Source organism: Fringilla coelebs, assembly GCF_963513975.1.
Source record: "Fringilla coelebs genome assembly, chromosome: 5".
Lineage (NCBI taxonomy): Eukaryota > Metazoa > Chordata > Aves > Passeriformes > Fringillidae > Fringilla > Fringilla coelebs.
In genome coordinates, this window is record NC_140033.1 from 13,748,467 (window position 1) to 13,892,645 (window position 144,179).

At 42.6% G+C, this 144,179-nt stretch overlaps 3 protein-coding genes across 3 annotated transcripts; 1 reads left to right on the top strand and 2 right to left on the bottom strand.

The window, feature by feature from the left end:
- Positions 1-259: 259 nt before the first annotated feature.
- Positions 260-32,639, top strand: CDHR3 (cadherin related family member 3; the record flags this gene model as incomplete). The annotated part of the gene is made up of 19 exons (XM_084206491.1): positions 260-329; positions 2,781-2,983; positions 7,342-7,510; positions 9,709-9,794; positions 10,789-10,883; positions 10,988-11,092; positions 15,061-15,209; positions 16,521-16,710; positions 17,005-17,173; positions 18,624-18,753; positions 18,869-18,967; positions 19,572-19,798; positions 21,448-21,619; positions 22,695-22,939; positions 25,481-25,662; positions 27,014-27,027; positions 28,475-28,506; positions 29,541-29,589; positions 32,326-32,639. The coding sequence occupies 19 exons, from the start codon at positions 260-262 to the stop codon at positions 32,637-32,639; spliced, it is 2,700 nt and encodes an 899-aa protein (XP_084062617.1).
- A 14,413-nt stretch (positions 32,640-47,052) lies between these two features.
- Positions 47,053-51,302, bottom strand: SYPL1 (synaptophysin like 1; the record flags this gene model as incomplete). The annotated part of the gene is made up of 5 exons (XM_084206492.1): positions 47,053-47,169; positions 48,037-48,225; positions 49,042-49,246; positions 50,455-50,573; positions 51,234-51,302. 5 exons carry the CDS (start codon positions 51,300-51,302, stop codon positions 47,053-47,055), a joined length of 699 nt encoding a protein of 232 aa, XP_084062618.1.
- Positions 51,303-76,707: 25,405 nt separating this feature from the next.
- On the bottom strand, positions 76,708-107,690 carry NAMPT (nicotinamide phosphoribosyltransferase). The gene is made up of 11 exons (XM_084206352.1): positions 107,549-107,690; positions 95,656-95,812; positions 94,291-94,394; positions 91,483-91,611; positions 90,860-91,018; positions 90,369-90,505; positions 88,343-88,568; positions 87,053-87,172; positions 81,644-81,784; positions 81,363-81,497; positions 76,708-79,621 (listed from the first exon to the last, which is right to left on the bottom strand). Exons 1-11 carry the CDS (start codon positions 107,606-107,608, stop codon positions 79,508-79,510), a joined length of 1,482 nt encoding a protein of 493 aa, XP_084062478.1. The 5' UTR covers positions 107,609-107,690; the 3' UTR covers positions 76,708-79,507.
- Positions 107,691-144,179: the final 36,489 nt, after the last annotated feature.

Here is a 144,179-nt window from a genome sequence, read left to right on the forward strand (position 1 = left end):
TTGAGTAAGATGATTATAGTGAAAGGACAATTGATGGCTGTCTCCCCAAGTACAGACCAGGGCTGTGAATGAAGTGTCAACAAGGAGCAGTTCCCTGACAAGCAAACAAGCTGATGGTGTTTGGAAACTCCCTTGGAGACACAGGTCCTTTGTTTCCTTTCCTTACTGCACAACGTGAAAAAGAGGAAGAGTTTAGATGGAGCTGATGTAAACTGGGGAAAACTTACTGTGATCTTCCTTCAGTTTGCATCCTGGGAACATGAAGGACAGGGTTATAAAGACAATGAAGAACATGCTCCTTTTCCTAATTTTGCTGGGAGTAGTATCTGGTAAGAACATGATTTCATTATGCTGCTAAAATTAGAACACTGTTGGCTGTTATACTTTCTCTAGGGAACTTTATAATACATATTTAGGGATCAGACACAGATGGGAAAAATCAAGTAACAATTATTTTCCGACTGAAATAGATTGGGCTCTGTGGTTACAGCAATATAATGAAGAGAACATGACTCTTTGCTAAAATTCTTTTTTGGATGAGGCACTTCATTTCTAATAGCCACTGCTCAGTGTGACAGCACTGGAGTGGGAAAGGAGGTCAGCTTTCCAAGAAACAATAATCAGTAGTTATACTCCAGTATCCTCTTTTCAGATATTGATAACATTTCTCTTTGATAAAGTAAAACAAGCAACCAAACAGGACCAAACAGAAAGAAAGTTGTGAACATTATTTGTAGTATAACATAACTAACTTTATCAAACTTTATCATAACTAACTTTGATCAGTGTAAATACATGGGAGATTTGCCAATATGAGTATTTGCACATTAGCAACATAGTAGATCTTCAGACTGTCTGAAGTCTGCATGGCACACAAAGCACTGGTGTTGCTGTAGGCTACCTGCTCAGGTAGAGTCATTTTGCTCTCAAGGAACTGTAAGAGTTCTGCCACCCCTCAGGAACCTGTCAGTGGTTTTCCTGATGTTCTCAAAACTGTGATTAGGACACTGCCTGCCACTTTCAGCTTTCTTTGAAAAATAACATTTTTCTAACCTGCATGGTTGTGGATAGAGAAAATCTTGAAGGTGTTACTCAAGCATACTCTAAAGACTGGCACATCACAGGTAAATATGTCTTAAATATACATAAACTTCTCCAAAATAATCTCATTATTGCTTTGTCTAGGACTCATCATTTGTCAATGATTGCCATTGATAATTCTGGTAAATAATGTGTTAAATTGCTTCAGAAATATTTTGTTCTGCAAAGGAAAGAGGTAAGCAAGGATTTGTGAATATGGAAGGAGAGTTTTTGTAAAATTGGTTGGAAAAAGAAGAAGCCGTTCAGATGCAGTACCTAAAATTTCAGTTAAAATGAAGAGCAAGAAGTTAGAACTTTTGATTTGGAAAGACAAATTCTGAATAAACAGCCAATGCAATCTTTGGACATAACACAAAAATAGCAACTCCTTTCTACATTTCTAAATACTGTAAATTATTTCATTGCTTTTATAAATGGTTTCCAATAATGACTGTGGCTTGATGAGTGAGCTAAATTCATCAAGTGCTGTCCACAGGAGATTACATTTGGAGTTCAGCTCCACTTATGGAAATGTATCTCTAGAAGCCCCTCTCAGCCCAGCCTCATTTGCATGGGTGATTTTTGTTGATGATGTTTTCCAGAATCTGTAATAACAGTAATAAAAACTTAGCCCTTCACTGTATCTTGCTCCTGCTGACATAAATCAGTAACAGCTCAGCTGAACTCAGTCCTGCCAGGGTGTCAGATTGACCTGTTCGGATTAACTCTTTCAGGCAGTTCCTACCTCACAGCGTCCCACATCCCACCCTGTACCTGTAGAGTATCTCCAATGGAATTTTTTCCATAAATGCCTGAGTAATCCTAGGTATAGGATTACTGCCATAGTCTGGTGTTGAGGCACATTGCTGGTTCAGGGATGTGAGATTACTGAAGTGTTGTTTCAGGGCATCAAAAGCCGTCCTGATTTAAGTTTTCCAGACACTATTCATAAGATGAAGCACAACAGGCCTTTATCAAAAATACCAAAAACTAGAAGCTAAATGACAGTGAAAGCAAAAGGTTTGGTTTGGGAAGTCCAGAGGTCTGGACAAACAAGGGGCTTGTGCAAATCTGTTGGATGCCTCACCAGCATGTGCAGCTTCCATGCAGTTTTGAACCATAGGGTGCTTTTGTGGGCCTGCATCTTCTCCAAAGACTCCAGGCTGCTCTTCCTTGCTCAAAGCAGGAGACATGATAGTACCACCCCTGAAATTGTTACTAACTCACACTACTCAAGAGTCAGGCTTGCACACAGCTGCTGTAGAAGGAATTAGAAGAGGGAAAACAGAGGAAATTAGTGCTTCAGATAGTGTAGTCTGCAAAAAAACATTGTTTCTTTAGTATCTGGTTCTGTGTGATTCAAGGTACTTCTTGATGTAACAGTGAACAGAGGCACTAATTAGTACAGGGAGCAAAATGAAAAAATAGAAACATTTTTGGTTTCTTCTATAAAAGACATATATGAAGGCAAATGATGCAGTAAAATAATACTTTAACAATGACCACTCTAGATGACAACACTATAGGACTGAATTACAGAAAAGATGGATTCTTTTGCCATTAACACTGGATTTACTACCACATGCCCCCATTCACAGGTACAAAAAGAGTCAGGGCTTTTTGTGTTCCTTTCTGGCAGCTCTTGACAAAAGCTGTGTACTTGTTAGCTCAAGTAATTTTGCATTCATTTTCATCTGCAGGAAGAAGATTCCAGTTGCTTAAGGGCTTACCAGCAACAAGCACTGTTGAAGAAAATTCAGCAGCTGGTGTTGAAGTCTATAACTTTAATGTGACTCTTTCTCCATTGGCTTCTGAAGGTGTTGCAATTCGTCCTACCATAGTAAATTCAAATCCACTCACAGAAGCTTTTGGCATTGAACCAAAAGGAGGTCTTGAATTCAGGGTGAGTTTTAAGTTTAACTTGAGTAATTTTCAGTTGTAGGCTGATGTTTCCTGGATTACTGAGCACTGACAGTGCACAATGTCTCATCTTTTAATCAGAAAAGAATTTTAAATGCAGACTGTGGTAGTATTCAAAAATGCTGTAATAGATATGACAGATGAATAGCAATAGTAATTATGATTTTTAATTGCATCTAGGAAAAATCACTCATCACAGTAATTCCATTAATTCTGTGATAGAAAAAGTGATTTTTAGAAAATAAGAGGTGAAGAAGAACGTGGAGGATCTGCTTCTGTTTTGAGGTTTTCTCCAAAGTTTTTCAGCTTAATATGTATGAAGTCACTGGGAAATGAAAGTGCCTTAGTTAAACCACATACAGCTTCTGTTTGGCCACTCTCACCAAGAATTAAAATTAATTTGTTTCACTCCCAAAATAAACGAAGCTGAATTAGATTAAAGTAATTTTTAATTCTGAACAAAGGCTGTGACACATGAGGAAGTTATCACCCTTCCACACATCTGTGGAAGTGTGGGAGTGACCTGTCTCTATCCATTGCATCCTCTTGTCCTATGGCAAATGCAGAGCAATTTTCATTACTTCAGGCTGATTTTCATTATTGAATAAATCAGCAAGCATTAGCTCACATTTGTCACAGGCAATGAGTGCTCAGATGCATGATAACTTGTCATCCCATTGCAACTTGCTTGTGTGTCTGAGCCTGAACAGTGACACTGAAGGATACAGATAGAAATGGTGAAGAGTCTTAACAAGGTGGTTTGAATATCCTTTTCTGGGTGTTTCTATGGGAGTTCAGGTTTTCACAGAACTGATACAACAGCTCTTTTCTAGTTCTCTTTGCTGGTGATTCTGGGAGAAAATTTGGGAAAGGAAAGGCTGTGGCCCTGGGTGGTATTCACTCATGGATTTGATGAGCCTGCAGGGAGCTGCTGTGGCTCCCATGCCCCAGACTCCCAGCAGAGCACAAAGCTCACTTGTGCCAGCTCTGATGGCTCTTTACTGCTCCCCAGCCAGGTCAGTGAAATGGTTAAAAAACCTCTCAAGAAAGCCATCTTTCATCTGTGAAACATAGGGTGGGACTGTACAAATACCTGGAGTGGGTCAGCTGAAGAGATCACGGAATCAGAGCATTATAGAATACGCTGAGTTGGAAGATTAGCTAATCCAGCTCCTGGTTCTATATAGGACAGCCCAGGAATCACTCCATGTGCCTGAGAGCACTGTCCAATCACTTCTTTAACTCTGCCAGGCTTGGTGCTGGGACCCCTGCCCTGGGGAGTTGTTCCAGTGTCCAGCCACTTTTTGGGTGAAAAGCATTTGCCTGCTATGTAACCTAAACCTCCCCGAACTCTGCTCCATGCTCTTTCCTCAGCTCCTGTGTAACAATCAGAAAGAAATGGATACATCCCTTAAACTGGATTTGCTGACAGATAATCCATAATGTAGGACTCCCTTCCTAAGATTTATTTTGGCATTTTGAATTAAAGTGATCCCTTCTGCTGCAAAAAAAACCCCTCAGTCCTTTTATATACCTGCTTGGTCCCATCCCATGCCATTTTTATGTTGTGACGCACAATAATTTATATTGCTGTGTGCTGAGTGGGACTGATAAGTTATTATGGAGGAAAAATAATTGACAAAAAGTCCTTCATGTTTTTTTTCATGACCAGGATGATGGAGAAATTATTGTTTCAGAATAGTGGAAGGTGACACAAGGATGAAAATGGATGGCCAAAAAAGCTGGAGACTGGAGACTGCCTCTTCCAAAGGGCCAGTCTGTATCCATTTCATACCACAGCCACATTACTGGAATGGCCTTTCTGTGTTTTGCTTGAGCTGTTGCTTTTTTCAACATTCCCTAAGTCACTCAGAGGACTAGAACAAAGGGTTTGAGCCAGTGAATATCAGTCATGAAAAAATCATAAAGCAATCTACATACAAATTCTGCAAATTAGCAGAGGAGTGCTAATTGCAACTTATAAAGCAAGGATAAATACATGGGTGTTCTTAGTTAATTTATTTGATGAGGATTGCTACTTTTAATTACTTATGCTGTGTTGTAGCAGATCTGTACAATATTTCACAAAAGTGATGTGATCCAAAACCAGACACCTCAGCTCTACCTGCTGCCATGAAATCTTTGTTAAGATATAGAAAAAGGCAGTATTTCATGAATGAATTATGAGATTACCTAAGTACCTGCTAGAATAGGCTCTTCAGTATTTATGAAGCACATTTACCCCTGTTGCAACAGCAGAAAGCAATATCATGTTTCTTGATATATTTTGAGACTTCTGAGATAGTAACAGTTTCTGAGATCTCAGTCCTGTCCCTTCCTCTTCGCCTTACTCCTGTTGGAAGTTTCTCAGGAGCAGAATATGTGTGGAATGCATAAAAATCTGCTGCTGCCTGAAACTACCTGGGTGCTCTTAGTGGTACTCTCTGAACATATTGGTGGTGGAGCAGGGAGCAGTGAAATTCTCATGTGGAATGAGTGATAGTTTAGGGGTGACTCTAGATCCCCTTTCATGAAGCCTGCAGCTGCTTCAAGTATGTGCAGTCCTGCCTTTATCAGTAAGCTTTGCTCCTGCCAGAAGGAAAGGTGAATTCTGGCTCACAGGCTGCACCAGTGGCATACTGGTCCCAAAAAGATTCAAAAGCAGCCTAGAAAGAGGCCATATAGATTCACATCTTCACTTCTAAGGCCTTTATAAAGGAGGGTGGGAGATGTGTATTTAGACACATTTAGTCTGGCTGTAGTTACAGCACCAAGGAAAATATTTGGCTGTGAATTGGAGGGATGGTCTTCAGAATGCATAACTTCTGCTTAGAACTGGACAGTTTAAAGTGTTGAATTCATTGTCTGTGTTTATGGTATTTAGATCTCCATCAAATATTCATTTTGAACATCAAGCTTACCACTGTTGTGACAAGCTTTTTAGAATGTTTCTTCTGTGTTAGAATGACTTTTATGGGAAACTCGTATCTGTACAGTAGGAGGAGAGGAGAGCATCCAGGACACAGTTATTTTCTCCTGCAGTATTGTAGCAAAAAGATCCATGAGGTTCCAGACAGAAGTTGTTTTATGTACCAGAAGGCACAAAACATTTGTGCTTCTCTTCACTCCCCTCCGACTCTTTGTTATTTGTCTCTATTTTGACTTCTGTCTTCTAACTGTGCTGACATCACTTTTGTGTTTGTCCTCTGGCCCACAGCATCTCATCTAAACCCAAGGATTTATTTTATTGTTTTCCTTCTGCATGCTCTTCAGCCTCCTTTATTCTGCAGTATTGTAAATACACTGACATGCTACTTGTCACAAACACTCATGAGCCCCAACAGTTTTCCTTCTTTGGTTTCACAGCACCCTGCTACTGTGTTCAAGTTTCACAGTTTGTTAACCACACAAAAAACTTGACTGCCACCTTTTCCTTTCTTGTCCAAGAAAGGGAAGATCTGTTGGTTTCAGCAGTGAAGATTGAGGCATACAATTTTCAGCATCCTCCTGTTGCTCTGGGTTCATCCTAAATCCAGAATGATTGCATTTTACTTTTTTTCATAGAATGTCCGTCTTGGGTTAGTACATATCCTGAGTTAAGAGGCAATATGCAGAGCTGGAAGCCTTTGAAATAAAATCCCCAAAACAAAATAATTTTGCCTTATCAATCCTGCAAAACTCAAGGTCTAGGTTATTTTTTCAATTAGTTCAGTATTTTCCCCAAACAATTCTGGTCCCTCTCTCAGACAATGTACCCATGAAGCTACCTTCTTCTATGATTTTCCTACAAGTCTTCTCCCAGATAACAGATTACACAAGGAAGGTTCTGGGAGCAGCTAGACTACATGATCTCCTGACTCCACACTTTTTATTTCAAGTAAAAGATCTTCCTCCTCATGTTCCTAATTCACAGAAAAAGTGAAGCTGCCCTTGTGTCTTGCAAGGCTTCCTCTGAATTCTCAGTCTCATCACACCTTGAACACTGCTGGAACGTGATGTGGAAAGGAAAACACTTGAAACAGACACATACTTGCAAGATATATTTCTGAACTTGAAGACAAAGCTGTGAGGCAGGGCAGCTTCTTCTGGGCTATCTCCTCCTCAAGCTGCTCCTCACACAAAGGATCTTTGAGTTACTCCATGAAGCCACACAACATTTTGGTCTCTTTAACCTGTTTCTGTCACATTTTTGCCACTGATGAGAAATGTGCCAACAAGTAAAAGATTATCTTAAACACTCACTCTTTACTGATTGAAAGTGTCCCTTTATTTGTATTCTCTCATTTGGACTATAAGTTTAATCTCTTACATCATGTGCTAATAATAATCTTTTATTTTCAGGTTGTTACCACTGGAAACCCTGTCCTAGATTATGAAACTATGCCAAAGAGCTTTGATTTGCAGATTTTTGTTGAAGATACGACTGGAAGAACTGACCTTAGCATATTGACTATTCATGTAACAGATAAAAATGAACATCCTGTATTTCGAGGAAATATGGAAATTCAAAGTAAGATAATGGCAGAATTTGAAAAGAACAATACTTGAAAATATGACATCAGCTTAAAAAAAAATTGAGCTCATACAGTGCCTGTAGGTGAGGTAGTCTAGGCATTTTCCTTTAGGAAAACAAGGGAGGAACAGAGCTTTGTTTTAGACAAAGAGTTGGTATGCTTCATCTTTGGAAATGCCCTTTTATTTTTCTTGAAGTTTTTTTAAAAAATTTTTAAACCATTTTGGAGCAGCTGAGGAATTAAAAGAAAAAATTATAACAATAAATGCATATTTTTTAAACTAGAAAATTGGAGTTCATATTGTATATGCAAGAATTTCTGTGGGAAAACCATAAAACCTTCCTTTGCAGATGTTTTATATCTGCATATTGCATTTACACCTTCACATGAGAAATTAAGTTGGAAGTCAGTCTTAAGCATTAGGCCTCAGAGCCTGTGATCTGTGGTGGTACAAATGGAAAGAGCAGAGAATTCTGTCTCCTACATGGGGCAGTTGATGTTAACTATGTTGACTTTTAGACCAGGGGCAAAGATGCAAAGGGGAGGAATGTGCAGTAGCCTTAGGAATGAGGCTGGAGAGCCTGGACTGCAGCTGTGGCCAATACAGGCTTTGCAAGTCATGCTGTACCTGATGGGAGTGACACTGCCATTGATAGAAAGGATGGGAAATAACTGTCTTACTCACTGAGATTTTATCTTGCTTATTTACTAATGAAGATGACCTACAAAAATTGTACCAGATGCATCAGAATATATTGACTTGTTTATTATGTGTTCACATGCAGACAGAACAGTTCAGTTCATTCCACAAAGTACTGAGAGCCTTTTTGAAGGCTTGCTGTCCTAACAGCACTGTATGGCCAAGCATACCTCATATATTCAGTTTTAAAAAATCTGAAAATACTAAACTGTGATCCTTTTGTGGCAGGTATTCAGAGCTGGCTGCTAACCTCCCAGGTCTGCACTGACCACACCAGCTGCACTTTTTCCTGCTGCTCAGGGAACGCATTCAGAGCAGCCTGCTCACATTCAGCTCTCCTCACTGATGCCTCCTGAGCACATTGACATCCCTGATCCCATACAATACTCAGTTTGTAAAGCAAATTAGCTTCCCCCAGGGAAGAGGCTGTGTCATCTTCTCGGTATAGCTGGTGTCTTGCATATCATGGGTGCCGCTGGAATCTAATAATAATTAAATCTGACACTTCGAGGGATCGACACAGCATGAAACACACTACGTGGGAGCTTGTTACAAATAAAGGCATCAGCTTAACTCTCAGCTAGAGCTGCCATAAATTGGTGAGCACAGATGTCTGATCTGTGTGGCTTTAGTTAACAGTACCAGCCACAATTAGACACTAATTGCGCATTTGCTGTTTATGGAAAAGCATCTCCCTCTCATTAAACTTTGTATTCATGTTGTTGTCCTCTGGGAACAACTCATTACGCTGCTCTGGGATTCCCACTGCTCTGATGAGGAGCAGCAGTCTGTAGGGGTCACAGTGGAAATTAATAGCCCAGAAAGAGCAGATCCAGCATAAAGCAAATAATGTGATCTGAAGATCTGTTGTGCTGCTAATTACTCTGCCCAAGGAGAGATGAGCCTGTTGCCAGTGGTCCAGCATGGGATAGCCCAGCTGTGAGAATCCCTGGCATGGAAAGGAACGTACCTTGCACTGAATGATCAGCCTTAGTAAAGCAAGCATTTCAGTCAGTGCAGACCATTTGCTACTTACCTGCCTCACAGGTGCAAAGGAAAAGCAGAAATAAAGAGGAAAAGCTCCGAGCTCTCCTGGAAGGGCACAGGGTGTGGACAGGAAGGGGATGGTGGTGAGGACCTAGCTCAGAACTGCATTCTTCCCATCTGCATGGTAAAAAACCCCACAGATGTAGCCCAAATGCACAATTTACTCCATAACCTGTGAACAACTCAAGATAGGCCATAAGGGAAGATCAGTCTTTGCCTTGGAGGGACAATTCATATTGCAGTGGTAGTTGCCTGTTTCCAGATATGTAATTGGTTTCTTTTTATCCTCTGAGTATCTGTGATCTTTGTGATGATTTTGGAATTACACTTGTGAAGTGAGAAGATGCAGCAGGCAGTAATACATCCTGACAGCTTCAGTGTATCAGTCTCTTTGCTGCTGCACCCTTTGCTTTTATTCAGATAACACTTAGTCTTCCATCCCTACAGCTGTGATGATCTATGTGCTGGAAGGGACACCTCCAGGACGCATTTACCAAGTTGAAGCGGCTGATCCTGAAAACGCAAAACTCGAAGTAAGTTGCATTAAACAAAAAACTCCAGAGATTATATAAACTGCTTTGTCTGAAATGTGAATTACCATCTCCTTTCAACAACTTCCTTTCTTATCAGAAACACAGGAAAAGTTTTAGTCTGGAACAAAAAAGCATTCTTAATACTAAACTAAGAAAAAGCAGCCTTAATGCTTGGACACAAACTATATTTTAAATTCTCAGCCTTCCAAAATGAAGGGATATTGAAGGCAGAATTTGATATAGTTAATCAGAGCAACAATAGAAATTGTGAATTTAAAATTTAAAAAAGGCTTACAAAATGTTTCTTGTAGAGAAGAGTGACTAAAAGTAAATAAATTTTTTAACCTTCTGTATCACAATTTAAATTCTCTTAAATGAGACAGTAGGGAAATCACAAGACAAATGAATATCAGGTTTTGGACAATCCCAGGACAAAATGTGACCTACCTTCAGTTATGAAAATGTGTTGGCTGATCTGAAAATACTTTTGGTATTCAGAAAAACTTGTTGAAAATGATAAGTAGCTGGGGAAAAGTAACTGCACTTAGCTAAGAATTATGTTGTATCTTTGCTTTATTTAGTTTGGCTTTATGAAATACAGTACATTCAAGAACTGAACCCGAAGATGCTGCTTCAATGTTTAGTGTTATTCAAGAAAGCAATTAGCTTGAAATTTGTCCTCAGCCTTTGCCCAGTCAAGCTGAGCTGGTGAGGGGGGAAGCAGAGCTGTGGGGGTTTAGCTCTGCTTTGTGTGTGAAAGCAATGGCAGTGAGTTCCATGTGTCCATGTGCCTTCTAACCCCTGACACATCTGCGGCATAAGAAGCTGCAAATAAAGATTGCTGTTACACCCTTGGACAGATCTGCTCAGAGGCTTTTGCAGGTTATTTGCGTGGTGCATGACCCTCTGTGACTTGCCCTGCTCTACAATGCAAGGAATGAATGGAGAGGTGTTTAAAGATAAAAAGACTAATTTCTTGTTCTCTTCATTTCAGTATTCACTGCTCCCTGCCACAGCACCATTCTTAATCACAAAAAGTGGAGCCATTTTTTCCACAAAAAAATTTGATTATGAGAAAGATCCACATAGGTGAGAATGTATTTTATTCCCATGGCCCATTAGCTTATAGTATTCAGAGAAATGTCTTGTGACATACACAGAATGATTCTTGTTCTGTTTTTCTAATTTAACAGTTACTTTTTAAGTACAACAGTGACAGATCCAGATGGACTCAACTCAACTAGAACAGTGAATATAAATATAATTAACATCAATGATGAAAAGCCTTACTTTACCACGTGAGTAAAAATTTTCCATTGCTCTCAAAATGTAGGTGTTTTCTCAGGTTTACTGCTTTGGCACCAGTGGGAGGGTTTAGCATAAGGGCAAATAACTATGACAACAAAATACGACAGAAAAAAGTACTTTAATTTTGCTATGATTCCTATTCTTATACTGGAAAGCTTCGTCCTAATGTCACTCATTTATTCTTATTTGTATTCTTAACAGTTTAAAGTTTTCCAGGCTCTGCCTTCACACTGAGAACAGCCAAAAAAGCTTGTTTTACTTGTTAGCATTTACAGAGGTTAAAGCTATGCAAAGATCTGTGGACAAGTTCAGACAAGGAGATTAATTTCACCCAGTGTGAATACAATCATATAGGGTTTGCTCCTTATGCAGGTGTGCATTTCACCATAATTGTGTTTATTCATGCAGAAATGTCTAGACATAAAAAGGTCTCCCTTTTGATCAGTCTTCTCTTCCCAGACACATTTGTAAACAATCCCGGTGATTTTTGAAACGTTGTCTCTTACTGTGTCATAAGCAGGAAATTGTGTCATAACACCCAAGTCAGAAATAGCTTTTGAAGGCTAATGGAGTCAGGATATATTAAGAATTTAGAAAAAATGGGAACAAATATGCATGTGCTACAAGCAGGCTGTTTTGCTGTGCAAAGCACAATGGATGGCTGTTTCTGAAGCGGGAGCTTGACAATTATTACAGTTGATCTGACTCTGTTGTTGATTTCTCTATGTCACTTGCATGAGACACTGATGGGATTTAAGGCACTGTCTTTGTGTCTCCTGGTTGTGAGACTCTACAAGGTCCTTGGTGAGAATATTTATGATGGCTACTCTCCTGTCATCTGTGCAAAAGTGGAGACAGGATAGCACCTGGGGCCATGCCAGGAGGTTCCAGCAACTTGTTTGGAACAATCTTCTGGGTGTTGTCTCGACCCAGAGCAATGCATGGCTCCTGGGCTGAGGCCAGTGATCTGGACCATGGTGGATAAAGGAGTGAAGAATCTGAAAAAACAAAAGAATTAAATGTTAGAAATAGTAATGAATTTTTGTTGCTGTTGCTGTTGATTTTTTTTTTTTTTTTTGCTACCTACTTAATACTTGAACCTCATGTCTGCAATAAACAAGAACTTAAACAGCCCATTCCATGTTACTGTACTTCTGCAAGCAGGAGTGATGCCTTGGGAGGCTGCCTAGAACAGAGGCTAGCCAGAGTTAAAGGAATAAAGTAGGTATTCATTAAAAGGCCTTCAGAGGATACACTTTGGGCAGTACAAGAGCCCAGCCAAGGCTACAAACAAGTTGGACAACCGTTCACAAGTTTTCACACTTTTAGAAGTTTTGGACCATTTACATGTTGAGGTTAATTGGCCAATTACAGCTTCAGGTTATGCACTCCCATCCTCCCAGACTGCTCTCCTCAATTTGCTGCTTTTTGTCCTTTTGGGGCATGAAGCTGCAATGGTGTCCTTGGTTCTCAAGCTGGAGAAGGATTGTTATGTCTAACTGAGCTGTGAAGAGAACTTGCTAACACTTTATATGAAGTTCAGAGTTATATACTAATGCAGTACAGAATCTGGAAAATATGAAAGCTAAAACTTAAGGCATCATAAGGAATCTTCTTCCCAGTGCCAACATCTGCACATTGTGTTCTAGACTGATTCTTCCCTTCTAATGTTGCCATTTCTGTGTATTTGTCCTTGTGTCTGGAATGCTAAAAGAGCTCTTTTAAATATTTATCTTCTTGTTTGAGTTAGTGAAAACTGCAGTGACTTGAGAATCTGTAACACCTAAGTTCTGAGACTCACATAGCACAAAAAGAGTCCGGTATTGGTTTGAATCTTCTCCCTTTTAGATTGACACTACAGATCAAAAAGAGCAGCTCAGTTTGTAAAGAATTTTAGATTAAATTGCACTTCATGATTTATCCTTAATATGCACATGTATGGCCTGTCCCCTGCTACAATGAGAGCTGCATGCTGGGGCTGAGTACTGCCTGACACTGTAGTAATTAGTGCTGGGGTAAGAGCTGGGGAAGCTTGAGGAGTTAGCAAACCTCCTTTATTTTGCCCCAATCATAGCTGTCAAGAACAGAGTTTCAAAGAGTCTTTTTAATTGTTCCCATAGCATATGCAAGCACATCTGGTTTTGGTGTTCACAACACTACATTGGCATTCAGCCTTTTGAAATTGTTGCTGTTAAAATCAATGGAAAACTTGTGGAGTCAGGAAAACAAAGGAGAAGACAAGAAAACAAGGATATGCTTCCTTTGCAATTACATTGCAGTGACTAAAAGGTCTGCTTGAACCATCCTGTAAAAAGCCACTGGCAGGTGGCAGACAGATGGACAACAGGACACATCCCAGACATAGCTGTGTAGGAAGTGGCCCCAGCTCCTCCCCAGCTGTACTGGTGCTTTGTGCTATGGGAGTGTGCTCAGTAATGCCCCACTTCTTCCCAAATGTCCAGTGGGGATGGGTTGGTGAGGGTGGAGCTGTGGGGAGTTTGCTGTTCACAGAGAGGTTGGAGTTGGGGTCCCAGTGGGCCCAGGGAGTTTCCTACTTTGGACCCAAACCACTTAGAGCTGTGAGTGAGTGGGATCTGTTTCTTTCTGCGTGACTCTGGAAGCAGCAGGACAACAAGGAAGGAAGGGATTCCATGCCAAGACTAGAAACTTCGTAAATAACTGACACAGCAGGCTTCATAAACTCCTTGTTTTCTTCTGGCTGTAAGTTAGGTGTTTTTACTGGGAAAAGCCTATGTGATTTCTCTACTGTATGCTTGCCTCTTTTCATATGAACTGACAGAACAGTTGAAGATAGTGTGTCTCCATAACCATTTTTGAAATTGTGAGTGGAGATCTTGAGGTGTGGAATCTTCTGTTCTGTCTCTGCAATTCTCTGCTCCAATTGCTGAGTGCCCCATGATGTGTGTCTTCAGGGAACAGCAAAGGACTCGTGTCTTCCTGTGCTGGGAACTACACAGCAGTCAATTACCCAAGTGGTAGCACAGGATGTTTTAAAAGTGCAAGTGTTTAGTCTTGAAACACACTTCTAATGTTTTTTGAACTCTTGAGGACCTTCAATTCCCTTTGAGTTCTAGAAACAGGAGATGGGTGTGAGTTTGTGTGTTACAGTAATACAAATCAGCAGTCTTCTGAAATTTCTGCACCATTTTTGTCCTGGCCCATGCCTATTTTCACATGTGCTACAAGTATTGAGATTGTCCACCTGAGTACCCATGTGAACATCAAACTGCAACCACTGTAAACAATCCTGCACAATTGCCTGCCAGGCTGGATTTGACCTATAAAACTCAATTCATGGGAAATTTGGGAGCACTGGCATACCAACCAGCAGCAGTAGAGAACCATTTTCCCAATGTAAAATGCATCAGATAGACAGATGCTACTGGGAGTTTGAGGCATGTTCATCTGTTAGGCATCCAGAAGAGTGTTCCTTCCTGCCTACACCTACTGCAGCAACAATTCTGTTTTTCTGTCATACTGTTGCCCCCCAGAAGGCTCCAGCATTCATTCCAAAAGATGATTAGCTACATTACTTCTTGTAATTTTTGCTTTTCTCTTGCAAAATGAGGGAATTAAAGGAAATGGCTTTATGAGCTGGTGGCTCTGTAAGGAGATGGATGGCATGACTTAATGGCCTCTTACCTCTTCAGCTTCCATGGTCCTGTGAAAGTCAAATTGCTTTTACTGTGGAAAAGTTGCAGAGGAAGAATACTTACTTGTGTGGCTGTGTCATACTTCATGACCACGTGCCAGTTCAGCCACTGCTGCATGTCCATCTGGCAGAACCCATGACTGGGATATTTATCCAGACTTGTAAACAGCCATCTCTGAGGCCAGCAGCACCATGGCCCGGCTGCTACAGTTGGCTTCTCAGCTAAGTCTGTAATCAGCTGCCCTTACAAACAAGATGCATGCTTTGCTGAATTTTATCTTGCAGAAAACAAAGAATATACAGGATTCCAGAGGAGCAAAGCCCGGGCACCCATGTTGCCAATATAACAGCTAAAGACCCTGATGATGGAGATTCTCCCAGCACACTTTTCTACAGCATCCAGTCATCTGACAGACATTTTTCTATAAATCCAGGTCAGACAAACAAAAATGTGATTTCTGACATCTGAAAAATAAAATAAAATAAAAAAATACTGTCTATTAGAGAAATTATTTTTGCCTTAGTTTTAAATAGACTTATTTTATTTAGTGACTCCCTATAGCAATAAGGAATGCCCAGTCCCTTATAAGGGTGCAATTCTTTGATCAGAATTGATAAGCTTGAAGAAAGTAGACCAAAGGTGACTTCTTGACAAATACTGACTTGTGGCTGGAGGTGGTTCCACAGGTGGAAGTAAGATTGCTGACTAATTTTTAATCTTTGAGGACTGCAGTGACCCTTCTGGGGCTCCTGAAATGTCTGCAGGTAGTTAGACCGTGCTGTCCTCCCTCCTGTCTGAAACGCTCTCTAGCACTGAAGTGCACAGCAAATCCACACCTCAAGTTCATTGTTCCATTCACGACCCTCCTCAGACACAACCAGCCAAAGGAGTCCTCTTTCTCATGGTGATCCCATCTTCTTCATGCTCTCTGGGGTCTGTACATCTATTCGCCAGGGGTTTTTCCTCCAGGGCTGGCATTCAGTGACAGTTTTGCTCCTTGTCTGCTATTGCTTTGGATCTATTTATCACAGTTGTAAGAAGTGCCGCACAACAGAGTGCTGTCGGGGATCAGGATGATCCATAAATGCTCTGAAATCCCTATGCCCTTTGGCCTTGTATTGCCACTTTCCTCCTCATGCACTCCAAAATGCAGAGGATGTCTGCACTGTTCTTTTAACTCCTTTGTTCTCTGGGAATAGTACTGTGCCATAAAAATCTTCTATTTTTGACAGAGGCTAACAGAAGTGAAAAAAAGTATTCAGTGATTGGCTGACCAGAGCACTTGGCACAGTCTGTCACAGCTCTGTTGATCTGTGAGTAGATTTGGATGTGCTGAGGAATGGTTGAATGATAACAGTGGAAAGAGAAGCTGTTTTACTAGCTAGGGAGCCAGGACAGCACAGGCGTTAGCAGCTTGTTGTCCTTGATGCTCTGTGAATGCACTCAACTCGGCTTGCACTAGAAGCTTGAGAGCAAGGGAGACCTAAATGCTTTACAAACCCTCTGCTGAGGCCTCCTAAGGTATATTTTTTAGCAACAGTATCTAGCCATTAATCTTACCCAGGATGTTCAGAACCATTTTTCATCACTTAAAAAAATAACTAAACCCGCCATGATTTGCACAGAACAGAATTTTTATTCTGCTGCCTTTCTGTTGAACTGCCCTGCCTTCTTGCTCATACACCATGACTATTTGTTGCTTCCCCCCATGGTGAATGTGTGACTTCTGGCTGCTCTCTGACAGCAACTGGAGAGTTGCAGGTGGCTGGGAGAATCGACCGGGATGCGCTTCCCCTGCGGCTCCATCCCAGCATCTCACTGGTGGTCCGGGTGGAGGACAGCCCCAGCAGTGGCCATGCCAGAGAAATGGAGATCACCATTGTTATTGAGGATGTCAATGACAACCCCCCGGAATGCAATCCTTCTGCCTTCAGGTATGGAGTCTCTTCCTTGCCTTGGTGTTGCCTTGCTGCCCTGGGCCTGTGTGCAGACTAGAGCACATGCCCAGACCTACAGCTGGAGGTTCAAGAGGACATTTATCATTAGCCTGCCCATTGTACTGGGCTGTTGTCCATCACAACACATGGGTCAGTGTCTGGGTTGCTTCCTCCATGGTTGCATATTTAGATAATTTTAAAAGTAAATCAATGTTTGGGCCTGTGATATATGAAGAGTTCAAAAGCAGAAATATGAGTTGCTTTGACGGGAAATGTGTTTGTTTTAAACAGGAAAGAAGCAAATGAAAATACAGCTCCTGGGACATTTAGTTTTGATCTTAGAAATTACTGTAAAGATATTGATGCTGATCCATCAAACAACCAATTTATTTTCACTGGATTATCTGGTTTTGGAAGCAATAACTTTGCTCTGGAGTCACCTGTGTCTGGAAGACTTGTGGTCAGTCATTTGTGGCTTTATGTTAGATTACCCCATTAGAGAAGTCAATTTATGAAACATTAAAAGGGATTTTTAAAATTTATTGTACAAGAAAAAAAGATTACTGCAATCCATTTCACAGTAGGTGTGATCTGGAGAATGACTGTTTTGACTGGTTGTGAACTATATACCCCTAGATAGGATGCTTTCTAAGGATTCTACAGAATTTAGCGAACAGAGAGTGTTTTCTTCAGTTTTAAATAAATGTGCTAGATATGATTAAAAAAATTCTTTTTTTAGGGAGTGTGAAGCACCAACTTTGATATGGATAAACAGAGAAATTTGATGCCATTTCATACCCATTTACTCATGACAGACTGTGGAAGATCCTTGCTATTCAGCATGAAGAATTTAAATACTTGAGAAATCTCACACTCAGTAACTGGTCAGAATTGTAAAATCACTTTGAGTGGCAAATTTTCACAAAAGTGTGGTGGGATTTGCACTTCTGTGATTTTACATGTCAAAATATGGATTCCTTATGCTGAAAGCTGCTGGCAAACTGGCATTGGCCGGATCCCCACCAGTTCCTGGACACGTGCAATGGTGGTTGTTTTTTTACTTTTAAGAAAAACCCTTTAGAAAATGGGAAACAACAGAAAATAGGCATGTTGTCTAAAAGACAAGAGTGCTACAGGAGCAGTAATATGATTTTGTATGGTTTACTTTAATTTTAGAACTGAGGTTTCCTTGTCAATAAGAACTGCCCTTAGCTGCTTCATCTGCCAACATAAAAAGCATTTTTCTTCCTGCGCAGGATGAGATTGTTGTCAAGCCCTTGATTCCTGTGTATGTACAATGTAACAGACTCCACCAAGCAACCTGTTCCTCCAGGAACCTCCCTGAAGAGACAGCCAGCAGGGGATGCCTGTGTGTTAGCCACACTGCCCCAAAATTTGTGAGGCTTCCGCAGCAAGATAGACAGCTCAGAAGATTAGGATTTAAATCTCTGTGAGCCACCATTTGTAACAACTTGGTTCCTGGGCAAACACTCATGGCTGGACCTGATACTTTTTTTTTAATGTCTGCAGGCATGAGCTCAGGTAATAGCTCAAGCTATTGCTGTTAGCAGTTGCAGATCCTTGTTGAGCCAAGAAAGGGCAGCATAAATAGCCAGCTTATTACACAAGGTTTGAATTGACTAGGTAAAAGGTCTAGACCTTATTATCCAAATGATTAAACTTTCTGCTCTAAAGGGGAAGAGGTTTTGTTGGCAGAAGTGTGAGCATGTAGAAAAAGCCTGGAATTCAATCCTGGAATTGACTATTAGTCTGTGTTATTCCTCTAGAACAGTTCTATATACCCAAGGGGCAAATCATACTTACAGAATGCTGAAAAGAGAAACTGTCATCATGTGTACTGTGACTTAATGTATGGAGGTACAAATATGATTATGTTCCTTTCTATTTAGATGACTGGAACTATTAATCTAGAAAATCCAGCTAATCGAGGAGTTGAAGTTTATACTTTGACTGTCAGGGTGCAAGATATTGCCCATCCTAACTACACAAGCAAGTATCCCTTTCACATTTCTTTTGATAGTTTTCTGTGATGTAACAGCATGGAGAGAGGAATACCATATGTATTTTGAATATATGCATGAGAAAATTTCACAGCCATACTTAACTATGATTTAATCTTCTGCTATATTTCCAGATATCATCTACATTTACATCAGGATAAAGCCAGTGAATGAATTTTTTCCAGTCTTCCAGAATTTACCTTATGTATTTAGTGTTTCAGAAATTACCAAAGGTACAGTAAGTAGCACCTAAATGATAGAAATTATGTTGACATGTTATTAAGTGCCTTTTTGCTCCAAATGAATTTTCATATATGTAGATGAAGCAAATGGCTCAAAGTTCCAGTTCAAATAGGGTCTCCACCATACAACCACCTACTACCCTTAAATAGACTGAACTGGCAAAAACTCCAATTGTACAGATGGAAGCTGAGACACAGACAAATTCAGCAATTGCACAAGAAATCTGTGGCAGTGCCAGGAACTGAACTCAGATGTCTTGTTTTAGACTGTCTTTCTGCTCGTGCTAAATTAGCCTTTTGGAGGGACTGTGATGGTGCACAGAAACCTTTACAGACTGACACAGATGAGTGAGGACTCCCTTGGCCCAGCCATGGAGCACGTCTGCTGAGCTTCTCTACACACTCCTGTGTTTTGGTATTTACTGCTAACAGCCCATGTACAGGGGAGCCATAGCATGCCACAGGGAAATCGTTCTAATCATATCATTGCTTTAATTTTCTTGGGTGAAAATCTCTAACCAAATCTTTAGTTCAGTTTCATCTGTACCTTCTATTACTTTAAATGTTAACCAAATGTGGATTTTTTGTCTCTCAGTTGGATCTAGCATTGGAAGAGTGCATGCCATAGACAAGGACTGGCCACCCAATGTCATCACTTACTCCATTGTAGCTGGAGCTGGCACCAGGGATTACACAAATATCTTCTGGATCAGCCCAACGAAAGGAGATGTGAGGATTTTAGCTAGGTTAGACTATGAAACAACTCAGAAACATATTTTCACAGTACAGGCCTCAGACCAAGAGAAGTTTACAACAGCATCAGTGAGTAAATCCACTCTACTACCTCACCTTTACCTACATCTTCTTCTTCCTAGCAAGAACAGTAAGACACTGGGCAAAGCACTCTCTGTAAAAGGCAAGTGCAACCCTGCCCAGTTATATATTACTCAGATGAAAGAGGTGCTGTTTACTCAGTCTTCGTTTATTTCTCACAAAAAGGCTAAAACCATATTTTAGTATTTTTGACTGTGGTGTTTGCTTCTCAGACATTTTTTTTTTATTTTACCTGGACAGTGAAATTGTTTTCTGTGCCCTAGAGAATTTAAGTTATTCTTTATGGCTACAGAGGTACTAGAAAATAGAACAGGGACAGAGTCTTGAAGCCAGGTAGCACAATTTAATTGTAGCCATGCTTAGTGGTAAACTCTTTCTGGAGTCTGTGTAGTGTCCCTGGGCCCTCAAACATACTTTTGATTGTGTTTGTCTTTTTTTTTCTTGTAAAGTGTCCAAAGTAATATGAGAATTGTGTTGCAGCATATCAGAGCTGTGGTACAGAGTGAAAGTGGATGGGAGGAAGGCTTGGGTGGCCTCTTGGGTTAGTGTCAGAGGGCCAGCCCAGGAGCTATGTCCACTTGGCCTGCTGGAATCGTGCCTTGCTCTGGCCAAGATCATCTTTTTTCCCTGATGGTGCTATCTGGGACGAGCCAAGACCATGCCAGGTATAGATCAATATAACTTCTAACAGCAGGGTTGGGCTTAGGTTTTATGCCCAGACCTATTTTATTCAGAAGAAAAAGCACAGATACTATATTCACAAGGGTATTTTATAGTAACTTTATTCGAGTCCCAGTGTCCTTCACAGACAGGCTCCTTCTGACTTTTCACACTTTCTCCCTCATGACTGCTTTACATTTGATTTTTACACATCTCTTGGAGGTGACACAGGTACTAGACTCGCTTTTCACTCCAGCTAAGCACCACCCATAGAGTTGCTATCTAGGAGGAATTTATCTCTTTATCAGCTATAATGTTTCAAGGTGACTATTAATGACAATTTAGCATCAGAAGCTTTTAACAACATCAAGCTTATCTGTTGCCTGACAGACATTAGAAAGAAAAACTTTGGGAAGGGTAACATTTTCTTTTAGTTAACTAATCCCAGGTGACATCAAACACATCTGGTTCTACTCAGGGTGTTCCTACCCATGCAGGAGGCCATTACCAGCATTTCTCTCTCACTGGGAACAGTCTATAAACACTTTTCCTTCCAAGGATCATACTCTGAATGGTTATTAAATATGCTAAGAAGCATAACTAATGTTTGTGAAGCAAACTGAGAGTTTTGGAAGGGAGTTTAATGATTCTGTGGTACTATTATTATTCCTCATTCTAACTACGACACAATTCAGATTGTTCAAACAGACATATCGGCCTGAAAAGCCTTCACTTTTGGAAGATGGCTCAGGTCATGGAACCTGTTTCTGGAAGAATGCTGATCACAAGAAGAATTGAAGGAAAAATGATCACAGACATTAACTGGCAGGAGCTGGGTTGGAAGGGAACTTCGGTGCTCTTCAACTGTTGTTGATCAAAAGAACAAAATGGGCAAAAGCAAACAGTCTCTGAAATTTGCAAAATTCTGTCCCGGCACATTGAGGCAGCTTCAGCTTGCTATTGCTCTTTTCTTCCAGGTAACTGTGAATGTTTTGGAAGTAAATGATGAAGAACCAGTTTGTTCACCCAATTTCTTCTCACTTCAAATCCCAGTCAATTTAGCTGTTGGGACCAATATTAATGGCTTCAGGATTGAATGTCAAGATCGGGATTCTGACCCCAGGTCTTTCCGCTACTTCATTAATGAAGGTACTGTGTCACAGTGGGCGAACTGGGAACAGTGGAAAAATATACCAGATGCTGATAGTTCACTTATATTTATAAACAAATATCTAACATAGTTTGTGTGCTGATTTCATGGTGAGCTAGCTGTGATCCACAAGTTCTGCACATCATTACATTGATCCTCTCCACAAGCTGGCTACTGGTGCTACAGGTGCTAGCAGCTGGAACCACTCCCTTGCAAGGCTGCATTGCCTGCCATATTAGTTAACAGACTATTAATTACACACTTGACAAGAACTTCAGAAGAATGAGCTGGAATGGTGCGCAGCGTCAAATATTCCTTGCAATTACAGCTGAGTAAATCTTGAGAAACAATGGAAAGTTCTGTATTTCTGCATACCTCACCATCACATAGATGCTGGTGCACTGTTCAAAATAACTGCTTGAGCCTGCATGTCATGGGTCCATGCTGTATGCAATAAACCCTTCCTTTAAAAATCCTTCTTTGAGCCTCGTGATCAGCTGCATCCGCTTGGAGAACTGCAGTGGTATAAGATGACACTCAGCTTCACAAAAATGGAAACACTCTCTTGGGGCAATTCCTTCTTTTGTTGGTGGGGTGACTGCTGTGAAGGAGAGAGCAGATTGTCCAGGTGCCAGTAAAAAAGCTGTGAACATCAAAAGAGGGAATCTCTGTCCTACTGCAACCCTTTGATGCCACAGAAGGAGCTCAGCAGACATGGTATTGAGACATGATTCCTTACAAATGGCATGGCTGTGTTAGTGAATCAGTCTTTGACCACAGGCCCAGTCCTGGTGGTACAGACCTGAGCTGTGTCATGCATTGGCCTCTGGGCCACAGAGCAGCACATGCCCCTTTTTGTGCTATAAAACAGGTATGGCCCCATAGAAGGTCTTATTCTAGATTGTAATGCTTTTATGAATGTAGTGGTTTAAATTATTTTATGTGGTACAAGGAAGATCAAGGAGCCCTTCTCGTCATTGACATTTTAGCACACTTCACCACTAGTTACACACGTTTACTTTAATGTGGGATTTAAGTAAATTTTTTTTGCATTTTGGTGTTACCTTTTTGCAGGCAATGAGAACAGTCATTTCACCTTTTCACCAAGTGCTGGTTCCAACACATCTCATCTGATTCTTGCATCAGGGTTTGACTATGAGAGTGGACTTGATACAAACTGGGTTTACAGTCTGCGTGTCCACATAACAGATGACAATTTAGTGTCTGCCAGGGACAAAACTACACGCTTAACTAAAACTGGAACGGTGACTTTAAGCATCAGAGTTATCCCAAACCCAACTACTGCCACCATCACTACGGTAAGTTCACTAAAACTTATGTCCAGTTCTGCATTTCTTTTATGGAGTAATCTCCACAGGAGTAAGGAGAAGAGGTAGATGTATGCAAAAGGAAACCAAAGCCCTAGAGTGCATCTAGTCCTGGGAGGTTCTGAGCCCTTCACTCTTATGATGAAGCCAGAGGTGGTTGATGTGCTTAGTGTCATGGAGGATTAGTCCCAGGTACAGAGCCATAACATGTGTTTTGTATTTCAGTTTCTAAAACAAAAAGGGCAGGAAGCCAAAAGACTGGGCACACTGCCATTACCATACAACTGGAAAGTTAAAGATTTTGGCAGCTTTATTAATAAGAAAAGAGCAGGGATTAACCTTTGCCTGGAACCTTAAAATTACCTCATGCATTTTGCACTACTTCTTTTTTTATTCATAACTATTCACTCCCCCTTGTGCCTTGCAGTTTTGTCTGCTTCTTTATCATTGGAGCACATTAATCTGTGGCTATCAAAGTTGAAACAGACAACAACAACAAATCCTCATCACTTAAAAGGGTCTCTTTTCCAGACCTGAGGTCACTGTCCTGTAAAACTTGGAGCAGCACGTCAGGAACTGAAGCAGTTTTGCACAGCCTCAATGTGTCACTGCTGTTTCAGCAGGTTTCAGACAGCAAATCCAGAGGGGTGGGATGAGTCTTTCCTGAGCTCCACACCCATGTGATGGTCCAGGGTTAAGCTGAGTAAGCCTGCACAGTTTTTGGCAGCCCAGGTGGGATCTGACTAACCTTGCACAGCCTGTGGAACTGTGGGCCTGTGCCCCAGCAACACTGTTCACCCCTCTGGACAGCTATCCTAGTTGAGCTCTGTTTTACTAATTTAATTTTGAAGCTGATTCCCATCAGGCTGGTGCAGGATGTGTGGAGATCTTGCTTTTGTCTCGTCTGTAGATGTGACACAGCCTGAGGGTACAGACCACTCTGTCTCTATCCTTGTTCCAGTCACCCCTTCATGCCTTGCTGCACCATCTTCCATCATCCACGGTCCATTCATTCCCTGCCTGCCTGCAGATGGCATTACCCTTTTCTCTCTTGCATGAAGGAATGAAAATATGAGTATCCAAGTGAAGTGGTAAAAGAGGCCTTTACTGTAAAATGGTCTGGATCTTCTGGAGGCTTCTGGTAACTGAGCCAGAACCAAAGGATCCCGCAAACAGCACATACAAGTCTGGGTGCTTTGCTATGGACATGCTTAAATCCAAATTTTCAGACTGATTAATAACTCTATTTTTATCTAATGCTCTTTTGGGAAGGAATAAATGATTTTTTCACTGCCTTCTACTCCCCCAGCTTGATGTGGAAATGAAAAGTTAAGCTGAATAAACTTAATCTGTATTTCTTTCCCATGCTTCACCACAACTACAAACAGTCTCAACCACATACCACAGCATTAAATCTGTCTCCCCAGAGATATCAGCCTTCCACTTGCAGGCTATTTTCCAGAAGAGCACTTCCAATACAGCAAGTTCTCCCATCACTACTCTTTACATGTGTTCAGTGCAGCAGCTCAATGAGTCAGAAACTGGAAAGCTGGTAGTGTAGAAAAGAAGCCCCATTACAAAATGTCACTCATGACTTCAGTCCAGGTGAGGAGAAAGTGGTGGTGGTGATATTGAGATTATTTGAACATTTCTCTAAGGATTGGATGTATCTTTTTTTGACAAGACTAAATAGATTATTTTAAAATTATCCTTAAACTAGAAAGAAATAGATACCCTGCTCAATTTCATACTCAATGTGATTACCAATGTCTTACAGAAAATTAAATAAAAACTTCAGTAGGTGATTAAAACTAATAGTACCACACTAGGTAATGAACTAGGTAGAGTGAATGAGTAATTTTTGAAATGTGTGAGAATAGTTTCATGATGGGACCTTAATGAATGAGCTGTTAGCACCAAGTGATGTGCCAGCTCAGAGATGTGTCTCCTGACACTCAGGAAGATGTGGGAGATTGCAACTGCTCAGGAAGTGTGGTTTTTCCTTCTGGAACAAGTCACTGGGTGAAAAAGAAGGAGTTCCATTTCTTTTTATACAATAACCCTGTTCCTTAGGGTTCAACTCCTCTTACAAAGCAGTCTGAATGATTACTGCAGCGAAGATGACCTACTTCCAGCTTTGCCTTAGGTAAAAAGAAAACAGTATCTCAGTAATGGCAGTATTCCCTGAACTTGCCCGCCCTCCACCAGTGTGCTTACAGCCTCTCAGGCAACCTGAGGCTCTTAACATGCTTGTTTTAATATAAGATATTGAAACATGATCTGGAACCTCCCCTTTTCCTTGTGTTTTCCATTTCACCTGCCTTTGGCTGCCCCAGGAGCTCAGTGGTCCATCCCAGCCCCCAGAGCTGCCTTGCAGTCAAGAGGCAGGAGCATGGCACCAGTCACTGCCTCCCTCCACCTGCCGAGCCCGGGGCCAGGCTGGGGCGCCTCAGTGCAGGAGTTCAGCCAGATGAAAGGTGACCTGGTGTCAGTATGCAGCCCTGAGGAACTCTTCCTGTCTTGTTTTGAAAGCCTGGCTTCACTGTTGTGACCAGAAGGGAGAACCTGTACTCCCCGTCGGCGTGGTACGTGCCCTTCGCCGTCACCCTCGGCGCTCTGCTGCTCCTGGGGCTGCTGGCCCACCGGGGGCTCCCGCTGCTGACCCGGCTGCACGGCTGCTGCCCCCCGGCAGGGAAGGCACCCAGCACCCCTCTGTGAGTCCCCAAATGGCACTGGGCAAGCCCAGCACCTCCTGGCAGGGATGGAGATGGCTCAGAGCTTTCTGCCCTGGTGATGTCGGTGCTTTGAATCTTTTCTGGCAGGATGGCTGTACTGCAGTAAATGCTAATGCAGCCATCTTAACGGGTGGTAATGATACGAACTCAAAGAAATGCGTCCATGGCGGTTTTTTGGGTGGGTTTAGTAACATTAACATGAGGAGAAGGTAGGAGTGGAATTAGCAATTGTAACCTCTAAAGGCAGCTGTGCTCATGAGGCTCAGTTGGAGCCCGTGCCAGACTGTGCTGACCACAAATATTTTGGTTTGTGTTTGACCTCCTCTCCAAGGGAGCTCCCATCTAGGTAGTTACTGGATGCATTTTCCTCCCTCTCAGCTACAGATCCCAGTGTCCTTTGCAAATATTGGTTCTCATGCCAAATTCATTCTTCTGGCAAAACTTCTGCAGATTTCCTGGAGTTTTACCAAGCCAGTTACAAGGCTCTGGCCCATAAAGCTTACCTCTAAGTGTTCATGCTTGGCAAAAGGCATGGAAGCACCTGGGACCAGCTCTGAGTCACAGTGGGAAGTGGAGAGATCCCTGCTGGCTGCTTTCTCAGTGGGCTGGAGCCAGGCTGCCTCTAAATTGACTTTGTACTTCACAAAACAAAGATAAGCAGTCCTTTAAGTGGCTGGGATTTAAAATAAAAAGGATTTCTACAAGTATTCTCAGGATTTGGACATCCATATAGAAGTTACATTAACTGTAAAGAACCACTAAATGACTGTGACTATAGTTCAGATTATGTGTGCAAGTCATTAAAAGGTTGTGATAAAAATGACAAATGAATCTAAGATACTGATATTATTTATTAATTGGGTAAATGATTTATTTGGAACCAGAATCTCCCATTAAAAAACAATTTCTATATTTTCAAAATCATTTATAGCCTTTCAAATACTTTAAAAGGCATTCTCTGAGCACATCAGATCCAAAAAATTGACCTTGCTCCCAGGATGGAACGAAATGACAATATCTGAAAAAATATTTTTCCAGATAATATAAATCTATTACACTGTCCTCAATAAGACTTTATTATTTTAAGAGCACTCCTTCTTGAAGAAGCCTTAAGGCAATGCTTTGGACTGTTTTCCTGTTTGAGAGCAGCATTAAATGATGCAGGCTTTCTGTGAAAGCAAAACCAGAAACCAAATAAATCAAGCAAATCTCAGAACTCAAGGAAACACATCCTTCTTGGCAAGTGAAAGAGAATAATTTTTTTTTTTTTTTTTGGTAGTGGAAACCATGACATTTGTTAACTACATTCTTAATCTTCTTTTCATTACAGGATAAATGCTCCAGGTGTGTACCTCTTTTCTATATTTTAATGCTTCAAAATAAGACCTTGTTTATGATTCCATGTAAAATCTGTAAATTATTTTCTGGATAGAAATTTGACACAGTACAAGGGTGCTGAGATTAGATAATCCTGGCCAATTATGGGGGGCCTCACAAAGTGATTTCATGGCCTTTTTAGTCTTCAAATCTATTAACTATTAGGCAAAACCCAAATTCAGAGTAGTCTGGTACTCTGGCATAGATGCTAAAGAATGACTGTATTTTTCACACACAATTTGTATGCTATCTGTTAAAAAATAATCCCAGCCATCTAGAGCACCTTCAGGAGTCCTCTCCACTCTAATTCCCTGTTCTCTGATCACTTCTCTGATCATTTGCTCCCTTGGCACCATTACTTCACATACATAAAGATTTGTTTTGAACTACTGGTGCTTTCAAAAGGGTTTGTATAACCTAGTAGGGAGATAAATCACACATGGAAAAGCATGGTTTTTTAAGCAGTCTTGTTCTTTTTAGTTCCATTACATTTCTGCTAGAAAGCACTGCTCATATGGGCTGAGTAGGACCCTGCTCTTGTAATTCCCCTTTCCTCAGTCAGTATCTCCCAACTGGAAAAAAATGCAGGACTAACAAACCCCACAAAATCAGCTGTTCTCTTCGTTGCCCAATTTGAGACATTTCAGTGTTGGCTGATTTCCAAAGAGTGAACGCTTTTTGCTTTCTGAAAAACTGGTTCCCAAATGCTGGGCAGAACAGGCCATACAGAATAGGTTTCCCATCAGTGCTCAGGTTGGGATCCAGCTGCAGCACTTGAGTTTTACACACCTGGCTGGGAAGCACATTTGTGGCCAAGCACAGTTCTCCAAAGAAAGGCTATTAAACAAATTGGCAAGGAGTGAGTGAGAAGAAATCATAGCAACTTGTTGGGTATCATCCACAAATCCATGCTGTTGAGATGCCCATGGCACTGCTGCTGTATTTGTTTGCATGTGGGATGAGCTAATAGTGTGGTAAATTCACACACAACCAAACTGTTCTTCAATCTGAATTTCACTTGACTGAAAATGCAGCTCTTCCATGTTTTGTCTCCAAGCTGATATTTGACACAAGCTTTGCAAGCACAAGCATTTGTGTAAAACAATAATCTGCATTTCTAGTTCAGATATTCCCAAAGGTGAATTTCTGAATTTGTTCATATTATTTAGAAAGGGAAATTTGTTTAATAAAATTACTATTCATTCATTACTGACTTTTCAAGGCTAGTCTTCTGATTAGTCACTAGCAACTGTGGATTCTCATTCAGGATATGAAAATAAATAAGACTTGTTTAAGATGTCTCAGCATTTGGGTAGAAAGAATGTCTATTTCTTTGAGGAAGTCTCGACTTTGGTGTCTACAGTCACCATCAGAAAATTCTGATTATTGACAATGTGCATTTTCCTTTCTGTAGAAAAGAAGAAGCCTAAGAAAGAAGTAGCTGTGGTAAGTGCTGCTGGCCTCAAAGGAAACCCAAGTTTTGCCAGCCCCATCGTGCAATATGACCATAGGACCCTTTCTATGAATGGTGTCTGCTTTCCACAGAGAATATAGAAATGATAGGCAAGGAAATAATTGCCTTCAAGTGCAAAACACTGTCCCAGCTGGCCTCTGTGTTTGGAAGCAACAAGGGGTGTGAGGGGTGCTCACCTGCACTGGGGCCCCATTGCTTCCAGGTGCCCAAAAGCTGTACTTGGGAGGTCAGACAGGCTGTGCCCACAACAATGACAGGGACACTTGCTGCAGAGGTGGGACAACAAGTGTCCCAGCTTCACTGATGGCAGCAGTGCACTGCTGAGACTCCACTGACCTGTGAGCTAACTCTGATCCACCTGAGTGCACCCAGCAAGGTGTGCCAGCACACCCAGGCTGTAAAGAATTTGGCCTGGATAAGCTGTTTGCAGCAAAATGTCAGAGATGTTTCCACTGCTGGAGATGTTTCTTTGCTCCTGGGTCTCAGGGCTCCTTCCTTTTTATAGGCATAATTGCATAGAGGCTGCATTATTGTATAAATACAGAATGCTCTCAGGCACTTGGACCTTTGCAGGTCCAGGAGCTGGACTGGGATGACCCTTGTGGGTCCCTTCCAACTCAGGATATTCTGTGGATCTGTGCCAGGCACTTTGATTAGTGAACTCCCTCTCCCCAAATTTTTCAGAGAGGAGTTTCCCAAGCCTACTCTGGGTGGAGGAGATCCTCTTGTGGTAACACATGTGGAGGCATTTAGCATGTCAGAACTTATTAATTCTCCTTTAAATATCTAGTGAGGAAACCCTACACCACAAATGGCTCTTGTTGCCATTGGACTGTGGTCCAGTGTGTTGCCATTGGACTGGTTTAAATAAAACCCAGCCTAAAGGAATGCAATATAAAAGTCACACAGAGCCACCTCCATCCATGTAAATCACCATTTCTGAGTAAATGCTCCTCCTTCTGACTTAATTCACAGTTTTCATTTTACATTTTGTGTTTCTTCACAGACAATGACAAAGCTAAACACTGTCTTTGATGGAGAAGCCAGAGACCCAGGTAATAAAAAGCAATTAACAGAGGAAATTAATATTAGGCTGGAAAAAAACCTGGATTAGTTAATGTAAATATGGCTTGACATTGGCTTTTCATATTTCCAGTTTGCTAATTCCAAGGAGAATGGGAGCTATGTCTCAGATAATGAAGATGAAGACAGTGCCTCAGTAACATTTGTAATGGTAGAATATCCTTACAGCCCTTGAAAGCACACATCTGCTGGTCAGACTGTTCACTGCTCCTCTGCTAAACTGGAATGTATGGATTTGGTATAGGAAGGGGGGAGGGGAGAAGGAATGTGTTGCAAGCCTCCTGCTCTGGTGCTGTCATAGCTACGTGGTCTCACCCATCTCGTGTCTGGGAAATGGCCAGAAGATTAATGTCCCTGCAGAAGTGCTGCCTTCACCTCCTAAACTTCTCCCTGGAGAAGTGGGTGGGTGATTTGCTGGCTCCTGCTCAAAGCTCCTTCCTTAGAGCAACAGTGTGTTGCTGTTGTTTATCCAAGGCTCAGACATTGCTTGTGGGGGAGAAAAGGGAAGGCCATCAGCTGGCAGCAGCTACTGTGTCACCAGGCAATGCACTCTGGGCATATGTGATTGACCAGATGGGAAAAGCAAAAATAAAGTGAAAGCTACAAACCTCAGGATGAGCTGGGGAACTCATCCAGCTCCCCAAGTGACAGCCACTGCTCTGCAGCAGGGCTCATTACAGGAAAAATATTTTTTGTTTTACTGAGGATTGATCTGGCTTACCTGATTCCCCTGAAACATGGCCCCTGCCTGAGCCCCTTACTTTGATTCTTGGCCTGGAATTAGGGTGCCCAGCCCTGTGCCTAATGGCTGAGAGCTCCAGCGTGGAGATGAGGGGCTGGTAAAATGTGACAATCAAACGAAATAAGTTTTTTAAAAATAGATCTGAAAATAAGCCTGAAACAATATGTCCAGAAATCATCCAGAAGAAGGCAGGCTTGTTTCGAGGCTTGGATTCATCTGGCAAATTTCCACCAAAGTGCCTGTAACTTGTATTTCTTATTAGCTGGCTCAGAGCTGTTGGATGTGTTGAGCTAATGGGAAACACTAGGCATGGAGACTTCAGTACAATTTGGGCAAACAAGTGGGACCCTACTGTGCAATTAAGTCCATCCACAAGGCTGCTCAAGGCTGGCTTGATCCAGGTCCAAGCTCACCTGCTATTTATAAAGAGATCTGGAGGAATGGGTTCCAAAATCCCTGCTTTTTCCCCTGTGTAACTGCATTTGTAATATATTAAACATGGGTAGTCTCTAGGCTGCTGCAAGAGCTGCTTTCCAGTCTTCCTGCAGGACAGCTGGGGGCTCCCTTTCTCAACAAACCTGACCATACTGGACTTAAGGATATCTGAGCCCATCCAAACATTCATCCAGAGCCACAGCATTTGTGTCATGCCTGACACAAACATTAAGCTCTAACACAGCTCAGTGGTGACAACAGGGAAATGTGTGCTCCCCACTCCTCCCCTCTCTTCCCCAGGACTCATTGCAAACCCTGGAGGATCAAAGGTTCCTGGCTTGGAAATGAGATTTAATAATTCCCAGGACATCATCTGTTGAATATGATTAAGAGTGATGGTCAGAAGCTGGTTCCTGGTCTGGGCTGCTTTAACATGTCCGACTTGTAAGCAATCAGAAAAAATAACATGTAAAGAGGTCCAGGTTCATCTTGAGTCGCTCAAATTGTGCTAATGTGTCACAAACCATTAATTCTGATACAAACTGCAACATTTAGTAACATGTAACCACTGTTTCTGTCCAAGCCTTAAGGGTCTTGTTTGTCTTTTATTCTTTAATTACAAAAAGTGCCATTATAGCTCCTGACTCCCTTGTAACAAGATACAGTGAGTTAGACTGTGAGGTGATCACACTGGACACACAGCAATTTTTTCACTTATCTCTAGGTAGCAATGAACTGAAGAAGAAAATATATTGCTTTTAATGTACAAGTAGAAATTATCCATAAACCTGAATAGAGACAGAACTCTTTCTGACAATGAGAGATAGCCATGTGTGCTAAACAACACAAATTTAACAGTATTTTATCTATATGAGAAAATCACGTACTTGTATGAAACACACAGTACTCCACTCTATTAATGGCAAAGGTAACAGGAAGCCTGGAAGAAAGCATTTTGTGTAAAGGGAGAAGGAATGTGTGCAGACAAGACTCACTGGATTTCCAAATCCTGGGTCAGTCCAGATGAGCTGACATGGTCTGGAAGATGTATGTAGCATGCTGTGCTCCTAAGCAGGGTTTGCTACCTCTGGTAGGCAGCTCTATATGACAAAATAGGCACAGACATATACAACAGTCTTGCTCAGTATGGCTGAAGACAGAAGTTTTGTCCTTACAGCTATGGATGTGTTTGTTACACTGCCCATGTTAACCCCTAGTAGCTGGAACTTGGATAGATTTATAGGGTGATAAGAAATTTATTTCTTTTGGAACAGGAATGTTTTAAATATGCCGGTTCTCCTAACTGCAAAGCCAATTCTTACAGTGGCAGAACAGCCAACATCTCCTCTGAGCGGCCACTGCGATGTCCAGCTCCCCACAGAAATGAGGATTTCCCTCTCAGGGCTGCCTCCCCAACTCATCTGAATTCCAAATGCTTCGCATCTCATTTCAGTTCTGTGCTGAGAACTGTAATGTCTTAACCTGATAAAGCAGGAATGATTTTAACCTGTTGTCTTTTTGTTCTTTCAAGTTACTGGCAGAGTGTATGAGTTCAATACACGGTCGGGGGCCCGGAGGTGGAAGAAGAGCAATGAGCCCCTTCAGCCAGTGCTGGCCATGCAGGTAATGTCCAGTGCCACAGAACAGAGTGGCCAAGGGGTGGATAAAGCAGAGGCACCAAGCAAACAAGAGCCTTCAGAGAAGAGGAAAGAGCTGACTGCAGCAACAAAACCAGCTGCCAAGCCCTCAGCAGGGCAATCAGAAACACCAGGCCAAGCTGGGCTGAGATTGCAAAAGAAGAAAGAGGAGTCTGAGGATGGGGGCTTATCCTCACCAGCCCCTTAAGGCAGGAACTGACGTCCTCTCCCAAAATAAACTCTGCTTTTCTGTTAGGCCAGAGTGCCTGAGACTCCAAGGCACACCCCAACTGATCCCTGATCTGAACAGCCAAAGAATCAGGTGTGATTTTTCTCTGTCAGCTGTAAAACAAAAGGTGGTCATAAGGTGTGTAAACTAGACCCAAAGGCAGGATGAATCTGGATACATCTTTGGCAAGTGCGTGTAAGAGCAGGAGACAAGAAGAAGAAACAAAGCAGAGTCATGGACAGAAGCATTCAGTGCCCACTGCCTCCTACAGACCCTGGTAGTTTCCCCCGAGAAAGGTGTGCATCTCTGGCAGGCATGGCCCCATCCTCTGCCTGCCTTTGGGAATGGCAGCATAAACAGATGTGCTTTCTCCACAGTCAATGGGGTCTCCTGTCCCTGCTGAGCAACCAAATGAGTGAAAAGCACACCAGGGTAGAAATGTTTGCTGGTAGAAGCTAAAAATATTTCCTTTTCATTCAGTATTTTATTTCAGCCCTTCCTTGCCCTCCCATTTTGCTGTAGAAAAGTCCACAGCTTGAAAGCAGTTCTGGAGTAGAGAAAACTCACAGCTCCTTGTGGCATCTCAGTCTGTCAACACTTTCAGCTTATTTATCTTTTGTAACACTAAGAGCATTCAATATCTTCACCTTTGGTATTTCCTCTGGCACATTTAATGCTTTACAGGATGAAGTGGAATATACTCAAAAGAATAATGACAGTAAACACATGGGGTGAAATAATCTTTTCTGAGTGTGAGCATGTATAATGTAAGCGCTGTCTAAAAACCTGATATAAAACAAACAAACCCGACAAGATTCTATAAAATTATTTTAATCTGATGAAAAGTAATTATAAATGATGACTTAATACTCCATGGCTTGTCTTGGCTTGTTTTTTTTTTTCCTGATTGCAAGAATGTTTTTTGACAGCAAGGGACTGATATCAGGTGGTAAAAGAAAATTTCAGTTTAAGTTGAGCAGTGGCAGTCAATGAAGATTATATTCAGTCTCTCACATACGTTGTTTTTGTCATGCAATGAAGGACCTGGATGGAGAAATCCAGGTTGAAATTACTGGATGCTACACTTCACAAAAACAGCTGTCATGGTGCTGTAACTCTTTGCTGTGCTCCAAAGGAGTGGCTTGGCTCGGGAGCCACTTCCCTAACACAAATCATCTTCAGTCAAATGTTGTTTCATTGCACAATCAGAAACCCAGTGTGTAATGAACACCACAAAGGTACAGATAGGAATGACTGATTTATACTCCCTGAGCACATTATCATTTACTGTGTCCATGGCAGTTGTCATAACATTGTTTGACTCTCCAGCACCAACAGGGGCAGCCACACATTCAGTGCTCCAACCCACCATTGTTTGCATTTTTTAGCTGTAAATACAGCACATTCAGTTTCTATTCAGGCAGTTTTCCAGTGACATAAAGAAACTCTGCAGTAGCTGGTAGTGCTGCTGTAACTCTGATCTTCCTAGCACTCTGACACCAATCTATCCATATGCATACCTGGCACCTCCAGACATTAGATTTTATTACCTGAAGAAGTTAACTGCATTATTTTCATGACAGGCAGGCACACAGGTTTTTGTATTTACTCTCCTGAGCATTTCTCTAGGGCAGCTGCTTTCCTTCCTTGATTATTCTAGCTCTACTTCAGTGATTAAGGGATAAATACATTTTTTTTAAGGCAAGGGAGAGACAGGCTGTAGTCTCAGCCAGGAAACTGGCAAAGAGGCAGAGGAATACTCATCTTACTCTACTACTGCTCCTGCTGCTGAACTGCACAAACTCATTTCCTTCCTTCTTAGGGAAATAGCCCCAACTGCTGGTATCACAGCAGGCTCTGAACTCCATGTATGCAAACACAATGTCATGGCCAACACTGCTGGTGCCATGGTCTCCCACAGCTGGGCAACAGCTGGGTGAAAGGCAACTGCTCTTGGAGTGGTGCTCTCATAGTCCAGACTCAGAGCAGCTGACAGCTGAGCTAAGAGGAGCCAAGAGGAGCTAAGAGGATATAAGAGATGCCAGATCCAAGCACTAACACTGTTAGAATGCCTGCACCCAGTTGAGGTGGGTTTAGCTGGTGTGCTCAGCATTTGCAGGGGCAGGGTTAAGCAAGGTAAAGCATCCTGTGAGTCCCATGCTGCTCCTGCATGAGGAAACAAGAGTGCTGACCACAAAGCACAGCTTCACCCTTCCTGGTGTGAAATGCTGATCTCCAGATCCAACTCATTCTTCATCTTGATCTTTCCTATAAAACCTTATTTTGGACATGCATAGGACTACTTCCCTTGCTTAGGGTCAACAAAATCAAGGAATAACAAGGTTTTACATGAGCAGTAACTTTATGCTAAAGCAGCACCATTTTCCTACCAGCTGCCCCTACTACTATAAGTGTTCTTCCTGTGAAGGAATCAAGAGTGAATTCTTGGTCTCATTGAGCCAAAGCAGATCCATTCATGTCTCTGGCTTGTCTTTGGTAGGACAAGAGCAGAGAAGGTAGAACTGGCTGACCCAGGTGTATGCTTGTTACTTATTGTATCAAACAATACGTGAAAAGGTACTTTGAATATAAAAGCAGCATACATTATTTTCATAAAATAGAGATTATAATACACTGTGCAGTACAGCTTTAAATGTTAGAAACCTCTTCTAATTGTCAGAGGAGCTTTTGTGCTTTTTTTAATTCAGAAGTCTTTTGAGAACACAGAGTCAGTGTCTAGAGTTGCCACTAGATGGACTGAGAGCAAAGATTAAGTGCAGCTCTACACAATAAAAGCATTTGATTATTAGAACAATTAGCCAAGACCATGGGCACTTTTCATCATTTGAAGCCTTCAGAGGTGAAGAACAGCTGCTGTGTGCTGTAGAGGGTCAGACTAGATGATGAGAACAGCCTCTCTAGTCTTCAACACCTCTGTCAGTCTCTGTGAACACAAAGTGTGAACTTTGGTGCCATTTATTTTAGAGTGATGACACTGATAAGCTGAGACTAGAAGAGGAGGAAAGGCACCTGGTGGTTCAAGCAGACTGGCTGGGGGCAACAGTTTCTGACCTACAGCTGCCTATTACATGTTATGCAATAATTTTATCTGAAGTCCAGAAGAATCAGTGTGAGTTCTGCCACAGCTTTTAATTGCTATATCTCCACCTATTACACATCTCTGAAGTGCTTCCAGATCTTTGGACTGACATTGCTCTGAAAGTTTCAAGAGTGATTAGGAAAGAGCACAGGTCACTTTCCTGGTGGGGTCAAATTCCCCCAGGCAGTTTATGTGTGATCATGTTACTGGGGTTTTCGTGCTTTTCTCCAAAGGCTCTGCTTTCATGCTGGTGTTATAAATAGCACTTGTAATAAACATCAGAAGTCTCAGCTTCTGGCAATGTAACTTAATTTATATCAAGGAATATAAAAGTGCTGATACTACATTTCTTCATGATCTGAAAGAGACCTACACATAAGAACTACTTGAGCTGCAGAGATGGACAAGGTCTGCCCAGGAGGCTGCCACTTTGGGACTGCTCATAGGAGCAGGAGATGGTGTTTGGATCCCCTCAGAGGAGGAGGGTCAGACCAGGGGAACAATCCTTCTCCTCCTGAGCAAAGAATCTGGCTGCTAGCTTATTTTATGAGAACCAGATTGCAACACCATAATGTAACTAACATTTTAACAGCAAGCAGCCACAACTGCATATTGCACATGCCCCAGCTGGCTGGGTGTCTGACACCCCCAGCCACAACGGGCCCTTTGCAAAGCTCCAGCTGAAAGGCTGAGCACTGGGCTCCATCTGCACATGCCTTGTCTGAACTAGTCCCTGCAAGCTCCCTGTGTTGTCACAGGGGAGAAAGAGACACTGGGGGTGGCTTATTAAAAAGCAGACATCTAGAATAGATCAGATGAGCTATGCCCTGAGAGCAGCTCTTTCTGCATGCCTAGATCAGATACCAATGCCTGCAGAGTGCACACAAAGGTAAATCAGCTGAGTCTCAGCCCAGGCTGTTCAGGTGAGGGCAGGACTGTGCCACTGCCCCAGTGCCTGAGGAAGCTGAAAACGAGGGAAAAACAGCACGGAGGTCAGCCAGGCTCTGCTGCTGCTGCTCAGGTCCCAGGGGGGATGGGCCATCACCCACACCTTGTCAGGGCTCCAAGGTCTGCTTTCTGGGACCTGTCTTGGGGTAACTCTGCATCTAGAAGCAGATGTCATGAGATGTGCATCAAAGCAGCCCCTTAGAAAAGCATGGGCCTGGCCAGGAGATTGAAGAAGTCAATACAAGCTTCAGCAAGTTCCTGCAGCAGGCTAGGTGTTATTGAGTGAGAGACACACTCGCAAACAAAACAGATGAACGCATCTGACTCTGAATTGTATTCAAGAACAGCACCACTCTGCAGTTCTTTGGTACCAAACTTCAGCTGCTGTGGGTCAATAGATGCCTGGGATTTCAGCTGGTGAAATGAGATGGGCAAGGCACGGCTTGGTCTGGCCATGCAGTTGTGCTTCATTTTTGATTCCTGCCTGTGGGCACCAGCTGGGGCCATGCAGACTGGAGCAGCAGTTCTGTGTTTGCACAGGATTGGCCCCTCTGTGGCCAGCACTGCCTGCTGGGCAGCTGTGACACCTGGCTGCTTCCAGAGGGGCTGTGTGTATCCCATGCACATGAACCTCATTTGGGGAGGGTTTGCAGCCTGGCTCCTGTTCATGTGGGCAGGAGGGCTGGTGGATGCGCAAGCTGCTGTATCCGCACGTTTAGCACAGCACCCTGGGAGGGAAGAGGGTGGAAAGACAAAGACCTGCTGGAGAGGGTCCAGCAAAGGGCAACAGAGACAATGAGGGGTCTGGAGCATCTCTCTGATGGGGAGAGACTGCAGACACTGGGCCTCCTTAATCCAGAGAAGACTGAGAGAGGATCTCAACATAAATATCTCAATGATGCCAAGAGGATGTGCCAGACTCTTTTCAGTGATGCCAGTGACAGGATGAGGAGCAATGGCCATTAAAGTGAAACACAGGAAGAACCACAAGAAATTCCACCTCAGCATTAAGAAGAACTTTATGTTTGGGGCGGCAGAGCAATGGAACATCTGCCCAGGGACGTCATGGAGTCTCCCTCTCCAGAGACATTCAAAACACACCTGGACATATTCCTGTGGAACCTGATTTTGGTGATCCTGCCTTGGCAAGGGGTTGGACTAGATGTTCTCCAACAGTCCCTTCCAACACCAATTACTCTGTGATTCTGTAACAACAGGAGCACCCCTGGCCCCATCGGCCCCAGGCAGAGGAGAAGCCCCAGTGCCCCTTTCTCTGGCCTGGTCCCAGTTCTCTCCAGCCATTTCTCCTTTCCTGCAGGTACAGAAAGCGATGGCAGAGAAGGGCTCTGTGCCGTCCAGCCAGCGGCTGCTCCGCTGAAACTCTCCAGGCGCTGCTGGCAGGGAGGGAGGCAGGGCAAGGACCGCGCTTGAGGCGGGGAAGCGGAGGCACGGCCTTGGCCCGGGGCAGCACGGCCGCGGGGAGCCCCAGAGCCCCGCTCCCGCTGCCCGGGCTCCAGCTCCTGCTGCCGCTGCCCGGGCTCCGGGCTCCCTCCCGCTGCCCCCGCTCCCGCAGGCTCCCCGCTCCCGCTGCCCCGGCTCTCGGCTCCCAGCTCCCGCAGGCTCCCCGTTCCCGCTGCCCGGGCTCCCCCGGCGCTGCCCAGCCCCGCGGTGACACCGAGGGCAGAGCCCGGCCGGGACGGGCGGCACCGGCCCCGCGCTCCCTCGGGCCGCCCGCGCTCCCCCAGCTCCGCACGGGGCCCGAGCACCGGAGGGGCGGCGGCTGCAGGGCCCGTGAGAGAGGGTCAGGCAGAAAGAAAAGTGAACTGGAGAAGAACGAGGGAGAAGAGCCCGACCGCTAGGCACCATAGCCGTGCAGGCGTGCCCGGAAAGAGATGATCCCCTTACAGGATTTATCCGCTGCAGAGCGCACCGGGTCACTCCAGGAACGATCAAATGACCTATTTTCTGTTTGCTTTGAGCTCCTCCCTTTGCCACACTGAACTGAACCCGTTCCATGCTGTTTAGCTGAGACACAGGATGGGTGCTCCTGTACTTCATCACCTACTCTTTTTTAGGCAGGGAAGGATGCTCCGGCAGTTCTCAGCACAGCCATGGGCACCAAAGCGAGGAGGAACCATATTCAATCCATTTCACACTGAATTTCTAAATGCTCCTCCCTGCAACATCCAGCCTGATCACATCTTCCCACTTCATGCAAGCAGCATAACTACACTGACACCTAGGGAGGAGGCTGAGGCTTCTCTATTAACTCCCAGAACCAGGGCTAGCTGTCTAATACACTTTGAAATGCCCTTAGAGATGCGAAAGCTTGCAGCCTGTGGCAGAAACATCTATGAGATTAGACACCCCCAACATTTCAGGGAAAAAAAAAAGCAGTTTAGGAAAGTGACAGCATTCAAAGACATCAAAATGGACACTAATTTCTGCCAGTGGCTTTCTGCCAAAGGGTATTTCCTAGTCACTATACCAAAACACAGCAGTATTTGCTTGCTATGAAATACTAAAAACCAAGCACTAAAATCCAAATATGAAAACTCACCTATTCAGCTGCTACCCAGCTATGAAAGTGTCTGAAGGAGTTTGACACCTTTTTCTGTCAATCACTACCCCAAAAGCCTCCCCAAATATCTGAGCAGCCCATTTGAGCCTGACCAGGGAGATCCAAGTCCCACCAAGGTCTAACAGCAGCATATCAAGCTCAGTGATACAGAAACCTCAGTGAAGAATTTCCCAAACTACCTTGCCTGATGCCAGGATGTGTTTTGGCATTAGACCAACCCCACTGGTGCTGGAGGGGATGAGAGAGAAGGGGCAAGTGAGCAGAGCATTGGTGTGACCCTGTCTGTCTGCACAGGGTGGGTGATGTCCCTGGGGCAGCTGACAGCTCACCCACAGCAGGGCACCCTCCAGGACCAGCCCAGCTGCAGCTTGTACCTTACACCCTCCTGTCCCCTCCCCACCACGGGTGCACATGCACTGAGGGAGCCAGCTTGGATGATCAACAAAGAACTAGAGTAACAGACATTTCAGGACAGCATCTTAGTGCTGCTCTGACAGCTAGGTCAGGACAGGGATTTCCTCACACACAGCCAGTGCTAAATCAGTACCACGTTCTTACATGCTCCTGAAGAGATCCTGCCCCATCACTGAACCAGAAGCTTTTTCCACACAGTTGAAAGGGCATGAACTTACCCTCTTAACAAAATTAAGCAGCAGCCAGCCCCAGGGTGCCTCCAGCCACAACTTGGCTATAATCACTCTGTTGGCTCTTCTTGCATGAAGGAATCACTGTCCTTTCAGCTTTGCCAGCTGTAGGTCATGACAGGTGGTTGCAACTGAATGGCAGCTCAAGAGATTAATCCAGAAGGGACCGATCCTTTCTGTCCATTTTGGGGCACCAGCACACATGCATGGCCAGTAAAATCCATCTCTCCAGCCTGGAGGCCTATTGCACTTGCTGTAAATCCACACAAGTAAGTGCCCAGCTCATGGAAAAATAAGTTCATGGTCTCTTGAAGAAGAAAATAGAGATCTTCCAAGTTTGCAGCAGTCCTGCTCTACTTCCAGCAAGAAAATGTTGAAAGCTCTGAGTGCCCACATTGGCCGCATATTAAACCAGACAGTCAGTAAAGTTCAAAATTAAATTACTTCCTTAATTAAGAGCTTTCAGGGCCTCAGGACAAAAAGGAAATACAGGCCTGTTGGCTTTTTTACTTTAGCAAAGCATTTCTCAGATTCATTTCTTGGTCTATCTTCATTCTGGAGATGCTCTTCAAGGAGCTGAATGCAAAAAGCCTCCTGTGCCTGCCAGTCCTTTCTCATTACTTTTGATGCACAGTCTCTGTGGAAACTAAAGCTAAAAATAACAACCCTTGTCTCCTCTACTAGCACATACTATTTCATTCTCTAACCATGATTGCTTGATCTACCTGCACTCATGATCTTCTAGGAAGAGACCTTTCCAGTATCATGCCAATTTCTGTATGAGCCCACTCCAGGGGTACTGCTGGTGTTGTGCCTGGGATCATTGCCTGCACACTGTCACCAAGGTGCCTTGCATCCACAGTCACTACTGGGAACCTCTGAAACCCCAAATTCAGCTCTGAGCTGCTGCAGCTTGAAGGACTCAATCCCCATTTTCTCCTTTGCGCTCATTATGAGAATATTGTGTCCTCTCCTCTTCTGCTGCTGATCAGGGATCTTTGCTGGCCAGCTCACAGTGAGATGTCCAGTTGAATTTCAGGCTGTTTCCGTGGTGTAAGCAGGACCAGTTCCAGGGCAGTAGAAGCACATCATGTCAGTAAAGGGCCCAGAGCCAACAGTGGCACTTCTAAAGAGAGGGAAAACTCCCAGCGCAAAACTCTTTGTGTAAGAGTAGGTCAAATTCAGTCTCAAGGCATCATAATCTCCTTTTGCTCTGTGCAGACTAGGCTAGGTACCAGAAAAAGACTTTTTATTAGATAGCCAACATCTGTCCTTTATAGTTTGCCCAGTCTTTTGTTTCTGGACAGCAATCATTATGTCATTGCAGGCAGAGACCTCAACAAGCCACTAATGCCACCCAAATGCCAACTGAAAATCTGAGCAATATAAGAGAATCTACAAAAAACCACTCCTGAAATCTTCCATGCTGCAGCCACCTCTCTGTGAAAGAAGAGATGTGCCATTCCAGTTCATAGGATCAGGCACAATATAGAAATAAGTGTTCTCTAGCTATTTTAGAGTGATTATGGAATGAAACCTGAGGATACAACTCCTGTATTAATGTGGCTGTTGGGGGAGCAGCTGAAACATTTTGTTCTGCTAGAGCCAGTGTAAAAGCAGAAAATAATTTCTCTGATCTGAAAGTTGTTTAAAAAGAAAATACTACAAAACTTGAAAAGGAGCCCAGTCAAGTGGCTCATAAAGGTAATAATGAAATACAGTATTTTCAATTCAGAGAAAGGGAAAGAAAAGCCACAGAAGCATAAAGCAGGAGAATCCAGCAGAAGGATTAGCATGCACAGTGCAGCCATTCACCCCAGAGCAAAGGAGAGCTCCAAGGGAACCTGATCATATTAAATGTGAAGCTAAAATTAGATGCTTGCAAAAGCAGATCGGGATGCAAAAATTAAAAATAGCTGCTGTATCTGCAGGAAGTAGTGGAGAATTTGATTTGAAGTCACCAGAGGAAGATGATTTAGGGGATGTTATGTATAAATGAGAAAATAAAAAGGAGCTAGGAAGATCAACATGTATAACAACAGATAGAATACCATCCCAAGGCAGGGCAGGTGCAGCATATGAAATGACTCCTGCTTTACATGACAAGAAATAACCCAGGGGACTCAGCTACTGATCCTAGGCCACAGAAAGCAGCAACTCTGGATCTGAGTGCAGGCTACTTCAAATTACATTGAAACCAAACAGGTGAATTGATTAAAGCTTGTGCTAATTTTACTCAGATTGTGAGTAAAATATCAGCATACAGCCTCCTCCATGACTGCATTAAGTGAAAAGGCTGCACAGGCAGGTGAGGAGGAAATGCAGCTGGCAGCGATAACATGAAGTCACCAGCCAAGAAAATACAAAGCCAGATTTATGAATAAATGAGGAGTTGCTCAATTGTTGACAGGATGTAACAGCAAGCACAAACCACCCTTTGCTGACAGGGCACAGGTACCTACAAGCAGCAGGTGCAATCTCCTGGCAGCAACAGCAATCAATCAGATTCCATGGGCCCGATGGATTATGAGAGCCAGCTGTCCAAATACACCCCTACTGTTGGCAACAAACACTGATGTAGCAGAATGAGAAGGAACCTACTTTGAGAGCTACAAGAATACTCTTATAGAAGAATACTCTACTGAGTATCGTGGGGTTTGTCCAGGAGGTAAGGGGAAAAAAAGAAAAAAAAGCCTGAGGAAGCATTCCTGCGTCAGCCAAGCAGAACCCACAGTGAAACATTAACTGGAAACATGGATAACAGAGAATAAGATTTCCTCAAAGAAAGAATGAAAGAAAAACATGGTCAGGGTTGGCACATATTTCCCTAGCCCCTAGAGTGCTTGCCCCGAACAACAGGCAAAGCTTTGACTCTGTCCATGTGGCCACAAATTTGAAGGATGGCACAACACAGCTCTATCTTGCTGCTTTCCTAACTCAGGATGAAGAGTGAAAGATCCAGGCAGGAAGAGTGCTACTGAGTACAGGCAAACTTTTGGAAGTTACAACTAAAAATTAAAAGGAAAATTTGTAGAAACACAAGGCTAAAATTTTAATTTGTTCTCCCTGCTCTAAATAGATAATGTCTGTAGGAAAGCAGTGTTTATAAGGGATTTACTGGATTTACTTAGCATGAGAGATAGGAATTCCACATTTGAGTCAGTCTCTAAAATGCAGCTCTGGAGTATTGCTGATATACAGGGACTAGATCTTAAACTAAGAAAATGCCCTCATTCCCTAATATTTAAGGGGTGGGGGTGCATGCCTATCCTGTACCATTCTTTTGACTAATTATTCAGCTTAATATTTCAAGGTGATTAAGCAGCAAAGTCTTGCTTCTGACTCTGGTCTCTGTGACAACAGTTTTGCTTTAGGCAATACAGCAAATCTGTTAGGAATGAACGCACATGAAGTACTCCCACAAGAATAGAAGCATATGATCCATGATGATCCAGAATATTTGATGTGCTGCCATGACTTGCTCAGGAGTGGGGCCTTGGTGGAGGGACTGTCTTCAGGCAGTTTCCAGGAGTGAGGTACCCTACCAGCTCCCCAGGAGTTTGCAGTAGGGCAGGCAGCCAACCCAGCACAGCCTGGCCCCAGATTTACGTGCTGCTCAATTCTGGGCAATAGGGAAAAATAAGCAGGCTGCAGGTGCCCTGCATCCACAAGCAGGTGATGAACCCACAGTCCCACAGCCCTCCACATCAAGGCAGCATCTGTCTTCTTTCTCCCCTTCAGTGGCAGCTCCACACCCTTGTCTTCCACTGCCAGCCAAGTGTGCAGCAGAGCCAGAGCTTTGAGGAATTCACCACCCATCCCTGTTTGGCTCCAGTGCAATCCATTCTAGCAGTGGTGCTGGCCTGTCAGCTGGTGCTTCAGTGTCACAGCCCCAGCCTGGGCTTGCTGAGGTGACAGGGCCAAGGTGGTACAGACCCAGAGTGACTCCATCCTGCACTATTGGCACTGGCTCTTGGGGATTGGGCATTGTCAGGCCTCTCTTGGATTTAATTCCCTACTGCTTCTCCTGCAGGCTGGTGGCAAAGCTCTCAGCCAGCACTGACACCATGCCAGCTCCCACAGCAGGGATGCTCCCAGGAGTTAGCACATGCAGAATATGCACTTCCCAGCACTGTCACAGAGGCCTGATCCCCAGATCACAGCAGCCTAAATCACAATGTATTTGCTTCCTTGAACACCTCCTAATGCTAATGGAGTCTATTCTTCACTAAGGAGTTCTCTATTGCTACCCCATGCTGACCCCTCAGGCTGTAGGGTGATGAAGGAAAATAAAGCTTTCTCCCCACCACGGGTTTCTGATCAAAACCCCCTCTCTAGCATCACACCAGGGATCATACAACACTTAACTTTCTAGGGCTGCAGAACTATAGCCTGCTACCAGGATAATTCCTGCAGTATGAGAGGATTTTTATGAGCTTGCTCCACTGATGGCTGCAAGTAAAATTGCTGCCAGCTGAGGATTACAAACCTGTAGAGAGCTGGCAGAGATCCAGGCCCTTTGTTCCCTCAGTACAGAGGGATCAAGCACACTGCATCTCCTGATAGCAGTGGTGGCTCTTGTGCACTCAAGATAAAGCTGGTAAATCAGACAGCCATCCCCTCCCCCACCATGAGTAAATAAGACACTGAATGTTTTGGTGCTGCCAGCACAGATAAGATGTGAATTCAAAGGCAGGCACTGCTCAGCCCTTTGTGGGTGTCCAGGGTCAATGAGAGCAGCTGCTTACCCCTGCTGCATGATGCTTCCCATGCCATCCCAGCTGCAGGATTACCCCTGCTGCATGATGCTTCCCATGCCATCCCAGCTACAGGATTACCCCTGCTGCATGATGCTTCCCATGCCATCCCAGCTACAGGATTACCCCTGCTGCATGATGCTTCCCATGCCATCCCAGCTGCAGGAACCGAGCAGCCATCAAAGCCTGCACTGTTCTGCATCACTCCCCCATCACAGCCTGCACTGTTCTGCATCACTCCCTCATCACAGCCTGCACTGTTCTGCATCACTCCCTCATCACAGCCTGCACTGTTCTGCATCACTCCCTCATCACAGCCTGCACTGTTCTGCATCACTCCCTCCCCCTACAGAGGGAAACAAGCTTTATCCTAACGAGCCAGAAGTGCACATGGGTTAGTTTTCCTTTCTTAAAATCTTGCTTGCTGTGGACTACACATCACACTCACTTTGGCCTGTTAACAGCAACCTGGCTCTGCATGTAGCTCTGTGGAGCAGACACACATGCAGCCTGAATTTGTACAAAACACAATCCCTTATTTGTGAATCTCTATTTTACCAGTCCTGCCTGTCACGTTCCATCTCCTTGTCTTTTGAAGGACAGTACTCTGGGGGTGGGACACACTTGTTTCTTCTACAAAAAGCATAAGGGTAAATTTCAGCCTTAAGGAAACAAGGGATGTCTTGACTAACAGATCTGTTTGTGACAAAATAGATAAGCACGTAAGAAATAGACAGTAATGTGGTTCTGTTGAAAATATTAGAGGTTAATAAAAAAATTTTAGCCACATCATATGTAACCTTAAGTCCAAAAGACTGAAAAACTTAATGCATAATTACCATATTTTTTTCTAAGACAATATGGAAACAGGAGTTTCAGATTTTAGGATTAAATACGTATTTTTAAATTAATAAACCTGCACAGTGATGCAAACAAGTGAATATTGCCCTTATTACCTCCTCCAAAAGGCAATTCAAATGGAATTCTGGATAGTTACAAAAGCCCCTGCTCTGAACAGACAGAAAGAAGTGCTGAGCAGCACTAGGCAGCAGAAGCCTGCAGCAGTGACACATAGCCCTCCTTACCAAGAAACCCACAGAGCCCCAGTGTGAAAGCCCCTCCAGGCACAGCTAAAGCCCTGCCCCAGAAGCTGCAAAGCCAATGAATGCATCTGCACCCACTGCTGCAGCAGCAAGCACACAAGGCACATCCCTTCAGCAGCAGTCATACTGACTTTATTACACTCTTTGACACTACAGTTTACTGTCAGAAGGTCAATAGCTCTGGCACACCAAACAATTACAATTTGCATTATGTACACACTACTTAGTCTGTTTTCATCACAAACAGTTTAAACAAACCAAAAAGAACTGAACAGCCTTTGTATTGAGTTTATTGAAATGTTCTTTCTGGGCAATTCACAGGGAGTCAGATACCTTAATAAAGAAGCCCACATGAGAAGACCCAAATACCATTCCCAATGAATGAGCTGAATATCAATGAAGAATTTGTCATATTCAGACATCTCCCCTTCCATCCTTTCATGCACAAACTTTGTTCATGCACCTCAAAAGTAACAGAGAGAAGCCTAAGCAGTAGCATACTATAGCAACTTTGATTTCTGCAGTATTTGTGTTTTGTGCCATACTTTATTTTTCCTCCCTCCTCCACCTCCTTCAAGCATTTAAATCATTTATTGCACCCATATACAAACTCTCATATTAGTGAGACTAGAAGCCATGAACTCATTCAACAGATTGCCTTGTTCAGATATTGTCCCCAAGCTATTAAACAGTAACAACATATTAAACATAGAAGTAATGTCCTTCCTGACAGGCTCAGCAGCAGATCTGATGCAGTGATCTGAAAGGACTATCTGGAAACCTACACATCTTGGCTGCAACTTTGACAGCGCTATGAATTCTACTCAGGTGACTTTTGCAAGGTATCAGTGGCAGGAAGAAATTAAACTGCATTTTCACCTGCCCTGGGTGAATTTACTTTCCATTTTTCAGAGAAGACTTGGCAGAACTAAACATGATGCAGTAATAACCCAGATAGAGCTGCTCCTCAGCCATGCCTCCTTATAAGGCTAATTTAAGAACCAGAAAGGATCAGCATCCAGATAACCTCTTCCTTTTTCTCTTCAAAAACTGTAATACAATGCTGCACAGCCTTGAAAGACAATATATTTCATGATAATTAAACACTTCAGTTGGAGTACCCAAGACCTTCCATCAAACCGTAGTACAAAATAGAAGTTTGTATGAATTATCAGTCATTACTGAAATGAATCCTAACAGCTCCATGCTCTTGGTAGTGTGATGTGAAAGTGGAAGCACTTCAAAATACCAACTTGTTCTTATATCCTTTCAGCTGGACTTTCAGAAATTCTGTTCCATTGGCTGTGCAAGTTGGTGTCCTTGTATACAAGCCAAACATTTCCTGCCCATAAAATCATATTAAACAAGCCAAACACCTGTAGGGTAAAGAAAAAAAAGGGGGAATGTAATATTAAATTTGTCATGTTTGATTGGGTTTTGTTTTTCCTTTTTTAAAAAAAGTCAGAAAGTGCTTGTTACTGGTTTGCCTTGAAAAGACAATCTTTGGCACCCCTTTCATTTGGGCAAGACATTCCCAAACTCTTCAGAGTAATATAAGCTATTTTAGCTGTTTAACAGAGCTCTTTGTAGACCAGGTAGTCAGACTTACTCCATACTTTGCACAGAATCAGACAAATTCTTTTCAGTCACTGAGCACCCCCACATATGCACTCTCATACCAAATGACTGATTAGTATTAGGCCAATGAACAAGAGCCCGAGTTTTAAAAAGTAGGCTTCACTAGGAAGATCATACAATGAGCCTAATTTGCTGTGATACGAAGTGCTCTTTGTATGAACATGAGCTTCATATCATTATGTTACAAGGAACCTCAATTTGATGTGTAAAAATGCTCACAGTTGAGTAAAAAACCTAGGTTCAGCACCAGCACAGCATTTCCTCTTATATCAGTCATCAAACCACTTGGGTGGCTCAGTAAGATATTTTAAGTTGCTCTTGGCTAAAAGCATAAATAGACACCCAAATGTGTCTAGAAATGCTGCATGTAACAGCTCTAGAGGCAGATCCTGCAAGATGTTTCTCTTAATTTCCTTTAGAAAAAAACTTGCTTCCTCCAAGAAATTTGCTCAGTGTTTTACCACAGTATTAATGGACCTGAATGCCAACCCAAAAGGAAATCTTAACACAGAGCAACACATGCAATCAGTAGAACAGGGCTCTCAGGTACCATTTGTTGTTTCCCAACACATTTATTGTACCCATATGGTGGAAGGCATACATACCACAGACACATTCAGAATTCCCATGCTGGTCACAGAAAGAAAATGGCAAGTTGTTCCAGGTGCTTTGCAAGATTCAATTCCTGGAACAATGCTGGCTCCTGTGGACACCTTGATGTCAGCAAGCTCCTTTGCCCAAACAAAAGTACTGACCAGCCACAGAAAGGCTATCAAGGCACTGATTGCCAAGTCCTACACAAGAGAAATACTCATTAACAGGTTAAAAAAATGCAGGAATATCTGTGAGAGCAAGGCAGAGACAGTATCAGTTATATCACCAAGATAACTGCATCAGTGATAACAATCACAAGCAAATTTAGTCATTAACAATGTTATAGTTACAACTCATTGTTGACAACTAGCTACAAAACTGTATGCTTGTGCTTGATAGTTGCAAAAGACAATCTTAACCTAAGAAATCTGTTTCTGCCTAGCACCTATTTTATGAGAATTTAAACCAAATTTAAGTAAAGTGAGGGTGATGGGATAAGGGAAGAGAATTTAAGTCTGGATGAGTGATAGGCTAAAATTTGGTTTGAAAAGTCAGTAAGTCCATTTTCAAGCATGTTATAAAATTTCTCATTCAGAGCTTCAGCATTAAAGGTGACTAAAATTCACAATGTAACTATTTTCCACTGCCAGTTGCAGCAGGTGCTCTACACAGGGAAAAATTTCAGATTAACAGAAGAGGTCCCACCTGTGGAACAACTGCACATTCAAATGCATGATACAAAAGAAAAGTTGTGGTGGAGATGCTGTTCACCTGAAAAAGTGAAAGTTCATTCCACTGCTTCAATAACTGCATGAGGTGTGATGCCACAGATGGCTGAGGGCTTTGGGCCCTTTTTCTGCTCAAGTCCTGTAGGGACCAGTCTGAGATACCTACATTCACATTCCATTTAAGTTTTGTAACTACTGGATATTCACCAATTATTCTTGCATTAGCAATATTTCTCATCCCTTTGCAGCTTAAAGGTCAAAGCATTAAAACCCCTCAGCATTACTTACAGTTAGTGGAAACTTGTTATTTTGCTGATACACATGGTTATATCCGATATATACCACAAGGGCAGTGACACAGTAGAGGAACACCAAGGCTGCCAGGGTAACAAAGAAGTGTGCAGAAGAGGAGAAGTCACCCATGAGGTGGGCATCAGTCCAAGTACCACCACAGCCTTTGGGGTCTGGTGCACTAAATTCAACAGTATTCAACCTGTGAAGATTACATCCATGTAGTCAGAGTTTGCTATACAGTGGGAGCTTAATTTTCTTCATTATCTTTACTTCATTATTATTACACTTCATTAATTATACTCCAGGCTTCACAGCAACAGAGCTTCAGCATTCTGATTGTATAAGTCTACTCTGAAAGTATTCTGATTGTATAAGTTTACTCTGAAAGACACACTACAGATATATAAATAATCACTTATGCCACACAAAGATTTGTCAAGCTCTCTGAAGACTGTATATCCAGTCCTGCACTAAGATATACAATAGTACCTTCAGGAGAAGAACCCTAATTGCATTTTTAGAGTGGTTGAACAAAAAATTCCCAATTTGGAAGCAGACTTAGCAACATTACTTGGCAGTTAAACAAGGTGATCAGGACTTAAGAGGCATTATAGCTGCAAAACCTACCAGCACTGAAGTTGAATAAATAAAGCTGTGTGACTACCACTGACCACTCTGACCAGCACAGAATTAGTTCAGATCCTCTCCCCTCCAAATGCTGGGTTACAATGCTGGGTTTTGTGACCAAATTCTATACTGTTGTAATGTATTTTACTGGCTCCATTAAATCAATTTCTATGTTTATTGAACACATATGGAACACCAACCCTGCACTCTCTGTAGTTGTGCAGCTGCAAGAGCTAAGAGGAACCCTTCTTCCTCCTGCCCCAGGAAAGGAGCTTGTCTCTACAGGAGCACTGCAATGACACTGAAGTATTTCAGTTTTTTGTGCCCAACATCCTCACCAAGATAAGGCCAGAATAAACTGAAAATAATTTTCCATTCAGTCTCTGAACAAAAATAGGATAATGGCACATTCAAAATAATCTTATCTGGACCTCCAAAGCAGCTACAAATTGATGAAGAATTAGGTTGTTAAAAGGGATTGTGGTTTTTGTCTCACTAATTACCTTCTGTAGCATTCATACACTGCTAGACTAGAGCTTAAGATAGAGTAATACAGAGCACAAAAGCCTACTGCCATTTCTAACTACTTCTTTCTATAAGGCACTAACAAATACAGTGCTTTGAATGACTTCAACTAAGCATTTTATTGCTGCTAAAGAGCAAGCCAGAAGTTTCACATCCTCACTTATACAGTAAGCACATGTACATAAGGAGGCAGATGGGGAATAAAGGGGAAATAAAAAGTAATTATCAAGTAATAACTGAAGAGCTAATGCTCACCTGAATGGATAAGCAAAAGCAGCTGTCACTGTTTTGTTCACCACACCTTCACAGGAAACAAGAAGAGCAGTTTCACCTCGAAAGCCTCCACAGGTGGCAAAAGCAAAGATGGCAAGAACCTGTAGGAATTGATACACAGACACATTAGTGCACACCACTAGAGCTCAAAGGAAGGAAACTCAGCATTTAGCTGAAAGAGCAAAGTTAGCAAAGCTGAAGTATGAAGGGATGTCAAGAAGAAAATGCTGAGTTTCTAAAATCCAAAAGCAGTAAGCAACACTGCTAACCAAAGCCCATTTAAAAGTGCTTTCTGTATATTTTATTTTCAGTTGCACAGAAAATTTTTCAGGGTTTTGGTGGGTTTTTTTGTATGCTAACAGCCAGCATAGTATTTCTTGCAGGTGATATAGGAAATATTTTTACAAGTCTTGCATATCCCCAACTATGAATTCAAACAGAAAGCATGTGCTCAGAGTATCACACACAACTCGACTCTCTAAATAGCTCTTATGTTCTCTTTTCTCACTATCCAGACCTTGAATCTCCAATCATCAGAACTCACAACACAGAGCAGCAAAAGCTGCTGTAACCCACCTGTAATGAGCACATCAGGTTTATGTACCTGCAGCCCAAGGGCGTGGCTGAGGAGCAGCCCAGCGCTGGACACCAGCAGCAGCAGTGACCTGGGGCAGGGTCTGTCAGCCCAGGGGCTCACACCTCCCCAGGGGTACCCAGCCCAGGCACAGCAGAGGAAACAGCCCCTCCCAAGTTCCACTCACCCATTCAAGGACCTTAACAAAGCCCAGAGGCTCCAGGAGCATGCTGATGTCCATCCTCAAGCCTGCCATCCTGGGAGAGACCAAGGCAGCCAGCAGAAACAAGCACCAACACCAGCCGACTGCTGCAGCCCCCCTGGCAGGTGCCTATAAGGGCATCCCTTGCCCCACCCCTCACCTGGGGGTGGGCTTGGACCCACCCACAGGTACCCAGGGACAGCTGGGGCTGCTCAGCCCCGGGCCTGGCTGGGGAACTGGTGCAGGGCTGTCACAGGAGGAACAGCACTGGCCATTCTGTGCAGTGAGGCAGCAGTGACTTCTTCCTCAGCTCCTTCCTCTTCCTCTCTCCCACCCTGCGCACTTTGGGCAGTTGCATGTGCTGTGCCTTGAGCTTGGTGATTTGATGGCAAACAAGGCAAACCTGACAGTCTATGTGCTTGCCAAAATCTCACTGACTGCCTTTGACTATTTAAGCTTTAATTCTGTTTGTTTTCTGTGGCTGCAATTTGTGGCTGCTATGTTAACCATCAGTGAAAGTGAAGAGCTAAAGCTCATGCTGAAGAAGGTTTGATGGCTGCCAGAGGAGCTGCCCTCTTCCCTCTTCCCTGGACAGACCATGGATAGCCAAAGTGGCCATGAGCACAGCATCCCCTGCCAGTTTCCTGGCTCTGATTCAAGATCCTGTAGGAATTTCTTCTGGGATTGCTGGGGGCCTTTGAGGAACATCAGGGTGTCTGGTGCTGCTCCTGGGAAGGGGTGGCTGCAGGAGGCAGTGGCTGCTTCTGGCAGGATCCAGCTGATCTGGCAGTTTACAGCAAGATATGCAAGCAAAGGCCCTGGGTGCCAGCTGAGTGCCATTACTGCTGCCAGGCAGCCTTGCAGAAGGTGCTGAGGAGGTGCCAGTGGCAGAGCTGGCTTTGGCTCCAGCTCCTGGGTGTAGTTAGAGGCTGCAGCAGCTCGTGCCAAAGGGTCCTGCAGCCTCCCCAGGGCAGCAGAGGTGTGCTCAGCTGTGGTGGTGATGCTGTGCTGAGGTGCCAGTGCCAGCACTGCTGGGATCAGCTCTCCCTTGGCTCAGATGGAGCTGCTCAGGGTGGCAGGTCTCCAGTCCTGGGGCTGACAGGCTGAGGAGCTCTGTGGACCAGAAACCAGCAGGTGAAGAGGGACTGCTCCAGGCTGTGGAGGCTGGGGGCTTGATGAGTTTGCTGTGTAACAGATGCTCCTGCTGTGGATGAGGCATGGGAGGACAGCCAAGGGTGGGAATACAGGAGGGAGCTTCCAGGCTAGGAACTGCCTGTGACAATGGCAACAAAGCCGGTGCTCAGCCGCCCTGGGGCTGCATGCTGCAAATTGCCTGCGTGGCTACAGGGTCTGCCATTCTCACACAGTTCAAGGAGAATTTTTCTGTGCAGTGACCAAGAGAGGTGCTGACATCTGCCTGCTGCTGCAGATCCTGAGGGAGTACAAGGTAAAGCTGTGGAAAGGATGGCTCTTTCCTTTCTTTCACAGCTTTGTTCAACAGTACATGAAACTCCCAGAAATCCACCTTGATCCAGACAAGCAGTGCTGAGGCTTCAAGCCACCTTGGTTAGCTTCACTGCCTGCACAGCCAGCACCTTTAGGGAGGAAAATAGGAGTATAAAAGCAGGGACAGACCGAGGTGAAATGTCTATTTGCTCATCTTCTTGACATCCTCCATGCCAAATAAAATCTGTTCCACATATGTGACATATACAATCTTAGTTCAACCTAAATGAACCCAGTAACTCTGTCCTCTCATCCAACGTGCCTCTGTAATTTTTGCTGTCTTCCTCCTTCTGCATATTCTACTTAAACCCTATAGGCAATGTATCTCCCTAAAAATGCATAAAGACATTGGTTTGATTGCTCTGCTTGTCCACTTGTCAGTTAAAACAATTTCATTATTTAAAGCATTTTTCAAAAAGGCTCTCAGTCCTGCTTTCTATGCTTTTTCTTCCTCAAGCCTTCTCAGATGTCAGATGTCCTGTATGGATGTGCTCTGAACTACATACAGTGTTTTAGCTGTGGGCTTGTTAATTCAAAATCAGAAAGGCTCTTAATTTTTCACTCCATATAACTTATCTTTCCCTTGAGTTTAAAAGTATTTTGGAACATTTCTGCTTGTGGATTTTATTCCAAAGTGATACCAAGCACTTTAAATGCGGGTGGTTCTTCCAAATGGCTAATTTCATAACCTGAAAGCAGCTCTGGATCAAGTCTCTGCAATGAAAGGTTTAGGCAGAATGACTTTATGACTTTATATGTAAGGAGTGCTAAAAAATTTCACTACAAAAAAACCAACCAAACAAAAACAAACAAACAAAAAAAACCTAAAACCAAATCAAACAAAAAAAAAAATTAGTTCTTTTGATTGCAAAATCAACTTGGCTTAGACAAAAAGTGACCAAAGTATAAAAACTACAGGGAAAAAAAAAAGGGGGGGAGAGGAAAAAAAAAGATAAAGCAGGAAGAGCCAGTATTGCATTCTGTATTTGGGAAAAAGCAGGGCAGTATTATTAATATGCTAATCATGTAACAAATCCTTTCCACTCCAGCAGGGCTCAGGGGAGGGCTGAGTCACATCTGCTGAAGCTTCTCTATCAGTTGTCAATGCCCAGCACCCCCAGTGTGGACAGGGCTGATAAAGGAGTTCTGTTAGTCTGCACAGCGAGCCAGGGTCATCTCTGAAACCCTGGGATCCAGATGTCTGGCTGCTGTGGCTGTACAGGCCCATCCATTCATCCCTGCTCCTAAGAAAAGAGGTAGGGGGACTGATGCAGAACCCTCCTGACAGAATTAAATGAGAACAATGCAGTTAATGTCAAGCTGCATGGTCATTTGGGAGTCAGGTTTTGCTGATTAGCTGATCAAAAGGCTGGGCTGATAGATAATATTTGACTCTGTAACGTGGTTTCATGTTCTGTGAGGTATTTGGCCTCTTATTTGATGGCTCTAGAAGGATATAAAACTCATGTAATCACTGATTTAATTAGAAAACAGGTACCTTACTGTGCTTTAACTGGAAATCAATATCATTAGTGAAAAAAGAATTGTTTCTCAGAAAACTGAGTCCCATCCCTCAGGGGTTAAAAAAAGAACAAAACCTGTGGCATCTGTGTATCTGGTCTGATGGTGTCTGACAAGGCTGTGGACAGACCAGTGGGATTCCTGGCTGTCCCAGATGCGTGTGCAACAGAGACAGCAAAGTGAGAGAGGGGGGCTTCTTCTCTCAGTCTCCTTTAATAATGCCTGTGGAAGATTAATTCAAACTACCTGGATGATTCAGAGTCACAGAGAGCTCGTTTTCTAAGACTGAAAGAGCTTGGGTGGCTTAGCAAAATGAAGGGTAACTAGCAGGTATTACTGCTGGCCTACAAGGGAGTACATGCAGGAAGGGCAGAGATTTATACAAGGAGACAGTTTTATCAAAAAGATCTTGCATGTAATCAAAGAATATAATTTATATGGAACATAATGTATGAGATGCTGAGAATATCTTCCAGCAGAAGACAAACACCAAAAGTTGTTTTATAGGGAATTCAGAATATTTGCAATATTGTTGTTTGTGATAGCAGTGGAGAAAGCCCTTGATGGTTCATTGTGTTCCATCCAATCCCCTACGCTGTCCAAACAAGGATTAATTCAGGGAAGTCCTGAGCTCTGTGTTGCCAGATAAAGCAAAGTGAGTGATTTAATTAATACTTATCTGTCAGGGGAGGAACAACTGCCCAGGACTGCCCTGTCCCCAGCACTGTCTATTCAGCAGGGCTGGAAACACCAGGTGAAGAAAGTCCTTTTCTTTCTCCCATAGTAAATAAAACCTGCCCCATAACTGTCTGCAGACAGTTCCTTGTCATGTAATAATCTGCATTTTGTTAGTTACCTGCATGTTTTCAAGTATCTGCATTATTCTATTTGCTTGTACACTCTTGACTCTTTAGACCTTTAAGTATATTTATTATTCAGTTTATTTTTCATTGGCTCTCTAACAACAACATTAAGTGAGATTGTTCCTTTTCCCTGACTTCTGTAGCACAACTCTGCCTTTACTCAAAAACTTTGGAAACCACAGTTTAATGTGTTTGATCTTTGCTGAAAGTCCTTGAGACGTATTTCACCACATGTGCCAGTCATCTTTCACTTCCAAGCAGGTTTTAAGTTTGGTGGCTAATACGAGTTAGATTTTACAAGGTATTGTACCATTAAAAAAAAATAAATCTAGTAATTTTACACTGCTCCCTTTTCATTTACTCAGCTTAGTTATTGCTGAACTATTACTGGTATCCTTGCTGCCTTGAATTTAAATTTTCTACTACTGCATGTGGAAAAATTCTCATTATTCTTCTCTATACCTGTAGAAGCCACTGAAGAGCAGGTCGTTGTGTCCCCTACCCCCACATTTCTGTGCACATTTCCAAAGGGCAGGAGGGCACACAGCCCTGCCCAGAGAGCCAGTGGCTTGTCTGGAAGATGATGCTGAGCAGAGGTTTCTCATGGCTGCCCTTGCCTCCCAGGCAATGTGATTTACACAGGGGACCACAGTTTACAATCCTGTGGCTTGATTTTCATAGCTTATCACCCTCCAGGTGTTGGTTGGGTGCCGTGGGAGTGTGCAGGGGTGTGCCTTGCTCTCCAAGCACTCCTTGGAAAACTGTCACTGAAGAGAGAGTTCTAGAAGTTATCAACTAGCTATAAAGGACAAAGAACATGAGTGATGCAGAGGGATGCAGAATATGAGGGATGCAGCTGGAATAGCAATTCTAAGTTGTACTGTAGAGCTGTGAGTCTTCAGGCAGGATTGACTCGGCTGCTTTTTGGAAGGGTTTGTCTGGGAATTTGGAAGGGTTTGTCTGGTTTGGGGAGGTTCCTCTGGGAATTTGGTTGGGAAGGGTTCGTCGGGCGGCTGCGGGACTGTGCGGAGTCCTGTTCTACCATCTAGTGGCGCCTTGAGACAGCGCACACGGTGGAAAGGGCTCATTTTCAGGAGAGGGAAGTTTCCATCAATTTAATAAATTATTACCAATTTATGTTTGTCATTTCTGAAAGCCAACAGCATTTCCTGCATGAAGGCCAGCCATTAAGAATGCCAGGGATGCTGATTTCCACACGGTGGAAAAGGGGTAGAAAAGATTCTCTGCTGCAGCCAGACCTCTTAAATTCGGTGTGGATCACCAGCAGCATCTCTGAATGTACACTGGTCTCACTGTATTTAGTACTGCCCATGATATGTACCTTACAGCAAAGCACAGCTCTGTAGTGCTACTATAAATTTACTTTTTGATGAATCTGGAAATCAGAAAAGCCCTTCCCCTTTTCCTTCTCTTCATTTCTTGACAGTAATCTCTGAGAACTAATCTAGTAAATTAAGTTTTGACCATATCATGCCGCTTTAGGCAATATCTGCCCCTAATGCTTCAGCCTGTCCCTGGGTTTTGTGGTGTTTTATGTGTTGCTTGGTTGACACTGACAGCTAAATAAACATGCTCCACCCATGGCTGCACTCTTTTCTGCAGAAGGTTATACTGTCACACATTTGAACTGATCAGGACAAAAACTAAACCAATAAATAGTATTTTTTTGTACAAAATGGATGCAAAAATCTTGTGCATGCACAAAGCAGAAGGTGTTTTGAGGGAACGCCCCAGGAACATCTGAACACAAAGAGCAGAATTCTGCTCCCAGCAGAAAATCCAGGGCAGGACAAAATGCCTTTGGAGGTCCCAAATGTTTCAAACTGGACTCAGGATCAGCTCAGGGCCTGCTGCAGCACAGTGATTCTCATCTTTAAAATGTGCCCATTTATTTGATGGATGGATAAAGCACAGCATCCACCCTGCTTGCTGAACTACTGCTGCTATGCCGCTGTGCAGAAAATACTGCTATAAAATTGTTTGCATTTTTAACCAAACCTCATTAAAAGTTTATGTATAATTGATTACACAACTGAGCTGAATGCATTAATTTTTTTCCTTCTTTATTTTTCTTGAAGTTTCCAGATTTTCCAAGTGTTGACAAAGTATGTGCTAATGACATCATTATGAAGTTCTGTTGTTTACTGTTTTCTTCAACAAGTACTAATTTTATTGACTTTGGCAGAGGGATTGGTGTTTTGCATGATTTCAATAGATTTTGTTACACAGAGACATAATATAAACCAAGATGTTCCAGAATAAACAAGACTATTACTACCAGATGGAAATAGTTGTGAAGCATTATTGGACTTGAAAAAACAAAAACATTTTAGGAAAAACATTCTAGGAGTCAGCTTAATCATTTTGAAAACAATATCCAAATCTAAAGTACTGTTTTTGGAGGAAACAACGGAGGGATATAAATAGTAATTATTTCAGATCTTGCTACTTTATCATCTATGCACATTTTTAGAATATGAGAGTCTTTAAAAGACTTGCCAACACACTTGAGTTAATGTTGTAATTTGAATCTGAAATGAGATATTTCTCATTATAACACAAATCAAGGCAGCTAAAACTCAGAAGACAGTCTGGCAGCATACTTACTGAACTTAGGGACAGGAGATGTTGGCTGACCTTATTTGTAGAGCTGGTCAAATGGTTATGATTTTCAGATGAATTCAAAATTTATCCTGGTAACAATAGCTTATGCAATCAGTGGATAATGAGCCCTGGCAAATGACAGGTTTATAACTCAAATCCAGGTCATGGACATCAGGCCACAAAATAAAAATTAATCTATTTAACAGTACAAGTATTTCTTATTCTAAATGGTGAGAAAGGAAGTCTGTGGGGTTGGGTGGAATAACTACACAGGAATGCAGATGGTCAAACAGGTAATATTTGTCTGCCAAATGAGACACAATAGATATTGTTACAGAGTCTGTTTAGAAATTGAAAGCAATTAAATACACTGGGCAGATCATATAATTTTAGATCATAAATTGCAGAAATACAGGTTAAATAAAATGCAAACAGCCATGAGAAGTGAAGTGAAAACTGAAATAGAGGATGTAGGAAAATTTAAGTGTCGCTTTGCAGGCAATTCAGTTATTGTCTCTGACTGGACTAAATTCTCTAGAAAATTAAACCCAAACTAAGTCTCAAGCAGCCCATGAAAATGAAAAAGTCTTTCTTAATGTCATTAAATGCAAATGCTACTCAGTTCATAAATCCTTAGTCTAAAAGTTCATAGTCCTTCAAATGCAGGGGTGAGCTCTCTTTTGGTGCAAGCCAAGTATTTGCCCGAGATCATCTTCAGGCAGAAAAAGCAAACTTCACTTTTGGCACTGCAGTTTGGCAGCTGCATGTTTAGCAACTTTCCTCAAGATTGCTTCAGCACCTGACATCTAGCAGAAACAAATCAAGCAAGCACACAGTGATCCTGGCCTTTTCTTGCTGCTTTGAGTCAGGGGATAACTTGGGCCACTGCTGGTACTGCAGGGTTCGTCAGGAGCATGACCTCTGGCAGGAAAGTTGAGCAAAGAGATATTGCAATGTTGGAAATTATCCTAGGAAAGCAGTATCACAGGGAAAACTAAAGAAAAAAATCTCCTTTATGCGACCTGACAAGTCTAGATTATCAATTATGTGGGCTGTAAAAAGCTGGGCCCCACAGAAAGAATTTGGAAATCATGTATAAGAGTTGCTTTCAGAGTTTTCAATTTTCAAAAAAGTTTTCTTAACTTTCTAGACCTTATTAATGCAGCATGTGCCAGTACGAATGCAGAATAAAATATAAAAGAAAATGCAGCAGAAAACCTTCATTTCCTAAGCTGCAGTAACTGAAATGTGGCCAGGGGCCTTCCTGAGCTCTGAGCCAGCTGCCATGGTGTTCTGTGACTTTCTGCTCATAAAGCCTCAGCCTCCAGACCATGGTGGTTCTGTGTGCTGGTTGTAACCATCCCTGGACCACTGTCCCTTCTGAAGTGTGCCTGGGAATTATTTGGGAGCATATCTATGTGACCAGTTCCTGCCCTGGACTGCCTCACCAACTTGCTGACTGACAGCACTCCAATTTGCTGACTGGCAGGTGGCTCCCCTTGCCACTCTTGAATTTTTCTCTTATCAAAGTAGCATTTTTGTGGGAGGGCTGGAACACCCATAGAGGGAGGAGTTGCCTGGGATTTTATTCTCATTCCCTCTTGCAGAGACTTTCATTGCTCTCCCACCTCCCCAGACACTTAACTGCTTGTGTCAGTGCTTGCAAGCCTGGTTTCTCCCTCCAGCCATCACCTCCCTGCTTCATACCGCCTCCATTTCTCACAGGTCTCTCTCATGCTAATCAATCCTGGGGGAGTTTTTCCATCCTCCCGTGATGGGAGATAGAAGACAGCAGGAATAATAATAATAACAAGGCTGCCTTTTATGCTCCAAATCCATTTTATTGTGAGCATCCTGCTGTACAAGCCATTGCACGAGCCGTTCATCATACTCATAAACGAGCCCTTTGCTCAGAGAAAATTTTGAAGAAGAGAAAGCTGAGAAGGAAGACCTGTGTTTCTCAATTCTGTGGTTACTCTGTGGTCATTTATAGCTGCTGGTGCCACTGCAATGTGTCTTCCAGGCTGTCAGTAGTGCCCAGCTGTGGGACGCGCCCCAGCTGTGCCCGGGCTGTGGGAGGCACCGAGCGCCGCCGCCTCCCTGCCGGCGCTGCGGGTGTGACCGGGGAACTCCAGCAGCCGGACCCGGAGCCGGCTCCGGGCGCTCTCCCAGCTCGTGTTTCGGCGCTGCAAACGCTGTGTTTTGACAGGCTTCCCGTGGGTTTTTCCAGTAGCTGGTTTAATCGGTCCTGCTGGTAGTCGGTCACCCCGGGCAGCGTTTCGGAACATAAAGCTGCGACAACCTCTGGGGGGCACCGGCAGCGAACTGCGAGGCTGTCCCAGCTAGGCTGGTTCTGCAAAGCCATAAACCCACTTGGATTTCCTCCCTTCATCCCTTCTGCACTGAGCATGTACCAAATTCTTGGCTATACAGTGCCTAAAGTTTCTACCTTCTCCATGCTCTCTGTATTTCTTAACACCCAAAACAGACGGTGTGGGTTTTTTAGGACCTTCCTCAAACAGGTATATATAGATAGGCTTGGCACATAATGTATGTGCACATAATCTACATTAAGATACAAACTTCAAACACATTAAAATGCATATTGTTAATAGAAGGCAGAATTCAGGCCCTAAAAATTTTGGCAAAATCTATCTTCTTTAAGATAGATTTGATTTTTTTCATTAAGTTGCTATAAATTAAAAACAACAAATGGAATAGCAAATGGACTCCATCACCAAATCCTGTGTGTCACATCTCATTTAAGGCTGGGACAAAAACTTCTATACTTTTAGATGCCTTTCCCCCAGTTTTGAGCACTGGCAGGGGGTATGGGCACACATAGGCAATATAAATTTAAAATTTCCCTTTCCCACACTTCTTCTTGCACTCACGGTACATAATTACTCTGCAAGCTCCTTTTTAGCCTCCTTTTGCAAACGCCCATTGCCAAGTGAGAGGATTTAATGGCTCGGCACAAGATTTCAAGGGGTGCTGGGAACGTCCTTGCTGAACTGTGACTGAATGTCAGCGAGCCTTTTGCCGAGATTGCTAATTCCCTGCGGAACACTTTCCCAACACCTGTAATCACCCAAACTGTTTGATGGCCGGGGGAGCCTCACTCGGCTCTGCGCGGAGCTCCGGAGCCCGCCCGGCCGGGAGGAGCCGCGCCCGGCGCCCCTCGCACCCCGCAGCCCCCCGGGCCGCCTCGGTCCGAAGAGCTCTGCATCCCTGGCAGCCGGCCCGCTTGGGATTTTCCAGTGGCACGTGTTCAGCGACGGCTGCCGTGGGCTTTGGCAGACGCGAGGAAAACATTTTGTAAACCTGGAAAATTCCCAGTACTCACACTCTGTCTGACTGGTGTCCGATGGCAGCTCCAGCCTGAGAACAGCCAAGGAGCGCGAGCAACAGGATAGAGCCTGAGAAAGGAAGGAAGAAGTGCAAGGAGGGAAGAAGAAAAAAATTAAGAAGCAATTTTTTCCCTCTTCACGAAAATTCCAACTATTCAAAATTTAACAGTCGGTCCTCAAAAAGATGCTGTTTTTAAGCTCTGCATTTAAAATTCAGGTGCTGGATATAACTGAAGTCCCTTGGATTTGTTTTTTGATCCATAAACTTTTGGAGGTCACATTTACCAGCTTTTCTCCTCATTCTCAGTGACTAAAACCCTGCTTTTCATTGTTGAGAAAGCTGAGATCCTCACATAATCATATGACTCCAGACACTGGAGACAGAAGTACACCACGTTCCAAGGGACCAGCCATCAGAATGCTGGCAGCGCTGCAAAATTTCCCTGGAGGACTCATCCTGCTGTGCTTAATGTCCCAAAAATAATGTACAAAGTCTCAGATGAGATGAAGGAGCAATCTAAAGGGCACATTCAGCCCTTTGCAATTAACCAGAAGAGTCCATAGATCATGCCCCTCTCAAGCAGGACCTGTCCATCTAGGTAATGCTGACATTCATGTTGACCTCAGGACTGGATTGAATTTCCCTCAAGGTGCACCCAGAAGAGCCAACAGCTCTCTTGGGGACTGCAAAAGTGAATGGAAACAAAATCTCAGATCTAGAAAAGATTTTGGGGTTTATGTTTTCCTTTCTTGTTTTTTTTTTCTTTTCCTTATAGATCACTTACTCACCCAAAACCTCTCAGATGTTGACCAAAAACTACATCTAATTTAGGAAGCATCTTTTGGATTAAGGTAATGGTGTGATCTATACAGAGAAGAAAAAGGTATGAAATATTCTCATTTAGATACAAGATTCCACTTTTACATGTTTTCTGTTCAAGTGCTCTAGTTTTTCCACTGTGGAAGCACGTTTTATTCTGAAATGTTCCTTATTTAATAAGGAGAATAAATTCTTACCTGATCAGACACAAAACATATCATTTTGGATCTGACAGAATCTTCCAGCTGTGTGTGATAAAAATGAGGTTTATTTCAACTGCCATATTAAGAAAATCAATCCTTGGCACTTGTCTCAAACACTCTGACAACGCTAAAAATTGCCCAGGAGCCTGTGAGGAGCCCGGGTGGGAGCAGAACCCCTGGACACATGGAGTCATTGAACGGATTTGCCACTGCGAGGGCTGCTTTGGGCAGAGGAGGTGACACTGCAGCCAGCTGCTGCCTCCTGCCCCAAGGGCACCTCGCTGGGAGCAGGGATTGTGCAAAAGCTTGGCGGGGAGCAGGGGGTGCCCATGGATTTTGCAAGCAGCTGGCAGCGCGTTTTTCTGTATTTCTGTATTTAATTCTGTATTTCTGTATTTCTGTATCAGTGTGAAACACCCAATGCGCTTGCCCTCAGCCCTCTCACGGACACCAGAGGCACTGCACCCCAGAGGGATGATTTTAGGATGCTGGTTAACCTTTTCGTCTTATTATAAGAATTATTACTACTGAAAGGAAAACAAAGAAGTAAGAGCAGACAATATCTGGTTTTTTGGGTTTTTTTCCTCCATTATTTACACAGCCAGACAGAAGGTTTCGTTATCCCCTGGGTTCTGGAGCAAGTGTGGACTGGAAGATGTGCCAAGGTGTCACGGTTTAACCTCAGGCAGCAATTTAGCCTCACGTGGCCACTTGCTCACCTCCCACTCTTTCATTAGGATGAAGAACAGAATCTGAAAAAAAGTAGAGCCTGCGAGTTAAGAGCACTTTAATAATTGAAATGAAGTAAAATACAGTAAATATATTAGCAGAACCAATCGTAATGGAAAAGAGAGGTAGAGGGAAAGGAATAAAATCCTAGAGAAAATCCATGTGATGCCCAATACAATTCTGACCCCCTGCTGACCAATGCCCCTCTCACCCCTGAGCAGTGGCTGGCTCCTCCCAGCCAAGTCCCCCTGTTTATAGGCTGGGCATGGCAGCCCATGGCATGGAATATCCCTTTGTCACTTTGGGGCAGCTGTCCTGGCCATGCTCCTCCTGCTCCTTGTGCACCTGCTCCCTGGCAGAGCACGAGATACTGAAAGCCCTTGACTTAGGGGTCAGCTCTACTGAGCAACAACTGAAAAATCAGTGTGATACCAACATTATTCCCATACTTAATCCCAAACACAGCACTGTACCAACTACCAAGTAAAAAAATGAACTCTATCCCAGCCAAAACCAGGACCAGGTTGACAGCTCTGTGAGAAAGTGGTATATGCTGAGAAAATAGTGTCTGGCTATTCCAAAAGTCCAAAAAACTCTGTCTTGGCCACAAACTTCTGGAGAAGGCATTTGGCACAAGTACCGAGGGGGTTTCTTGTGTCAGGTTTTACCCCTGTGATGTTTTCCCAGCGCCTTTCCAGTGACAGGGGATGGGGAGGACTGCCCCAGCACAGGGTGGGGTGACATGCCTGGCTTTGGTTCAGCACAAAAATAAAATGCTGAGTGATGGAACACGCTCAGACAGGAAATCACTTATTTCCCTGTGCAACTGCTATGACAGCTATGTTGATATTGGATCTTCCCTAGCTGAAAGAAAAAAATAGGGCCTGATTTCAGTACAGATGAGTCAATGCCTCGCTCTGCAAGTTGGTTTTCTACAGCCCCTTTGCACAGAGCATCAACCACACAAGCTGCCAGAGGTGGATGGTTGTACATTTATCTTCCTTTATCTACAAGATGCATAGCCCCAAGTAAGGAAAGGAATAGACATTTAATTTTGTTTGGTTGTACCCAGTAAGAAACAATGAAAGATTTTCCAATTGCACTTGAGGTACTTTCATTTCTATTGCCCTTGAGACAGAGATTTATATCCTGTCACTTGAGAATATCTGCTTGCACTTTTAAATCCTGTGATGTCTTTGGGGAAGAGGCCAATAGTCTTCAGTGACAAAAAAATCTCCTCTGGTCATTTCATGTGGGAAAGCTTTGAATTTCCTGACACTGGTGTTGTAATTTTCACTGCAGTCATGATTCCTCTGAAAAAGATGCTATGAGCTCTGCTCAGCCCACTGGCCAAAAGAGCAAACCTCATTTTGGCAGATATGTATTTGTTTCTTTTTTTCCCCTCACAATTTGCTCTTCCCGTCTTGCCAAGAACAGAAAAGACAGAAAGAGCTATTGTTTCATCTGTCCTTTCTCCAGTGCTGCAGGTAGTTCTTAGCTTTGGAACAAAGTGGGAACAGGGAGTATTTGAGAAGTTGTGGCAGCAAGTGACTGTAGGGGAAAATAAATCAGTGCTCCCCATCAAAGCAGCTCACCCTCATGTGCAAACCCAGAGGTTCTGTTTCCAAATGCTACATTTTGCTCTTGCTCCATTTATAGCTGTCAGTGTCAACCCAAGCTCTGTGTTCTACCAGCAAATATTTCAACTTGATTTACACATTAACAGGCTCAGGTTAATCAATTTCCTTTAAAATGTGTGGAAAAGGAGACTTGCACCAAAAAGTTAGGGAATCCTTGGGAGATGGCATATGAGGGTCTGAGAATAAGGTACAGATGGCACTAATGTCACTCTGTGTGATTTGTAGTGATTTATATGAGAGCAGAGTCAGGGATAGCCCCCCTATGGGTTTTCAGTCCCAGAGAACAAAGCCTGGGGGCTGAGACGGTGCCAGCTGTGGCTGCCACGTGCCTTGGACTCACACTCCCCACGTTGGTTTGGCAGCTGCTTTTCAGATCCCTGCCTTGCTCACAGCAAGGATGGCAGAGTAGCAGCACCCCAACTCCTCCAGGGTTTCCTATTTTTGTTTTAAAAGTAGTTTTTCCTTGGAAAAAAAAAATCATATTTGTTTCTCTTTGTGGACCTGGTATCTCCTTTTCCTTTTCTCGAGCCCCTCCCAGCCATACCTGCACCCACACTTTAAGCCCATACGTGCTGCAGTGGCCTCACCAGACTGCTGCTCAGTGGCCAAGCCGTGCTGGCTTGTTTTCCAGTGGTCGTTGTCCTGGTAGCTCCCTGCCAGCACTGGGAGCCTCATGAAGTCCTTCCCTGTGACTGTGCCCAGCACAGATGCGCATCCTGCCACTAAGGCAAGTCATGGAAAATTTGTTTGTATCCTCATAGAGCTGGGGGAGGTCCCAGCAGCCAGGGGCAGCCAGGCAGCTGTGTCTCCTGGAGCAGAGGCACATCCACACATTTCTCACCCACCACCAGATAATTCATCTTAGCCTTAGCACATGAAGTTGCTCAGCAAGACTGAGCCATGCATCAACCTTCCCCTGCCTGAAATCACTCCTCTGGAGCTTTAAAGTCCATCTACTCTCATGAAAAAGACTTACAATCAGTGAGAGATCAGCAGTCACCCTGCAGCCGGGGTGACAAATGACGTGGTGACGTGTGTGACGCACGGGCTGTCCCGTGCTCTTGCTGTGCAGGCACTGGGGCTGCCACGCTCTCTTCAGGGAGCCCCGGGGTGAGGATGAGGGGGGCAGTGTCCCTGCCAGCTGGGCAGCAGCCACTCAGCCTGGGAGCACAGAGGGAGGGAGACACTGTCCCCAACTCTCCCAAGGGGAAGTGCCCCAGCACAGGCGTAAGGAGGCAGCCAAGAAATTCGCTTGGACCTTAGTGGGATGTGGGGAAAGTGCTCACACAATCAGATGGCTCTTCCTGTAACAGAGGCTGAAGATGCTGAGAGTGATTGATACTGGCTTCTCCCAAAGCTCACAATCCCATCACACTGAGGCAAGTTTGACCAGCAGCCTTGCTCCAACACACTCTGAGCACAGCCATGAAGGCATTCTGGTGTCACCCTTATGTCAAAACACATAAATGTGCTCTTGGGTCCATGGGATTGCTCCAGCAGATCCCAGCCTCCAGGAAGCAGCACCAGGCTGAGGGTGAGCCCACCACTGGGCATGAAGGCTTTGCACCTTTGAAGAGGTGCAGATGGATGGATGTGTCCATCTGTCCACAGTGTGGGGACATCCTTGTATTTTCTTGTCCTTTGAGGAGGACACAGTCTTTCACTCCAGGAGATGTCAGCTCTCTCTTCTGGCAAAATGCAGTTCTAGATCCTAACTAGAGCGTTCCTATGTGGGTTTCTACCTAATTTCTTTTATGATTAGTAGAGGTTATAAATAATTTCCCTGTACAAGACCTTGTAGTCCTGTTGAGAGAAAAGAGGCAAAGCTGGGTGTGATACATCCTGCCACTGGGCTGCAGCTGAGCACCCTCAGCAAGCCCAGTACTCATTTCTCATGTCTGAAGTCTAAAGCAGAAATCTCAGCCCAAAGCAGTTACCCTGGGGCTGGATTAAAACCAGCATTTTTAATGCTAGTTTGATTGTCAAAATAAATCTACTAAATGAATGGTTAAAGTAAAGTTGGTCCTTGAGAGAAACCAGTTCCATCAAACAACAGAGGAGTTCGGAAAGATGGACAGGAATAGGAGGAGGACACTGGGCTGTGGTGTGAGATCAGTGCACAGGTAAACTAATTAACAGGTAAAATGTCTACTAGAAGGGAACTAGGAATTGCATGATCCAATGATTGATTAATTAAATATCTATTAAAGGCATCCCTGACTGATGACCTTTGAGCTTGTACTTGATTTACTCCAAAAGCTCCAGGCATTTTTATTTTTTATGGCAATGAATATTTTATGACCTTGAATCACCTGTTTCATTGAATGAGGTTACCAGTTTTCTCTAGAGCACAGGCATGAAACTTCCACCCACAGCCTGGCCTACACTTGCCTGAAGCTTTCCAGAGCAGCTTTACCTGGGAGGGAGTGAATTTTCCACTCCCCAGAAAGGCACATCTCAAAGCTGTTGTGGTGATCACAACGTGTATTGGAATAGGTCAGTTTAAACATTTTGGATTTAAAGAATGCAAAAATACTTCATTTTAATTTAAATTGTATTTATTTTTTCTACTGTAAAGTTCTACTTTTTAAAATTCTACCTGTAGATTAACTTCATATTCGAAGACTTATGCTGACAAATTCAGCCTTTCAGCAGTACAAAAATTTTCTAAGTAGCTATCAAACGGGCAGATTCACTTAAACCAAGCCTTTCTGCAAAACTGTTCTGGTTTAGCAAACTGGCATTTTTTAAGGAAAAATATGTTTCACAGAAGAAATTCCAGTCCTCTTTGGCCAAATTCTTGTATAAAGCCTTTTATAACAGTCAAAAGTCAGTTTGTTTTCTTGGAGAAAGCAAGTTCATATTTTCTTTCACTCTCCTCTTCTAACCCAAAAGGAAATAAAAATAGATAAACAGCCTCTTTTTGGTACTGAAAGTGCCATTTTGTACTCTTATAATCTCTATAAAAATGTAGTAAAATAGCTTGAGGCTTCTGTGGCTGAGCTGGTGAACGTGGAGCCGTGGAAGCACCGAACTGCCAGTGTGAGACAGCTGTTTCTCACTGAAAGCCAGAGGTGGCCATCAGGCTGCTTGGGAGCTCCTCCAGGGTCCTGGGGCTCCATGTGGGGTTTTTGGGTCATTGTTCAAACATCACTCGTGGAAATCCTGCCAAAGCTCCCAGCATGGAAAAATGAGCTGGAACTTGGGGGTGTGCACAGGTGAAATTTGGCTTTTTTGGCCCCAGCTTTACCCTCGGGTTTCCAGAGCCAGAATTTCATCCTGGCTGGAAACCCTGCTGCTCTGCCAAGGTCTGAAGGTCATCAGGGCTGGGTGTGAGCCAAGTCCACATGTCCTGCTGTGAGACAGTCCCTGTGAGGACAGACAGACACTGTGAGAGTCCCCTCCAGGCCTGGCTGGGGGGACACTGGGCAGAGGGGACAGTGGTGCTGCTGGCACCCAGGTGGCCACTGCTGCAGGGACTGCTGCAGGGTGGGTGCTGTGGGGCAGGGTTGCTGGGGAAGAAGAATTAGCTTCTTTTTATAAGGCCTGCTGCAGTGGGAGATTATTTATGCCATGAGAGATGTGGGTGCATGTCCGTGCCTTGCCCATGGGGGAGAAAAGGGAGGTGAGGGAGAACTCGGGCTGCTAGCAGGAAATCACATCTGCAGTGTGAAACAGTTTGCTGGGTGGAGCAAGGGGCTAAGGCTGGAGGCAGGAGGGCCTGAGCTGTGGCCAGCAGCCCTGCATTCCTACCCCTGCACTGCCATGTACGGGCAGCCCCAGGAAATCACCCCTTCTAAGCCTGGCCCTGGGGGCAAAAGGATGTCTCTATTTAATACATGTTCAAATTCTGCCATCAATGCAGAAATCCACAGTTTTAGCACAGCGTGGGTGGTGTTGAGGGAATCCTGCAGGCCTGGTGTACAATTAAATCTGCAGTTTATCTCTCAGTCAATTAATGATTGCGCCCTTATTCGATGAATGAACAGCAGCACTCGGGGTCACAGCCTCTGTGCTTTGAGATAAGAGCTGCAGCACTGCAGTGCCCCAGGGCAGGCAGGAGAGGGGCAGCAGGATCCAGCTGCCCCTCTGGAGGGCCAGGACTGCTAATGGTGCCCAGCTGGCAGGCAGGGGTGCTTGTGGCCAGCATTGTGTGGGCACTGGGAATGGGCAGGACCTGCAGGTAAGGAAATGTGCTGTGAGACCCCCGGCACCGAACCCACCGAGGCACCAAGGGGCACGGGCAGGAATTGTATTTCTGGCTTTAAGCAAGAGAATGTTTGCTTGTGAATGGGGCATGGGAGAGCCCATCCAGGCCCACAGGCAGAATGCCTGCTTATATGGAAGCTTTGGTCAGCTCACTGGAGACTGTCTGGACTTTTCCTGGCTATTCTCCTGCATCTTGGTAGAACACTACAGGGCATTTCTCAAACTGCAGCAGATGCCCTGCACTGATGATGCTCCAGGAGGTAAGCTGTTCAGAAAATGAGTATTATTTACAGGGTACACAGGGTCTGCTCAGGCCCTCACTGGAAGCTGAGGGTATGTGCTCTCCCACTCACTATGTTCCTAGCAGAAAAATCCCAAGTCACAAACAACTGAAAATAGCAAAATGATCTCATAGATCAGTTGCTAAAAATACAGAGAGTCTACTTACAAACACTGAGGCTGTGTGGTGTGTTATTCACGCAGCAGAGAAAGACATCAGGGAATCCCAGATTCTTCCAATTTTGAAATTATTTTTCCTTCCAGGTGTTGCTGCTGCCAATTTCTGACCAGCACCAAGCTGACACTGAGTCCACTGGAGAGGATCTTACCTGGAAGGAAGTGCCAATGAATGAGGCAGGAGTGCAGAGTGTCTCCCACGGGCTCTGCCACACCTGCCCATCACCCAGGGGTGTGCTCTCCTTCTGGAGTCTGAACCAACCTTTTGGACTTTGCTGATCTGTGAGTGGAATCACCCCAGGGGCTGCTGGACTGCAGGTTCAGAGGCCCCTCCTGAGAGCAGCATCTGGGTGGCAACTGCTGATGGAAAGGACGTGCTGCAGGGCCCAGGACAGCCTGGCCATGCTGCTGACTGCAGCTTGGCTTCTCCAGGGGAGCAGCGTGCTCAAAGTGTGCTCAGCCAGTTCCTTCCTTTCCTTTCCTTTCCTTTCCTTTCCTTTCCTTTCCTTTCCTTTCCTTTCCTTTCCTTTCCTTTCCTTTCCTTTCCTTTTCCCTTTCCTTTCCTTTTCCCTTTCCTTTCCTTTTCCCTTTCCTTTCCTTTTCCCTTTCCCTTTCCCTTTCCTTTCCCTTCCCTTTCCTTTCCTTTCCTTTCCTTTCCTTTCCTTTCCTTTCCTTTCCTTTCCTTTCCTTTCCTTTCCTTTCCTTTCCTTTTCCCTTTCCTTTCCTTTTCCCTTTCCTTTTCCCTTTCCTTTCCTTTTCCCTTTCCCTTTCCCTTTCCCTTTCCCTTTCCTTTCCTTTCCTTTCCTTTCCTTTCCTTTCCTTTCCTTTCCTTTCCTTTCCTTTCCTTTCCTTTCCTTTCCTTTCCTTTCCTTTCCTTTCCTTTCCTTTCCTTTCCTTTTTCCTTTCCTTTCCTTTTCCTTTCCCTTTCCCTTTCCCTTTCCCTTTCCCTTTCCTTTCCTTTCCTTTCTTTCCTTTCCTTTCCTTTCCTTTCCTTTCCTTTCCTTTCCTTTCCTTTCCTTTCCTTTCCTTTCCTTTCCTTTCCTTTCCTTTCCTTTCCTTTCCTTTCCTTTCCTTTCCTTTCCTTTCCTTTCCTTTCCTTTCCTTTCCTTTCCTTTCCTTTCCTTTCCTTTCCTTTCCTTTCCTTTCCTTCCCTTTCCTTTCCTTTCCTTTCCTTCCCTTTCCCTTCCCTTCCCTTCCCTTTCCCTTCCCTTTCCCTTTCCCTTCCCTTTCCTTTCCTTCCCTTCCCTTTCCCTTTCCCTTTCCCTTTCCCTTTCCCCTTCCCTTCCCTTCCCTTCCCTTCCCTTCCCTTCCCTTCCCTTCCCTTCCCTTCCCTTCCCTTCCCTTCCCTTCCCTTCCCTTCCCTTCCCTTCCCTTCCCTTCCCTTCCCTTCCCTTCCCTTCCCTTCCCTTCCCTTCCCTTCCCTTCCCTTCCCTTCCCTTCCCTTCCCTTCCCTTCCCTTCCCTTCCCTTCCCTTCCCTTCCCTTCCCTTCCCTTCCCTTCCCTTCCCTTCCCTTCCCTTCCCTTCCCTTCCCTCCTTCCCCTCCCCTCCCCTCCCCTCCAATAATATCTAACTACCAGGTAATTAACTATGTGGATTAAAAACTGGTTCTTTCCTTGATCTCAAAATATTGATCATTGCAGCTCACCAACGAGCAAGACCACATTTAGCAGTGATGCCACAGGACTGGGATCTCTTTGCCACAATACATTTGCTCAGTGGTGACCTAGACAATGACATAAACCTTTCATTGATAAAGTCAGGGATAAGAAAGATGAGCAAAGACAGGTTATTGTTATGCAAACCTGACCTGCCTGATCACAGTCCCATGACATCCACTGGCAGGTAGCCAAATACCAACTTACACAACACCAAAGACAGACATGCAGTGTCTTGGCAAGAAGCAATTCAGAGCCAGAGTTGGGAGTAACCATAGATTTTCATTTCAGCTTAAGCTGCCAATCAGCTGGTGGCTGAAAATGCTGCTTACACAACCCCTTGATGTATAAAAAGAAGTTATCAGAAAGAAACAGAGCAAATATGATCCAGTTACACAGAGTTTATGAAAGATCATAGTCCCTGAACAATCACTAATAGAATGTCCTTAGTATTTATGGCTATTTCCTTCTATAGTTAGAATATATACACACCTGTAAACATCTGTCTATTCATATATAGATAGATTTGCATCTTTGTGTGTAGAAATTGTACATATGTACATATGTGTATGTGATCCCTATACAATGAGTATTATATAAAATATCAACTGCCAGTGCTCACTTGATGCTCAACAAACATGAGCATGAGCAGAGGTACTGGTTCCAATACATCCTTGTTTCATAGAGGTGACCAGGTTTATACACCTATCTTTCTGGGACATGAAGATGATGCCTGTGGTTTTAAAACAAATGGCTCTTCACTCAAAATATTCTGTACTCTGGTTTAATCCTGAGTCCTTTGCTGAACAGAATTTTTTCAGAGTCCAAGGATGAGCACTGTGCAAACTAGGCTATCTTTGCCTCTAGCCCACAGTGTTTGGTGGGGCTGTCTCTGTTATTATGTCCAGCTTTCCTGTTCATGCAAGTCCCTGAGAGGTATCACCAGGTGAAGCCTCCCATAAGCTGGTCTGTTCCTTGATAACTGTCCCTCTTTAAATCAAACCTGAAGAAGAGATTTGTCCCAAGGGCTCAGTGCTTTTCTTATCCCAGGGTCCCCCACTGCAGAATCTTGTGCCATTCACCATCAAGCACTGTACTGCAGAAGGACAAAAACAGCATGAGAACAAGAATCCATTTCACAAAATTCCCTGAGCTGTCTGGAGTTGGATTTTTCAATTTTTCAAAAGATTTTTGATCTTGTGGACAAAGGCACAGTAAGACTATGGGAGAAATTACAGAAGAAAGAATTAATTTAAGCTCCTGAGGGAGATTCTGATTGATAAATGCAAGAGAAAGTTACCTTCCTTGGAGTCCTTTAAAGGAGTCAATAGGTGCGAGGAGATAACCTACTTTAATTTTAAAAAGGCATTCAACAAGATTTAGAACAAAGTTTTCAAGGAAGCTAAGAAGTTTTGAGACACGCCGAGAGGTCCTTACATGCACACAACATTGATCAAAGAAAACAATAGGAAGTTACTCAGCTTTCTCAGAGAGTGAAATTCCACTTGGTGATCTGTGCTGGAGCTGCTGCTCTTATCATGTTAACAATGTAGAAAAGGGTGGGTAAGGAGGTGAGAGCTTGCTGGAGGTGCTGAGTCATGCACGGCAATAAAGGTGGGAGCTGGCTGTGAAGAATTGCAAAAGGACTTTATGAAACACTGTGAATGCAAATTATAATAGGACATGAAGTTTGGCATAAACCAATGTGCACTGGAGAAAATAATCCTAACCTTGCATAAAGTGACATGCTATGATTCATCTACTACCTCTTAAATAGAAAGTCCTGGTGTTATAAAAAATAGCTTAATAAAAATGTCAGTACAAAGTGCAGAAGCACTAAAGCCAAGCCAAACCAGACCCTGGCAATTCAAATGCCAGGCAAGAACAAGTGTGACACAGAGATTTATGCCATTGGAGGAAAATTACACATGGGTGATTGATGATAGTGGTACTTCCCAAATTCCATGTGTGTTAAGAGAGTAGTGGATAGAGAAAGTCATTTGGGAAACAACCAGAGGCCTTAGCTGACTTGCCTTGATTGCCTTGTCTCTGCTGTGATGTTATAGCAACCATCCCAGTGACAGCACTTGTGTCTAATAATTGACTTGGGAAGGAATTATTATTTACAATCATACCACAATCTCCAAAGTCACTCCCTCCTCTCATGCTGGGTTACAGCACTCCACATATTCAATAACCATAAGGGTTCTTGTCTCAAAATGCCTTTGGGCAGGACTCTGTTGTAACAGAGAAGAAATGACTGAAACTCTTCCCAGGTCTTGCCTAATCCACAACAGGCTGTGAAAGACAGAGCAGGGATGAAGCATGTGTGCTCTCTGCCAACAAAACAGCCATGGCAATAGTCTGCACAGCTAGAACCAGAGCTGGAGCTGAATTAGGCTCAGTAAACCCACCTTTGGTGGTCAGGATGGCAGTGGGACAGGTTATTTCACACAGTGTTGGACTTTCCCAGCAGACACAAGACCCATGTGTTAGTCTTGTGGTCTCCATGAACTCAAGAACTTTATCTTGCCACTCCACGTGCCAGTGCAGCCCCTGTCTGATGGGATTACCTGTGGGTAACCCACATGGGACTGTCAAGAAGCACCTGCAGAAAACAAGCTAAAGTGCTTGGGTATTCTGCAGTGCTTCACTAATGACTATAAAAGTTCTAAATGCATGTTTCCATGTAAAAGTATAGGGCTTTTACATGGAAACCACTTTTCAGGAGAACATATCCTTATTTTTGCCAGTTAACATTTTCACGGTCACAACTTGGACACAAAAGGTAACAAATCTGATCTTAATGCATGAATCTATTAGCTTTTATTTGAAGGTGTAATGATTGCAAAACCTTGTACAGAGGTGAAATAATTCTTTTTATCTTCTGGAGATTTACAGTAGCAATAAAAACAATTAATGGTCTTCAAGCAGCAGGGCTGGAGGTGAGGCTGCAAAACCCACAGTGTGGGGGAAGAACAGGAGATTTCATGAAGTTTGCCACTGGCATTTGGTCTAAGAAGTAGATACAAGATACAAGGCTTGAAAACTGGATTAAGGTTAGACTGGGGCACATTAACAGACCACTGCTTTGTAATCACAGGGGCCTGGCAACACTTTGTTTTGGTTGAACAGACTCAATGTTTTCACAGCAGATTACAGGATAGACCTGAACCTGCTCAGACAGAAATGGCAGGGAGGCACCCCCACCAGAGGGAGATTAGTTGTCATGCTCTGACTGACCTTTCTGTGACTTACAGACATATCTCTACCCAAAGCCATTTCACCCAGAGATTATCCTCTTAAATTGCTGGGGTATGTCATCCTTCTGACACATCCAACACCGAGCTGCAATTCTTTATGCTTAAAATAGGGTGGCATCTTTTGGAATAGAGAAAACTTCCTTGAAAGGGAAGAGCACACCAGCCTTGTTCTTTACCAGGAAGCTGAGGAAAGCATGTCCCAAAGGCTGAAGAAAAAAGCTCATTTCTTCTCCTGTTTGCAGGAAAGGGAATTAAGCTTGAGGCTGAAGTTCTCCCCTTTACCTTACAAGAGATAAGGTTCAGAGTCCATGCAGCTTGTTTGACACAGGTATTACTTATATTAATATTTTGATGGTAAGAGTACTCAGACATTATAAAACAAGTTTTCTAGAAGAGATGATGTGGAAGCTTTAAATAGCTACATTAATAACTAAAATAATGACAAAGAAGTAAAAATATCCAGCCCTCAGAACCTTCCATGCATCCTTTATCTACCCACTTGAATTCTTACATACTGTAATTATATGAAAATTCTGAAGCCATTTTCAGCAATTTATAATTACCTGGCTATATGCAGTATGTTTACTTGACATGAGCACTGGATCAAGAATCAGATCCTCAGATCTAACAAGTGATCAATGAAGCACAAATACATATACTAAAAATTTGAGTATGCTCATGTAAATTTATCTAGAGATCCTGTGAACTATCTTGGATTGATTTCTATATAAACTAAACTGCTGGGGAATAAAAAGGAGTTGTACAATCCAAATTTACTGATTTTATTTTCTCAATGGTAAACAAACAATAAATCTGCCCTTGAACTGAGAAAGTTGTGTAAGAGGGAAATAAAAACCTTGCTAAAGGCGTGATGGCTCCTCATCTGTTCTTAAAAGACCTCTGCTCCAGCCAGAAGCAGGAGAGAAGACTGACTGCCATTCTGATGCCAGGAAACCTCACCATAACTTGAAAATTCTAGAAATTCTGTTCAAAAAGCAATTAGGAGTACTCATGCAAAGATTAGTAAGGAAATTATATGGAACAAAATATGTTACTTGAGAAGAATCCTGCTGACTTCTCTCCCGTATCTTCTGGATTGCTCTGGATTGTATTACACCAGACACCAGGGTACCTTTCTACAAAATATGGTGCCACAGTAAAATACATTTTGGAAATACTCTATTGCTAAGTGCTTTTCAGCCCTTCTGATTAATTAAAACCAAATGTCCTTCTGTGAAGGGTGTTTTAAAATCATTACCAAGATCAGCTGTGCTGCTAGCAAAACAGGAAAATCCCCCAGGAACATAACATCCATGGTTAGCAACTGTGATTTTAGTAAGAATGACTTTACCAAGCATCTTTAACCTCATCATTTCCTTATCACCTGGTAATTTAGAAGGCATGTGGCTCTCCACATAAGGCCCCTGCTCATCAGGTTTAAGAGGATGAGCTCTCACCCAGATTTTTACAGATTTGATGGAGATGTGCACCTACAGGACCCTGGTGGGACTCTGATGCAGAAATGCAATTACCATCATACCAAAGCACCCTCACAGCCCCTGCCTCAAGGAGCTCAGCTCAGTTATAATTTTAACAGCTACAGTAGGATTGGAGGACATAAATAAGGCTCTTCCTGTGAATCCCTTGCCTTCTGCACAGGCCAAGGCCCAGAATTTCCCTGCTGATTTCCCACAGCTGACCTGGGAGCCACCACCACCCACTCAGGGCTGGTGAGTGACTTGCACAAAGGCTGACAGGAGTGAGGAAATCAGCAGTGCTGGAGCTCCTGGGTTTTAACTCCATGCAAAGGAGGTGGAGGAGCCCTGGCACTTGGGCTGTGTATGCTCTCTGTAAATCATGGAACAGAACCTTTAAATTCAAGCATTACTGTGGGCTGTAAGAGCCCCTTTCTACAGCAAGAGCTGAAGGGAGCAGCAACAAATGGTGATAGCATTACAGGAGGTGCCTTATCCACCCTTACTGACAGTCCTGCTGGTACCCTACCTGCTGCAACTCAAAGTCATGCAGGAGTTAAAGTGTAACTTGTTCTACTTACAAAAATCCTGTCCAAAGGCCTCTCTCTGCTACAGAGCTGATGTTATTTTTCACAGTACTGCAGCGAACCGAAGGATGCAACACTGATGGTTAATTTGCCTTTAGACAAGCATTCTAGTGACTTTAAAGCTGAAATAATGAAAGTTTATTTGAGAAAGGATTATGTCAAATATAGAGGATAATCTCTTATATCAAATTCAAAGCCAAGTGCTTTACTTTTCAACACAGACAAAATGATGAAGCATAGATGCACCCACACACACCAAAAAAAAAAAAAAAAAAAAAAGGAGGGAAAAACCCCAAAAACCAAACAAAATCCCCAAAACCACACACACCCCCACACCCACCAAACAAGAAAAAAAGAGCTCAGTTTGCTTTCTCTTCTCTAGAGCTGAGCTGGCTGTAAATGTAAGCCCAACTGTCTGCGAGGCAGCTGAGCAGCTCTCCTTAAAGGAATGCAATGCCAGCACAGCCCTGCTCTGGCCTGTGCTTGGCAACAAAGAGCACAGGATGACACCTGATGCCCACCATCAGAACTTTAAGACACAGTCAGATGGCTATGATTTTCACTGCCAGAACTAAACTTTATTTCCATGTGTATTACATACTGGTATTTGATGCCAAGTACATTAAAATTACTTTAACAGAGGATTTAAGTGAGGAATACTTATTCTTCACTAAACAAGAAGGAATGTAAAAACCTATAAGAAAAGAATTGTTTAAGCTTTGTTTTGATTTTGGCAAACCAAACAGTTAAGTACTCTTCTGTTCTCTCCTCAGATCTTTCAAAGTACCAAAAAAGTATAATTTTTTTTTATAATCATGCAGCTGAAGAAAAAAATAGTCTTACAAAATCCATTTCTTACACTAAATATGGTTACAAATCAGAGTATTAAACACAAAATTCCCAATTCCTATTTTTAAATACAAATACTGTATTATATTATGAAATGGGGATAATTAAAATATATCAATGACTACAAATCTAGTAATTTAAAGCAAACAAACATGCTGTTTGCTTTCATGTGGAAGAATTAGGATATTGTATGGTTCAAGCACTGCAGTAATCTCTGTCAATTCCTTGATGCCCAGAATGTCAAACTGCCAAACACAAAGAGACAAGTGTTCAGGTCTGAATAGCACCAGGTGTTTTTCTTCCCCCCCTCCCCTTTTAAAGTTATTAACACTTAATAAAATGAGTGACATTACAACTTTCTGAAAGTGACATGCACAAGTAGAGAATTTGCTTTGAGTTTCCAACTAATAAGCTGAAAAGTTTTAGACAATACTGAACAATTATAATGTATTTCATGGTACACATGAAAACAGTGCTTCCACAGTATATCCTCAGTTCTCAAGTACAAAAATATCAGTTATGGGTAGTCAATAGTTATCAAAATTTTTATTGGTACAGAATGAAAGCAGCATTTACTTTATTGTTTTTTAAACCATACATCATAAAATTCCCTAGTACACATGTGGAGGAGTGAAATAGGCTCTGTACTATTTACCTGCTACTGATCCTAAGGCCAGATTCAAAATCTTTCCGGGCCAAAACCAAACAATCTAATTAATAGCTAAGGGAAGGCAGTTCCTCAGTGTGAAAGGTCAGCATTTAGTTTTACTAAAACACTATTCTTGAAACAATACATCACTTAAATGTATCATTACATACACTACAAGTGAAAAACAGGTTTTTATTAACAAGAACTATTGAGACTGGGCATAAACATCTTAACCACAAACCCTGGAAATATTATGGATGCCTTGATGTGGCCCTTTTTGGTGAGAGAGTAAGAACAATGAAGTATGGCTTTTCAATCTTCCTTTAAAAGAATGTTTTATAAAATTTTGTAGGCTTAAATTATCTTAGGCCTTAACAATTTCCAGCAACATCATCTACTAATTAGAAGCATTAATTACATCAGTGTATTAAGCAATTGGCTGACAGCTGATCACCAGCAGAACAGGAACTGTTTGCTTTTGCTGTTGTTTTTTTGTCTTTAAGTAAGGGAGGTACTTTTCTAGTGAGAGCCATCCTACAGTACTATCAAATATTTCAGAGGTTACTACATAGCTTCTCAAATAAAATCCTCAACAGCTTCATTTTCCAGCAGATACTTATATCAAGCATATGCAGAGAGCAAATACAATCAAGTGCAGACAGTTCAAAAGTATCTCTCAAACACATTGTTTTACAGTTACCCTCTGCAAAATAAAAGCCCCTCCTCACCCCAAACAGATGGGGCAAGAAGGGGAAACAGGTCTGCCATTCATGTAGGAGTTTGGCTAGCATAGTTTTATTAAACTTGTTAACAAAAATAGTTAAACATTTTTACAATTTAACATCCAGTCTGACAAAAGGCAAATCAATGAAAAAAATACAAAAAAGTAAAAAAGTGCACTACCCAGTCCAGTATTTTGCTTTAAATTCATGTCACTTACAGTATATGAAAAATAAACCCAGAAGTGTAATTACTTTAAAATACATCGCTTCCGTATCTCAGTATTTTACACATATATTCTCTAGTGGAAGAGGAGATCTCTTAAAAACTTTACTCTTAAAATATTGAGGTGCATATACCAAGTGGGATAGACTTGGCAAGTTAAGTTGCAGTAGAGAATCCTTTCAAATTTGGCATTTCACTTACATACCTTACTGTGCCAGCAAGGTCAGTAATATCTAAACCTTCTAGAAAGAACAGTAATTTTGTTTAATGCAGACTTACTAATACAGACAACTACAAGAAATGGTGAGGTCAGCAACTCTATGGGATCTTAAGGAGATACGAGTCCTGATTTAGTTGTCAAATGGAACAATGTCACAACAAACTTTTAAGGCCATGTTTTATTTGCTGATTAATGGACAAAAGGCAATGGATTCCCCCCCCACTGAATATTTTCTTGAAAGTCTGTGCTCATAAAAATTATGAAAAGTTGGAAAGACTTAATTATTGAAACTTTAAATATATTTTACACAATCTTGTTTGTACAAAAATACAAGTTAAATATAAACATAAAGCAATCATGATAATTTTATGTAAATCCATTTTGTGATATTCTGTTATATATAAAAAAGTTTCGCAGCTCTGTCTCATTTGTGAAAAGATCAATACCAGATTGAATCACTACTGGCAAAGGGCCCTAAAAAGCACACTTCAGCATTAAATATGTTTTACAAGGTAAGTACCATTTCCTGATTTCATCTTCTAAAGACTGGCAAAAGATAGGGCAGTATGTCCATAAACCAACAAATAATTTGGCTACAATGTCATAAAACACAAACACACAAATCTGTACAATAAACCAGTAGCTATGCAGTACGAACTAGTTACACACACATACACAGACATGGAATGGAACTCAGTGAGATGCTGTTTGTAATTCACTGTTCTTCAGCCTGGCATTTTGTCTGACTTCATCAAATGAATATGACTTCGTTACCTTTCCATTCTTAAATACAGTGTGAAGCAGGTCCTGCAAGAAACACCGCTGTTTTAGCAAGAGTGATTTGGCAAACACAGGTTACACAAACTCCAGAGCAAGCACACAAACCCAGCCTGATAAGGCTGGAACTTTAGACTGTCAAGATACTAAATCTTTACAGCTTTTTCTGACACCTTTCACTAATGGTTACACAGAAGAAAGGGCTTGGGTCATCCTGTGCACACAGCAGCTCGGTGCTGACTAGTCCCTTGAGTGTGGTATCTATACCTGGCCAAAGCAAAATACACACTAAATACACCTTGCTAGAGCAGCTTGTAAGAAAGGGGACACACAACCAAATACAAGTCAATTATAGAGGTTTAAATGAAGTATTTTTTCCCTCTAGGGGGAAAAAAAAAAAAAAAAAAAATCTTTCTTCACTGTTCCTTTTATTCATATATTTTGTAAAACAGCATATCAGGACAGGCTTGCACACAGCACACTGGAAGGGCAACAAGCACAGCTGGCAACAAGTCAGCACAGCAGCAACACTGAGCAGTCCCTGCATTTGGTGACCTACTGCAAGGACCTGCGGCTTTAGAGAAATGGGCCCACAGAAGGGAACATTTCCCTGTCATTTCCAGGGAGCTCCAGAACTGGTACCACACCAATGGCCCCCTCTAATTTCCTGGGACCAAAAAATCTTAATGAATAATTTCACCTGACAAAAAATAAAGGACAACATATTGACTAATTTCAGAGCCAAAGTCTCGCAGTTTGTGCTGAACTGATTTTGCACCATTAGGTCCTTCCCTTGCTACATATATATGAATGTTCATAATTAACATATGTAGAGGAATATCTGCATAGAAAAAAGCTTCAAATTTATATAAGATCTTTGTGTCCAGAGCATAATATCTTCAGTGTGTGTAAGTCAGGTTTTTCTTATCTTGAAATTTCTCAGAGATCTAAGTTTTAGGCTTACAGTTATGTAAAGTAGTGTGCCTAATAAGTACCCTCTGCCTAGTGGTACAAAACCAGCTTCTGTACACCAGAAAACTTTCAACTTCTAAAAGCAGAAGTGCAATTTGACAACTTATTTTCAGTCCTCTTAACTTGGGAAGAGACTCAACATGCAGCTTAATGATTCATTGTTGGATGCTGAAACACAAGACATAATTGAAAGCTTGAGATTGGCATAAAGTTTATGCTTATTTCATGGAAATAGCATTTCATTTTGCAATTGTAAAGAATTCACAGGGAAACTGAATTGCTGGTTTAAATGTACATCTTTAAAAACTGTGGAATTACTCTGTGTATGGAGCATTAACTCCTGGAACTATTAAAAAAAAAAAAACCTCAGTGGGGAAGTAGAAGCACATTTTGGTTATAGCTGTAACTAAAGTTACACTCTTGCAAAGCAGTTACAGCTGTTCCACTTCCAGCCAGGGTCACTACTCAAATTGTGCAACATTGGCCAAACAAAACTACCTGGCCAGTATATATTCTGCAACACTGAGGCTTTAGTTTTGAGGAAAAATGGTAAAGTTCTTGTGTTTCTGAAGGAAAAAAAAAAAGACAAAATATATGTATTTGCAAAGCCTGAACATTCTACTGTCATTTTAACATTCTGCTGTTACCAAATTTGGTACTGAGGTCATTTTTGAGGTAATAAGATGGAAGTTGAACAAAATGACAGATCAGAAATAAATTCTGAAATTAAGTTATAACCTGCTTTTTCTCGGTCTATTTTTGCACGCAGAACGATGCAATAGATTTTGAAAATTCATACCTGCCCATACTCTTCAAGATCTCCCTTGCCTTCCTCCAGTGTCACATACTCTCCAGCAGGTGTCCTATGCAACGACAGCCGCCCTTTCTTTGACCTTTTGTTGGGATCGGCTACAGGATCTTTGAAGACATTTATCTAAAATGAAGAGGATTTTTTTAGGAGGAAAGGGCTTTGTGGGACCTAATGCAGATGGTGGTAACATAGCAGGAAATGTCAAACAGGTTTTCTAATGGGGAGGCCTCTCCAGAAAGCAGAGTGGTAGAAGCTGTACAGAGACATACCCCAAGGCCGTTGGTCACCACGTAACTACATTTGAAGGAACAGTTTAAGAGGTCTCTGGTTAGTTTCTGCAACAAAGCTCCACCAGATCCAAAGGCAATATTCTCAATACTCCATTTATTCTTCTTCATTCCCTCCACGATCTAACAAAAAAAAGAAAATTATGATGGAGCACACTTTTAGGCCATGCCATTTTCCCATAAAAATATACTACTTAAGCAAGATGCTTTTACAGACAATTAAGCCGACTAACATTCAGTTTCCAGGAGATGTATGTAATAATTTGGTCAATACTTGGGACACTGTTTGCATTGTTATTAACAGCTCCAGCGTGGAACTGGAAAGCTTTTGCTGGAATACAATTACCAGGCCAGCACATATACTTCCCAAACTAAGGCGGCACAGTGATGCAATGCCCAGAGAAACAGAGCTCTACAGAAAATAAGAGACTTCATGGAAGTATTTCAGAGCCTTCCAATTCCTCAGAATTATGGAAGGACCTGGAAGCAGAGCCTGGATCCTGAAACAATGCAGCCATCCTGCTCAACTGCAGAAAGTTATTACCCTCTCTGACCAATGACTTGAACAGAGCAATTCTCTTGAAAAATCTCATTGAACTTGCTGATGCTACTGTAGAGAAAGATTGGAAATGAAAATACATAAAACTGCTCACAGAGTTTGCTTTGCCACCTTCTCCAGCAGGTACAGATCAATGCAAACTGTGCTGCTATCAAGAGTGGAGGTAAAAGTTACTGCATCATTTCCCTCCACCCTGATTCTACCCTGACAAATGTGACATCCTCTAGCCTGGAGTAATGGGTGCTCATTTAGTCATGCTCATAAAGGGCCAACATTTGTTTCCCTGACCTGTTACTCTTATGACAGCCTGAAATGATGGTTATAGCCCCAGAACAGGAGTTCAAACTCTCTTCTTCTAACATTTTACTATCAAAAGCAGAGTGGGTGAGACAGCAAAGTACCATCTATCCAGAAAAAAAGGAAGGTGAAAAGCGTAATGGAAAAACAATCTATGGGGAAAAATGCAGAGTTTAAAAAAACCAGCACAGTCAGAAATCTGGTAATATTTTGGGCAATCTTAGTGTCCTGCATCAAGAAGAAATGCCAGACTAACACTGGACAGGACTGTTTCAGGAGCTACTGATGTCAAGCTGCTTTTTTAAGGGACAACTAAGGCTCATAAAAGGGGAGAAAAAAATGGAAAACACAATTCCAATTTTGGACTGTAACAAACTGGTGGTGTAAACCAAAGAGCACACTAGTGTTTTGTTTATGCCCTTAGTCACATGCAGACTCTTCACAGATACTCTCAGTCTGAATGCCTGACAGAGGCCAGTCAACAGGACAGATGGACAGCAGAGCCATCACCTTCTCAGGGCATGTTGGGAACACCTTCCCACTACATTCCTGTCACAGACTTCCTCAGGAGAAATCCTATCAGCGAGTTTCCATCATTCCAATGGTACCAACTTACTCAGCCTCACTTGGCAAGTCAAGCAAAATTCATCTCAAGCTTTACCACCATGACTTCTACTTAAGAGAACCCTTTGAAAGCTTTGTATTCTGAACAAATGCCCACTTAAAAATGTGACAGTCCTGTGGATTTTAGCAGGAGATATCATATCCTCTCAGCAACCAAGAGCAAAAGGAATCTTTATTTTCAGGTAGTTAGACTCTCCTGGAAGCAGTTAAAAGAGGTACTCAGGGAAGATAAACAATTGAAATTAATAAAATTCTCCTTTAAGTGCCTCAAAAGTAACTAAAGCTGGCAAAGGAAGGGTGAGAAATGGTACTTTGTATACCTTCTACTTGAGAACAATGCCCAGTGGTGCCATAAAAAATGAGCTTTAACTGGGCCTGGATATGGACTCTACTTATCTGTGCTGTCTTTTAAAGAGCAAATACAGGTAAACTCCCCATGGCCTCTGGTTCTGTCCAGACCCTGAGCAAGCCTGAAGCTGTGTGAGCTGCTGGCCAAGCCTGAGCCAGTGTGTTCTGCTCACCTCCCTGTACAGTAGCTAAGGCCAGGAATGACACTGAACTCACCTGAACACACCTGCAAGATAACAACTACCTGGTATAAACAACATCCTACACCAAGGCACTGAGGCTGAGGCTTCGTGCTAATTGATGCCTGCAGGTTAACAGATGTCAGTGCAAGAACAGCAGGGCTGGGCCATGGCTGCTTAACCCTCGTGCCTGGCTGAGAAGAAACGTGAACCCCCCTCCAGCTCCTGTTCCTGCTCTCATTTACAGATGGTTTGTTCACCTCATGCCACAGGCACAACTCCTCACTTGGGGTGAAGAGATGGATTCTAGCTGTCCACTCTCTCAAGGGACTTCCTCACTTAGATTGATCTTTGTCCAGACAGGAGCGGAAGGGAAATCCAGACTAAGCTGAAAGACAGCTCTGACTGTACCAGTGACCCACAGCCAAGGCCCAGATATTATTAGTACTTCCTTAGGTATGGAGAAGAGATGGCAAACAGCAGTGGTAACAGGAAAGAAGAAAAGGGAGAGATCTGAAACAACTGAAGTCTCCCCCAAAGCAAAACGATACACAAGAATTTTTTGCTTCATACTTTCAAACCTATACAGGGAGAACAATTCAGGTGTCAAGGTTTTCACCAGCTTCCTCTGACCATTATGAGCATGAATAATACATGAACTGGGACTCCAGATTAGAGGATTAATTTTGTATAAAAATTTACAGACATCTGGAAATTGAATGTTCAAAGAAAATCCTTTGAAAGTGTGGAGTTAGCAGATTGGAATGATTTTTAAAAGTGAAAATGCAAAGTAAGTCAAAAAAGTTTCCTTACCTGTTCTACCAGCATCCCCTATTAAAACAAAGAATTTTAAAATCCAGTTTATACTCTGAGTTGTTTTCTATATTGTTTTTTCACCTACTTTGGATAGCTAAATCAGACTATTGGTCATTACCCATTTTAGACTTTCCTACTGTATCCATTACCTTTCATCTGATCTGTAACAATAAATCAAGCCTAGAATTGAAAGCTGATACAGAATACTTGGAATAAAAATCTTGCACAGGCTACAAGAGGGGGGAAAAAAGATGGCCACAGTGATACATTTGTATTTGTTCATGTAAACTCCTTTTGGAAAAGAATGAATTATACTTGTGTTGGTTTGGTTTTGGTGGGCTGTTTTATTTTGGATTTTGGTTGTTGTTTTAGGGTTTTTTTAAATGTTATGCTATTATACAATCTTCTAAAAGTCAGCATGGTAAAACCTGGGGTTTGCTGACATAAAAGGATGAAGAAATTAATGGTATTTAAATAAAACTAAAATTAGGTTGCAAAATCACGGTCATTTTGCTCCAGCCTAATTTGCTGCTGTCAGAGGAAAAAAAATGTCACTTTTCTTCCTGCCCATTTCTCCCAGCTCAAAACAAGTTTGTTTTCTTCTGTATAGTGCTGGCAAGTATTAGCCCCTTTCTGGGGTACAATTTAATTCACTAAACCACAAAAGTGAACCACAATTTAACCCACTAAACCCTTTTGGCTGTGTTAGTTTGTTGCTACATGTGGGGTTTAAATTGATTTAATGACTAGTGGTTCAATGACATGAGGCACAGCAAGATTTGAGTCAGGAAGAAATGAGAAGATGCCACTGGGCAGCAGTGATCTGTCTGCTTTGTATGTCTTGGGGAACTGGATCTTCTGCTCTTTTATTACATGTTACAGGTGGGTGTTTCATAATCAATTACAGCTTCATAAAGAAAAGATATGAACAGGCAGATCACCTGAACAAAGGAGTGCTTATTCTCCTCCCATTCTCTCCCATTAGCTGTTGCAATTGTTTTACTGCTCTATTTAGAACTTGGAGAGCAGAGCATTTTTCACTCTAGTGCAAAGATTTTTAAATACTTGCTTTAATAGTTAATTAGAATCGATGCTATACTACATCCTTGAATTTTGACCAGTATAACTAAGAAAAAGCACCCAGAGTTCCTTACAAGAAAGAATAGTCCAGTTTCTGTCCTCTCACAAGTCATAAAAATCTCAGCTATGACATACTTGCCTAACACAGGCATGAGCCCTCTTAGATCATTGCTCAGAACAACCAGAAATGTTTTTCTTCTGGGTGGGTTTTGCTCTCTTTAACAGAGTGTCTTCCCTGTATCTAATGATCAGACTCTGTTTTGAGCTCCTACCCTCTCATGCTTGTGTTATGTTAAGCATATTAGCATAGTTGTACACTCTCAGAAAGCCACATGGGACAAAAAAAAAATAGACTAGAATTTACTTTAAAGGCCACTGGAGGAGGAAAAAAACCTGCAGAGCATGACTGCACTACAGCTGGTCTGTTAGTTTACAATCTCAGTATTAACTGCTCTCTAGGGATCTGAGTGACAAATCTCAGTTCTGTCACTGAGGTTCACATTATGTGCCCACGTTAGACATGCAGAGGGCTACAGAATAACTAAAACCCAAAACTGATATCCCCCTTGCTCGTAACTTTGAGAAGCAGCAAAATTCAGCTTTGTTGAGAAGAACCTAAAGATGTGTCAGTCTAGAAAGTTAAGACAAGTGTTAATAAATTCAAGAAAAATTAATTTTAAATAAATTCGACTCATTTCTGGTTTTGAACTTTAATACAGCTGAAGATGAAAGACTCAGGACAAACCAGACAAAGTCAAATCCTCTTCCTCTTACATGCCCTTTGTCATTTGTAGTCACTGCAGTCCATACCTTTATAGCTGTATTGTATTACCTAGTATCTACCTCTAGTCAATAGTGGTGAATTTATGACTTACTTCAAGCATGCAGAATTTACTAAATAATTTATGTCTCAGTAAAATTGCAATTTTGACTCAGACTATAGCCTAATCTTTTACAATTTTCAGGATTTTCAACTAATCCTTAGTCCACTAGTTGCTCAATCAAGGAACTTGCTTTCCTTACCCTAGGTTTTAAAAAGTCTCCTTCAAAACCACACCTTCAATATGGGAGGACAAGCAGACTTCAGATGGTACATAACTAATGAGCCAAACCAGTTAATTACTGCTGCAGCACAGTGATCATGCAGTGTGCCTTAGACATCAATGAAATGACCAAACACTGCCAGATTTTGACCTCTATGAGACTTGACAAGCATGATGAAAGCAAACAAAAGGAGACAGTGGAAAGAGAAGGCTTACAACAGGGGGATTAGAAAATGCCTTTTAGGGTTTTTTATGCATCTTAATAATTTCCTGTGGAGTATTAATGAATTTATTTTATGCACTATGATATCACTGCCAATGTCTGGAATGAAGGGCAGGGGTGGGGTCAGCAGTCTCTGCTGAAACATCTGACTAGTTGTAACAGAGTCCAGATTAAATATCAACCTTATCAGTGTCACCCTGACACATGAACAGGATCTCCTACCTCTTGCAACGTGTTGATATCCACACCATCCCCTTGAATAACTCTGAGATACGGTGGCAACAACTTGTAGCCTTTTGAATTCTCTGTAATGGGAAACCTCTTCCCCAAGATCTCCAAGACCTATTGAAAAGTGGAAGGAAGATAGTTCAAAATGAAAATAAAAACCTGCCATTCCAATAAAAAAAACCAATTTCCACATTTGAGTCATGCTTTGTCCAAAAAATTAAAATAAGCCCATAAATATGCCACATAAACATGCTCTAAATCTATCCACGCACAAAAAAAAGCATGCCAGCCATTGTGGTGGAAGCCCTTAAAGCAGCCACAGACAATATGATCTTTAAGAAGTTGCACCCAAGAGCTAATCAGAACCATGCTTCCACCCTTTCTCCCTTTGCTTGATGTAACTTTTTGTTATTAAATGTGTCAGCTGAAGATCCTACTCTTCTTTTGACCTCCCTAAAGATAGTGGACAAGCCTTCCAGTTTTTCACGATTTTGTAAGCCACAAATATTTAAAATGAAACACTTCAGCCAGGAGATTTTCTTATCAGCTCAGATAAAGATCATTCAGAGCTCCAATTTGTGATATGCCACTTATCCCAAAGGGGAAAAAAAGTGTTAAATCTGCAAAGATCTAATTTGATGGAGCACCAATGTAACTAACATTGCCCCTACCTTCTGACTTGGATAGTGCTGACAGTTACTCAAATTCAGAGGTATTAACAGCTTTTATTATGAAACTGAAACAATCATTATCCTTTCTAAAGAGCAAACAGGCAAGAAGCATTTTTCAATGTGGAGTCAGTGCCACCGACTTAAATGCACATCTTCTTAAAGAGAGAAGAGGGCTCCACATGTATTTATAGCACAAAATTGTGAATTACATTAACATGGGATGCCAAGATACCTAAACTTAGTAGTAAGAATTGTTATTGGCCTGGCATTTACTAGCACTGAAGTGGTTTCCTATTGCATTTGTTAAGTGATAAAAGTTTCTCTTTATAAAAGCATTCCAACATCACTACATCACCAAACTTGCAAAAGCTTCAGGAACCATATGCAAGAATGGGATTGATGAAAAATATGAAACTATTTGGACTGCAAAAGAGTTTCCAGACATATACTGGGGTGAAGTAAACATTTACATTTTTCAGAGGTCCAAATTAGCCAGCATCAAATATATACAATGCATACCAAGTTAGAGCCTAATACGTTTTCTAGCCAGTCATTGCAAAACAAACAATTGCCCTCCCAATCTTGTATACAAACAGCTTCAAGAAAGGATTACCTTTAGAACAGTGTCAAGGGGATTCCCAGAATCTGGTCTAATAATAAGTGGTGCCTCTGGACTTCGGGCTTCAATTATATGCCTTAGGTCATCACCCCATATTTTTTCACAAGCATTGTAAATGTCGTAGCTGTCACTAACCACGGATACAGGCACTGAAGAAAACTGTGTTACTATGTGTTCAAAAGCATCTTTTTCATGATCTTTCCCCCAAGCTGTTATGGTACTGCAAAGGCAATTGAAAAATTCATATTAGAATTGGATTTACATGTCATTCTGTATTTCCTACCAGCATCAGTTCAAGGCAATGATAAGCAGTATGATTACACAACAGCAGAAACTATGTCCTTATCAGCTCTGTGTTACATGGTTTATAAAGATACTATATGCTAAATAAACAGATTTAATTCAGACAGTTAGGGAACTACAGATGCAAGAACAGAACATCTGCTCTGACAACTTCATGCTACAAAATGGGAAGTCAAGAATGAAGCACCTCGCCACGTGTTAGAAAAATCTAAAGAAAAGAGACTATTTTCTTTTTAATAGTGATATAAAAAGAATATTCTCACTTATACAAACAGTCCTCTAGAGGAACCTCAGAACATTATCCTTGGTACAAGGCCACAGGAGAGCACACAAACCAGAGCTGCTGAGAGCAGTATTACTGAATGCAGTTGATTTGTAGTAGCTGCTCAGACCAGCTGACATAAGTGACTTTAGTAACTTGTGTGCAAAGACCTAAAAATGCTCTCATGCACAACATAAGAGTCAGTGGGCACTGAATTTTTACCTTAAAATTCCAGCATTATCTGCTGTGTGGCCAAGTCCTAGATCATGGTAGCAGGGAGACAAACTATTTCACAGAGGTTGGTGCAGTCTCAGAAGAGCCCTGCTGACACACCAGGGGCAAGCACCATGCTCACAACACCACCTTGTACTGGAGGTTGTGAAACAGTAAAACAATTCTGTAAAAATTTGGGCCTCTTGTATGAGACCCTTTTTGTGTATTAACTTGGAAAGGGTGACTGCAGTCACATTTGGTGGTGCAAACTTTAGGTAGGGCAGTTTAAGCTCTCTGCTCTAATGCCAGCACTTTAATATGCTGGGCAAAAGACACTTGATCTTGACTCCATTTGTTTGTTTTTGCTTTCATTACAAAAAAATTTATAGTCCTTTTGATCATCAGAAATTTCAGACACAAACTGTCATGTCTAATTGGTCAGGCAGGAGTTCTAGAGCAGCACTACAGCAATGGTACAGAAGTTCTATGAAGCAGTGCTGCTCTAAAGATGAGCACTACTCTGCAAGGCTATTCATGTAAGCCTTTCTTGCAATCCTAAATGAATAACAACTATATAAAATCAAGAGTAAATATTTAGCTGGGTTTTGTGCTCACTATGAAACACACAACCAACCTTGTTTTATATTCTCATTTCAGTGTGTACACATGCAACTGAAATTCAAGGATTTGCATTCACTCCCAACCTTATACAGGACATGGTTTTGAAAAAAAGTAAGAGCTCTCTCTCAAATGTTTGAGATCAGTCTCCTTACTCTTAAAAACTCATTCACCATTCTTAGTGATACAGCAAGGATTTACCATTACAAGTTATACTGATGGGAAGCTTGAGAGCAACTGCCTCTTCTGGAGGGAGAACATGAACTGTGACAGTCCAGAACAGCAAACTCAGTTCGTCAATTTATGATTTTATATTTAAGACAAAATTTGAAGTTCATAATGTGAATCCTCAATATCTATAGACTATAAACCTTCAAGTTTATTCTAAAAAGACACTGATAAGAAGGTTATAGTTAAAAACATTTAAAATACATTTATAGCTAAGAACAAGCATGCTACTTATGTGCCCCTAGAACATACAGAGGCATCAGTACAGAACTGCAGCGTCAACAGCTGGATCAGTCCTGGCTAATACTGTATGGTGTATTTCTGATACAAAGAGGGGTAAGAAAAGAATTACATTTTGTTAAGCTAATCTTAGAAAGGTTTAGACTAGAATCTTACCTGTGTTCAGCAGCTGGAACAGAATATCCTGGAACTGGATCTTTTGTACCATAGTATTTTTTAATTAATGCAATTCCTGCTACAGTGTCTGTTCCTTTGAAGTTCACCAAGTGAGCTGAAGCTCCTATTCCTGCAGTCTGAAGAAGATGCAACTGTCAGTTACCATGCCAAATACAGAAGCCTCCAGTCACCACCTTGCTGTTACTAGTCTGTAACAGCAAGACTCTGACTCAATTCCCACGTCATCAGTATTCCCTTCATTCACTTACACTGGGAATACAGAGAAAACTTCTCCCAGTCTAGTGCTCACAGTTCAGACATCGTACCCACCCCTGTGCCAGACCTCCCCCTCCACACTTAGTCCAAACACAGCGCTCTGTGCATTCACAATTTCAGAGCAGAACAGGGCCACAGAGATTAACAGACACATCTACAACTCTACATAGATAGGAAAAATCAGAGTTTTCAAATTGTTAGACAAGCAGTTTTACCTCTTGTGAAGAAACTCCTCTGTAGCCAAAGTCATGCAGTTTATATTCCAGTCCTTCCAAGCTGCCAGAAGTCTCCAGCAAATATTTGGCCAAAATCTTTTTCTGCTCTCTAGAGTTTGTAGCCACTGTGATTGGGTACCACGACTGCACAAGAATAGTCTAAAACAAAATCCATCATAATATTAGGGGCATATTTGTTTAGATCTTGACAATGCCCACCTTGCATTTATTCAGGCACAAAAAGGTCTGTTTATTTTCATTCCCTGTTCAGAAAGCAGTGATGCCTCCAACAGTTTGCTTTAGGGCTTAAGTAATGAGCCTTTATAAGGTAGGCAAGGTATTGACCTTCTCATGAGTTATCACTAACAATCTACAGACACACAGTTCCTCCCATCCTCCTTTTTTATGGATAAAAGTACTGCTCTGCTGTCTACTTCCTGTACAATTATTATGATCCCTTGCCAGGTGGGGGAAAAAGGTCTGTGCAAGATGACTACAGAAAAGAATTAAAATAGAAAATGAAAGTTGCCAGAGATTTCCCGTAAAGCAATACAGGATTCAACCTTCAATTTAAGTGCATTAATATGTACTTAGAAAAAAGGTGTTAAATTTCCAAAACTTACCTCAATCCAATTTGTGAGCCAGTAGCACTCTGGATCTGTGTTTTCTACTGTGAAAAGAACATTTCCTCTGGGAATTACAGAGCCCTCAGGAACAGCCTTTATTTCTATGGGAAGATGGCCATCATATTTCTGTGTAAGGAACAGTAGTGTTGTTAGACAACAAGAAAGGGTTAGGACTTACAGCTCTTTTATTTAACTGCAATGGATAAAAGGCTGTGAATGAAAAAAAGCCGCCTTCTTTTTAATTTCTTTCAACTCTAAAAATAAACCCACCAGTCCAAATAAATTCAAAAAGCCATATTTATCAAAAAAGGACAAAAATCCTGTAACTTAAAACCCAGTCTCTTCATCAAAACAAATTATGGTTATCAGTTGTACTCCTTGGTCATGGTTATCAGTTGTACTCCTTGGGCAAATTGAGCCCAAGGGTAGAACTTAAGCATTCTATAAAAATACCTAAGTTCTACCCACAGAATGAGAAATACTTATTACTCATTTTCTTCAATGTTTTCATACATAGTAAGCTAAAAAAAGTTTAGCTACTATTCATATTTTTTTAAATCCACTAGTTTTGCTTAGTATGAATATATGCTTTGTTCATTTATTACAGCAGGATCCATTTAAAAACTATTTTAGAGAATATTTTCATCTTAATTATTTAAACTTCTTAAACATGAAGCCTTACATCAGAATGTCACTCCTTTGTCAGTCTTTTACCCCCAAAGGACTAAACATTGTGTAAAATATGCCTTTTGAAAAAAAGTAACCTGCAAATAGCAACTGTAGAAGACTAATTATAACTTTCTCAAAGAGCTCTGCAAGCTGTACTGGCAATACTGAAAATGTTTTGGATAGTAATTTATTTTGACAGAAAGCTTCCCATGAGATACCCTGTTAAAGGCAACAAATATTGCATCAATTCAAAGAAATTACAGATTCATAAGCAGCACCAAAACATTCTCCAGTACTCAACAGACATCAGAAATCTATTCTACCTTACAGTTTAAGAGTTTATGCAAAAATGTAATAACCTGAAGCAAACTGTGTTTATATACCACACAGGGTCTAGTTGTCAGATTTGAAGATAATGGATTAACAAAAGACAACAAAGCCTTCAAAAAGGCTCAAAATAATTTATTCACTATTCAATAAAGGCAAAAGTATAGTTAAGTGGAAAAAAAGAAAACATTTCAAAGTTGCTCTAGGTGTTGATTTTGCCCATGGAAAAAAATTACATGATCATGCCATGGCTCTGTATTAGAGCCCTTTGCAAAAACTTTGGGCAGACTTGACTTGTACAATTCAGGACTTCCATCTCTACCACTCATCACTGATTCCTTCATCCTGGTACTTCACTCACACAGCCACTGCACCCTCTACTTTACCTACCTCACCTGAGGCAACTGAGCTAGGGAGAAACAGTGGCAGGTGTGTGAACACACTGCAATTCAGGGAGCAGAAGTAGGGACTCTGTGCATAAAGGGTACACAAAGACTCAAAGAGTACATACACTTCCAGTTTGAGAGCCACCAGCATGAGATCAAGACATGAAAATCACGTTTGGGTTTTTATATATAAAAATATACACACACAATTTTGAAAAGAAAACCTGACAAAGGAATAAACATACACAGAAGGTATGCAGGAATGCTTATTTTGACTAGAACAAAAGTTGAATGGACTTAGTCAAGCCACATTACAACTCAGTGAGGACAGCCAAGCAAAATTAAAAGTGTATCAATTCTGTTTATCCAAAGAGGGATCAAGCTTACTTTAACACATATGAAAGGAGTTCACAATATATAATGTAGCTTAAACACAAATATGGATTGAATTCACATTTGTAGTTATTTGAACTGGCTGCAAGTCCTCTACAAACCTCTCTATAGCTCTCTCTTAGAAAACTGTGGGCTTATTTACCTTGGTGCCATTTGTAACACTTAGTTGAAAGTCACTCTTCTCTTGCACACCTATGGTCCACCCCAGTGGTAACAGAGATGCCACCATGAAAGTACATACAATTAGGGTAGCCAGGGAAATTTAAATGCAGAGGACTAAAAAAGGGGCTTTCAGCTGCCAAAAACATTCACTCACCAAAACCCACAATGAAACTAAGCATTTAATTACTCTGCAGAGATTAGTACAGCTCTGATGAATGCTATTAGTCTAAATCTGCTGCTTTTACAGAGAAGAGATGTCTGCAATTACTTGAAGTCTAACACTTTTTTAAACAAAAGGGGAAAAGGATAATTGCAAGAAGACTAAAGTTGAAAGGTTTTGTGTGTCAGAAGTGCTCAAGCCTTGTATTTTATAATAAAATTCAACACTCATATCTCTGAAAAATGTATAAAACAACTGAACAAAACATATATTTTCTCCAACTACTTATACTTACCCAAGAAGTTGCAATGCTTTCTGCATTGGAGTAAACATTGTAATGATTAGTTAGAGAGAGAAATGTAAATGATGCAGGCAAGCACTGAGTGCTGTATCACACATGGAGAGCTGCCAACAAGCCCCCACTCACTCACTCACTCACTCACAGGAGCTGGCTGACGGCAGCCATAAATCCTTATTACCTGCAAAGCCGCATTTGGCATCTGAAAGGATGAAAATTACTTTTCTCTAAGGAATTACAATTATATGATTATTCTTTGACAGCTGCTACTCCCTGTACACTAAACATGAAAAGCTAAATTTATCCAGTCTTTACTATCAAGATTAAAAAGAGAGACTGCCATATTTATTCTACTGTTGATTCAGAAATTCGTCACAATGATCTCCAACTATTTTTGCAAATTTTTTTACCTCTAGAATATAGTTCCATCCCTTTTCATTGAAGACATCATCTTGAAAATGCTCCCTATATACTTCTTTGGCTTCCTTGATTTTCTCTTTGGTCACCACCTTACCTGGAGTTTCAGAAACAGATTAAAGTTTAGAAACTTGCAATATTCATCAACTGATAAAATAAATAACAAAAAGGTTCAGGCACAGCAAAGTTACTTTGCCTCCAACAAAGATATTAAGAAAATGCCAAATGCAGAATGTTTAAATCAAACCTAAATTTATTACACAGATTAGAATGCTCAAGAAACCATGAGGGCAAAATACACTTGTGGTTTCCAGACAACTCAGGAAAATTTTGAGGTTGTTACTCTTTTATGACGGTCAAAAACCAGTCAAGAGGTTTAACAGCAGTGCTTTTTGCAGAGGAATGTGTTGATTGTGCAAGCTGGTACATGCAGCAAGGACATATCTAGCACAAGGGTTAAGCTATGCCATTCCAGGGAGAGTCCCCATGGAGAGACTTTGCAACCAACCTTTGACTGACCATTTGTGCTAGGAACCAGCAGACTAACCACATTATTTGAATAAGCATGCTGCTGCTGTAGGGCCAGTCATCTACCTCAGAGAACAACCCTGAGATTGCTAAAGACAAAAGAAACAAAATTATCAAGTGTTTTGATTACAACGGAATTTCAATCTTTGGTGGAATTGGCAGAGATGTTTATTGGATCAAGACAAAAACATGTAAGACATATGACTAAAGTTTTCCTTTAAAGCTTGGCAGAAGGCAACATGCACTCAGGTAAGAACAGGTGATATTTGTACATAAGGCAAAAAAGATCTTAAACATGTTACTCCTAAAATTATCAGTATAAAAACCATTTTCACATGTAGCTGCCATACTCAATGATCTAAGCTGAGGGCCATTGAAAATTTAAGGAAAATTTAAATTTAATTTAGGGAAATTTAAAACCATTATTGGTATACACAGTAAACAAACCAGCAAATACAGAAGTGAAGTTAATGTTCAAAATGCAAAGTGTATTTTCCATCATATCTCTCTGCTTGTGACTATGCACAGCTTTGGTCTCTTTCCATTCATTTCAATTTTGCCCACTGAAGCTGCAACATGAACACCTTTTCATTTTTAATAAACCATTGGCATAAATAAAGATAGTAGAGAGGTGTCTGGATTAAGAAGTTAATACCAATTTATGAGGGTGGACAACTTCTTTCACAATCACATAAATAAGATATTATGCATGTCACTACTTGTGGTGTATCAGGAAAACCTGGAATTGTTTCAACTATAAGACTACAAGCTTGAGAAAAAGTTAGCTATTTAATTAGAGAAAAGGTTTTACTGGAATTTGAGATAGTTACCTTTTAAATATTTATTCAGAATGTACTGCAAGCCATAAAAAACTGTTTCTTCATATTTCACTTTCTTTAGTTTGGAATTTTCAGTCTTCTTTTCACGACATTCAAAGTAGGAATATACTTTGCTTGTGTTAGGTGGATATTGCTTGTAGTGCGTAACCTACATCAAGAAAAACTTCAGTAAGAACTCAAAACATCACTACAAAGCAGAAGAGAAAACATATTTGTACATTAAAGCTTAAAAGTAACTCCCAGCTCTTCTGGACTGTGATTATTTATCCATTCACATTCTACACAAGTATTTACAGAATTTCCAGGTTTTTAACCTCTTTCAATTTTCAGTTCAAAAGACTGTCTTCCCTCTGTTATTCCTTGCTTCTTATTCAAATCTTTCCTGAGGTTAATCTCCCCCTGCCATGATGACCTGGCTTTGATTAACTGGGAAGGACACTGGCTAGGATTTTAGGAGCAGCACTGAGCACCAACGTGCCAGGTCAGTTTTTGCTCTGCCACACTTTGGCCAAGCCTCATAGCTACAGGAAGCACAAAATTCCATGCCACTGCCAAACACCTGCTTGTATTTGACTTCAGTTTTGAAGGTTACCATCCCATAGCTCAGATAAACCCAGCCAGACTGAAGAAGGCAGTGGCAATGGCCTTTACCCAAGTGTCCCATTCCCCGTGAGCAGAGTGGGTCTCTCAAACTCTCTGGTTACAGCAAAGCCAGTTTCCAAACATCTTACTGTCAGTAAGGCTGCTAAAATCTACCTGAGGTTTGTACCTCCCTACAAAGTTTGCTAGATGGGCTTTTTTTCAAAATTTGAAGAAGTTCACATAAAGGGAGCAGTTGCTGCCTGTGAGTATTACATGGAAACTGGCCATAAACCACACAATGTTATGCTGAATTCAACTATTACAGCTTTTCAGAGCTCCTTATAGTAAATCTAGCCAGAAATTTACTTTGAGTAATAAGAGCATTTGAAACAAGTACACTCTAATAAACACTTAAAACTTTAAACCTGCAAAATTTCATCTCCTAATGTGTAATAAGCAAACTCCATGCAAAATCCTTAATTCCATACTGAACAAAAAGAATACACAATGACAGAAACTTTGCACTACCAATGTTTAAATTACAGAATACACAAATCAAGGTAAAGTATCCCCAAAGTTGAAGGTATCAAGAGTTTTCTTAAATTATGATGAGAAGTCTGTGAACAAGTCTATACATTTCATAAGGAAAAACTGTTCCTACAGCTGAGAAACCAGTATTGTAGATCAGAACAAAATTCAGACATGAGCTGGAAACTCATGTCTGAATTTTTTTCAAACTCCCATATTTACAGGTTCGAGTATGAATTCATTATACATTTCTTGCTGTTACTTACTCAGCCTTGAAAATTTCTGTTGCTAATACCACAAGGAATTGGAAAAGGGATAATTTTACTGTTTCTTCCTTCTTGTCCTGATTTTTTAAACATATCCCTGACATTCTCAAATAAAAATATCTGAAGGTTGCCTTACCTGTATTCCTAAAACTGTATGTTAAAGGCTTTTAAAATAACAGTTTCCCTACTCCCCTCAAATGTCATTTAAATTTAGTGTTTCACTCAGATTGGAAAATAAACTACTCAACTGAATTTTTTGGTTCTCCTATACCAGCACAAGGCTGTTATGGTTGTGTTTCCAGTGCTGCAAGGAAACATTAAAGAAAGGTCAATTTAAAGATCATTCTATTGTCTTTGCTTGTATGAGGTTTACAAGGCCAATCAAATAAAACCCAAGCTTGTCATTGCACGTTTTCTGCCCTGACTTCAAACAAAGCATGGCACCACAGGCATTTAATGGAGCACAAACCTATTCTGTTACAATTCCACAGCCACTCAAAAGCAGAATGCCTAAGAGTAGCAATGCTAGACCCAAAGACAAAACCTGGCTTTTAGATTTAGTTCTAGCTACTAATAAATGTCTCGCTTCACAAATTATAACATGCCCTTTCCTAGTTCTATGCAGAACTTCCAAGAAGTACATCACACTGCCAGCTCAAAGAAAACTCTCTGCATGATATCATCACATTTAAAGGAAAACAAAATCCCTGCACAAAAGAAAACACACAGACACCATCCTGGCTTCTTTACTATGGAGGAAACACAAATTGGCTCCATTTGACACGTCTTTCCAACTAGTGGGTATATGAACACACACACACACATATTGTGTATTAAAGTGTATTAAATGCACTCTAAGAAAAAGATCCTGTAAGAAATCCTTAGAATGTTCATGCACTGTAAAGACACAGAGTGGGAACTCCTCCCTTCCCACTGGTGCCATCAAGATAAGTTACAGCAACATCATGAAAAATTTTGCCCCGTTTTACAACTGGTACTGGACTTTTGAGTTTGTGATTTCAGAGTAAAGGCTCAGCACAGAGCTCAGCAGCTGCAAGTGTACACTGCACTTGTCCCAGGAGCAATTCTCCACATCAATATCTCAATTCCTTGCGGCAAGCTCGAGAGCAAACCAAAGCAATGCTGCTGTACTCATCACAACAGTTCAAACAATACAAACTATATCTGCGTGAGATGGGATACTCAGGTTTCCTTTAAAACGTTTATACAACTTACCAGCTATGGGCAAGTTACAGAAGCCACACCTACATTGTAATGAAAATCTGTGTGATCTTCCACTCACATCTTGAAAATATATTCCACTTTGACAGTTCAAAGGGATCTCCTCCTGCTGTATGTTTCTCTCTGTCAAAATGGTTACAGGCCCAAATTAACCTGGGGCACACAGTGCACCCACTGAGCTGGTGTCACCTTTTCTTATTGCATTTAAGTACATTCTTTTAGGGACTTAATCTAGCCCTGCTTTGAAGCATGATCAAAAAACAGAGTGCTCTGGCTGCAAAGCAGAACTTGAGAGTGGAAATCAGGCTGAAATGCTAACAGATTTATCCTTTATATTACATACCTGGGGAAACAGCTCCTCCTGACTACCCTACTGACAGTTTCAAGCTAAAAAAAACCCACTCAGGTTTCTCAAACATTGCATCACAGGTTTAGCTATCCTTTCTGACATAAGATTAGATCTTAACCTGAAAATACATACTAGCTAGTGTCCAGAAGATAGTTACCTCTAGGGATTGAAACATAAATGAAAGTTTCCTGTTAAGTCACATATGTAGTATTTAATTATATCCTTCACACATTAAAATCTATTTAAACAGTGAAAATACACCTCCCTGGCAATTAAAATATTTACATCTGAGCAAACCTTACAGCTGTAATTTTAAAGATACCTCATTTGACAATCCACAAAGCTGTTAGTTTTACCTACAAAGCTGAGACACCCTTTCAAATATTACTCAATATTTAAAGGCACAATCACAATCTTAAAAATACCACACTTCCCAACCACTGGCTACTTGAAGGGGGCTTTTAAAAAAGATGTGGACACACTTTTTATCAGGGCCTGTAGCAACAGGACAAGGAGTGACGGTTTTAAACTAAAGGAGGGTAGATTCAGACTAGACATAATACATTTTTTGTGATGAAGTTAGTGAAACACTGGAGCAGGTTGCCCAGAGAGTTGACAGATGACCCATGCCTGAAAACTCTCAAGGTCAAGCAGGATGGGGCTTTGAGCAAACTGGTCTAGTTGAAGATGTCCCTGCTCATTGCAAAGGGGCTGGACTGGATGGCCTTTGAAGGTCCCTTTCAACCCAAACTATTTCTTGATTCTATGCTGTATAGGTGTGTAAGAAGTTAAGCACAAGACCTACAACCCCTGCTGAGTTATCTGGCCATCTGTTTTGCTCCCAAGCCCTAAGACAGGACACCATACTTATCAGGAATATCTGCCCACAAAATGTCACAGCAGCTGATTGTATTAGCTGTCATTTCTGGGCTTCTACCACATGGGGGAATAATACCCATCTGCCATAGTGGTGGTCAGGAGGCTTGGCATGTAGGGAAATGCCTGGTGGTTAAAAAAAGTGTGGAAAAAAGGTCAAGGTCTAGGAGTGGGAACAGTTCACAGAAGACACAAAGAATGCAATTGAAAACAAAACAAACCAACCAACAAGAAAAAAACTGACACAACACTATAAGGCACGTGGACAATGAAAACTATGCTTCAAAAAAATGCCTGATCTTTCCTTGTTGCCTGATGAAGACTGGCATCTTTCTATATCCTAAAGGAGAGTAGAAAGAACAACCAGAGGCAATGTAAAATATTTGATATTAAGTTTTATGTGACTGAAGAGATTAAGGCACTCTGTGCTTTCAGTTAGGGGATGACAGAAGCAGGACTTGGACAGATGAGCTCTTGATAAGTAGGAGTGACTATAAAGTCAGTAGGAAAGCCCTTCTCTTCAGGAAGAAAAAAAAAAAACCAACCAACAAACAGAAAAGCAAACAAAAGCCTCTATTGGGATTAAGAGACCCTTACAAGAAAACAACTCTCCCAAGTATCTTCAAAGGCCTTTTGATGTTTAGTTCAAAGGCTGTGGTTTAGGTTTTGTCTATAAAACATATGACAAACAGCCTTGGCACTACTACCTACAAGATTATGTACTATGACTGAAATAGAGCACTTTTATTCCAGTTGTGATAGCTCCTTGTTTAATTTAATGCAAAGAAAGGTATATTCTGAATAAAGAATACTCTCAACAAGGACTACATCTATTTAATTAAATTAGGCTTTTTGAGGGAAAAAAACATGAACCACAAACTGCATTCAGATTATAAAAAAACCACACCAAACATTAAGAGTTAAAATTTAAGAAAAAGGAATTAATGGGTATTCATCATAAAATAGGGATGACTGAGGTAAATGCTGCATTTTTCTAAGTAGATAAGAAGATATTTGACATAAAAATATAAATATGCTTATAATCTACAAGCTTTGTTGTACAGGATATTGTGACAAACTTACTTTAAAAGGTTGTTTAAGCCTATGTAATTCAACCATTTGAAAACATGGGAAAAACAGATAGGACATGAGAAATCGGGTGTGGCCAAAATCTCCACTAGCGGTAATTCCTGATGCTCCCCTAGGTCAGATGCCAACATAAACCATCAGAAAGATGCTTGCAAGTCCTGTCTACAGTGGAGAAAGCAAACCCCCAAACATTTACCCAGCAGGATCCTGCCTGTACTCTAACTCTTGTGATAAGATGATACCAGTTCAAGTAAGACAGTATTTGAAACTTCTGGAGCTATTGTGAAAAAACCTTAGCGCTAAATGGGTACAGAACAACCTGGCCACCAAACCCATAGTGCCACACAGCCACAACCACAAAGAATCAGAGGGACAGGTGGCAGGTGAAGCAGAAGCAGCATGGCCTGGACTCTGGGCCACTTGGCCAGGACACTGCAGGTCTGCAGCACAGGGGCCAAGCACAGGCTTGGTGTCACTGCAAGCCTTGATCTGCAAGAGACACTTGGGAGATCCTCACCCCCAGTATGCCTTACTGAGTTAGACTGTTCTAGTGCAGTGGTATTGCTGGTATTTACACCAAGAAGACTTCAGCAAAGCACCCCAGGACCTCCATGAGTTGTGGTATTACATTATTTACAAACACTGCGGAAAGAGGCCATGGGATGAAATACTTCTTTATCTAAACCTTTAGAAGATTTAGCCAACAGAGCAGCTAAAAGCAAAGTTTGCCAACCACCTACATGGAAAATAACATTATTAGCAACAATAAGGAGAGGAACCAGGATTCAGGAGCAAAGGGACTGCTCTATCAGATATACCTCACTGAAATGAGACAATTAACAGCAATGATAAGGCATTGTGACCCTCTTCAGGAAAAACCCAACACAACTGTGACTAACAGTTCTGTTCAACAGGGATACTTTGGTAGCATTGAAGCAATCACAGAAGGCATGCACACCACATCAGTGGAAATGAAAACCAAACCAAAAGCCAGTATGGTTAAATGATAAATTTATTTGAACAAGAGAGGAAATGCCAGAAGAATCAATCTTTAATAATTCAAGAGAAAGGACATCCAACAAAAGCAGGTAAAGTGCAAGACAATCTTAAGTGAGTTAAAAAAAAAATAAAAATATAAGAGTCAAGTAGAATCTTAACATTTTGATTACATGAGCTTCAGATTACCATAGGGAAAAAAAAAAAACTTAGAGAGACTCCAGGCCCCTTATTAGAATGCATAAGATTGAGACAATGTTCAAGAACCAAAGTGAGAATATTGGGAGATATTGGCTTTTATGAGATGAGAGAGTTAAGCTAATGGAGGTTATGACTGAATGATGACCTTGTACCACTTCTAATGTCTCCATATTTGAGTTCATCCATCATTTCTTACATGTGTATTGAAAAATAAGAGGACCAGAGGTGAGAAAAAAGAAGCTAAGAGACCAGTCAGTACTATAAAAAATAAGGAAAGCACATGCAGGCAACTGAATTCCTATGGAAGCTGCACATTATCAGCAGAGATACTACACATGACCAGGTCCACATTAATTTAAAATACAAGGTCAAGTGTAAGCACTAGAACTGAAAGTGTTCTAAATTTCTCAGACAAATCACAGTGCTTAAAAACAGCTACATTTTGCAGCAGATTACCACGAAATACTATCATGGTTTTTGTTGTGGTTTAACCCCAACTGGCAACCGAGCCCCAAATGCCACTCACTCACCTCACTCACTCCTCCCAGTGAGACAAGGGAGAGAATCCAAAGAGTAAAAGTGGAAAACTCATGGGTTGGGATAAAGACAGTTTAACAGGGAAAGCAAAACTTCTCTGCATGTAAGCAAAGCAGAACAGGGAATTCATTCATCACTTCCCACGGGTAAACAGGTGTTCAGGCATTCCCAGAAAAGCAGGGCTCCAGCCTGTGTAGCATTTAGTGGGCAAGACAAATGCCGCTACTCCAAATGTTCCCCCCTTTACTCCTTCTTCCCCAGCTTTATTCACTAAGCATGATGTCATGTGGTATGGAATATCCCTTGGGTCAGCTGGGGTCAGCTGTCCTGGTGTTCCCTCCCAGCTTCTTGCGCACCCCCAGCCTCCTTGCTGGTGGGATGGTTTATGGGGCAGAAAAAGGTCATGACTCTGTGCAGGCACTACTCAGCAAAATCAAAAATATCCCTGAATTATCAGCATTGTTTTCAGCACAAATCCAAAACACAGCCTCATACCAGCTACTAGGAAGAAAATTAACTCTACCTCAGTCAAGCCAGTAGTTTTACATCCAAGATTATCAGAGAAGAGATGACAAAATGCCTTATGTTTACTGTCTACACATTTGTCACTAGCCCGCTGTACTGCCACACACACTGTGGTAAGTTTCCTGCTTCTTAATGAAAATGGAAAAACATTTACCTTTTCAACAATGAAAACTGCAGTGGTTCTAGAAGGGCTGCTTCCCCTTAATTCAAAAATTGACTGAATACTCTACAGTTGCCATGCTCCTTTCGAGCAATGGTGTCTTGGGGTTTGTAACAGGACCATGTGACTGCGAATCAAAACTTGGAAAATAACGAAGCTAGAGAGTGTGAAGATTGTGTCTTACAAGGAGTGTCGAGCCAGACGCTTCCGATGCTTTCCACTGGCAGAATTACAGGAGATAACACACTCACACTCCCACCACAAGATTTTAATTAGAAAAAAAAAATATACATGGGCTGCTGTAAAGAATATTTTGCAGTCATTAAGTACTAGTCAAATCCAGTAGGCTAAAGAGTACTCATGTTTCTTCCTCACATACCTCTAGTCTACTAAATAAAGAATATACAGGCTGTCAGAGCCTAGAATAAACACACACTCACGTGAAGTGCTTCAGAACTCAGTGCTCTCCTACATTCACACAGAGTAAAAAGTCATCTGAAGTGACAAATACTTAAAATTCAACATGTAAGGCATACAGAATTAAAACACACATTTTGGGTTTCCTTGAAGCAGCCAGAAAGAAATTAATTCTGAAACAGATCTCATTTACAGTCTAGATAGCAAGTCAGCTCCTCCTAAGAGGTAATTGCATAGCAGCTTATTATAACTATCAGTTTAATTACAAAACATGCCATGCAACAGTAACAGATCTCATTGGCAAAAGCAAAATAAGCTATTATTACTCCAGCAAACAAGGTTCAGTCAATAGCCTTTCCCACTTGCAGCTCATGGTCCATCCAACCCAGGCCTGGTCTGTGCCAGTCCCGGCTGTCTTTCCACTGAATAGCACAGCTCTGCCAAGCTGATCCTCTCAACACAGTTTCAGACTACCTATACTCTGGAAAATTTCTTGCCTGTGCAGAAATAAACAAATATAGGCTAAACAGAGCACTGGGAATCAGAGAGAAAGAAAATGCAGAGGAGGTGCGTCAATGATGTCAGACAAATGAGGCACTGAGAGGCACGGACCCTTTCACTGGGGAAGGGCAGAGAGTGAACAGAACCCCACTGTCACCGAGGGGCAAGGCTGCTATAGAATATGTATAATATATATATAGCTAGCTGTATAGAGGGAGCTATATAAATTGTGTCTCGCTGTAGACACAAGACTAAGATATCGCACCACACAAACAGTGATTTTCAAGGAACCAGCTGATACCCCCTCACTTGCAGTTTTCTGTTAACAAGGACTTTGACTTCAAGTACTTCCCCTTTTCAGTAATGCCAAGTCACCAGCAGAAAACTTCACTAATAGAAATGCCATTGCTGTAGTGCACATAAAGACAATGAGGTTCCCCAGATAACACTGCATTGATGAATCTCTTGAGTCTCATGATTAGAAGAATTAAAAAACTGCTGTTACTTATCAGCATGTTGCACACACACTACACCAAATGCCCATGCCCAGACTCTGAGGGAATGCCATCTAATTCCCAGCATACAGGAGGAATTATACTTTTGGGGGATTTGTAGAAGCTTAAGAATACAGAACAAAGTACACAGGAAGAAGAATCTAAGTGATGTAAAAACATTTATCTTGTTATTTGGTTTAGAGATAAACTGTATAATTTGAAGCCCAGCCTCAAAATCCTGGAGCACTTGTACAATTGAGTAAGCTCCACTCTATAACAGAAGCTCGGTACTGGAACCAGTGCATATTCAGCTACTGGGAACTACTCCTGTCTAGGAATATTCACTTTACTAGCAATCAGCATGATACTCAGCAGTTTTTCAAAAACACTTGAAAGATTTTGACACTGAGTATTTAATAATCTCTATTGTTTAAGAGGAAATGTCCTATGATGCACATGCAGACAGGAAAATAGTGTAGAAGGAGGGGAGGCTCGATAGGCTCTCAACAGACAAATCTTTGCCTACTGAATTACTTTGTTTCTGAAATTATACAGGCACTAAACCAGTAATGAGTTGCTTTTTCACCCCAAATTTCCAACTGCAGCAACAGAGAACTGGGACACTGGAGCTAGTACTCCAACTAACAAATTGTGACAGACATGACCCTGAGATGCCACAACTTTTTTTCTGATGGACAACTGCCTAAGCTAAGGCTGTGCCAGTCACTATAGTTTGCATGTATTTTTCCTTTTACATTTTCTTTGCTTATTTTTCCTTTGCTCATTTCTACGTGATTTTTGTCACCAGCACTAGCTTGTATGGACTGGCACCTACTGCAATTAGATCACCATGTAAACTTCTGAGCTAATCCATGTTTTTTCTCAGTCTAAATGTTAAGTACAGACAGTTCTGCATACACAAATAGATGCTACAGTTGTGGATACAGCAGAACTATCTAAACAAAATAAAAAGAAAAGAAAAAATTCCCCAATCAACTCTCACTGTTGTTTTAATTGCTAATAAGAGTGTTTGGTAACTCCTGTAAAAAGCTTGACATTGCAAACTACTAGATATTTTAGAGCAATTTTACTGAAAGTGCTCTCACTAAGTGTGTTTCATTGATTAGGAAACAACAGTATCATCCACGGAGAAGATAAGTGATGTTTGCTCATATTACCTAACAAGATAAAAGCAGCTACTCGTTTAAGCATTGTTCAGAGACACTGCAATTCCTAAGATTTGGAAAAAAGCATAAGGAAAGACAGACAATTTGAAAAGCCCTAACAAAGCAACTGAGGGGGGCAACTGTTCTAAATATAATACAAAATGCTCCTAAGCTGCCACAGAAAACCTCATCCAAATTTGATTTTAAACTGGGAAAGAAACCCAAAAAACACCTCAGGCCTTTATTTGATGTCATTAAGATTTCTACCACTCCTGGAATGTTACCAAGTGTCTATACTATGAAACAGCAAACAAAACAGAAGCAAACTGGTTTTATGTCACTCCAGTGTGCTGAACTGCCACCAGTCCTTGAGCACACCCAGAGCATTCAGAAAAAGTAGTGTGCAAATTAGACTTGAAGTAAATACTGTTTTAACCCAGGCCTGAAGTATTTAATGTGATTCGTTTCAGATATGGAAAAAAAGTGCATCTTTCATATTTGAATAAGTTAGATAACAAACACTTAAACCTGATTCATAAAGAACACTGTAGTCAGATTACACCCAGAATGGAAGCAGCTTTGCAAGTCCTCAGTCACAGCATCAGGATGCTCTGATTTATCAGCATCTCCCCACCTTCCAGAACTCCTTCCCACAAACAGCAACAATAGCTGTTAACTTTCTTTATGTTTTTATGTAACATATAGTAATAATAACAATAATGAAAATAAAAGTAATAATGATATCACCGCAAGTCAGCAACTGCTGACATTTGTACTTTGGTAGTTACTCAGTAACAAGACCTGGTCACAACATAGCTTTTGCTTTTTCAATTCCTCTATCCAGAAGTACCCTCGTCCCTGAAACTCATCCCAGCATCCCAACGCTCAAAGAGCTAAAACACAATAAATGCTTTACAAACGATAACCAATACTGTTACTGTAGTTTTGTTTACAACTACCTCGTCGACATTGCAACGCAGCTCCTGAAAGAAATAAGTGAGCCTTCCAGCCCCAGAGAGGCCGGGCACACGCGTCCGGCCAGGCGGGGGGAGTCACACGCGGGCTCTGCCCCGGAGCTGGCGGCTGAGCGCTCCCACGAGCGCGGCGCAGGGGCAGCTCTCCGGCCCGGGCACACTCGCTGCGAGGCACGGCAGGAGCTGCCGGGGCAGAGCACCGGCTCGGAGCGCGGACAGGGCGCCTGCACTTTGTCACTGCTGTCAGTCCCGCTATTTCCCAGAAACGAAGGGAGGGAGGGCCGTGCAGCGCGCCTCTCCCCTCTGAGCCTCCACCTTGCCGAGCGAATGTGACACCGCAGTGGCCGGGAGCTAAGCACGGGGCTAGCAAACACGGATTTTGCGCCAGCCGGTGCCCGGAGCGCGCTGCATCACCGCCAGGCGCACGACCGCTGGCGGCGAGCGGCGGAGCGGAGCGAAGCGGGAGGGACGCGACGCGGGAGAGGGAAGGAGTGACTGCCCCGCGGCAGCGACGTGCGCGCCCTCCCCGACCCCGGCCAGGGCGGGGGGCGGGCAGCCCGGCGGGGCCGGACGATGCTCGGGGCCGGGCGGCCCCCGCCTCCCGCGTGCCCGCCATGGCCGCCCCCCGCGCCCAGAGGCGGCGGGATGGCGGCGCCCACCCCGCCCGCTTTCACTTTCTTTTCTGGCCCCGCCGCTTCCCCCCGGCTGCGCGGCCCCCGGCACCCCGCGGGCAGCGGCTCGGGGCTGCCGGGGCCGAAAGGGGCAGCCCCGGCCCGGCCTGCGCCGTCCCCCCCCGCACCGCCCGGGTGAGGCCGGGCACCCTCACTGGCGCCCCGAAGGATCTCCTGGCCCCGGCCAGGCGGGCAGGGGGCCGGTGGCGGCGGGACCGGCCTGGCTCGGCGTCCCGCGGACGGCGCGCACCGGCGGGTCCGGTGTCCGCAGAGGTGACCCCCTCTCTCCCGCCCGGCTGTCCGTGCCCACCTTGTAGGAGTCGGTGGCGAGGAGGATGTTGAACTCGGCTCCCACCGCAGCGGACTCCATGTCGCCGAGCCCCGAGAGGCGCCACCGCCCGCACGGACAGAACCGGGCTCCGCCGCCACCGCTGGCGTTTTGAGCGGGGGGAGAGCGGAGAGAGGGGGCGGGGCGGAAACACGGGATCGCGGCCTGGGCGGGCGCGCGCGGGGACGCTGATTGGTGGGGCCGCTCTGCCGCCGTGGGCGGTTCCCAGGCGTCACGGCGAGGGGGGCGGGGCCGGGGCGCCGCGGGGGCTCTGATTGGTCCCGCCGCTGGCCGGTGCAGGGGGAGGGGCGGGCGGGGAGCGTCCCGCGCCGCACGTTCTCTTTCATTGGGGTTTGGGCGGGGCCGGCCGGTGACGTCACCCCCGCGGCCGGCGAGCGCCCTCTGGCGATGGCAGGCCGCACGCGCTCGGCTGAACGGGCGCCGGGCCCGAGGCGAGCGGGGGCGGCGCGCAGGCGCGGAGGGGCCCCGGTTTCGGTTCTCGGCAGCCGCCGTTCCGGGAAAGGGGAGCGGGCACCGGCACCGGCACCGGCCCGGGCACGCGGGGAGACCCCCGCCCGCACCCGCACCCGCATCCGCACCCGTACTCGCTCCGGGGCCGCTGCGCCCTGCCGTCCCTTTTACCAGGCCTGGGGCTGATGCCCGTGTGGGAAGGGACCTCCCGGCCTTCCCGAGCACCCCGATCTCCATCCACCCCCGCTGCCGGCGTTCGGCGCCGGCTGCCTCGGTGGAAGAGCATGACACTTTGTGACAGAAAATACTTCCGAGCATTCTATAAAGTTGCTGTTGATCAGGGATTACATATAAAGTTACACCTGCTTTCCAGAAGCTTTCTTCTATCCTCATTACAGCTTTAACTGGTGTTCTCATTCGAGGGAACACTTGAGGTTTTCGAGCCGTGTTTATCCGGCATTCGCACAGAGGAGGAAGAGCAGGCTCGGGTGGCTTTACCTCCAGCCCGGCCCCTGACCGGGCCTTGTGGCCTGGCGGGGTCGGGTCCTTCCCCCAGGGAATGGCCTCAATCTCCCCGGGCAGGTTCAGCTCGGGCGCTCGGGAGAATTTCCTCACGGAAAGGGTGCTTGGACATCGGAACGGGCTGCCCAGGGAGGTGCTGGAGGCACCGTCCCTGGAGGAATTCGAGGAAAGGCTGGATGTGGCGCTCAGTTTTCACTCAGGGGCTGTGTGAAAAATGAGTATTTCATGCTTGGCTTTTCGCATATATTAAAATGAATATTATATGTGTTGTGTTCGAAAGTTATGCAGAATTAATTTTCTTAAGGAGTGTGTTAAATATAGTTTTAGGCTATAACAAAATGTTAAAAACAAACTATGCTATGTAGGATATTTTTTTTTTTTAAAGAAAGGACATGCTGCGAGATAGCAGCCACAGGACACCTAAATCTTTCAGAGAAAGAGAATTTATTGCTGTCTTATCAGGAGAAACGAACTTCTTCCCGCCTCGCTCAGCCATGAGACACCGTTAGGATTAAGAGGAAGAAGCTGATGATGACCAGACAGAATCCTGTGTTTGAATGGAATTTATACATCATGTATGAGATGTATGAATATCCAACAGGTTATTGTTTTTAAGGGTTAATCCTCCGTTGATGCTTGTCCTTTTTTGGGCTTATGTTGCCCAGAAAAAGGTACCCGGACATCCATAACTCTTTGTTTCTATTGTCTCATATTGCCCTAATCCAAATTGTCCAAATTATTATTACTCTAATAATATTGCTTTTTTAATAACCATTTTATTATCATTAAACTTTTAAAATTTAAAAAAACAAGTGATTGGCATTTTTCACAGTCTGGTTGGCACAGTGGTCTTCAGTCAGAGGATGGGCTTGGTATCTCAAAGGTCTTTTCCAACCTAATGGATTCTGTGAGTCTGTGAATTGTTCTGAGCTGAGAGAACACTCTTGGTAGTACTAGAACATGGTAGTATAGAGCACTTGGTAGTACATAGCACTTGTAGTATATAACACTATATAACAGTTGTAGTAGTATATAACACTATATAACACTTGCTAGTATATAACATTACACACTTGGTAGTATAGAACACTCTCTGTATTTGCTGCTCCAAAGCAGCAAATCCAGTTCCTGTCACAGCCATGGCTGGTGCACAACTGGAGGAATCTTGTCTCGCTCTCTGCTAATCAGCCATATGGAAAAATAACTAATTATTAACAATGCTACTCTACTGCATTTAAAAAAAAAAAAAAAAGAAAGCTGCTCAGTTAGCCTTTTCTGTAAAACCACTGGTGAATTAAAATTTGGGTTGTTTGATCATAAACAAATAAAAAAATTGTGTAACTACTGTTTATTAATATGATTCAGACACATTGGGTTTCACCAGTCAGATTTTGGTAGAAATAAGAATGTCTAAAAAAATTTCAAAGAGTAAGGTTAGGAATGAGATCTAGGTATTTCTGACATCATTCTATATAGATCCTGGTGTATCCATAACGTCCCTGTGAGCCACATTAATTTGGTTACCCTTGTGAGCCCCTGTTGACACCAGCATGCTCTTGTTTTATGCCATTCCATGAGAGGAAAAAGCCAGTTTTATATATATAAATAATATATACCTTGCCCAGAGAGGCTGTGGGGTTTCCCTTGCTGGAAATATTCAGGAACCATCCAGTCAATCCTGTGCCATGTGCTCTAGGCTGATCCTGCCTGAGCAGGGGGGTTGGACCAGACACCCACTGTGGTCCCTTCCAGCTCTACCCATTCTGTGATTCTGGGAAACTACTTTCATTAGTTTTCTCAGGAGGGAAAGGGTTTCCCTAGAACAGGGAAAGGTCTGTGGAGAAGTTGGAAACATCAAGAGACTCCATATATCAGGAGTTTCATGTACACTTCCCTCTGCCATCTTGTTTGAGAGCTGTTTTTTACCAAAATCTGCAAATAGCAATGGTAATTGCTGTTGTTGCTATTAGCCACCATGAACTTGCAACTAATTCTTGTCCTGCTTGCTCTTGTTCAGTCTCATGGACACAAAGTTATCTTCTTACCATAACTTCCCCATCAGAGCAAAAAAAAATTTAATTTCCATTTTCTTTCTAAGGTTTCTCTGTAGCTCTTCCCCTTTTATCTCTGCTTGTTTGTTGCTGCATAGACAACCCAGTCTGCTCTCTTCCACTGGCAAGACTGATCTAAAAGTGCTTGCTAGTTTAGAAAGCTGCTCTACCTTTTTCACATCCCCTTAAATATAAAGTTATTTTTCTGAAATTGTCCAGACTTAACCCTTCCTTAGTTCCTTCTGAGGATTCCTTTTGCAGAGTGTCCCATCAATGTGACAACACGATCACGTGATATTTTGAAATTATCTTTATATGCAAATCTCCCATGTTTTGTCACAGAATTTTCTTCTGTGGTGTCACATCAGGACTTTCCTTAATCTGTGTTACCTGTCCTTATCTTTTTCATGGTGAAATCTCTCTGCTGCAAGGGACAAAGCCTAATATTTTTTTTAATTCTGCTTTAATGCAAAGCTGATTAGTAAAAAGCAAAACTTATTTTTATCAGATCAGTCTTTTATCTAAACCTTAGCAAGAAACTGGAAAAGTCAGAAAAATACTACAGGTTTTTTTTTTGTTTTGCTTTGTTTTTAAATGGCATTTTTCACGACAGAATTCTGCTGATACATCTTCAAGCCTTCAATGGAATAATTAATGATGATTTGCTCAGACAGAATTTTTGTCAGCATCTTGTTACCCCTTCTGCTGGCTCTTTCTGGGACCTTACATTGTGCCAGATCTTGAATAATGGTTTAATTTAGCTCATATGAACATATCTTAAGCTGTATCTATAATGAAATATTGTAAAGTTAGGGCATTTCAGAGTATTAATAGAAAATGGTACTATGCTAAACAGAGCTATGTTAAATCACTATTGGCTGGTGAGGAGGACATATTTAAAGTTTGGAAAAAATTAAATACAACTCTTGCAGCTGTAGATGGTGGGAGTACTGTCACAAAGTTGAAAGAGAAGTAATCCTGGGAAACTCAAATACTTGATTTCTATGCTGTATCTGTCCTCTATTATCTGTAAAACTGGCTTTGGACTGTTCAACTGGCTTGTTGAAATCAGGATTTGTAAGATATATGGGGCTTAACTTCTCCCCCCAGAAGGAACCACACCAAGAAATAATGTTCTTCAATATAAATGTGAGCTCAGGTAAATTGTTTTTGCTACCATTTACCTACAGGCAGAGGTGAGGTTCTTCAACAGTTGTCTTCCAACATTTTTCTTTGGCATGTGAGAGATTTTTAGAGGCACTTGTTTAAATATTTGTAATAAACAAAGCTGTAATGGTGGCTGTAATAAATTCATATTAATCCAGGGATGCATTTTGTTCCACATGGATTCCTGATAATAAATGATGCTCTGTGTAGCAAAATTGTGCACTCAGCATTTTATGTATATAAAGTCCATAATGTGGTGCTGTATCTGGAGGAGAGCTATGCTGTAAATATGTCCTCAGGCTGATGTCTTAGGAAGTATGCAAGGACAGTCAAATTAGGATGGATATTACGCTATATCCTTTCTTCAATCACTACTGCAAAACTTGATATTTATTTAATCTATCTGTGAGAGTCCTGTCACCACTGCGTAGCCGATTGCTGTGACTGGAATTTCTGCACACACCATGATTATGTACAGGGCCTGAATTTTCCTCTCTAGTGTTTCTGGTTGTTTTGATTGTTACTTCTGAGCCTGAACAAATCCCCTGTGCTCCCTTTATCTGGGTGATAATTCCAAGGCATATTGACAGATTGAATGTTAACATTGTTTCTTAATGCTGTGGTTTTCTTTTCAGATATTCTGGCAAAAGGGCAGAATTTTAAATGTGCTTCTTTGTGCTTTAGTTACTTGTGGTAGTTCTTAAACTTGCAATTTTTGCAGCAGGTGCCCTTGGTGCCTGATGGCCAGGCTGGTGCAGCTGGAGTTTATCAGATATCTGTCACTTGCCACCTTGCTGCATACAGTTCTTTGCTGTGAAGCTGTAAGGAAAACAGAGTGGAACCTGTGGACTCTTTCTTCCTCCAAGGCTATACTCCTTTTATCCTTTCTAAAGTTTCCTATCCTACACCATTCTGCAACATCTAGTTGTGTTCTCATAGTGTTCTTTCACCTTGGATACCTGGCTGGGACTCCAGAATAAATTAGTGCATGATTGGTTAAAGTCATCTAAGCAGATTTTAATGTGCTCGAGAATTTAATTCTCTTTGCTAAACCATATCCACCAACAGTCCTGTTAAATAGTATCCCAGTCACAAGGAATCACAGAGAAGTAGATTATTTTCCATAGAAGTGAATAAATATTTCTGACCTTCACATTTTTGTCTGTTTTTGTGCTTTTGAGCGTGACTCACTGCAAGTCAACTTTTCTTTATAACTTCTTAAGAACTACATTGAGCCCCTAGGTCAGTTCTTTGGAAGCCAATGCCTATGTTTCTTCTGGCACTTGGATTGGTAGACTTCCAGAGATGCTGTGAGACTTCTTGCCTTGACTTTTGCAAGAGACTAATTTTAGATTATGGGGATGGCTTTGTATCACACCACATAAATTGTTGTTTCTTGGTATGAATTGCATCACCAGTACTGAGGTGTTTGCATGTTATTCAAAGAATAAGAGAAGTTCAGTCGCTTCATTGCTCAGAGTATTGCAAAGCTGAGATAGCTTGAAATTGCTGTCACACAGGTGGGTGAAATGCCACAGGCCATGCTGAAAATGACTGTTACAAATATGCCTTACTGGTTCTGAAGTGGCACTGTGGATCCAGCACAGATTACCAGTTTTGGCTGTACTGAGGTGCCCTCTACCAAGACTCACTCAGGTGGGCCTGCCATCTCTTTTTTCCATGCCAAGGTCTCCTCAGGAGCTGGGTGACAGGTAAATGTTCTCATGGGTGTTTGAGTGCATCTGTCCAGCACCAGCCTGGGTCAAGCACCCTCCTGAGCAGGGGCTTGCTGAATCCAGTGTGGCTTTATAAGGTGAACGGTGCAAGTCCTGCAAGTCTGGCTTTTCCTGGTTTTGTACTTTGGCTCAGATACAGAGTTGTATGGAGCTGGATTGGGTTAATAAAGCTGGTTCTTTATATCCCAGGTCATATAAAAGTGGCAAAACCACTTCCTAAACTGACACCAGCCACTGTGTAATGTGGTTTGTGCCGCGCTGTACCTGAGCCAATAAACTTTGTAATTGTAACCTCTGAGCTGTACTGAGTGTGTCCCTGACACGGTGTGCAACTAAAATAAGCCTCTGCAGCTGGTCAAGTGATGGCCATGGAGTGTGGGATGCAGTGCAGGAAGGGAGCTGACAGGAGTATTAGACTCAATCACCTGTACTTTGTCCACACACCGAGATTCCCAAACATCCAGGCAGCTGAGTTTCTTTTCCTTTTGAATCAAATCAGCACAAAGGATTTTCTCTGCCTCCCAAACCAGCTATCCTCCACTTCGTTACAGTGGTGAGTATCAGCTTGGTCAAATAGAGTTCATAATAATGAATGCCTCTGGCTTTTACAGGAAAAATAATGAAATATTTCCAATACATTTATTTCTGAATTCAGATATACTTCTAAATTGTTTCTTCAGCAGTGTTTGGCCAATGCAGAATTTGTGATGTTCTGTCACAGTGTGAAAATTTTACTGCTGTTTATCTAGAGTTATGTTTATAATTTAATCAGTGTTTACTGCTCTGGAGTAAATGCTGGATCCTCTGGAGCTGAGACCATTTCTAGTTATATATTTGTTTATCACCTGATGTGTGGGCTGATTCCAACCAGACCCCTGCACTAACACAGTTACAACAGCAACCACAGTATCTGCAGGGCATAATTGAGCTTTATGTGATGGAGGGATCAGAGACCTGGAGCTAAACTGATTGACTTTTGTTTTGTATTTCACAGTGCAGTGTGTATTAGACCATGGGACAGACACACAGTTGTGTGTCCAGTGAAAATACAAGGTTTCAGCACTTCTGCAGCACATGCAAAGTTCAACCAAGCTGCCACAGTTATGTCTGAGGATCAAATGCCACCTGTCCAGTTTATAAATACAGAAGATGACTTTCTAATGATTCAGGTTTCCATTTTCATTCTAGCAAGCTGAAGGTTCTATTTTCTTCATTTGATTTGTGTCTTCTGTGAAGGGGAAAAAAAAACCAAAACCAAAACCAAAAACCAAAAAATGGAACTCCCTAGAAACACCAATTATCCAGAGTTTCTTTTTTTTTGATGACTAGACAGCATGAAAGATTATACATATTTACTGATTGCCCAGTTTCTGTAATATTCATGCTGGCTCTGTAGGAGAACACCTGAAGCAAAACAAGATAAATAAACACATTTGTAAAAAGCAGTAGAGGGACAGACAGTGGGCATTTTGCTACAACCCATCAGTAAGAGGAGTTACGGTTTCACAGTTTATGACATCAGCCACTGTCCTCACATGAACCTCAGCCTTGAACTGTGTTTTTCTCTGGGCTTGTGTTAACATGCTCAAACACTTTCTAGTTCAGCCTGATCCTGTAAAATGCAGTGGTATTCTAGTGAGCTGCTACTGACTTTAGTACAGTCAGGATCTTGTGCACTGTGTCTTTAAAGAGAAGGGGGAAAAGAAACTGAATAATTTATTTATGCTCACCAAAAGAATTGTATGGAGGGCAAGCTCTACTATACAGATAGTGTTCTGACCAAAAAATATCACAAGGTTATAAAATTTGTTGCACTATAATTTTAAAGAAATGTGACTTTTTTTCCCCTGGCATCCTTTCTGAAAAGGAGCTGTGAGGTTTATCAGGGAAATACCTCGCTCCTGTTGTTCCTGGGGAGAATAAATATAAATTGATAGGGATTGGACAGAGCCCCAGGCATTGTCCCTTTTCATAACAGTGCATCACAGATTACAGTTTGTCTCAGAGACAAATCCAGACCATTTCAGTCAACAAGGGTGTTTGTAACGTGGCTGGGGCTGTGATGCTGCATAAGGATGCAGTGCTGTTCTGCTAAGTCATCCCAGCTGCAGGTGAGGAATCCCAGCACACAGATGCAGGATCATTTCTGCTCCTTCAGAGCTGCTGTGTGTAAATTGCTGCTGGACTGAGTCATTCCTTGGGCTCCTTCTGCGCAGAGGTTGAAATACAATTGTTTAGGAGAATACCTTTAAAAACAGGGACATCCTCATGGAAATTTATAGGTTTGTATCTTGTTGCTTCTTAAGGTAAAAATGAAGGGAAAAGATTTGTCTTTATAGCCTAAGCTGATAACAGGCAAAAACTGCCTTGGGTGCTTCAATTTAGGATGTTAGCAGTCTGTTGAATTGAGCAGGATTAAAATTGGCACATTTGGTGAGTAAGTGCAAAAATGATGAAGTTGTGTCTAAGTAAACTAATTTTCAGAGCTAGAGGTATTTCTATTTGATGTCTCAAACATAAATAATCACTGAAAAAAAAGTTGCTGGGCTTTTGTAAAGTGGTCTTACACAATATTTGCACTGCGCAGGTCACTGTGGTTCCCAAGATCTCTGTGGACTGATTTACAGGAAATGCAGAGTCACTGGAGCAGTGGACACTCCTAGAGCACTGCCCTGCAATCCTTTCAATGCAGATGAGGTGTAGGTTTCTTCCTGGCCTTCCTGCAGACCCAGTCCATCCTCAGTGCTCCCCACCAAGCACAGCCTGGCTGGCAGCAGCCTCAGGAGCCAGGGCTGGGAGCCCTGCACCGCCCTTTGCTCTGGGGCTGCTGCTTAAACACGTGGGCAATTTTCTGCCCCCACTGTCCACATGGGAAAAGATTGCAGCTGCATTTTGTGAAGAGCTGAATCCCATTAGTGTGCCAGGAGCATGGCCTAGAATTGTGCTGTGGATGTGAGCAGAGGAGCGGGCTGGGGCAGTCGGGCTGCGGGCGCACGCAGAGGCACCGACAGGCATCCAGGGCTCCCTGGGCTAAACGAGGCACCTGCTGTGCTCCACTGAGTTCTCTCTGAATGGTGCATTTGGATTGAGCTCTTTTCCTTTCTATTAAATTCTACCCTGTGTTGGAATGCATGAAATAGAAACCTCTCTGAGTCCCTCAGAGAGAGAAAGGAATGCAGGGTTTGAACTAGAGCATCTAGAGAAGCTGAACTCTATTAAGACACACTCTATGAAATAGAAGTGTAAGTTTTACTTTTAAATAAGTAGAAATATATCTTAAGTGCCTTAAGAGGCTGTGTTAGCAAGTAAAAGGCCCTAAAGCTTAGTTTAAAGGTCAGTTGTGTTATAGATACATATTATAATTTTGGCTTTTTGCAAATATTAAAATGGATTTTATATGTGTAGTGTTAAAGTAACTTTGTTATAAAGATATAGCTTTTATTTCTCATGTTAATTAAGCTTAGACATAGTGGTGAAATTGCTGATATAAGTATGCTTGTGTTAAAATGCCTGCTTGGATGGGATAACATATGAAGCAGATACCTGCTGATATGCCAGCTATCAGCATTTGCTGTCTGAAGACAGTGTGGACCAAGGCCCAAAAATTGGAGGTGATAAGAATGGACTAAAACCACAACCAAGGAATACACATGCTCTAAAAAGACTGATCCAAGGAGGAGCCATGCTAAACAATTCCTGGAACATAAACTAGTTTGGGGAAAAGTTTACTATTCATAAGGGTCTATGACTATGCAATAGGCTGATGTAAGGGGAAAGGTATTTAAGGGGTATCCCCAAAGATAACAGCACCCAGCTGTAATAACCTTTGTTCTATGCTCCCTGTCTACTACTGTCATTTATTAAACTTTTTACATTTTCACAGGAGAGTGAAGGTGTTTTTCACTGTTGTGTTACCTTTCACAAAATTAGTTCCAGACATAATGAAAACATAGCAGAACATTGTTTGCAGTTCTAGATAGAGCAGCTAGAACCATTTGTGTAAATAGATAAAATTATATGTGTAGATTTTGTGTAAGAACTGACATCAGTTTCACACATTAGAATCAAGCCAGGATAGGTTTAGTAAGAGCATTTTAGAATCTTGCTTTTAGCTGATTGGATTATTTATGAATAAAATCCCTGTATTGGGGTGCAGAAAAGAAGAAGAGGAAAGAAGAAGAAAAAGGTGTGGGAGCTGCAGCTGCTGCTTCTGCTCAGGACTTTGTGCCAGAAAGCTTTTAGCATGGACTTTAGTACTCTGAAATCCTTGCCTTCAAGACTGATGTATTCATGCAATAAACTACTTTACTACAACCAATAACTGCTCTTGTCTCTTTGAAGACCCAAGGCCCATGAAGAACTCTACAACTTTACTCACAGTTGTCCTAATTTTTATTTATTGCTTTGTAATTAAACATGAAATGGAAACTGCAGATTGGATCCTACTGTGGCAGGATGAGGCAGGAATGAACTGTATACCTCAATTTCAATACAGATCTGACTGATGCATTAATTTAAAAAAAACCACATTATCTTAAATGATGAGGCTGAGGAGTAGAAGGAGGAGCTGCCTGTGCCCATTAGACAGAGAGAGGGCAGGCATTCTGTGTGACAGCTTGTGCTGCATCAGGAATCGCCGTGGGCTCCCAGTCTGAGCAGCTGGATTTGGATTGCACCGCCCTAACAGATACCTGTAGGGTCTGGCTTTGCCCTTTCACTGTGGTGACATTTGGAGAGTTTGCCAGTGTGATAAGTTCCAATGAACTGAATTACAGCATGGCCCCTGCACACAGCATTTCCTCTTTTCCCCCACTGATTTGCCAAGCTCTCTGACCTCAGTCTAATTTCTTTCTCAAGAAAGTTCTCAAGAAATGAAGCAAGTATTGGAACACACCCCTGAAATTCACAGCTGTTTTTAGCTTGTCCTTTCTCTGGAATGTTAGCAAGGTATCTTTTATATTTTTCTGTCTGAAATTTGATCCTGAGACCTCAAAGATAGTGGAAACAGAAGTGAGATTTTAGATGGCTCATTTTTGGAGGTATGATTTTTGTGTCAAAACAGTACTGAAATTGGGATAAAACAATAGTCATATCTAAGCATTACTTCTTAATCAGGAATATGAAATAATCTTCAAGAAAAAAAAAAAAGCTGGCATTTATCTTATCACCTAGCAATTAACAATCATTCCACAAATATTTGGGGAAATATGTGGGCCAGTGAACTCACTGAGATAAGTAGGTTGTGTCAAATCCTTGGTGCCAGATAAAATGTGAACTTTTCCACAGCCCTTGTTAATTCTCCAATATTGAACCAGGGCCTTCCTTATGTTTTCATTTTCCATTTACTTTGTCTTTCTGTTTAATGGATCTATTTTACTGCTCCTGGCAGGAGTTTCTTTCTTCTTGGTGGGGAATCAGAAGTTATCTGATTTATTTTTCCTGTACAGATACATCCTCCAATGTTTTACATAGTAATGTGTTCTCTCTCTATAAACTGACCATAGTAGTGAAAATTAATGCCTATTTCTTTTAAGAGGATTTATTTCTTTATTAGTGTCTATTATCCAGTCACCTAACCTATATTGTCACAAAGATCTGTTATTTTATTCCAATTAAAAGATTTAAATTTAGAAGACTTTTGAGATTTAAAGAACAACTAACTGATAAATGTTGGGCAATATTTACTTTTCCCAAAGGTCTTCTTTACAGAGAGAATGGAAATCCAACACTGAAAATATGGGGGGGAAATGTCTGACTGTGTAGTTAAACAACAATGTTCTATTTGATGCTGAAACACTAAAGAGCCAAAACTTTTCCTCACAAAGGCAAATATTCAGAGGACAGTGAGGGTCAACTAACTAGCATGGAGCAATGGAGAAGAGTGGGAGTGAAATTAAAGACTGAAAATGCCCAGAAGACAACAGCAGGGAATGTATATGTAGAAGAAAGAGACATTTTGGTTTGTACAAACGGTGCTGGAGTCATTTCTGTGCCCTTCCTGTGGGTCATGGCTACAGGCAGGTTTTATGGGGTTCCACTGGATCAGGAAATCCACAGAGGAATTGTGTCCTAATTTTTGTGCTGAGTCACACCATGGCACAGTGGTGTTCTGGCTGTGTTACCCATTCAGCATCTCTTGTATCACATCAGCTTCCCAGGAGCTGGGTTATTTAATGTGACATGCCAGGCACGGTTAGGGCAAGGAGGGCAGCTATGAAGTTCCATATATCCACGTCACTCTGAGAGCTCCAGATGCAGTCTGGAGGGGGTATGGCTCCAGAGTCAGACCTGGGAATCAGAGGATACTCCTTGATAGAATGGTAGGCTCTAAAAACATAATGTTATCTTTAGTTGTAAGAGAAGAGGTGCACCAAGAGAAAGGTGAGCTCAAGTCTCGGCAAATCCTGATTTGATTTCTTTTTCAGCCATTTCCTGTTGAATGTCAGGCCACTTAAACCATGTGATAATTTATAGAGTTGTCCAGGTTGGAACAGCCCTTGAAAGAGCTCTAGCTTGAGTCTGGCTTGCAGCTCAAAGCAGGTCAGTGAAGATTTCAGACAGTATTTTTCAGGACTTTGTTGTGTTGGGTCTTGAAAATTTCCAAGAACACAGGTTCTCCAGTGTTTCTAGGGAATTTGTTCCTGTGCTTCATTATCCCCCTAGTGATTTCTCCCCCCTTATATTCAGCTGCAGCCTTCCTCAGGCACTGGAAGGCTGCTATGAGGTGCTCCCTAAACTCTTCAGGTACGTGGGGCACGTGTGATGTGATCACAGTGGGTGAGTCTAGATTTGTCAGGAGGCACTTGCCTCAATCCTCTTCCAAGGAGAAGACAGTTCTCCTTTGCTCCCTCTCGAGGCACAACAGCCCAGGAAACCTTGCTGGTAAAGAATGAGGCCAAGGAGTGTGTTTGAAAAGCCATGGTGGTCAGGCAAACTCCCTGGGGACTGGAAAAAGGGGAACATTGCTCTTGATTTTTAAAAAGGGAAGAAAACACGACCCAAGAAGCTACAGGCTGGTGAGCCTCATCTTTGTGCCTGAAAAGATCCTGGAGCAGATCCATCTTGGAAGCAATGTTCAGGCACACACAAGACAAGGAGGTGATCTGAGACAGCCAGCACGGCTTCACTAAGGACAAATCATGCCTGACCCACCTGGTGAATCTGGAGTCTTTGGAGACCATGGTTGCAGGGTTTTGGGGCTCCTCACTCTGTGTCAGAGCACTAAATAAAGCTGGCTCACCCATACCTTTGGGGTTATGTGGAATCCTGAGCATGCTCTAGCCAAAAAAAAAAAAAAAGAGTTGGAAACAAATTACTTGAGGTTTTATTTTAGCTTTTCTTTCCAATAAGAAATTCTTTAGAGACTATATGTATTCATGAGATGTGTTATTTTTAGCTACTCACTCTTTCCTGCTTATTAAGTCAGAAAATTCCCCAAACTCTTGCTCAGAAGATGCAGGTGTTGGGAAGCCAGGCACCAGTGGTTCCTGCCCTCACCAATGAGATTATGGAAGATCCTGCTCTGCCAACGGTGAAGAAAGGTATCTGGAGTGTGGTACATGAATCCCTTGATCCCCTTTTACCATGCTCAGCCTCTTCATGGCTCTTCCTTATGACTCCCCAAGTGAGCTGATTGAAAGATCCACCAGAGGAGCAAATGTAGATTGCAACTGCAGGTGTCCCCCTTGAAGGGCACTGCAAGCCTTGTCAATTCCTTTAAGCAATTTCTGCAGCCACTATTTCCTCTAATTGTTGGCTTCAGGTGAAAGCAATTCAGAGCAGTTCTGGTTCAGGAGGTGAGCTCCTGATGGGGGGACAATTCTGCACAAGCAACACATGCTGAACCCCCTCTCTACACAGATATTCCTGTGTACTTTTGGGTCTGTACATTTGTCATAAGGAAGCAAGATGTACCAATACTTTTGTGAACATTTCTGCAAATGCTGCTGTGATTTATTGATGTATAGAAGACTTTTGTGAAATTTCTGGGCTTCAGCTGAGTTATTTAGAAAGACACAGTGAATTCCTGCTTAGATTTAATATGCTTAATTATGAGTGCCTAGGGAAAACCTGGATTTCATGTAGCATTTTCTGAGTAAGACCTATCAGTTAACACAGAAGCAGCACAACTGAAGTGCTTTAATCTTCTACTGCTCCAGTCTGCATGACTCTGCCTGGCAGTCAGTGGCAATGATGTAAGCAAAGATGCCCTAATTTTTATGCTGGAGTATAAGCTTTTACCCACTTCATACACAATGGTTATTTACAACTGTGTGAATTAAGAAGAGTCAAATTACATGGGCCTCGTTTCATTCCCTGTTATGTTGATATAAAATGGACATAAAGATGCCAAAATCAAGGGTGGCTACTGCAATGTAAAACAGGTGTAATGATTACAGAAACAGGCAAATTTAAGCTGAAATTTTCTTCCCTTCTGGTTTAAGTAAAATAGATAATCAGGTGTGAGCTCTGATTCAACAGAAGGAAGACACTTCATTAGCACAACTTCAAAATGCCTTTTTTTTCTGATCCATGTCCAGTTTAGTTGAATCATAACAATTAAATCCTTCAAAGATCAACAAAGACCTGTATCATTAATAAAATTGTTTTAAAACATTGGATAAAATCAGATTTTCAAATAGTGAATAAAACTGCTGTATATTATTTATTGTGACTGAATATCAAATCAATATCAAGTCATGTTTAATCTGATTAAGCTCACCAGGCCTGGGTCTCTCAGTATTAAAAACACTATCAGGAGGAGCAGTATAATCTTATCTTCTATGGACTGGACAGTGGACAAGATGAAATGTATATTGTTATTCAGCTGACTGTATTTTTACTTTACAAGTATCAATCACTGATTATTTATGCCATTATCAGAAGGTCTTGCACTACAAAATGAGAAGTGTGGAAGTCACTATATTGTCATGTACAAATGTGTAGAAGGCAGGAGATAAGGGAACTGATTGCCAGCACTGACAGCTGGATGGCTGTGGAGCCAGCCAAGGATTGCAGGTTGGTCACCAAGGCTTGTTGGTAATAATGACAGGCTGTGAGAAGGGAGCCAGGGGAAGGTAGAGCAGCACTTCTGAGGGACAAATATCCTCATTCTGATTCCTGGGGATAAGCACAACTCAGCCCAGTGCAAGCACAGGAATAGATCAAGAAGCGGGCATGGACTGGTGGGGGGGAACAAGACCACCCAAGACCCCCAAATCCTCTGACCCATTTTCAGAAGGGTCTGGAAGAATGGGCTGTACATAACCACTAATTTGCATAGAAAGCAAGAATCTGTTTTCACGGTGGGGAAAATTATCTATAAAAGGTACCCCCCAAGGCCCAAGTTCTCCCAGGACCCTGGACACCTGGAGTGTGGATCAACACTGGAGCCAGGAGTAGCAGAAGTAGTGACTCCCTTCCTTCCTTCCTTCCTTCCTTCCTTCCTTCCTTCCTTCCTTCCTTCCTTCCTTCCTTCCTTCCTTCCTTCCTTCCTTCCTTCCTTCCTTCCTTCCTTCCTTCCTTCCTTCCTTCCTTCCTTCCTTCCTTCCTTCCTTCCTTCCTTCCTTCCTTCCTCCCTCCCTCCCTCCCTCCCTCCCTCCCTCCCTCCCTCTTCTTTCTCTCTCTTCCTCTCTAATTCATCTCTTTCTTTCTGTCTTCCCTTTCATCTTACCCCTTTATACAAAATCCCCTGCTGTATACTTATGTAAGGGGCCAGGGGCTAACACAGCAATTTCCATGCAAAATGTGTCATTTACTAATAAAACTTTTTGAGTTTTTGCAGACCCTTTGACTTTTGTTGTTCCTGTCAACCATGAGCATTTATGGATCTTGGGTGCTCCCTTCCTTTTAGGGGTGGGACATCACAAAATTGTTGGAAGATTTTCCTAAATCCATCAATGTATTTAGGTTTTGAAAACATACTTTTCTTTGATGAAGGTTGATTACAAAGAGTCCTTGGTAAATGCCTTTTTATGTGCTTCACACAGATTTTTTTAATAGGTTATTATTCCTAGAACTGAGATTTTACATTTTAATATCTCCTATTGTAGCCAGATCAAAATTCCAGAGAGATTTGAGATGAGTAGAATTTCTACTCTGTAAGGTTTTTTATTGTGTTTTTACTATCTTACAGAGTCTTGTAGTTTTGTTGTTTGTTTTTTTTTTTAAGTAAGAATATTAATCCAGCATTCTGAATAAATTTCCCATCTCTTCATCTTAATTGGAACAAAGGTCTTCAGATTATTTTCCACATGTAGTCAAACACTGCTGTATGGCTTTGAAAAGTCACTTCAATTCAGGCAGAATTTCCAAGCATATGAGAGATTTTGATCAATAAGATGGTAATCAAAAAGAATATGTTTTATACTCCTGTATCTGCCTACCCTCCTAAAATCTTAGAGCCCTTGAAGCATAGAAAATATGTTGAGTAAGTATATTGTCATTTAATAAATTGTGAAGTTAAGGCATACAAATTTGTAATTGTTTTTTAAATGTCCTCTGGGTTTTTTTTTAGTCAACAGCTTTGTCCAAGGCTCTGAATTCAGAACAGTTTATAGCCTTTAATTTTGTTTTGCCCTTGAATCTTCAAGTCCATGTAGTCATCTGGAAGAGTTACCATTTTTGTGGAGCCTTTGTCACTGTGTGTACCTCATTGTGTGACCCCTCCACTTCGTGTTCCTCCCTGATCTGTGCCATGGCTCAGACAAAGCCCCCGCTCAGCACTTTGCTGCCAGGGCCCATTGCCATGGGCACTGCATTTTGCTGCTATTTTCTATTATGCTTTCAGGGTGTTTTTGCCATTCTTTTTGCTGTCCTTATTCCTGTTCTTTATCCAGTTTAAGTTTATGGGATTAGTTTTTGTTCTTCCTTATTCTCAAAGACAGATATCCCAGACTTCATCCTCCTACAGAAGGAAGATGTGGGATGTAGAATTGACATGGTTTGTGCTGAAAGAGGGAGGTCAGGTTTTGCTGCAGCAGTGATTGAAGGGGGTGCTTGTTGGCAGCATCTTTGTTCAAGATTTAGGATACTGAGTCTATGGCTAAGGACTTGTCAAAAATTATCTCACTTAAAATAATCTAGATAAGAGCTTTGATCACAAGTTCATCATGGTGCCACAGGTAGTTTGACCTTCATGTAAGGCCTGTCATGGTAGAGGGAACCTTGGGCTTGGTGTTCCCATCCAAGGTCAAGTGCTCTAGGTGAGGTCCATCCAATGGAATCAGGATGTGGTTGTGTTCACAGGGGTCCCAGGATGAGGAAAGAGATGAGAATCTTGACTCCAGGTTTCAGAAGGCTGATTTATTATTTTATGATATATATTATATGCAAAGAAAATTATATGTTAAACTATACTAAACGAATAGAAGAAAGGATTTCATCAGAAAGCTGGCAAGGAATGAAATGGTATGATAACAAAATCTTGTGACTGACCAGAGAGTCCGAGACAGCTGGACTGTGACTGGCCATTAATTAAAAACAACCAACATGGACCAATCAAAGATGCACCTGTTGCATTCCACAGCAGCAGATAATTATTGTTTTTCTTTCCCTCTGAGGCTTCTCAGCTTCTCAGGAGAAAAATCCTGGCAAAGGGATATCATGGCAACATCAGGGAACATATTTCTTCCTGCCACCAGCACCCTGTCCTCATGCCATGGTCCTTGGCTACCCAGAAGCCTAACAGTGGGGACTATTTTGCCTTGTGTATTTGCTTCAAGCCTAAGAGAAGGGAGGAGGTGCATGAGTGCAAGACACCGTGAATGCCAGAATTTTCCAAAGCTGTCCCAGCCACTGCTCCTGCTGGAGAGCAATTACAGGCAGTGGAGTGGGCTAGATTTGTTAAAGAGGTGTTTCCCTTGTTTGACACCAGCTGGAGAAGACTCCTGCACAGTAACCAGCTGCATCACACCAGTTATTCTGGTGAAGACCATGCTGCAATAATTGTGTTGGTTGTGCACATTGTGATTGCAGTTCTGCAGAAAAGAGCTTGCTCTGAGCACATCTGCTTTCGTTTCCTGTCCCTGGGGTGCTTGGCACCACGTTGTTACTGTCAGTGTTCCTGCCACTGCATTTATTCTCTGTACATGGGGAAAAACAGTACTGCACTGTCTTCCACATGCCCCCCTTTTTGCTTTTCCAGAACCTTCTGGGATATAGTGTCCCTTCTCTGTCTTCCACTAACCTTGCCAGGCCACACTGACATTCTCAAAAGTCCAAGCAATCATCAGCAGCACCTTTCTAATGGTATGCTGAAAGAAGGGAGAAAGGCTGAAGAAATAGGTAAAACAAAGCAAGACAGGAGCCTCTTAATTCTCCACATGAATGAGTTCTAGCATGCACAGACAATTGTAAGTCAGCATGAGAACAGTTATGCTGGAGATAACTTCCACTAAAAGCCAAGAACTCACCCTTCCTGTCCCTACCTAAACACAGAATCCATGCTGTGCCACCGGGCCCACTGGGAGTGGGGCGCAGAGACAAACTGCAACAGCAATGAGAACTCCACAAAATTTTTATAATTGTAGAATAATTCAAGTTAGAAGGGACCTCAGGAGGCCTCAGAGTCATCTGTGGGATCAGACTGTGTCCCTCAGGGCTGTGTCCAGCTGGGTCTTGAAATCCTCAGAGGCTGGAGGCTCCACAACTTCTCTGGACAATCTGCTCTAATGCTTGATTGTTGGGAATTTCCTCATGGTGAAGAAACTTTTAACAATGCCCAGACTGGTACACCTTTTTAAACTTCAATTTGAGCCCTTTTTTTGCTCTTCTGCCATGGATCATTTAGATGCTTCTCTTCTCGAGGGTCTAGAATCCCAGCCTCTCTGAATGGACCATGTGCAGCAGCTCCTTGATCCTCCTGAGCCTCCTCCTCATTAGACAAAAAGTAAAATCTGTACCAGACCTTTTCCAGCACCTGCCTTGTGACAGGAGTGCAATCAATCTGGACTCCTCATACTCCTCAGGTACTAAACAGAGAAGTATTTACATAAGGTTGGACACTCAGTCTCTTACAGATTTGTTGGAGATGATGGAGATAAGGGCTCCATCTGCACTGGTGTTAATTATTCTTTTATAGCAGGATATTTCTTGCATGCAGCCATGAAAATGCTTTGTTTCCTCTGTGAAAGCAGAGGTTCAGATCCCTTGAAGCTGTGGTATGACAGCCTTGTCAGCTAGCAGCCCACAGCTCACAGCTTCTGAACTCTGGAAAAGGGCAGACTCAGACTAACTAAACAGCTGCAGCTCCTCACAAGCTGCACTTACACATTGCCCTCTGCTGCTTCCAAGGCTTTCCAGAGGAGTATAGTAACTCACATGGACTTTAGCCTAGTCTGAAATACACTGAAATTAAACAATCCTTCCTTTTCCAGGTTTTACACAAATAATGATGTGCAATGAAAATGTGATTGGGGACTTTGGAGCCAAAAGAAGGTTTAAGGAAAATGAGAAAAAAGGGAGTGCACGGGGAATGAAGAAGACAGTCTCTATTTAAATTTATCTTGAGCCATTTTATCTATCAACATTTGCACAGGAATGCTGAATCAGATTAGATTTTATACAACTACTCCCAAAATAGTTGGGTATATTCCAAGTATTTATTATGTGCCAAAACTCCTGCCAGCCAAGAATGTGTTGTCAGAGATCACCTTCACACGTCCTCAAGGAATCTCCATTGGCCTTGGGACAAGTTGAGCAGCAAAACTTAGCTGTTAAATGTCTGAGTGCTGCTTTCATCTGGTGTCTGAGAGGGACAGTTAAAAGTTGAGCATCTTTAAAGGAATTTGAGAAAAGAGACATTCATCACTTGGCAGAGTGTATCTCAATTTAATGTATCTGACAGACAAAAGGCACACATGGTGTGATAGGAGTTACCCTGGGGTAAACATCAGCCATCTGTGAGTCCCTCTGAGAAATCTTTGTGGTGTGATTCTAGAAGTTTGTAACTAGCTGGAGTAGTGAGATCCATATACTATATGTATAAAATATATTTTAAATACAGACTTTTAAAAAATAAACATAAATTGATTCATCTATCTGTACCTGAATTAAATTACACATAGGAATTCAGTGGAGCTACTATTGCCACAATAGTAAAAAAGAGTGCAGTATGTGGCAGGTTAACTGACCTCTGTATTTTTTTTCTGCCTGATGAGGGGGCACAACTTGTGCTAATGATAACATTTTCACAGCCTGCAGCATCTAATATTACAGTAAAATGTATCTATGACTCAAACCCTCTGGCACTGTACATAACTTCAGCTTTGCATGAAATGTTTGCCAATGTTTCACTTTCACATTGATATTTATTCTTTTGTCCAGGGATGTATCACTCAGACATCCTGTGTGTGTGATTAAGGGGATCTTTGGCCATCACATCTGTGACAGCAGAACTGACTGCCTTAGCAATTGTGTAACAGTACAATTTTATTTCTACTTTTGATTTACTCAAAGTAGGATTAGGGATCAGCATTAAAATTAAGTGCCTGGCTACTGCAAACAGTATTCCCTGAGAAGCTGCCGTGGCTTTCTTCATTTAAAAGCATATTCTGAAAAAAATGTTTAGATTTCACAGTGCACTTATTCTGGACAGCAATACCTGAGGGTATTTGAGGGCCTTATAACTGCTACCAGAATTGGCATCATTCTTTATAAATTTAGATAAATACAAAAAAGCTGTCAGAAATTATTTAGATCAATGAAGTGATTTAATTATAGCAATCATTGTACCTTCATATACAACAGCATTGGTGTGAAAAACAATCAGGTGTGAGAACTCCCAAGTCAGCCAGCAGAAGGAAGAAGGATGGAATCCCCTCCATTGTCCCAGCTTTGCAGTCTGCCCCTGCTCACTGAAACCTCCAATCCTTACCCAAAATGGACACAGCTGGAGCAGGTCCCAGCAGCTCTTACATGATGCAAAGAGACTGTTTTCCCAGCCCAGAGTGTAACTGCACAGAGAAGTTGCTTGAGACACTTTATGTAAGCTTCAGTGGTCGCAGGTTTCTGTTTAAAAGGGGTTGCAGCTGCATCAGTCTGACTTGGGCAGGGCTTTGATATCCATTCTGCAGTTTTGGCAGATTCCCTGTTATACACACACACATGGCAACACCAGCACTGAAACTCATCCTAAATAGGAATGCTCCTCCACAGGCATCAGGCTGGCAGGTTTCCTCTCTTACAATGCTCTCTGAGAGATGGACAGACACACAGCCTCTTTCCAGATCCCCTTCATTTGCCAGCATAAACAAGAAAATGATCTCTGCTAATATTACTGCAGTTTTTAATTGAAGTGAGCCTGCTGCTAGGCAGGTAACCCTCATGTCTGTGCTTTTGGGGATATGCTGGGCTGCTGAGCTGGGCATCTTTCAGATGGAGTGCTAGAGAGGTGTTTGAGTGACCTTTTCTCCTCCAGAGAAACTCATCGAGAGAATGTTTGTTTGAAGTAAATTTTGCTGTCCTGTGCCGACAGGAGTCCCCCCCCTGAAGTGTCTGTCCAAGTGCTTGGCTGCAAGCCGTGGCACTGTCCTGGTGACCATCCATCCTTGTCACCATTGCTGCACTGGGCAGGTGTCACCAGGCTTCATGTGTCACAGGTTTGCAGTGCTGGCCTCTCTGGGGTGAGCCCATGCCTTGCTGCCTGCCAAAAATTATTCCAGCCTGCCCTGAAGTCAGTGGAAACCATATGGTGAAAACACACAGCCACGAGTGAGCTGTGCCAGAGCAGGGACACGGGGGGAGAGCAGCACAGGCCATGTGTGCAGTGTGGTCGAAGCCACTGCTCAGGGTGTCACAGTAGAAACAGAAATGTCACATGCTCTGCTTCCACCTTCTCACACCACCCATCCCACTGCCAGGGAGTTTTGATGGAACAGCCGTGACTGCAGAGAAAATAAAGAAGTTGAAACTGGGAAGGAGGAAGGGTGGAGTTTCATGTTAAGTGTCTAGCAGTTTGTGCTCCTTTTTCTCTTAATATCCAAATCAGGTATCAGAAGCTTGTGTGGTCTGGGCATAAATTAAGCAAAATATCCCAATTCTGAACTGTTTTGTCTGTGACAACTACATACAAAACTGGTTTAAATATTTTAACTGTGTACAAAACACTGTCCTACATGAGGTTTTTTCTGCATCTGCAGGAACAGTTTGTACTGACTACTTGCAAATGTCATATCTATGTACAACTTGATCCCTTCTGCAACTGCTACAGCAGCAGAGTCTCGTGAGAATGCCAGGGACAATGCACCCACGATGCATCACATCATCATTTGAATTGAATGTTTGTGTGAATCACCACATAAACATTTATTTGGAAACCCAGGGCACTGGGAATATTTCTCTGTCTGCTCTGGGGTGCCCTGACCCCCAGGGGAACACTAACTTTGACCCTCATTCATGGAGAAAGTTTCCTAAACTTCAGGGTAGACTGGAAGCCACTAAAGTGTGAAGTAGATTGTAGAAAGTAGAGTAGGTGTATCACTTAGGTAAGAAGTTTAGGTTTTGAGATTTTTAGTATGTTGTGGGTGGAAGCAACATAGAGGGCACAAGGTGTCATCCTGAGTTTCTTCTTCATGCTTCTTCTTCCTCCTTCTTCATGAGTTCGGGTAGTATTTTGTAATTGGGGGGAAAAATCCGCATTGCAGGCTTTTAGAAATCAGTTATTAAGTTAAAAAGGGAAATAATCTAGGTGTCAGTTCTTAATTGGATAGTTTAGCTTTAAAAGACTTTGTAACAAAAAATTGTTAGCCAATTTTGCAGTGCTTTTCCAGTGCGCTGAGCCTAGTGTGAACAATGTACAAAACTTTAAATAAAATAATAATAAACAAAAACCTAAAGACCAAAAAAATCCAATGCATCTCTCTTTCCTAACACAAAACTGCTCCAAGAGGGTCTCCCCTGATAGGGGAGCCCCCTAAAAAAGCCCAGCCTAAGTCCCAGAAGTCAGGGAATCAGCAACAAGTGCCTCAACACATTGAGGTACACAAAGGAGAAGAGCTGCAGCAGGAGCTGCCTGGGGGAATGTGTTGAACTGTCAAAAATTCCCACCTGGAGAAGTCCTGAGTGTTGATTACTTAATTATGGATGTGTTGAGGAGTTCAGACCTGTTTTCAAGGCAATCTCTTGTCTCAAAGCAGCTTTGCTATCTCCTCTGGGCTGATGACAAGCTGGGATGTTCCTGGACCACCAGGGAATTCATTAATTCAGTGCACAGGGTGTGCAGAGGGGCACAGCCCTGAGAGCCACCTTGCCACACTTATGGCTATGGGACAGACTTGAGTTTCATTCTTAGAACTTACTCTGACAGCTCCTGCCACTTCAAGATGTTGTCCTGGTCGTAGGATTTGGAAATCTCTGTTCTTGAATTACTAATCGAAAGAATTAATTCAAATTGAACACACTTCCAATTCATTCTGGATCATGCAACTTCCCCTGAAAAATTGTAATATTTTCCAAAGTGATAAATCAGTGTTTGCTGTTAAGCTTTTATTTACCCAAACCTATGAATCAGTGGTAGCATTTTAAGGGAATCACTAGCCTCTGTCACATTTGTAGCAAGCCTGCCTTGTAATGAGTTTTAATTAGGTGTGAAATGTTATGGCAAGTGTTACATTAACTTTAGGCTTTTCTTTCTCTAAGTATTAGTAGATTTCACTGTTTGTATGTTTTTATGCACTGGAGCAAAATCAGCTAAAGCTGAAAGGGAAAACCTTACCAAGCCTCTGGATATCACCATGTGTTAATTTCTTTTGCCAAGGTAAATGGTATTGCCTCATGGCTCTGTTTCTTCTGCTCTCCATGTTACTAGAGACACTTTGTCTTTCCAGAGTGCTCTTTTGCCCCATCCCCAGGAATTGTGCAGGCCTGCCCCACGTCTGCCACATGGGACCCTGAGCTGCTGAGCTCCTCCAAGCTCTGCTAGACCATCGTGTTCAGAATCAGTAGTTTTAATACAGACTTTGAGAAAGACAGTGGATTTGCAAAGAGTTTATTCAGGGAAATGTTTCTGTTATCACAGTGCCTTGTGCAATCTCCCTTTCCTGTGATAAGGAGGAAAAATGCCCAAGGGATGCATCTCCCTGATGGTGTCCCCAGCAAGTTTAGCCTATGTTTTGCCAAATAAACAGCTCTCAAATGGATGCAGGAGGGCTGAATTGGATAACAATGTGACAGGGCATGTTTTGATACAGAAAAGAGAAGTACAGCCACTGCCAGCCACCCAACAGCAGAGCTGCAGCATCTCAGAGGTACCTTGAAGGGCGTCCTGCCAGCCAGTGGGTCAGCAGCTGCTGCAATACCACATCTGGTCTCCTCAGGCTAGGGAGGGAGAAAGAGGAAACCATATGACTGAGAAGAGGGGTTTGAAACAGTAAGAGAGGTATTTGGTAATAGCCTGAGGTCAGGGCATCTGGGGTTTTCACTTCTGGTTTGGGTTTCTAGGAACCAAGAGCCGTAACGCCCTCTGTGCAGTGAACAGTGCCCAGCTGAGTGTGGCTTCACTCCCAGCTGAACTCCTGTGAAGCACTGATGGATAAATGATAGCCAGTCTAATAGCTGGCTGGGAGAATGGAGTGCAGCACTGTTTAGTTTTGACCAGCAATAACCCTGAGCAAATCAGTACCATCTGCTCTGAGCTCGGAGCTTTCCTGATCAGCAGAAAATAAAATAAATGCTAAAGTTTTCAGAAAATAAGAGCTACCCCCAGAGTTGTCAGGCTAGCACCATATGTCAGTCTTCCCTTCTAGCAATGCCCCAGAGCTGTGCCCATCATTACTCAGAAGTGACAAGGTCTGGATCTCAGGCCTGGAATGTTCTCACCCACAGCCCCGGTGTTCCAGCAAAAGCAGAACAAGAATTTTGTCATGCTATTAAATTATGTTCGGCCTTGCTAACCTCTGGTGACAAATGGCTCCATCGGAATATAATGCTGCCAGCCTCTTTGCATCTATATGAAAAATAGTTTTAACATGTCTTAAGAACCTGTCAGGAAAAGAGCTACAGCATTTTTATGCAGGATAACTCCTGAGGAAACAGGATGAAATGGAACCACCTCAAAGCTTACAGCAGGAAAAAGCATTAGAGACAGTCCAGTGGGAGATGGGTCCCAGGAGGGCCCAGGGACCCACAGCAAACAAAGAGACTTTGTCACACAGCCATGCCTGCTGAGGGGTGACAGGCCTGTGGAACTGAATCAAGAGCAGGAACAATGAAATGGCATGGAAGAAACTAATTTCTTATTTTTTAAATGTAGTAACAGCCTCTCCCTTACAAGTAAACAGGAGTTGGAGCCAGCCCATGCTGCAGGACACAGGAACTGTGGTGGCAGTGCTGTGTTGAGATGTGGTCAGTGGGAATGGGCAGCACGGAGCTCAGCGTGGGCTGACCTGCCCTGACAGGAGGCAGGATCATGGTAGCAGCTGGGCAGCGCAGCAGCTCAGTGGGATTTTGTGGCTCTGGTTAGACTGACCATGAGCTGTGTCCTCTCCTGGAGCCTGGGAAACCACAGTCAGGGTTAAGAGTCCATAAGGGTCACATGCAAATTTTTGGGCCTTGAGTCCCAAAGATAAGAATAAATTAAATATTGTTTTAATTCATCAAGCTAGAGACACTTCATACTTTTCCTTTACCACTTACTCATGATTTTTCAACACCCTGCTGAGGTTTGTGCTCCACCTGCTCACTTAGTTAGTTTGGACATAAAATGTGGTGTCTCTTCTTAACACATGTCCTTGCACAAAAGCAAGTTCAAGGTTTGTTCTCTGACTCTCCCAGAACCTGTCTGCAGGCTGATACTGCTCCTGGCAGCAGCCAGGAGACAGAGGGATGTGAGCTGCCATCTCCACGTGTGCTCCTGGCTGGCTAGAGCCTGCCCTGGCTGCATGGACCACGTGCCCACAGATCTCCCAGCCAGCGCAGACTCTCCCACATTGTCAGTCCTCGATTCCTTCCCCAAGCCAAGATGAAATGGTGAGGATGATGCATGTTCCAGCTGGGAAGGGAGGAGGAATCTGGAAAGTAAAAGAGTGCTCTTTAATGTGCAATCCTGCTCAGACACAGTGAGCTGTGTTCAAAGGGGGTATGACATGCTTGTTATTGCAGAATAAATATAATGCAAAGAGGGATTTTCCCACCAGTAGTCCAATTTTAGATTTTTTTCCTGCACTGTAGGCAGACAGCTTTTAAGTGAGAACGAGTATTTGTCTCCATGTGATATGGGGAAAAAAGTTGATTTAATCTTAATACAATCCCAGTTCCTTGTCAGGGATCAGTTTCAAGCACAGGCCCTGGGTTTAGCTGCATGGAGTTTCTGAGTGCCTCCTGATATTCAATAAATCCCCCCATACCGAGCTCAGCACATCAGCAGGGATCCAGTTGGGTTTTACTTCATGTCCCAAGAGATGCCCTTTCAAAGCACACCTTATAGAGATGAACTTCTCATTCAGCATTCTACTGTTTCAGTGATCTGAACCCTAACGTTACACATAATCCTGACAGGTCTGACACTCAGAATCTATTACAATCTGCCAGTCTGCCAGTCGGATCAGGGGCTGTGTGATAGATGGGAAAAGGTGCAGAGGCAGAGATGGCAGAAGGAGGAGCAGCAGCAGTGGTTTGACAGATGATGTGAGGAAAGTCACTGCCTTCCAGCTATGCAGGATTCTCTTCTATGGGAACGAAGGTGCTTGTCCCAAAGCAACCCTACATGTAAACCTGGGTATGGAACATTACTTGTTGCACTTTTGGGAGAGCATTTAGACTATCTTGACTCAGTCCTGCAATAAGATAGCAAAGAAAAAAGTCATACCATATCCACTGCACTTTACTGAAGATACTCTTGTGTGTTTCTTGTTTCTGAGAGTTTATAGACAATACTTACCACTTTCCTGATGCTGAGGCTACATTTATGCTAGTAGAAAAACCCCTGTTCTCTGGCCTGGATCCCTCCTGGCATGGTTCAGCTTGTCCCTACAGCCAAACTCCCCACTTGCCAAATCAGAGGCAGCATCCAAACAGCCTGCAAGGACCCAGGCTCCTGCCAGGTCATGCTTTGGCTGGGCACATTACAGCTGCCCAGGCCTCACCCATGCAGGGATCTGCCTGATGATTTAGGGATCATGAGCTGGTGCTCAGGCCTCAGCTCTGGCTCCATTTTGCCCTGGGCTTTAGACTAAAGCCCCAGGTGTTGCATGGAGAAGGCTGCTCTGGTTTGAAAGGAGCTGGTGTGAGTGGTGGGCTGCCCCCTCTGTGCTCTGCTGTGCTGGCTGCAGCATGGCACCTGCTGCCCAGCTGCCTGACAGGCAGGGGAAAGCTGCCTTTGGAGCACCATCACTGCCCCCAAAGCACAGCAGGGATGGCAGAGGTTTCCTGGCATAAATGTGCGCACAGGGAAAATTACTTATGTTAGGAATGGTTTTCTGGGGAGGAAGAGGAAGGATGTGCTGGAGCTGAGAGCTTTCTCAATAAAGGCAGAATTGCCTTAAACTGGACTTCTGGATTTTTACAGGAATTTAAGGAATCATAAGAGAACATGTGGGCATGGTGGTGGCAGTATCCCAGCTCAAGGGACTGCACAGACATGCTCCTTCAGTTGGGCAGAGCAGGCACAAGGGAGCAGCCACAGACTCCAGTGGTTGGGAGGGAGGAAGGAGAAAGAGAAAGCCTGTGCAAGGCACTGGATTGTGCAAGGCATTGAAGGCATCTGTAAAGGAGTCTGGAGCAGGGCAGGATGGTATGAGGCAGTGTCAGGTTTCAGGAAAAGCAAAAGAAAAGGGTAGATCAGAGGGAGTTACTATTTCATCCCCCAACAAAGCTGTATGATGCTTCCGCTCCTTATCTCTGACTCAAGACCTACTTCTCTCCTCCCTGTCCTGTCCCACTGCTGTCTCCCATTTTTGACTCTTCCTCACCTTCCTCCTCCCCTCACCCAGTCCCTGTGCACTGCCTCTGTATGTGTTGAGCATTTACTGAATGTGCCAGGCAGTGGCAGCCTGAGGATGCATTGCCAAGAGTGGGTCTGCAGCCTTCACTAGAACCCACCCAAGCCTAATTTCACTGCTGGCTGATGGTGGTCAGTGTGTGTGCCATGGATGACAACAATGCCCTGGAAGAGAAGGATACACAGAACTGGAAGGTCACTGTGCCTGAGCAATGGCCCCCAGCTGGGATTGCCCAGAGTGCCTTCATGTTTGCAGAGATAAGTGTTTGGCAACTCGTGCTGAGTGTGAAAAGGAGCAGGCAGGAGTCAGTTGCAATGTTCTTGACACTTTGGATGTCCTGTGGTGCCATTTGTGAGAGAAATGGTGGGAATCCATTGTGCTTCAGACCTCCACTGGGTTTGAGCAAAGCAGATTTTTTGAAATGACATAAGATAAAGAGCAATGTCAAAACAAATGGGAAGTGTTGAGCATTTTGCAAAGCACTCCCACCAGTGTCATCACCCTTGCTGAGCTCCTTTAGCTGCTGCATGCACCCAGTCCTTGCTCTCCCAGCTTCTCAGAAAGACCTTACTGATTTCAGAGGTACATGGACAGAAGCCTGCCAAGAGGGTCTTTTTGCCTTGTTTTGCAAACCCAGCTTTCAAAATCAGTGGTAACCACCTTTTAGAGTGTGCAGGAGCTGTGACTAGCACTCCAGCCAGGCAGAGGCTCAGACAAGGAAAGGAAAGCCTTGGGGCCAAGGGGAGCCCATGAATGAACATATTTCCCAAACATCAAGTTTTGTTTTATCACAGCAAGGTTGTGAATTGACATACTTCCCCTCCCAGCACAGAGATGTCTCAAAGGCACGCAAAGGGTTTGTGGCAGAAAGTGTTTCTGCTTGGCCATCTGGGCTCCAGTGCCTGAGAGGGGATTTGGCTAACCCTGAGCACGATGCCATCTGCCAGAGCCATCCATTTCTCCTTTGCTATCTGTGTAATTCTCCTTTTATGTACCCACAGCAAATGGCAGACCACCTGCGTGTTTTATCTTTTTAAAGAAGAACCCCCAACTTGTCTGGCTCTGAAATGCAGGATTAGTTGAGAAAAGTTTTCTTCTGGGCACAGTGTTATTTTTTTAATGATCAAAGCTGAAGTCATACACAGACCCACACCTGTATTTAAATTATGTTGAGGGCATGGGTAGCTCATGAGAGAGCACATGTGACTGATTGTGTATTTTTTTTATAAGCTCAATATTTGTTTTATTGCAATGCCAGAAACCCACAGTGGAGTTGAGGATGCCATTGTGCTAGGTGCTATGGATGTGATGAGGGAAAGCTGTTTCACATTGAAATACAGCTTGAAATCCAAGGACTGTCTGTAGCTAGGAGTGCCAGTGATTATTTCCACTTGGTTCAAATGATTTTGCCTCTCTTTTGAGAGTATCTCTCTTTATATTGCAGTGCCAGTCTCACCTCAGATTTTCCAAGCTCCAGAGGGAGATGAAGTGTGTTATTTGTCATGCTGAAAGGAACATGAACTGCATTTCAGCCAAAAGGGCCATTTGAGGGAAATGACAGCACCAATGCACTCTTTGCTGCAGAACAGGCAAACTCACATTGCTACTTGAAATTAAGAGTGAAGCATCTCAAATCACCCACATTCCTAAGATGGGAGAAACAGCCAAGTCCTGGTTTCTTGCACATGTTTTGCTTGGATCTGTGAGTGAGGACTGTTTTTTAGAGTGTTTCCTCTAGAGCTTCACAGACTTTTGTTTGAAAAAATTTATCAGTGCTTTCAGATATAAATCTTACATTCATCACAGATATCTAGTGATTCACTTGCTGTGATCGATGGGATCGCAAATGATGAATGTTTAATGGAGAGCACTCCACAATTGGTCAAGGTGACTGCAAAATACTTAATGTTCTATTGCAATCAAAGTGTTTGGGAACATCCCTTCCTTTGCCCTTGTATTTGTTTTTTCTCCCATCCCTTGTGGTGTATGTCATGGGAGTCTCTGTCTGGGCCTTGACCATGGCTTTGACAGCTCTGATTGTGGTACAGATTCTCCAGTTATGGGCTTGAATGCCAGCAGAATACCTATAAATTTGGGGTTTTTTTGAAGGGAAGGAGGGAAACTAATGATAGCTGATTATAATTCAGTGTTCCTAGTAACTGGTGCAAAACCATTTTATTCTGTGCCTCTTTAAATGGCAGTAATTGTACCTGTACACATGAACTATTTGTGTTTATTAAAATGACCTTATCAGAAGAGCAGTTTAAGCAAACTTCAGCCATGTGAGCAGAACCATCAGGGTCATGATGAGGCTGTCTTTGAGGGAATACTTCAACCATTCAGAGAGGCCTGCCAAGGAAATTTCACAGCTCTGGAATTGTTTGTCAGCAGCTCATCTGCCTACTCACATTGTCTTTCTCTCCACAGTCCATTCCTCTGTACTGCCACTTTTTGTCCCTGCCTGCCCAGTGCTTTCCAGAAGTCAGACAACTCCATGGTGAGGGAAGGCACTCTGCCTGCAAGGGAATGGCTCCACTGAGCAAGCCCCAGGGAGCAGTTAGGATATTGTGCAGTCAAGGAGCTGAACTGCCTCTGCCTGCTGAGGAGATGTTATGATATGACATAACTCCCCTCGCCTTGCTACTTGCTTATTAAGCTGTGTTTTGAATCCTGTGGCTTAGACCAGAGACAATATTTTCTGGAGACTGTTGACTTAGCAAGTAACAAGAAGGTTGGCAAGCTACCAGGAGAAGTTGAACAAAAAGGTGATTTTCATTCTCCAAAGGCTGCTGAGCTCACTGCTGATAAGGTGCCAAGTGCTTCCTAGCTCATAGATCTGAACTCCAAATTCACAGGCCTCCAAAGGAATTTAGGAGTCAATGTTAAGCCTATTAAATCCCCCTGATGTTTCTAACAACAGCTTAGATTTTATCACTAATAAGAGAAAACTCACTGCTCCTCTGGATTTAGTCCATCTTACCTCAATAACTGAAAGAGAGCTTGGCTAAAAGAATAGAGATTATTTTTTTCATTCTATCAATGTATTAAGCTCTTCTCCTTGCTTCTGTCTGAAATCAGAGCGTGCTCTGAGGTGCTCTCGAGTGCCTGTTCTGGAGTGATTCAGAGTTACTGCTCTGGCACTGTGGAACTCCTGTCCCGGAGCGGGGGCAGCAGTTTTTGTGTTACCAGCTCATCTCCACCTGTTGGTTTAACCTGCAGAGGAAAGTGCCCTGTTCATGGGGCAAAGAGAAAGTTGTGGGGAGGATTGTCTCAGGTAAACTTCCCCCCAAAATGACTGTAAAATTAATTTGAAGGGGGTGCGTACATTGCATTCTGAGCAGGATTCGACCAACATTAAACACAAAAGCAGCCGTAACTGATCAAGATTAATCTCAAGAATGGTTTTTCAAACAGCACACTGTGATCAGATCAATTCGTACAAATGGAAGCAGAATCTTGGGACTACAGGAGAGTTTTAATCTTGGGATTTACAGATATTTCTTAGTATTTCTTCCCTAGTTAGAGTGGGGAAAACACAGTCATAAAGGACAACAGAAAACCACACTTTCTTTTGGGATTTTGTTTTGCTTTTATTTTTAGAAGTCTGACCGACCTCAAATGTTTTAAGCAAAATGTTTCCATGAATATTTTAGAAGCACTGCTTTTTGCTACTGTCAAATCCAGCTGTGCTTCAGGAACTGCAGAGTCATAGGCACCTCTTGCTCTAAAGGAATAGAGCAGGATTTCATAGGAACTGAGCAAACAGGCTGGATAACTTATTCCAGCAGCAGTTGGGTAAACAACTAAGTGATACATAAAGATTACCACATGCAGGAATGACACGAGGTAAGGCTCTACTAGAGTGTTTGCCAGTGTTTCCAAGTCTGTTACATTTACATATGGATTATACACTTTTGTACCCATGCAATGTATTCACATGCACACACATGTATTTAGAGACACACACTGCTGCCTGCTGTGTTTCTTTTATGTGATAAGGATATTTATTTTCTTTGTCTCTGTGCTCCTGGAAGAAGCAACCCATCTGAGAGGAGCTGGTGTTGTTACAGGTTTGAATACATGGATTTTTTGTTGATGTCAAGGCAGTAGGGAACTTTTTCCAAATTTCCTTTCCTCTGCTGACCTGTCGGCTGGATACCTATTCCAACCATAATGCCTTCCTCAGATACCTTCCTTGAAAGCTGTGCTGTAGCAATTTTACCATCAAGTTATTTACACACAATTGCTAGTATTGAACAGATGAGCTTTAAAGGACTATCAGGATGCCTATAAAAGCACATGCACTGAAATTCAGTTGATTTCGTAAGCTCTCTTGGGAAATCTTTCGTGATTAGTGTAAACCCGTCTCACTTCTGATAAAGCCTTTCCAGCCTTTTGGTCCTAAGGAGATCACCCAGACCTTCAATGCTGCAGAAAGGGTGCAGTCAGTGCTACTTGTAGTTTGAGCTGCTGGATGTAGCTCTTTGAGCCTGCAAAATCCAATTATGAGACCAAAAGAGTAGGGTGGCAATTACATCATGACAGCTCATGGCAGTCTGTGTTGACCATTGGATGCTGTAGTTGTACAAAATACAGTTTTGCACAGTTTTCAACAGCAAACCCATTTAGAAAATGCTTCATTTTCAACTGATGTTACTTTGAAGATGGTTATGAACACTTTCTTCAATCCCTGCCACTGCCCCAGGTGAAATCTGTCCCCCAGCATGAACAGAGCTTTTACCTACAGCAGTAGCAAAAGTTGTATCAAGGTGTGTACAGGCAGAAGCAGTTCAAGACCCAGTTTCCACGAGGGCTCAGGGGCTCACTTGCATTAAGCCAGTTTTGGAACAAAGGCCCTGCAAAACTCCCATGAAGACTACAAACCCAGGATTGTTTTACCTCATACACCCAAGTAGCCTCTTAAAGCCAAAAGAATTGCACAGGCTTATGATCACCACATACACACATGATCTGCTGGTCTAGGGCCATACAGGGGCTGGTAACTTGATTATGTATTCATACTTGATATAAACATTCAGGAAATCAGACACCTTCTGATCAAGGTCATTTTTCCTGGAGTAGAAGTGTGTCATACAATCTCTTCCCTGACCTTACAAAGCTCAGTATAGCTCAGTACCAAAGGAGTCTGGCTTCTGAACCTGGTCTTGAGGGCTTCTTGAAGCAAGGGCCTGAATGTGGTCCCTGATTTCTAATTCTCAAAAGAGAAATGTTTCAGAGTGATTTTAAATGAAATTTTGCTATTTTTCTGTTCATGCATACTGAAATGGCTGAGTCCAAAGCCATATACTATAGGCATGCACATATGCCTCATTATATTTTCAAATAAATGTCATTCAAAAGTATGCATGTGGAAAAACTGGAGAATAATGCATAAGTAATAATCATTACATAATTATTTAATCCAGTGATCCATCATAGATTGTAGCACATGTAGCAAAGTGCTTGGGTTTTCAGTTAATATAACTGAGATAAAATACCTCAGAGCAGTGCTCTTGACATTTGATCAGCGCCACGTTTTGAGTTTCTGGAGAAGCCTTAAAGGTTAGTGCTATATTTCATCCTTCCAAGCTCTGCATTTGAAAGCTCAGTCCCACAAAACATCACCTGGTGCCAAGGAAAGGCAGTCATTTTAAAAATCCCATTCTGATATAAGCTGTGCAGAAGTCTCAGTCAGAATCTTGTTTGCAGACAAAATCATTGTCTTCAAGAATGGATAAAATCAGATGAAGTATTTTTGAAGACAGCTGCAAGAGGAGAGGAGAGGAGAGGAGAGGAGAGGAGAGGAGAGGAGAGGAGAGGAGAGGAGAGGAGAGGAGAGGAGAGGAGAGGAGAGGAGAGGAGAGGAGAGGAGAGGAGAGGAGAGGAGAGGAGAGGAGAGGAGAGGAGAGGAGAGGAGAGGAGAGGAGAGGAGAGGAGAGGAGAGGAGAGGAGAGGAGAGGAGAGGAGAGGAGAGGAGAGGAGAGGAGAGGAGAGGAGAGGAGAGGAGAGGAGAGGAGAGGAGAGGAGAGGAGAGGAGAGGAGAGGAGAGGAGAGGAGAGGAGAGGAGAGGAGAGGAGAGGAGAGGAGAGGAGAGGAGAGGAGAGGAGAGGAGAGGAATTTATAAGCCCCATATTAGAACCTGGCCATCAAAAGAGCAAATGGAAAGAAATCCAACCAGGCAGGTCAGAAGATGAGGTAAAAGATCATAAAGATAATTTTCAACCCACAATAACATTAGGCTGAGAAGTAGAGAAACAAAACCAAAACAAAACCAAAACAAGCAAAACACACACACACAAAACCCCCCAACAAACAAAACAATAAAGAAAAACAAACCCCAAACCCCCAACATTTAGCATGCCCTGGAGGGATCTCGTGGGCTGAGTCAAAACATCTGGAGGAGACAGGGACTGGAGGGATAATAGCTGTAGGAGACCTGTGGATGAAGGGATAGCTGGTTTAAGGCAGTTGCTGGGCATTGGGCCAGAGAGGAAACCCTCCTGTGGACCTTGAGTGCACTGTCAGCCCAGCATCACCCTGGCTGCAGGGGGAAGGATGATGGGATAGCTGTGAGGGCTGTGCCCTTCTCCAGAGCCTGAGCTGGCCTGGCAAGAGAGCCTTGAGAACAGCACCAAAGTGCAAATAAGCAAACCTGGTCTGCATCCTGGGAAGGGCTAAAAAAGGAGGATTGTGGTGAACACCTGCTGCAGCTGTGGGGTGACTCCTGCCCCAGACTGGAAGAAACATAGGGGAAGCAGAACAGAAATATCACTTTAGTGATACCTTTAACAGGAAGGCTGAGTCCCTGGCACTAGAACTGAGTCTTGTGAAATGACAGTGGGAGGATGAATGTGCAAGCATCATTTCTGGTGAAATACTGGGGCAAAGGATTCACTAAGAGCTGAAGTCTGAGCTGCTGAGAACTGATGGCAAGCCATGTGCTGGCTAGAAACAACAAACTGCCCTACAGGCAATTGTTGTGACTCCTTAGATGACACAGTCCTTGTCCTAAAATGCTGTCCTTCATGGATTAGAGGAGAAAAATACATATGTAGAAATACTAAAAATACCTCTGCCTCCCTCATGCCTGCCTGACAAAAGGACATCTCCAGCAGGTGCACCTACGCAGCAGGCACAGGTCTAGCAGAGAAGACTCTGTGCTTGCAGTGTTCATCCTCACACAGCAAGAGACAGTTAAAAATAGCTTGTACTACACAAACCTCTTAAAACAAGTCAAGGAGGACTTACAAAACCATCTCAGGTGTGTTGCTATAGGACACAAAAGAACACAGGCGCACACCGCTGCTCTCAAGGTGAAGAAAAAGGAACGTTTATTTTCTGATTCCAATATTTATAGTTTTCCAAAAGTGACAGTGGATTGGAGGGTGACAGTGCCACCTCTCCAATGACACTGGACAAACCAACAGTCCATCAAATTTCTCCTCCTCCATAAAAGAATGCAAAATGATGAGTTATTAACAGAAAGTGTGTGAGAAAGTTTGTTACAAGAATGTAAACATCAAAAGGCTTAGAAAATCTTTAAAAATCAGGGCGACACAGGTGCCTTTTAAAAACATGCAGCTGTGTATGCCTTGTTTTTCTGTCTTTAAACAAGTCAAGAAGTCATTGGAGCACATAATTTGTAGTGTGGCTATAAGATACAAAACAAAGCATCAGATGGCCCCCAAAACCATGCTTTTTAAATCTGCTTCTAAGGTGGGTTCTGATGAAAGAGTAGAGATTTTTTATTTTGTGAGGTAAAACTTTACCAACTTCAATGCCATCATGTAGTCAATAAATCAAAACAGGCTTCTGAAGCAGTTCACATGTAATAGATGTTGGGAGTTTTTCAAACACAGTATAAAAGCCTTTGAAGAATAACTCCTGGATTTCATAGAATTGCATTGCAGAAGTGACTCTTGCACGCTGCTAAAGAAATCCAAAACAAGGAATGGGACGAACATATATATTTATGAAGATTTAATAGTCTGAGCTGGGAAAGGAAATACTGCTGTATTTGAACATAGAGCCATAATGAAAGAATAAAGAGGCAAGAAGCCTGGGGAAGCAGCTTGCATTTTTCACTGAACCAGACTCTTAATGTCTGTGCCCTTTGAAAGAAGAGTTTCAAGCAATACTGATGACATCTGGTTTGTTCTCATTCCTGAACCTTCTTGCCTGTTAACAGCACAGAATAATGAAAAATTCCTTGTGCTCTTGGCTGCTTGCTTTTAAATTAGCATTCCAAGTCAAAATAGAGTTAAACACAGTCACACAGACTGGCAGATTTTTAGTTTTTTGCTCTTCAGTCTAAAATTCTAAAGCCTTGGTCTTCTCAAAGGAATAATTAAAAAGAAAAAATGAGCTTGAAGTGCTAGCAGAGATAGTCCTTGCAGAGGAGAAAGGTCCCATGTCTGGACTGCTTGTGCAAATCTAGTCCCAAGTTTAGTTTTTAGTCCCAGGAAACCTTGGGATCTCATCACACCAAAAATGGGTCCATCCAGGTTAAGCTGCTGTGCATAGAAAGGACAAGATCCAGCAGCTCACAGGACTGCTGACAGCTTGGCACTGGGCAGAATGAGAAGCTTTCACACCTGAGCTATCAGCTGGGTGTCCTTTAGCAGCTCTGGATTCACACCAGGCTGAAGGTGAAATGTGATGGGAATGTGTGCAGAGGCTGTACCCTCATACTTGCAGACTCTCTCCTCTCACTCACACATACATATATATG

What these genes read in the sequence shown, in the direction of transcription:
- NAMPT (XM_084206352.1), bottom strand. Translation starts at nt 107,608, where the DNA reads ATGGAGTCCGCTGCGGTGGGAGCCGAGTTCAACATCCTCCTCGCCACC. An exon ending in ATATCAACACGTTGCAAGAG is followed by an intron (nt 81,785 to 87,052) that starts GTAGGAGATCCT and finishes TTTTTTTGTTAG; the next exon opens with ATCGTGGAGGGAATGAAGAA. An exon ending in ATCTTGAAGAGTATGGGCAG is followed by an intron (nt 79,622 to 81,362) that starts GTATGAATTTTC and finishes TGTTTCTTGCAG; the next exon opens with GACCTGCTTCACACTGTATT.